The sequence below is a fragment of the Loxodonta africana genome, chromosome 3 (genome assembly GCF_030014295.1).
Source record: "Loxodonta africana isolate mLoxAfr1 chromosome 3, mLoxAfr1.hap2, whole genome shotgun sequence".
Classification (NCBI taxonomy): Eukaryota; Metazoa; Chordata; class Mammalia; order Proboscidea; family Elephantidae; genus Loxodonta; species Loxodonta africana.
This window is the reverse complement of record NC_087344.1, coordinates 163,087,570-163,231,748: the sequence shown is the minus strand read 5'-3', so window position 1 is coordinate 163,231,748 and position 144,179 is coordinate 163,087,570. Positions and strand designations below refer to the sequence as shown.

The following is a 144,179-nucleotide window of genomic DNA, read 5'->3' as shown; positions in this document are numbered from 1 at the left end:
GTATTCGGTCATAAAAAGAAGTCTTGGTATATGCTAAACATAAACTAAAAAATATGCTAAGTGAGAGAAGCGGGACAGAAAATATCACATATTGTATGATTCTATTTATATGAAACATCCAGAGTAGGCACATCCATAGAGACAGAAAGCAGACTAGTGGTTGTCAGGGGCTGAGTGGAGGATGTCATGGGGAGTGACTGCTTAAAGTTTATGAGGTTTCCTTTTGGTGTGATGAAAATGTCTTGGAACTAGATGAAGGTGATGGTTTCACAACGTCGTGTGTGAATGTACTAAATGCCCCTGAATGTGGTAAACGGTTAGTTTTATGTTTTGTGAATTTTACACCTATAAAAATATTAAATTCAGGAAAGATGGGGTAGGAATAATTTTGCCTATTCCTTCCACCAATTACAGCTATAAACCTTGAACATTTTATACAAAAAAAAAAAGACTCTGAAAGGTGAAGAGAAGTTAGAGGTATAGTGGGGGGGGACGGGACAGTGGGGGACACTTGCCCCCAGACACAAGTCCAAGGGGGCACCAGATGAAGTACAGAATGACATTCCGAGATGCCACAGATATGAAAGGCACCTAAGGCAGCCAGACAAGAGGGGGCAAGGCATTTCTGCTGACTCATCACTGCTCTCAATGTGTATTTGTCTTGAAATTCAGGGTGGGGTAGGGGGCACAACATAGAGATACTCTTGCTATGCCTCTGTAAAGAATACCTTGAATATTAATTGGAGAAGAGCTCACACTTGTAACCTGACCCTACAAATGCCGGTAAATCCTTAAACTAGCCCAAGCCAGATTTGACCTTGTGACCCTTAACTGACCTCAACAGGGGATGCAGCAACAGGTGGAACGAATCAGAAGGAAAATCATTGCCTGGATCCTATTCCAAAGCAAGAGGTCCAACAAGAACCACATCACCTCCTGTTTCCTGGCCACCTTCTAGAATTTTCCCTCCCCAACATGCCTGTCCCTCACATGTCTGTCAGTTTGTTGTACTGTTGGGGGTTGCATGTTGTTGTGATGCTGGAAGCTATGCCACTGGTATTCAGATACTAGCAGGGTCTTTCATGGTGGACAGGTTTCAGCTGAGCTTCCATACTAAGACAGATAAGGAAGAAGGACCCAACAGTCTACTTCTGAAAAGAATTAGCCAGTGAAAACCTTATGAATAGCAGCGGAACATTGTCTGATATAGTGCTGGAAGATAAGCCCCCCCAGGTTGGAAGACACATAAAATACGACTGGGGAAGAGCTGCCTCCTCAAAATAGAGCCGACCTTAAGGATGTGGATGGAGTCAAGCTTTCTGGACCTTCATTTGCTGATGTGGCATGACTCCAAATAAGAAGAAACAGCTGCAAATATCCATTACTAATCAGAACGTGGAATGCACAAAGTATGAATCTAGGAAAATTGGAAATCGTCAAAAATGAAGTAGAACGTAGAAACATTTTGAGTCAGACAATTATACGGTCTACTATGCCGGAAAGCATCAAAAAAGGGTGGAAAGAATACACAGATTCATTATACCAAAAAGAATTGGTCGATGTTCACCCATTTCAGGAGGTAGCATATGATTAGGAACCTACGGTACTGAAGGAAGAAGTTCAAGCTGCACTGAAGGCATTGGTGAAAAATAAGGCTCCAGGAATTGATAGAATATCATTTAAAATGTTTCAACAGATGGATGCAGCACCGGAAGTGCTCACTTGTCTATGCCAAGAAATTTGGAAGACAGCTACCTGGCCAACTGACTGGAAGAGATCCATATTTATGCCTATTCCCAAGAAAGGTGATCCAACTGAACATGGAAATTATCAAACAATATCATTAATATCACATGCAAGTAAAATTTTGCTAAAGATCATTCAAAAGCTGTTGCAGCAGTATATCAACAGGCAGCTGCCAGAAATTCAGGCCAGATTCAGAAGAGGATGTGGAACCAGGGATATCATCAATGATGTCAGGTGGATCCTGGCTGAAAGCAGAGAATACAGATGTTTACCTGTGTTTTATTGACTATGCAAAGGCATTTGACTGTGTGGATTGTAACAAATATTGTATAACGTTGTGAAGAACAGGAATCCAGAACGCTTAATTATGCTCATGAGGAACCTGTACACAGATCAAGAGGCAGTTGTTGGAACAGGACAAGGGGACACTGTGTGGTTTAAAGTCAGGAGAGGTGTGTGTCAGGGCTGAATCATTTCACCATACCTATTCAGTCTGTTTGCTGAGCAAATAATCGGAGAAGCTGGACTCCATGGAGAGGAATGGGACAGCAAGGTTGGAGGAAGATGCATTAACAACCTGCGTTATGCAGGTGATACAACCTTGTTTGCTGAAAGTGAAGAGGACTTTGAAGCACTTACTGATGAAGATCAAAGACCACAGCCTTCAGTATGGATTTCGCCTTAACATAAAGAAGTTGTCAAGGATTGCATTTTACTTGGATCCACAATCAAAACCCATGGAAGCAGCAGTCAAGAAATCAAACAATGCATTGTATTGGGCAAACTGGCTGTAAAAGACCTCTTTAAACTGTTGAAAAGCTAAGATGTCACCTTGAAGACTAAGGTGCACCCGACTTGAGCCATGGTATTCTCAATTGTCTCCTATGCATGTAAAAGCTGGACAATGAATAAGGAAGACTGAAGAAGAATTAATGCCTTTGAATTGCAGTGTTGGCAAAGAATATTGAACATACCATGGACTGTCAAAAGAAGAACAAACCTGTCTTTGAAGAAGTACAACCAGAATGCTCCTTAGAAGCAAGGATGGCAAGACTATGTCTCACATACTTTGGACATGTTAACAGGAGGAATCAGTTCCTGAAGAAGGATATCATGCTTGGTAAAGTAGAGGGTCAGTGCAAAAGAGGAAGGCCCTTGAGATGGATTGACACAGTGGCTGCAACAATGGGCTCAAGCATAACAACGATTGTGAGAATGGCACAGGACTGGGCAGTGTTTTGTTCTGTTGTGCATAGGGTGGCTATGAGTCAAAACTGACTCAACTGCACCTAACAACAACAGTACACCTGTGTGGCTACCATCTTGCTGCCCAATTCGCATATAAGCCCTGCCTCTCCACAGCTGAGGAAGTTGGATCTGAGGAACTTCCTCCCAGCTCCTTATTCTTCGCATTGCAATACAGTTACTTTCTCTTTCTCAAAGGCCAGTGTCCAGATTATGGCAGGTCTGAGCATGCTGGACAGGACTCACCTTTGTTGTAGGAGAAAAACATCACAAAATTTAATAAAGAAAGTTTTATTTGGCATGTATTCAAAAAGGAAAAAGTCAAAAGTGGACAAGCATGTTGCTAGAGCCATGTCAGCCAGGTCTAAGGAAATTACAGAAAAGACAGAAGTGGGAAAACAGAAAAGCATGCTGCCACAGCCATGTCTGCCTGAATGCAAGGAAACTACAGAATAAGCAAGAATGGGAAAATGGGCAAGCATGGTGCCACAGGCATGTCTACCCAAGCCCAAGGAAATATTACAGAATAAGCGCAAGTGGGAAAACTGACATACATGCTACCACAGTCATGTTCTCTCAAGTCCAAGGGAGCTACAGAAAAAACAAATATGGGAAAGTGAACAAGCATGCTGCCACAGTTGTGTGTGCCTGAGTCCAAGGAACATTACAGAATCATCAGTATGTATTAACATTACAAATGAACAAAACCATTGAAAATTTCATGTTTTCACAGATTGGCTAGAGACTGTGATCCCACATTTTGAATTGCCTTTCTTAACAATCATTGGTAAAGGTTTCAGTAATGACAGAATGGTCTTCATTGGTCCAACAAATTTTCTATTCACTAAGTGCTAATAGAAATAGATAAGAGTGGAAAGTCTTTCGTGTTCTCTTTGACTGGCTTAAGTGAAAGGTGCCCTAAAAGATATTTTCCAAGATTATCCTAGCTTTGTCTTTATACCTGAGGGCCCAGCTTATGTGTGCTTGTGAGTCCTTGTGAGCCCAGCTCCAGCTGGGTCACATTCTCTCTAGGGAGTAATGATTTCAATATTATTTTCTAAATCACCTTCTAGAGTTCAGCAACAATTTTGGCACCCAACATGGGGCCAGAGCATTGCACAGACCCTCTGTCCAGAGCTAGCACCTCCTCGACCAATAGTGGAAACTCTTGTTCAGGCGAATCAGGTGGGTATCCTAACGTTGACCAAGGCAGTAACTGGCCCAAGGCACTTCTACTTTGAGAATTAGAAACTAACTCAGGTGTGAAGATCCACTAGATAAGTTCCCTCAAAATTTCTCCTGTTAAGTGTAAGTGCTTGGGATTGGAGATGAGGAGGTATCTGGAGGGTTGAAAGTAGGACTAAGACATCCCTGAGGCAGATAGGGTTAACTGTGCTGGGGGGGAACAAAAGAGCTATTAAAAGATTACCATCTAGAAGTTGGGTAAGCAGGAACCACATCCTGTCAACATGAGATAAGGTTGAAACAACCGGTGAATTACTATCTCTTTCTTAGTGTTTTTCTAGTCCCTTCCCCTTTACAGGCTCTTCATGTGGCAGAACAACAAAGTGTGACTGCTGTTTAACATTTCTTAGCCCTCCAAAATGGCGACATAGTGCCAAAGATCAGTGCACTTGTGCTATGTCCCATAATAAGTGATGCCAAGGGCTGCTGAGAGGACTCCATCTTGAATATTAGCGGGTTCCATCTTGGATTCCTTGGATTCCAGATGCCCTGCACAACCTAATTAGCATACAGGGCCCTTCTGAGAAGTACCCACGCCTTGAAAGAAGCCCACTAAATATTCATTACTCTATTGTCTCCACTAAACCCATATGAAGTCTCCACCGAAACATCCCCCTGTCGCAGCCTGCCAAGCCATGGCTTCTAGCTGTGGTTTTGCCCGACCGTGCTGCAGCCCTAACCACAGTTTGAATTTGGTGCCAGAATCCCACTCATGCACGAACCAAGATTTTGGAGCATGCGCAGGACCTGAAGAGCTGTGTCCTCTATCTGTTCTTGGACCTGAACATCACTGACATGATTCGACATCTGGACCTCCAAATGTGGACATGGGAGGGCTAAGGGTGGAGAGTTCTGGCACTAAACTCAGCCCCCAGATGCCACTGGAAATAAAAAGCTCCCCAACCCCCTCAGACAATGAGCACGTGGTCTTTCAACTGCTAAGCCCCGTGTTGCGCCTTGTTTGCACAAGCAATAAATTTCCACTTTCTGTTTCCCTTCCAACTGGTGGTGTGCATCCATCCTATTTTGATCAGCAAATAAGACAGGACAAGAATCTCATTTGGTTACCCATATAAACCCTAGCCTTGCTTCCCTTTTCGAGTCAGTCTTCTGGAAAGGCTTAGTCCCCCGCAGACTCCTTTTAGTTGACTCAAACAAAATAAAGCTTGCTGAAGATAAAGTTCCTCTTTTGCGTATATTCTTACTCAGGAAAAGACTAGGACTCTTTGTGTCAGATTGGCGATTGGTAACATCTCCAATAAGGGGGACTGAAGCCCTACTAAGACATCCTCGTCCCTTTCTCCGACATTCCCTGTAGCCGACAGCAGAGAACGGGCACTCTAATTTCTGGTTGACCGAGTTCTGGTTCTGGTTCTGAAGTGGGGAGGTATCTGGAGGATTGAAAGTAGGACTAAGACACCCCCATTAGGGGGGATTGAAGCCCTATTAAGACAGGGCTAGAACCACAGAGCCATTTTTCTTAACCTCAAGAGAGCCCCTTACCCAGCCCATTTCCTAGAGTTCTTTCTTTTCCTCCTCAGTATCTCCTTAACAAGAAACAGCCACTGGGTACCCAGATTCAGCTGAAACAGGTCCTGCCCTCCATAGTGGCATTCCAGGTGGCCTTTAGCTCATTAACTGCTTCATGCATTTTAAGTTCTCCAGCCCTGGGTGGAAAGCTGACATGCTAATGAACAAAAATGACTAAGTTCCTCCTGCATGGGGAATTGAACCTGGGCCTTAGTGTATAGTAGGCCTTAAAAAAAAAAAAAAATGATGTTTATTCATTCCAAAATGCTCTGCACCTGCCCGTGCACCATTTTGTATTCTGAAACTGCTCCTGCTTATACAAACCAGCCTCAACTAGCTGCCTGCGAGGCAGCCTTGAATGGCACATAGCCCCGTCTGTCTCCTTTCTTGGCCAACCAATAAAGTTGCTTTTCTTTCTCCCCAACTTGGTCTCTGTCTTTTTGACCCTGGAAGAATTGCGGCATGCAGAACCTGGAGTTCCCAGCAACACTAAGACATCCGCATTAACTTGCCCTGCCATATCCCCTGGTCCATGGCAGAGAACGGGCAGCCTAGTTTCCGGTTGACCTTGGTCAGGTTCTGGTTCTAAGTGTGTGTGTGTGTGTGTGAGTGAAATATGGGAAACCAACCTAGTGTACCTTTACTGGTGCTCTTTGTTTTTTCATGTGGATTCTAACTACTGTTTGAGGTCATTTAACTATGCCACCATCTGACAGATCTGTTTTGCAAAAGAGAGGGAAAATGGGATGAAATCCCCTACCTACAAACTTTAATGTGTCTCTGGCAAAACAAAAACCTACAAAAAAAGTGTAAGCTAATAGTTCAGGGGAAAAAGGAAGGCGAGAAAAGCCCCACTTGGAGTGGCCTGGAGCTAAAGCCAGACCAGATAAGCAGGATGACTGATAGAGGGCCAGGGTCTTCTATTTCCACTCAGCTAGGTTGGTGGGTAGAGGCCCAACCATATGCATATGAATGGAAATACAAACAGAGAAGACAAACCAGAAATGTTTTAAATAGGGTTATGTGTTTAGAATTATGTGTTTGTCTGAATGTACTATGGATATTGAATTCTTTTTCTATGTAATGTTGTAAAGCAGACCTAAATTTATGCTAGAAATGAATATTGGGTGTTACAGATTACAGACAGCATAAGGTTGACTTCAGCCAATACTTAACTGGTGATTTAGGAAATAATATTGGAGTCATTATTCCTTGTCCTTGAGCATGGAGAATGTGACCCAGCTGGAGCTGGACTCACAAGGATACATCAACTGGACCCTGAGGTATAAAGACAATAAACCAAAACCCCACTGCTGTCAAGTCGATTCCGATTCATAATGACCCTATAGGACAGAGCAGAATTGCCCCGTAGAGTTTCCAAGGAGTGCCTGGAGGATTTAAACTGTCAACCTCATGGTTAGCAGCCATAGCACTTAACCACTACTCCACCAGGGTTTCCATAAAGACAACTGATAGGATAGTCTTGGAAAATATCTTTTAGGGAAGCTTTCACATAAGCCAGAACACAAAAGACTTTACACCCGTATCTTTTTCTATTAGCATTTAGTGAATAGAAAATTTGTTGGACCAATGAAGGCTCTCATGACTGTCCTTACTGAAAACTGTACCGATGATAGTTAAGAAAGACAATTCAAAATTTAGGATCACAGTTTCTAGTCAATCTGTGAAAAGATGAAGCTTTCAATGGTTTTGCCCTTTTGCGATGTTAATGTATACTGATAATTCTGTAATGTTCCTTGGACTATGGCAGACAGGCTGTGGCGGCATGTTTGTCCATTTTTCCATTCTTGCCTATTCTGTAATAATTCCTTGGACCCTGGCAGGCATGGCTCTGACAGCATGGTTGTCTGTTTCCTACTTTTGCCTTTTTGAATATATGCCAAATAAAACAACAAACTTCAAAAGTTAGAAGGAAGTCTAGGAGCGAAAACTTTACAACTTGTTGAGGATGCCTTTAAGGTCTTCAATAATCGGAGCCAGGTACAAGGAATATTGAAAAATGAAACAGGCCAAGCTCCTCACAGCAGCTCTCAGAGGCAACTCACCACCCAGGCAGACCTGGGTGCGAGTTAAGTCCTCATGGGCCCCCAAAGAGCCAGTGGCCAACCCAAAGCCCACTAAAGCTAGTCCCCAGATAGTGTGCCTACTGCAAACAGGAAGCCCACTGGAAATTAGTGTGCTCCTTGTGGGCAACCCAGTCCTAGCAGGAGCCCCATAACAGCTCCCACAGCTGTCAGCACCCAGCCCCTGGCTTATGATTACTCTCCCTGCTTTCATCCTGCAAGGCGTTAGCAGTGGAGAGAGAAAATCCCCATGAGGAGGCCCGGTTTACAATGACTGTGGCAGACAACTTACTGAATTTTTACTGGATACTCACGCAACCTATTCAGTTTTAAACACCCCAAAAGGTCTGCTTTCCCAGCCCTTGGCCGACTTCATTAGCAGGGTTAAGAGCTGCCAAACACAGACAGGAGCGGCACACTGCTTCAGGGCCTGGTGAGACGGTCACCACCCTTACCTTACCCCAAACCCTGGTAGGCCCGTGACGGCAAAGAGCATCTCGGCTGGTGGGACTGGAGGAAAAAAAAAGCCTCCTAGAGATGCCTTTTCTGAATAATGTACTATGGTCAACAGAGGTGGCAGTTATACATTGCTCTGGGCACCAGAAGGGAGAGTCTTACAAAATTAAAGGACCAGGCAGCTAAACAAGCTGCTAGAACAAAACCCCCTACCACTTGCCTTGTCTTAATACCTAATCTTCAGCTACCAGAAAAGCCCCAGAGCACTGAATGTAATATAAACAGAGCTTGTGAATGGGGCTTTGATCTTAGTAACAGAGCAGAATACAGGTGGTTGTACCCCTCCCAAGGACAGGTGTAATACCAGAACACCTGATGTACCCGATAATAAAGGAAGTTCATGAGAGCACACATTACGGTTGGGATGCTATGTTTCACTGGCTAGCCAAATTGATTAAAGGGCCTAATCTACAAAAGACTATCCAGTAAGTAACGCTACAATGTGTCACCTGTGTTAAGAACAATCCAAGAACAGGCCCACCACTTCCTATGCCCGTGGGACTAGGCCCGGAGAAGACTGGCAAGAAGACTTCACGGTTATACCAACAGCTATAGGAGGTTTCCAGTATCTTTTAGTATTTTACACACCTTCACCGGAGAGGTGGAAGCCTTCCCTTCTGGATGGAAAACACATCAGAGGTAAGCAAAGCTCTTCTCAATGAAGCTGTCTCTAGGTTTGGTCTACCTTACTCAATTCAAAGCAATAATGGAGGAGCTTTTGTATCCAAGATTACCCAAGAAGTTTCTGGACATTTAGGAATCAGGTAGAAATTATATGCTTCCTGGAGGCCACCAAAACCCGTTGCTGTTGAGTCAATTCTGACTCATAGCAACCCTATAGGACAGAGTAGAACTGCCCCACAGAGTTTCCAAGGAGCACCTGGTGAATTTTAACTGCTGACCTTGTTGATTAGCAGACATAGCTGTTAACCACTACACCACCACAGTCAACTGGAAAAGCAGAGAAAGAAGACCAAACTGCCCTGGGTCAAACTGCTACACATTGCCCTGTTGAGAGTCCTGGTGGCCCCTAGAAGCAGGCCCCAGATGAGCCCCTGTGAAATGCTGTAAGTGAGACCTTTCCTTAAGGCAGCCTGGGGATGTAGAGCTTCAGATGATTCTCATGTGGTCCAGGAAGTTAGTGTTTCTGGGTATCTCAGGTCACTCTATGTAGCCTTGTAAGCTGTTAATCATTATGCTTCCATATGCTCTTTCCCACAGATATCCCTCCTCCTCTCATAAACAAGTGAGACGACCATCATCCTGGCAGTCACCTTCAACCCAAGTGGACCGGTCCTTATGTGGATCTTCTAGTCACCCACTCCTCGGTGAAGGTAGCCAAAGTCAAGCCTTGGATCCACTACACCAGGGGAGAAGTACACCCACCAGTTCAGATGATCCCTTAAATACTTCACTCACCAGCATTGGTCACCAAAGCACAGACTATTTGTGGGACCACAAAGACAGCCAACTCCTGGAACCCTTAAAATTGAAGTGGGAGCTTCTAGAAGACTTAAGACTCAACTTACAAATAAGTGATCTACATGTACCTCTTTCTGCTAGTGAGCCTCTTCCACATTTTAAGTTCTCTTTGTCTGCTACTCCCAAGAAAATTCAACCTAGGTCCCTAAAACTCTGCCTCATGTCAACAGGATGTAGCCAGAGGAGTCACCAACCCTTATCCCTTAAGATTAAGGAATTGCTACAACTCAAAGGGGGATTATAACCTGACCGTATGAATACCAGTAAATCCTTAAATTAGCCCAAGCCGGATTTGGCCCACCCTGTATGTGCAGAAGGGCCAGCTGTGACCCTTAATTGATCTCAACAGAGGACACAGCAACAGCAGGAACAAATTAGAAGGAAAATCATCACCTGAACCCTACTCCAAAGTGAGAGGTCTGACAAGAGCCATGTCACCACCTGTTTCCTGGTCACCTATAATTTTCCCTCCCCAGTATGCTGTGTGTGGCCGCCACCTCACTGCCCAAATCACATATAAGCCCTGCTTCTCCACAGCTGGGGAAGCTGGATATGAGGAACTTCCTCCCGGGCCCTTGGCTCTTTGCACTGCAATAAAGCAACTTTCTCTTTCTGGAAGGCCAGTGTCCAGATTATTGGTAGGTCTGAGTGCGCTGGACAGAACTCACCTTCTAGGGTTCAGCAACACACTGACCCACACCAGAAAATTAAACTTTTGGGTTTTGTATGTCATTACAATTTTGTTGTGTGCTTTATTCTGTAACATAGCCTATCTTATGGCAATTAATTTAATCACAATGGAATGTTTTAATTTTTTGTAATTTTCATTTTGTTCTGTTATATTCACATCCAGTAAACATCTTCTAAAAATACTGATAAAATTATTTTGCCTTAAAAATCAATTAAATTTACCACAAAAAAAGAAGAAAAATCACATGACTAGCTCAATAAATGCAAGAAAAGATTGACCAAAAAAATTAATTAAAGGAGTAATTAGGGAGCAAAACATGGGTAAATTGAAAAATTTAGAAGTCAGAAAGACCTGCATTCAAACCCTGAACATGCCACAAAACCTCTGGCAAGTTGCTTAGCTTTTCAGAGACTTTCTTTTATAAGACGGATCGTGTCTTACTTATTTGGTCTGCTATAGGGGTCGCTGTGAGTCGGAATCAACTTGACAGTTACAGGTTTTTTTAAATAACAGAAATACCACAAGTGGATGGCTTTAACAAAGAAATTTATTCTCTCACAGTCTAGAAGGCTGGAAGTCCAAATTCAGGGCACCAACTGCAGGGAATGCCTTTTTCTCTCTGTCAGCTCTCTGGGGAATGTCCTTGTCATCCTGGTCTTCCCTGGTCTAGGAGCTTTTCAGCATGGAGAACCTAGGCCAAAGGACACACTCCACTGCTGGCGCTACTTTTTTGGTGGTATTGTTATTGCAAAACACGGATTCGAGCTGCCTGACCCAAAACCAATACTGAGACAGGGGTGAGGTAAGCAGCAAGAGGGCTTTATTGTATACCTGTATACAAGAGACAGAGGGGAATGGGCTCCTCCATTGTCTGTCTGTCTGCTGGAGGGTTTTGTAGGGTTAGGGCTTACGTTTGAAGAATCTGGAGAATGGCAGTTCCCTTTTGAGGGGGGGACATGTTGATCATAGAAACCAGGGTGGTGTAGTGATTAAGAGCTTGGCAGCTAACCAAAAGACTGGCAGTTCAAGCCCAGCAGGCGCTCCTTGGAAACCCTATGGGGCAGTTATAGGGTTGCTATGAGTTGAAATTGACTCGATGGCAGTGGGTTTTGTTTTGTTTATGTTGACCACATTTCAGATGTGTTGACCTTCTGTGGGTATTCTTTAGAGGTCCTCTGACACCATCCTGGTTTCAGTCACAAAATGGGCCCCACTGTCTGGTTGTCTCATCCCAGATCTTCTTGATCATTATCTGCTTGTTCAAAAGGAACATAGGTTAATTTTAAACTTTATAGAATCATGGAGAATGGGAAAGAGAAATGAGGAAACAAACCACAAATCACAAAATCACTGGGGTATGCAAAAGTTAGCTATGCAAGCCATGTAGAAATAATGCTACAATACCCAGGATGTTAAAAAACCACCAACAGGATGTTAGGCCCCTACAGTCTCTTTCTCACGCTGCCCCTTTCAGTATGAGGTCCCCCTGTCTCTCTGCTCAGTTCTCTCTTTTATATTTCAGAAGAGATTGATTTAAGACACAACCTAGCCTCAGTAGACTGAGCCCTGCCTCATTAACATAACTGCCTCTAATCCTGCCTCATTAACATCATAGAGGTAGAATTTATAACACATGGGAAAATCACATGAGATGACAAAATCGTGCACAATCACACAATACTGGGAATCATGGTCTAGCAAGTTGATGCATATTTTGGGGGGACACAATTCAACCCATAACAGATTGTTTGGAAGATTAAAGGAAATACTGTATAAAAAATAACCTGATGCCTGGCACAGAACAGGGGCTTAATAAATGACAGTTATTAGTTATTACATACGTATAGGCTTAGAGTCATGTAGCAGTGGAAGACAAAATAAAAAGAGTTTAGTATCTGTTTGGGAAGAAAAAAAAAGAAAGCATATATGAAATAATACTTGTAAAATTAAGTCTCAAAGGGTAAAAATCTGTACTACACAATACCTCATTTAAAGTTATGCTTAAAACAACCTCTCGATAGATGGATAAAGAATAAAAAGAGACAACTCAAAAAGATAAATTGGAAAGAGTAAACTACTATACGAATGGAAGGGAAAATGTAAATCTTTAAGAATAATTTTTTTTTTAATCTAATGGTATTTAATTAAAGAAAAAAAATTCAATTCCTGCCTCAGTCAGTGCTACTGGCATCCACCATTCTGTTGGGATTTTCCTGGACAGGGTGTCTTCCTAGATGATTTAAGACTAATTTTGTTTTTTTAATTTTGTTGTGCTTTAGGTGGATGTTTATAGCGCAAACTAGTTCCTCACTCAAATTTTTACACAATTTTTTTGTGACATTGGTTATAATCCCTGAGTGTGTCAGCACTCTCCCCCTTTCCTTTTCCACCCTGGGTTCCCTGAGTCCATTCCTCTAGTTTTCCTGTCCCGTCTTGCCTTCTCATCTTTGCCTTTGAGCAGGTATTGCCCATTTGGTCTTGTATCCTTAAATGAACTAAGAAGCGCTGTCCTCCCATGTGTTTTTGTTTCTTTTATAGGCCTGCCTAATCTTTGGCTGAAAAGTGGACTTCAGGAATGGCCCCAGTTCACAGATAGCAGGGTGTCTGGAGGCCATAGTCTCAGGGGTTCCTCTCAGGGATCTCTGTCAGACCAGTAAGTCTGGTCTTTTTTTTTTAGTGAATTTGAATTTTGTTCTACATTTTTCTCCTGTTCTCTCCGACCCTCTATTGTGATCCCTGTCAAGAGCAGTCAGTGGCGGTAGCCAGACACTATCTAGTTCTGGGTTCAGGTTAGTGGAGGCTGGGGTTCATGTGGTCCATTAGTCATTTGGACTAATATTTTCCTTGTGTCTTTGGTTTTCTTCATTCTTCTTTGCTATGAACAGGATGGGACCAATGCATGTATCTTAGATGGCCACTGGCAAGCTTTCAAGATCCCAGATGCTACTCACCAAAGTAGGATGTAGAACATTTTCTTTATGAACTATGTTATTCCAGTTGACTTAGATGTCCCCTGAGGCCATGGGCCCCAACCCTCAAGCCCTAGTAACTTGGTTCCTTAAGGTGTTTGGATGTGTCTGGGAAGCCTCTACGACTTTGCCTTGGTCAAGTTTTGCTGACTTTCCCTATATTGTGTGTTGTCTTCCCCTTACAAAAGTTAACATTTGCCTACTGTCTAGTGATTTCCTGTCCCCCCTCCCCTCCCTTGTAACCATCACAGATTGTTTTTGTCTGCGTTTAAACCTTTTCTTCGGTTTTTACAGTATTAGTTTCATGCAATATTTGTCCTTTTGTGATTGACTTATTTCACTCAGCATAATGCCCTCCACATTTATTCATGTTGTGAGATGTTTTGAGGATTCATCAAAGTTCTTTATCGTTGTGTAGTATTCTGTTGTGTGTATAAATAAACCTTAATTTGTTTATTCATTCATCTGTTGGTGGGTACTTAGGTTGTTTCCATCTTTTCGCTATTGTGAATAATGCCGCCGCAATGAACATGGGTGTGCATACGTCTATTCATGTGACAGCTTTTATTTCTCTAGGATATATTCCCAGAAGTGGGATTGCTGGATCAAATAGTATTTCCATTTCTAGCTTTTTAAGACAGTGTCATATCATTCCATAGTGGTTGTGCCATTTTACATTTCCACCAGCAGTGCATAAGAGTTCCAATCTCCCTGCAGCCTCTCCAACATTTGTTATTTTCTGGGTTTTTTTTTTTTTTTTTTTTTTCATTTGTGCCAGTAATATCAGTTTGAGGTGGTATCTCATTATAGTTTTTTTTTTATTATTAACTTTTATTGAGCTTCAAGTGAACATTTACAAATCCAATCAGTCTGTCACATATAAGTTTACATACATCTTACTCCGTACTCCCACTTGCTCTCCCCCTAATGAGTCAGCCCTTTCAGTCTCTCCTTTCATGACAATTTTGCCAGCTTCCCTCTCTCTCCATCCTCCCATCCCCCCTCCAAACAAGAGATGCCAACACAATCTCAAGTCTCCACCTGATATAATTAGCTCACTCTTCATCTGCATCTCTCTCCCACCCACTGACCAGTCCCTTTCATGTCTGATGAGTTGTCTTCAGGCATGGTTCCTGTCCTGCGCCAACAGAAGGTCTGGGGACCAGGGCCACCGGGATTCCTCTAGTCTCAGTCAGACCATTAAGTATGGTCTTTTTATGAGAATTTGGGGTCTGCATCCCACTGATCTCCTGCTCCCTCAGGAGTTCTCTGTTGTGCTCCCTCATTATAGTTTTGATTTGCATTTCTCTAATGGCTAGTAGACTGATAGAATTTTGCAAGACCAACAACTTCTTCATTGCAAATACCTTCTTTCACCAACATAAACGGCGACTATACACATGGACCTCGCCAGAGGGAACACACAGAAATCAAATTGACTACATCTGTGGAAAGAGACAATGGAAAAGCTCAATATCATCAGTCAGAACGAGGCCAGGGGCTGACTGTGGAACAGACCATCAATTGCTCATATGCAAGCTCAAGCTGAAACTGAAGAAAATCAGAGCAAGTCCACAAAAGCCAAAATATGACCTTGAGTATATCCCACCTGAATTTAGAGACCATATCAAGAATAGATTTGACACATTGAACACTAGTGACTGAAGACCAGAAGAGTTGTGGAATGACATCAAGGATATCATCCATGAAGAAAGCAAGAGGTCACTGAAAAGACAGGAAAGAAAGCAAAGACAAAGATGGATGTCAGAGGAGACTCTGAAACTTGTTCTTGAGCATCGAGCAGCTAAAGCAAAAGGAAGAATTCATGAAGTAAAAGAACAGAACAGTAGATTTCAAAGGGCCTCTTGAGAAGACAAAATAAAGTATTATAATGACACGTGCAAAGAGCTGGAGATGGAAAACCAAAAGGGAAGAACACGCTCGGTATTTCTCAAGCTGAAAGAACTGAAGAAAAAATTCAAGCCTCGAGTTGCAATAGTGAAGGGGTCCATGGGGAAAATATTAAATGATGCAGGAAGCATCAAAAGAAGATGGAAGGAATACACAGAGTCATTATACCAAAAAGAATTAGTCAATATTCAACCATTTCAAGAGGTGGCATATGATCAAGAACCGACAGTACTGAAGGAAGAAGTCCAAGCTGCCCAGAAGGCATTGGCAAAAAACAAGGTTCCAGGAATTGATGGAATATCAATTGAGATGTTTCAACAAACAGATGCAGTGCTGGAGGTGCTCACTCATCTATGCCAAGAAATATGGAAGACAGCTTCCTGGCTAACTGATTGGAAGAGATCCATATTTATGCCTATTCCCAAGAACCGTGATCCAACCGAATGTGGAAATTATAGAAATATATCATTAATATCACATGCAAGCAAAATTCTGCTGAAGATCAGTCAAAAACGGCTGCAGCAGTATATCAACAGGGAACTCCCAGAAATTCAGGCCAGTTTCAGAAGAGGACGTGGAACCAGGGATATCATTGCTGATGTCAGATGGATCCTGGCTGAAAGCAGAGAATACCAGAAGGATGTTTACCTGTGTTTTACTGACTATGCAAAGGCATTTGACTGTATAACAAACTATGGACAACACTGAGAAGAATGGGAATTCCAGAACACTTAATCGTGCTCATGAGGAACCTTTACATAGATCAAGAGGCAGTTGTTCGGATAGAACAAGGGCATACTGATTGGCTTAAAGTCAGGAAAGGTGCATATCAGGGTTGTATTCTTTCACCATACCTATTCAATCTGTATGCTGAACAAATAATATGAGAAGCTGGACTATATGAAGAAGAACGGGGCATCAAGGTCGGAGGAAGACTCATTAACAACCTGCGTTATGCAGATGACACAACCTTGCTTGTTGAAAGTGAAAAGGACTTGAAACACCTACTAATGAAGATCAAAGATCACAGCCTTCAGTATGGATTACACCTCAACATACAGAAAACGAAAATTCTCACAACTGGACCAAAGAGCAACATCATGATAAATGGAGAAAAGATTGAAGTTGTCAAGGATTTCATTTTACTTGGATCCACAATCAACAGCCATGGAAGCAGCAGTCAAGAAATCAAAAGATGCATTGCATTGGGCAAATCTGCTGCAAAGGACCTCTTCAAAGTGTTGAAGGGCAAAGATGTCACCCTGAAGACTAAGGTGTGCCTGACCCAAGCCATGGTATTTGCAATCCCATCATATGCATGTGAAAGCTGAACAATGAATAAGGAAGACCGAAGAAGAGTTGACACCTTTGAATTGTGGTGTTGGGAAGAAAATTGAATATACCATGGACTGCCAAGAGAATGAACAAATCTGTCTTAGAAGTAGTAGAACCAGAATGCTCCTTAGAAGCAAGGATGGCAAAACCGCGTCTTACATACTTTGGACATGTTGTCAGGAGGGATCAGTCCCTGGAGAAGGACATCATGTTTGGCAGAGTACAGGGTCAGCAGAAAAGAGGAAGAGCCTCAGTGAGGTGAATTGACACAGTGGCTGCAACAATGAGCTCAAGCATAACAACGATTGTAAGGATGGCTCAGGACCAGGCAGTGTTTTGTTCTGTTGTTCATAGGGTTACTATGAGTCGGAACCAACTCAATGGCACCTAACAACAACAAAAACAATGGCTAGTAATCTTGAGCATTTCCTCATGTGTTTGTTGGTTGCCTGAATATCTCTTTTGGTGACGTGTGTGGTCATATTCTTTGCCCATTTTTTAACCGGATTGTCTTTTTGTTGTTGAAGTGTTGAAGTATTCTATAGATTTTAGAGATTAGACCCTCATTGGATATGTTATAGACTAAAATTTTTCCCAGTGTGTAGATTCTCTTTTTACTGTTTTGGTGAAGTCTTTTGATGAGTATAAGTGTTTAATTTTTAGGAGTGCCATTCATGTAGTTCATCTTCCGCTGCGTGTGCATTTTTAGTTATGCTTGGTATTCCGTTCATGCCATGTATTAGGACCCCTAGCGTTATCCCTATGTTTTCTTCCATTATCTTTATTGGTTTAGGTTTTATATTTAGGTCTTTGATCCATTTTTGAGTTAGTTTTTGTGTATGCTGTGAGGTAAGAGTCCTGTTTCATTTTTGTTACAGATGGACATCAAGTTTTGACAGCATCATTTGTTAAAAAGACTGTCTTCTCCCCATTTAACGGACTTAAGGTCTTTGTCAAAGATCAGCTGAGAGGCAGAGCCAAGATGACAGACTAGACAGACGCTTCTGGAGAGCCCTCTTTACAACAAAGACCTGAAAAAACAAATGAAATGAGTATATTTGTGACAAGCTGGGAGCCCTGAGGTTCAAAGGCAAGCTTAGAAAACAAACTGAGGCAGGGGAAGGAAGAGACCATTCAGAAGCGAGAGGAGTTACTGTACCGAAAATTGCCGGGAGCCCTCAGGCACCATTCCTGAAGCCGCCGCGGCAGCTGGTGTTAGCATTCTGCTGCAGTTTCCTCAGGGGGAGGTAGCCAGCCACACAGCCTACTCACACCTCCAGAACCTGAGAAGAACGGCGCTCTCAGCAAAAGCTAAGTACTTGTGTATATTTTACCGCACCCCCCCCACCCCAAAGCCAGGTTCATTGGCCCTGGGGAAGGAAAAAATTTGAAATTGGGGAAAAGATAATTTGCTAGCTCCACTAACCTGGGGAGCTCAGGACAGAAGTGGCTCCTGTCCAGGCATAAACCATCCGTGGACTTTGAGCACATTTCCCTTCTGCATGGACCTGTGTGGGCCTATTTTGGGAGAATAGGCACTTGTTGGCAGACTCCAGCCATTTCAGCTGTGCTGTGGAAAGGGGGGTGTTTGATGTTTGACATTGCTTTGCCTATTAAACAAGGTCCTCACCTACCCACATCAGAGACCTAAGCACTGGCAGCTCCACTCAGGCTGCCCAGCCACCTGCGACAGGGGTCCAAAGATAACTGGTACCTCCCAGTCCTTACAACCAAAAACTTTGGGTGCCCATGGTCCATCTGCAGAATCCACCCACCTGCATGCTCTAGGAAACAGGGACATGCTTTCCTCAGAGACACTCGGGGGTCAGTTCTCAGTACGCTGCCTTGTTCAGAGCGTGACCCCCTTCTGCAATCAGATACTGGTATATACACCAATCACCTCTGCCCCTCTAAGACTGTAGGACAGAGCCTGTACCACACACTTGATGATCAGCTACCTGGAAACCTGAGCTGAAGTCATACAAGAAAACTGAATGGACTCCTACACCGATATACCTGATAACAGCTCTAGCCATCTGGGGACAGGACGTCAGAACTCCAAAGGCGAAAATAATCAAGTTAGCTCACTCAAGCAACCCATAGGGGTATACCAAAACAAAACAAAGCAAGAAGCTACAACGCAGTAAGCAAGCATAAACTAATACAATAACTTATAGATGGCTTGGAGACAACAGTCAATATCAAGTCACTTAAAGAAACAGACGATGATCACCTCAACAGGCTCTCAAAACAAAGAATCCAGGGATCTTCTAGATGAAAGTGCATTCCTGGAACTACTAGATGCAGAATACAAAAGTTTAATATACAGAACCCTTCAAGACATCAGGAAGGAAATGAGGCAATACATAGAACAAGCCAAAGAACACATAGATAAAGCAATTGAAGACATTAGAAAGATTATTCAGGAACATAATGAAAAATTTAATAAGCTGGAAAAATCCATAGACAGACAGCAATCAGAAATTCAGAGGATTAACAATAAAATTACAGAAGTAGACAACTCAATAGAAAGTCAGAGGAGCAGAATTGAGCAAGTAGAAGCTAGAATTTCTGAACTTGAAGATAAATCACTTGGCACTAATATATTTGAAGAAAAATCAGATAAAGAGAATTAAAAAAACTGAGGAAACCTTGAGAATCATGTGGGACTCTATCAAGAGAAATACGAGTGATTGAAGTACCAGAACAGGGAGGGATAACAGAAAATACAGAGAGAATGGTTGAAGATTTGTTGGCAGAAAACTTTCCTGATATCTTGAAAGATGAGAAGATATCTATCCAAGGTGCTCATTGAACTCCACATAAAGTAGATCTTAAAAGAAAGTCACCAAGACATAATCAAACTTGCCAAAACAAAAGAGAAAGAGAGAATTATAAGAGCAGCAAGGGATAAACGAAAAGTCGCTTACAAAGGAGAGCCAATAAGAATAAGCTCAGACTACTCAGCAGAAACCATGCAGGCAAGAAAGCAATGGGATGACATATTTAAAATGTTGAAGGAAAAAAATTGCCAGCCAAGAATCGTGTATCCTGCAAAACTGTCTCTTAAATATGCAGGTGAAATTAAGACATTTCCGGATAAACACAAGTTTAGGGAATTTGTAAAAACCAAACCAAAACTACAAGAAATACTAAAGGGAGTTCTTTGGTTAGAAAATCGATACTATCAAAACAAAGCAAGAATAAAACAAAACAAAACAAAACTCAAAACAGGGTAACAGCGATGTTATTATATAAAAGAAGACAACATTAAAATAATAAAAGAGGGAATAAGAAATGTAATCACTACACCTTCCATATGGAGAGGAAGATACGGTGATACAAAGAAATAAAAGTTAGGTTATATTTAGAAAAATGGGGCTAAATAATAAGGTAACCACAAAGGAGACAAACTATTCTACTCATAAAAATAAAATACAAGAAAAAATAGAGACTCAGCAGAAACAAAATCAACAACAAATATGAGGAAAGGACAATATATGAAGATAATCTACTCAGCACATAAAATTAAGTGGGAAAAAGAAACTGTCAACAACACACAAAAAAAGCCATCAAAATGATAGCACTAAATTCATGCCAATCCATAATTACCCTGAATGTACTAAATGGACTAAATGCACCAATAAAGAGACATAGAGTGGCAGAATGGACTAAAAAACAAGATCTGTCTATATGCTGCCTACAAGAGACACACCTTAGACTTAGAAACACAAACAAACTAAAACTCAAGAGATGGAAAAAAATATATCAAGCAAACAACAATCAAAAAAGAGCAGGACTGGCCATATTAACTTCTGAAAAAATAGACTTTAAAGTTAAAGCCATCATAAAGGATAAGGAAGGACACCGTATAATGATTAAAAGGACAATACACCAAGAAGATATAACCATATTAAATATTTATGCACCCAATGACAGGGCTGGAAGATATATAAAACAAACTCTAACAGCATTGAAAAGTGTGATAGACAGCTCCACAATAATAGCAGGAAACTTAACACACCACTTTCGGTGAAGGACAGAACATCCAGAAAGAAGCCCAACAAAGACACGGAAGATCTAAATGCCACAATCAACCAACTTCACCTCGTAGACATATACAGAACACTCCCCCCAACAGCAACCAAGTATACTTTCTTTTCTAGTGCACATGGAACATTCTCTAGAATAGACCATATATTGAGTCATAAAGCAAGCCTTAGCAGAATCCAAAACATTGAAATATTACAAAGCATCTTCTCTGACCATAAGGCCATAAAAGTGGAAATCAATAACAGGAAAAGCAGGGAAAAGAAATCAAACACTTGGAAACTGAACAATACCCTGCTCAAAAAAGATTGGATTAGAGAAGACATTAAGGATGGAATAAAGAAATTCATAGAATCCTATGAGAATGAGAACACTTCCTATCAGAACCTTTGGGACACAGCAAAAGCAGTGCTCAGAGGCCAGTTTATATCAATAAATGCACACATACAAAAAGAAGAAAGGGCCAAAATCAAAGAATTAACCCTACAACTTGAACAAATAGAAAGAGAGCAACAAAAGAAATCCACAAGCACCAGAAGAAAACAAATAATAAAAATTAGAGCTGAACTAAATGAAATAGAAAACAGAAAAACAATTGAAAGAAGGTTAAGTGCTACGGCTGCAAACCAAGAGGTGAGCAGTTTGAATCCGCCAGGTGCTCCTTGGAAACTCTATGGGGCAGTTATACTCCGTTCTATAGGGTTGCTATGAGTCAGAATTGACTCGATGGCAGTGGGTTAGGGACATAAAAGACCTATACAAAGAAAACTACAAAACACTATTGCCAGAAACCAAAAGAGATCTACAGAAATGGAAAAACATACCATGCTCATGGATAGGAAGACTTAACATTGTGAAAATGTCAATTCTACCCAAAGCAATCTACAGATATAATGCAATCCCGTTCCAAATACCAACAGCATTCTTTAAGGAGATAGAAAAACTAACCACCAAATTCATATGGAAAGGGAACAGGCCCTGAATAAGCAAAATATTATTGATGAGAAAGACCAAAGTAGGAGGCCTCACTACTTGATCTCAGAACCCTCTATTCAGCCACATTAGTCTTGTACCAAACCCTAAGATTTGAATGGGATTTGAATGGGCTTGACAGTGTCGACTAAGGGAGCAGTGTCAGAGACTCAATACAATGAAAATAACCTTCTAGCAAGAGTGACTATTGCTATTGTTGTTGTCATCAAGTTGATTCTGACCCATGGTGACCCCATGTGTGCAGAATTTAACTGCTCCATAGGATTTTCAAGGCTGGGACCTTTTAGAAGCAGGTTGCCAGGCCTGTCTTCCAAGGCACAACTGGGTGTGTTCAGATGGCAACTTCTGGGCTAGTAGTTGAGCACTCAACCTTTTGTACCACCCAGGGACTCCTTTTCAAGAGAGAATAGAACTACTTATTACTTGAGTTTCTCTTGTGTCAACCTAAGGCCCTCCTGATACAACTAAGCCTATTTACTTCTTTTCTATTCATTGTAGGAAAGTAGAACAGCTATAGTTAGTCTCCAATTAAGATACCATAAATTAAGTTCTCTGCTGGAGAAAGCTGTATCTTAGCCCAACCAGAAGATGACTGTGGCACTCCCTCAGACCAAATAGTGGTTGGAAGGCCCTCAGGATATGTTCCAGGAAGAAGTTTTGTCAAAAATCAGAGTGACTTCTCTGACCATAATGCTATAAAACTAGAAATCAATAACAGAAAGAGCAAGGAAAAACATTAAATACATGGAAACTGAATAATGTCCTGCTTAAAACTATTGGGTCATAGAAGAAATTAAAAATTAAATAAAAAAGATTTTAGAATCAAATGAGAATGAAGACAGAACATACCAACACCTATGGGGCAAAGCAAAAGCAATGCTCAGAGGAAAATTTATAGCAATAAACGCACACATCAAAAAATAAGAAAGGTCTAAAACCGATAACCTGACAACTTGAACAAATAGAAAAGGAACAGCTAAAGAAGTCCACATTCAGCAGAAGAAAGGAAATAATGACGAGCAGAGTAAAAATAAATGAAATAGAAAAACAATAGAAAGAATCAACAAAACTAGAAGTTTGTTCTTTGAGAGGATCAATAAAATTGGCAAACCACTGGCCAGATTGACAAAGAAAAAAAAAAAATGAGAAAACACAAATAACCAAAATGAGAAATGAAATGGGCAACATCACAACAGAACCAACTGAGATAAAGATGATCATAACAAATTACTATGAAAAATTGTACTCTAATAAATTTTGAAAACCTAGAAGAAATTTCTAGAAACCTACTACCTACCTAAACTAACACAAATAGAGGTAGAAAATCTAAATAGACTCATAACAAAGGAAGAAATCAAAAATGTCATTAAAAAAAAAAAAAAAACTTCCTAACAATAACAAAAAAAAGCCCCAGCCCAGATGGCTTCACTGGAGAATCCTACCAAACATTCAGAGAAGAGTTGATGCCAATTCTACTCAAAATATTCCAGTACACAGAAAAGGAAGGAATACTCCCTAATTCATTCTGTGAAGCCAGCATAACCCTGATACTAAAGCCAAGCAAAGATACCACACATACACAAAAAAAATTACAGACCAATATCCCTCTTGAATATAGGTGAAAAATTCTCAGCAAAATTCTAGCCAACATGTCTGGGGTTTTAAATGCTAGCAAGTGGCCATCTAAGATGCATCAATTGGTTTCAACCTACCTGGAGCAAAGAAGTATGAAGAACACCAAAGACACAAGGTAGTTATGAGCCCAAGAGACAGAAAGGGCCACATAAACCGGAGACTACATCAGCCTGAGACCAGAAGAACTAGATGGTGCCCTGAGAGGGAACACCACAGAGAACCCCTGAGGGAGCAGGAAAGCAGTGGAATGCAAACTTCAAATTCTCTTAAAAAGACCAGACTTAATGGTTTCACTGAGACTAGAAGGACCCTAGAGGTCGTGGTCCCCAGACCTTCTGTTAACCCAAGACAGAAACGATTCCCAAAGCCAACTCTTCAGACAGGAATTGGACTGGACTATGGAATAGAAAACGATACTGGTAAAGAGTGAGCTTCTTGGATCAAGTAGGCACATGAAACTATGTGGGCAGCTTCTGTCAGGAGGAGAGATGAGAGAGCAGAGCGGGTCAGAAGCTGGCTGAATGGACACAAAAATAGAGGGTGGAGAGAAGGAGTGTGCTGTCTCATTAGGGGAAGAGCAACTAGGAGTATATAGCAAGGTGTATATAAATTTTGGTATGAAAGACTGACTTGATTTGTAAACTTCCGCTTAAAGCACAATAAAAATTAAAAAAAAAATTCTAGCCAACAGCATGTCAAAAAAATAATACACATGACCAGGTAAGATTCATACCAGGGATACAAGGGTGGTTCAACATTAGAAAATCAATCAATGTAATTCACCACATAAATAAAACAAAGAAAAAGAATCACATGATGATTTCGATCAATGCAGAAAAGACATTTGATAAAGTCCAACACCATTTCCTGATAAAAACTTTCAGTAAAAGAGTAATACAAGGGAAATTCCTAAACATAATTAAGAGTATATATGCAAAACCAACAGCCAACATTATTCTCAATGGAGAGAGATTGAAAACATTCTCCGTGAGAATGGAAATAAGATAAGGATGCCCATTATCACCACTCTTATTCAATATTGTACTGAAAGTCCTAGTTAGAGCAATAAGGAAAGAAAGGGAAATAAAGGGTATCCAAATTGGTAAGGAAGAAGTAAAACTACCCCTATTCACAGATGACATGTTCCTATACAAAGAAAACCCCAGAGATTCCACAAAAAAGTTACTGGAACTAATAGAAGGATTCAGCAAAGTGGCAGGGTACAAGATCAACATACAAAAATCATTTGGGCTCCTCTATACTAAAGTCGAAATTGACCCGAGGGCAACGGGTAAACTGGATATACTAACAAGAAGAATTCCAAAAAGGAAATCCAGAAGGTACTACCATTTACAGTAGCCCCCAAAAGGATAAAATACTTAGGAATAAATCTAACCAGGGTTGTAAAAGACCCATATAAGGAAAACTACAAAACACTACTTCGAGAAACCCAAAGAGACCTACATAAATGGAAAAATATTCCATGCTCATGGATTGGAAGACTTAACATTGTGAAAATGTCAACACTACCCGAAGCAATCTATAAATATAATGCAACCCCAATCCGATTCCCAACAACAGTCTTTAATGAAATTGAAAAACTAATCTCCAACTTTATATAGAAAGGAAATAGGTCCTGAATAGCTAAAGCAATATTGAAGAAAAGAACAATGTAGGAGGCCTCACATTTCCCGATCTCAGAACTTACTATACAGCCATAGTAATCAAAACAGCCTGGTAGCTGGTATAAGGACAGACACATAGACCAGTTGGAATTGGGAGCCTAGAAGTAAATCTAACCACCTATAGACAGTTGATCTTCAACAAAGGGTCAAGCCCATTCAACAGGGAAAAACAGTATCTTTAACAAATGGTGCTGGCAAAACTAGATATCTATATGAAGAAAAATGAAACAGGATCCATACCTTACACCGTACACAAAAACTAGCTCAAAATGGATCAAAGACCTAAATGTTAAAGCTAAAACTATAAAGCTCCTGGAAGATAACATAGGGACAAAGCTAGGGGTCCTAATTTTTGGCATAAATACAACTAAAAATGCATGAACAACTGAGATCTCCTTAAAATTAAATATTTATGCTCATCAAAAGACTTTACCAAAAGAGTAAAAAGAGAACCTACAGACTCAGAAAAATTTTTGGTAACAACGTATCTAATAAGGATCTAATTTCAAATATATAGAAAACTTCAACAACTCAACAACAGAAAGAAAATCCAATCCAAAAATGGGCAAAGGGCATGAACAGACACTTCTCCAAAGAGGAATTCAGGCACCTAACAAACACATGAATGGCTCACAATCGTTAACTGTTAAAAAGTCATTGTCGTCAAGTCGATGCCAACTCATAGTGACCCTATACAACAGAGTAGAATAGCCCTACAGGGTTTTCAAGGCTCTAAGAAGCAAACTGCCACGTCTTTCTCCTGCAGAGTGGCTGGTGGGTTCCAACAGCATCAACCTTTTGGTTAGCAGCTGTATGCTTAACCACTGCACCACCAGGGCTCCTAGCTATGAAAGAGATGCAAATCAAAACTACAGTGAGATACCATCTTACTCCTACAAAAATGGCACTGATCAAAAAAACAGAACAACAAATACTGATGAGGTTGTGGGGAGATTGGAGCTTTTATACACTGCTGATGGGATTGTAAAATGGTACAACCACTATGGAAAATGGTATGGTGTGTTCTCAAAAAGCTAGAAATAGAAACACCGTATGATCCAACAATTTCACTACTAGGTATATGTCCTAGAGATATAAGAGCAGTGACATAAATAGACATACGCACACCCACATTCACTGCAGCATTATTTACAATAGCAAAAAGATGGAAGTAACCTAAGTCCCCATCAGCAGAAGAATGGATAAACAAATTGTTGTACATACATACAATGGAATACTATGCAACAATAAAGAATAATAATGAGTCTGTGAAACAGCTTATAACATGGATTAATCTGGAGGACATTATGCTGAGTGAAATAAATCAAACACAAAGGGACAAATATTGCATGAAGCCACTTTTTTAAAAAGTCAAGAATAGGTATACACACGGTAACCAATGTTCCTTGATGATAACCATGGATGGGAGGGAAAGGAGAGGATATCACTTACTAGATAGTAGATGCACATTAATTCTGGTGATGGGAAAGGCAATACACAATATGGGGGAAGTCAGTACAACTTGACCAAGGTAAACGAAGACACTGAGAAGTACCCGAGCCCTGGTGCCACAGTGGTTAAGTGTTCAGCAGCTAACCAGAAGATGACAGTTCGAATCCACCAGTCACTCCTTAGAAATGCTATGGGGCAGTTCTACTCTGTCCCATAGGGTCACTATGAGTCAAAATTGACTCGACAGCAACAGATCTGGTCTAGTCTGAATGGTAAACGCTATAACACATACCATCTTGCAACAACAGTAATAACAAGCAAAAAATATGTGAGTGGTTACATACGTAGATATGTATGCTATATGGGTGTGGGAAGACATATGGGAATACATGTACCTGCAGAGATATATATATACACACATACATGTTTGTGTGTGCTGTTTGTATATTCATATATACAATAAATCACATAGGGGCACAGTTATGGATACTTCCTAGACATACCCAAACACGTTGTAGGGTTGATTTACTGGGTTTGAAGGCTCAGGACCATAGTCTCATGGGACAACTAGGTCAATTGGCATACCTTAGTTCATAAAGGTAACGTTTTACATCCTGGTTTAGTGAGTAGAGTCTGGGGTCTTAAAAGCTTGCAAGCGGACATATAAGATACAACTATTGGTCTCTTCCTGTCTGGAGCAAAGGAGAGTGAAGGAAACCAAAGACTCAAGGAAGACATTAGTCCAAAAGACTAATGGACCACGCAAACCACAGTATCTTCTAGCCTGACACCAGAAGAACTAGATGATGCTTGGCCACCACTACCAACCATTTTGACTAAGGATATAATAGAAGGTTGTGGTTAGAACGGGAGAAAAATGTAGAAAAAACTCAAATTCATAAAAAGACCAGACTTACTGGACTGATAGTGACTAGAGGAACCCTTAGGACTATCACTATAAAACACCCTTTTAACCTGGAAACGAAGCCACCCCCCAAGGTCACCTTTCAGCCAAATAATAGATTAGCCTATAATATAAACAATAACACCCATGATGAATGTATTCCTTTAAACAATCAACTATAAGAGACCAAACAGTCCAACATTAACCCAAAAGCGAAGATGAGAAGGCAAGGAGGGGCAGGGAACCTGGATGGATAGAAATGGGGCAGGGGGCATGGAAATGGTGACAGTGCAGACATTGCAGGGATTGTAACCAACATTAAAGAATACTTTCTGTATGAATTGTTTAATGAGAAAATAATTTGCTCTGTAAACCTTATCTAAAGTACGAAAAAAAAAAAAAAAAGACAGTATAAGAATGCCGCATAGGATTTCCAAGGCTTTTTTTTGTTTTAATCTTTAAAAAACAAAAACACAATGAAATATTAAAAAATTATAATAATAATAATAATACAGAGCATTCCATACTCAGTAAAAAAAAAAAAAAAAAAAAATGAGGTTGAGTAATACCCCAACTGTCACCATCAAGTCTATTCCGACTCATAGCAACCCCATGTGTGTCAGGAGTAGAACTGTGCTCCATAGGGCTTTCAGTGGCTGTAATCTTATGGAAGTACATTGCCAATCCTTTCTTCCATGGTGGCACTGGGTGGATTTGAACCACTAACCGTTTGGTTAGTAGTGAGACTCCCAGGGACCTTGGGTAACACCACTTGGCCATATTAGACTTGTCCTCCAAAGTGAATTTACCTTTGTCTGACCTTATGCAGGAAAAAGGAATTAATACCCATGGTGGGCAATCAGACTTTAATAAATTATGCTGGTTGCTGTACTCTACCTGTCATGAAATATTCAGAGCTATAAATGCATTTCGGTTTAAATGGTCACCAGGGCTTTAGTCCAAATCAGTGGTGAGCTCAGGTTTCACCACATTTTTGCACAGGTCAGATGTGGAGCACAAACTAATTCCAGGAAGGAGCACCAAATGGCCCATTGCAGACAGAAGGTAAGATCTCTGCAGTGAAGGGGATGGCCAGAGCCCTCGTGTGGTGTCCTGTTCCTTGCCTGACACTGGCTGTGCTGAGGGACTTTGGATTCATCAGGACATTAGAAACTAGATGGCAGCATTTTAGAGTGGCTTCCCCAGTCCTTGATTGTGAGCATTTAAAAATGCTTCCTCCCCCTCCAGGCTGTATCAGGGAACAAGGGAGAATGGGGGAATCATATGATCATAGCTGGGAGTGGGGCTCAAATTACCAAGCCTTAGGTCCTGCACAGGAAACTGGATAACTGGAGGCTTGGCAAGGCTAAGCTCAGCTATCCTGTGTGTACAGAGGTGGTGACATGCCTACAAATCATGTCCAAGGAGCTGTGGCCTGATTGGCAGGTGGTGAGCATGGGAACAGCCTGGAGAGTGAGCTGATAGGAGTGAGTGAGTCTAGGCTTGTCTGCTTAGAATATGGAGAGTGGCTTTTGTTTCCAGCATAGACCCAGACTGATGAAGGCAGCATTCTAGCAAGAGAGAACAGCTTGCTGCTTCCCTCTATCCTCTTTTGTTAATTTTTAGGACATGGTTAGAGCCAAGGAAGAGTTGATGTGGGGAACAGGTTGGGAGGAAAAAAAGCAAAACAAACCTGTTGCCATCAAGTCGATTCTGACTCATAGGGGCCCTATAGGACAAAGTAGAACTGCCCCATGGGGATTCAAAGGAGTGACTGATGGATTCAAGCTGCGGACCTTTTGGTTAGCAGCGGAGCTCTTAACCACTGCATCACCAGGGCTCCTAGGTTGGGACTAGAGGGAGGCAATCGGGGCACCTAGGGCACAATTTTTTATTTTTTACTGTGCTTTAGGTGAAAATTTACAAATGAAGTCAGTCTCTCACACAAAAAGTTATACACACCTTTCCGTGTACTCCTAGCATCTCTCCTCTTAAAGAGACAGCACATTCCTCCTCCCCACCCTGTATTCCTTGTGTCCATTCAACTGGCTCCTGTCCTCCTCTTCCTTCTCATCTCACAGGGCACAAAATTTAAAGAGGCACTCACTCTCAGGGGCCAGCTCTGCACTTGCTCCATCTTGAGAGTAAATGCCTCTTTAAATTTTGCACCTCCTTGACCCTAGATAGTCCTGGTCCTGTTGGGAGTTCACCAGACAGACAAGGGAATTGCCTTGGATCTACCAACACCCACATCCCCACATCCTTTCTCCTGTTTTCCAGAGCTCTGAAATTTCCCTTACTGCCCCCTCGAGATAGAGTACATGGGAGTCTAATCTAAAAGGATCTGAAGGGAAGGACAAGCGTCATTTAGTTCTACAAAGGCCTCCCTGTTTCCTCCCCTCCCCCAACCAGAGATGACTGTGGAGAGATGGGTTTCTAAGATGGACATAATTCCCTCGTTTGCACTCCAAACCCAGCTGAACATCTAAATATCTTCTCATCCCCATTCTTAGGGAACGCCGCCTTCCCCTGCCTCTTATCCGTCCTTCTATTGGCTTAGGTCATGCAAGTGCTTTTACTATGGGTTCCCGTCACCATTAGCTCCAGGAGCTCTATTCCAATATCAGAGATAATAGATGGATCCACTTTGCCCAATATGACTGCTCTCTCAGCTTGCCATGATCTTTGCTTTACCTTTTGGCTCTGAGGCAGCTGCCAGAGGCCAGCCAGCTCCTTGATTGAAGGAGGAAGCCTTATCACTCAGAATGGCCTTAGGAGTAGGCAAACATCCAGTGTTCACTTCAAGAATTTTTCCTACCTCTCATCAAATAATTCCCTTTACTTCTCAAATGTCTATCTCTTGACAGAATGCAAATACCCCCTGGGAGCATGAATGCTTTAATCTGTCCTTAAGCATGCCTTAATGTGAATAAAGGGAATGAGAACAGGTTTGTTAGAGATTTGGAGGTCTTGGGTACTCTGAATTAAAGAAGCTTCTAAAGGACAACCTGGAGATCCCAAATATGACGGTTATAATTAATGTGCAGAGCCCTTCCCAAAGCTCCTCCACACCCCATTCCCCTACTTTCCACCCACTTCCCTTGTCTCTTTCCCTCTTCTCTCCTGACATATTACTGCTAGTTATTGGCAGGAAGTCTTAGCTCCTTGTCACAGTGACCTCCCCAGAGGGCTGCTGAGTGTCCTTGTGACATGGCAGTGGCTACCCCGAGAGTGAGCGAGCGGCCCAGGAGAGAGACCAGAAAGGAAGCCACCATGTCCTAATCTCTAAAGCCACACACCACCGCTTCCACCATGGTCTATTCAAAACAAGCATTTCAACATTTATCCCACACTTAAGGGGAGGGGAGGAGAATTAGGTTCTACCTGTTGAAGGAAAGAGTGTCAAAAATTTCATGTATCTCAGCAGAGCTGTCGCTCACTTCCTCCCCAGACCCTGTGCAGGTGTGAAGGAAAGTAGGACATTTAGTCCCAGGAGGTACAGAAGGGCTCCTTCTGCTTCCCAGCCTTCAGGGAGCCCTTCCACCCCCTCCGCCTGTGACCTGACTCTTCCCTCAAACTTCAGTGCAGAGCTCATGTTCTCTGGCTTCTCAGAGGGAGGCAGGGTCTCTTGACTCCACCTCCAGCTTCGTACCCCGGTCCTTTGGGCGTTCCTCAAGTGTGTGAATTTGCATTTGTTTCTGCCTGTCTCCCTTATCAATTCTCTGTAACCTCCAGGTAGGGCAGTGATGTGTCTGTGTATTCCTGGCTGTATCTCCTGCAGGTGGTAGGCACTCAATACGTGTTTGTTGAACAGACCATTAATTCTCTGAGCCTTGGAGGAAGGGGTGGGCAGGGTCTCCAATGGACTGTAACCTTGACCTCAGGCCTAGGGCTGGGGTCCAAGAAGGGTATGGAGGCCCCTCTGCAGCCCTGTAGTATGTGGGCAGATGCTTAGTGATCCTGATGGGACAGTGACATCTAGGTGCAGCCACTCCCTGAGCCTGATTAGCTTCCAGGAAATACCTGGGAACTGGCTAATCCAGTCCTGTTTTTTATCAGAGCAGAACTGTGTTCCATAGGGTTTTCAATGGCTGATTTTTGAGAAGCAGATCTCCAAGCCTTTCTTCCAAGGCTCCTCTGGGTGGACTTGAACTGCCAACCTTTCATCAGCCGGGAACTTGTTACAATTACACATTTCAGGGAGCCCCAGATCTAGGCGGCCCCAAATTAAAAACTTGGGATAGGGCCTAGAAATCTGTTTCAACAGCCCCTGATTGTTGCATGTTAAAGTTTGAAAGCCACTGAGCTAATTCCCAAGCAAATCAGCAACCTCTCCTGCCAACCAGGAGACAACATAGCTCCACCTTAGCGCATTCCCAGTTTGGCAGCTGGGCTGCTGGAAGGGAGGCCACAGCGTCATGGTCAGGGTCAGACCGGGGATGCACTCTGACAGCACCTGGAAATGTGCAGCATGAGCAGCCAGGCTGCTTACAGAGAGGAAGTGTCCTGGCCATTGGTGACTGTCCCACTGTGCGCCTGACGGCTCCATCATCCAGAGGTTGGGGCAGAACTCTGAATGTGGGACAAGTGCAGATCCCCAGGGCTGCTGAGGGTGCTGGGAGCCAGGGCCCTGCTCCCATCCTCACTCCAGACCTGGTCTGCCCCGAAGGCAGGAACAGGGTCTGGATGACCTGTATCCCTCATAGCCTGGCACCACACAGGCCTTTGCTCTGTGACTCTCCTGGCAGGAGCTGACCGGTATGAGAAGAGCCTGCTAGAAGTTGAAGCAGCCCAGACATTGAAAGAGCTGCTCTGAGAGGTGATGGGCCCCCCGTCCTTGTCAGCATTCAAGCTGAGGCCCCACTAGCTGGGTCTGGAATGCTAAGCTGTATTGGGAGAGAGGTTGAACTAGATGACTTGTGTAAATTGTCCATTATTTAGTGTGATAACCTTCCCACAGCATTTTATCCACAGGTAAGTAAAATCCCATGGTGGAAACTCAGGTGGCATCGAATCTGGTGAAGAAGGTGGTATTTGGGCAGTCAGTGTTCCTGACTGAAATCACTGCTCCTGAGCAGTTCCATCCTCCTCATAATTGAGGTCATTCCAGCTGACTGGACCCTGAGGGGTGGCAGCCAGGGTCCGGGGGAGGTGTGGTCCACTTCTCTGCCCTTCTCTGAGGAGGGTGCAGACTGGGGTTAGGGGCATAATGGGGTAACTAAGGGAGAGGAATCCATTGTCAGAGGCTCTTGCTTTACTTACTGTCTTAGTTATCTAGTGCTGCTATAACAGAAATACCACAAGTGGACGGCTTTAACAAACAGAAATTTATTCTGTCACAGTTTAGGATGCTAGAAGTTCGAATTTAGGGTGCAGCTCCAGGCGAAGGCTTTCTCTCTCTAATAGTTCAGGGGGAAGGTCCTTGTCATCAATCTTCCCCTGGTCTAAGAGCTTCTCAGCACTGGGAACGCGGTTCAAAGGACACAATCAGCTTCCGGCACTGCTTTCTTGGTGGTATGAGGTCCCCCCGCCGCTCTGCTTGTTTCATTTATATCTCAAAAGAGATCATTTTGGAGGGACACAATTCAATCCATAACAGTTATCAACCAAAAGTTCCAAGAGAAACCAGATAATTCCCACTCCTAGAACGCAGGAACCCTAATTAAAATTTAAACTCCTGTTTTTTTTTTTTTTTCAAACTTCCATGGACGTTTGAAAATGTTTCCTTTCTGCGGGCAAGCAATGAATAAATGCTCTGTTAATGATGATGAAGATAAGAACTGTAATTCGTTTGGGATTTTGTTTCATTTTCTTCCACTTTCTAAAAGAAGTGGATTCAGTGGGGCCAGGAGGCCAGAGGAAAAGAAACCCATGTTCAGTGAGCACCTGGTACGTGCAGCAGGATTCTTTGCCAGGCTCTCATGAAATCCTTACAATAACCCTTTCAAACAGGGCTTGTTACCCCCATCTTACAGGCTGGGAGGGTACGGATGATTTTTCCTCGACCAAGAAACTGGGCACAGGGGTGAACCTTTCCATCAGGAGTTAGTGAGCCTTCCTCAGGTGGCACAAGCCTCAGACTTCCCCAGTGGCACGAAAGCCCCTCTGGCTGGGTTAGGCTGGGACCCATGGGTGTATGGGCCCTCCCAAGACCAACTTCTGTGCCCCTCAGCATCCCCCTCCTCCCAAGGCCCTCAGCACCGCTCCCCCCCACACTTCAGGGAGGACTATGTGGAATTTGGAGAGGATGTAGATCAAGGAGATTTTTGTATACATTTTAGGTGAGAGTGTAAATTGGAAAACAATTTGACAGCATCTCGTTAAATGAAATATTCACATACCCTAGGTCCCAGCATCCCGTTTCTCGTATACGTATCTATAAACCTTTGTATGTGTGTACCAGGAGTGGAAATAACCCAAATGTCTACCAAAACGGGAATGGATACATTAAAGAATATTTACACTGTATCAGTCAGGGTACAACCTGGAAAACAGAAACCACAATACATACTTCAAACAGAGGAGATTTAATACAGGGAGTTAGTTACACAGGCACTGGACGGCTGAAAGAAGCCAAAGGGAGCACTGAGGTAATCCTGGAAGGAGAATGTCAGGAAGCAGCTACACCTCGTAAGGTGGAGAACACAAGGGAAAGGAGGCTGGGGGGTTACAGACCCAGAAACTTGGAGGAGAGTCCTGAGCAACTAGAGCTCTGACCTCTAAGGAGGGGACACCACCTGAGAGGATGCAATGAGGCTAGTGCTGGGAGTGAGAAAAGAAATTGGAGGCTAAACGCCACTGAACCAGTTGCCATCAAGATGACTCCGGCTCGTAGTGACCCCATGTGTGTCAAAGTAGCATTGTGCTCCACAGGGTTTTCAATGGCTGATTTTTTCAGAAGTAGATTGTCGGGCCTTTCTTCAGAGGTATCTCTGGGGAGACTCAATCCTCCAAAGTTTCTGTTAGCAGCCAAGCACATTAACCATTTACACCACACGGGGACTTCTAAAAATCATTAAACCCATTACTATGGAGCCCATTCTGACTCACGGTGACCCAGTGAGTGCCAGGGTAGAACTTCACGCCCTAGGGTTTTCGATGGCTGAAGTAGATCATCAGGACTTTCTTTTGAGGTACGACTGGGTGGATTCAAACCGCCAACCTTTTGGTTAGTAGCTACGTGCAAACTGCTTGCGTCACCCAGGACTTCTAAGTGTCACCACCGGAGCCAAACTGCAAGCAACTGGGATAGAAAAGGAAGGCAGCTATTCTCTTCTCCTCCCACCTTCTAATCTTCAGCGCCGCCTACTGGCAGAATCTAACAGGGCACCAGCGGACAAGGAAATGTAGCTGCGGAGTCCCGCCCCAGTATCACAGACCAGAGTTTAGACCGGTAGATTTGGACCTGAGACAAAATAGGCAAAAATTGGCACACATACTAAAAAATATAATTACTATATAGCATTGAAAACCATAAGCAGTGACTGCATATAACAACATACTGGAATCTTAGAAACAAAGTTGAGTGAAAAAGCCCTAGACTATATCAAACATATCATTTCTAACAAGCTCAAAAACAAGGAAATCCACATAAATACATAATTTAAGGATATGTCGTTATGTGATGAAAAAGTTTTGTTTTGTTTTTAAAGAAGTAATTTTTTTTTTAGTAAACACAATATAGGGCGGTGTTTACGTCTTGCTGGGGGAGACAGGAGAGGGCTGAAGAACAACACAAAGGAGGACAGAAGTTGTTAAGAGATGTTCTAGTACTCGTGTTGGGTGGCACGTTCATGGGTGTTTATTATATTATGTTTTATAAATAATATTTTGTTAAATACTTTATATGCTCAAAATATTATATTTTAAAGGATATGTGAGAAATTCCTCAGAGAATAAGAAGGAAGGGAATCTAAGCTGGAAGGAGGCCAGGGGAAATAACTAGAGTGGCCGTGGACAGCGTAGACAGCGAATGGACAGCGGGGCCGACGGCTCTAGAGGAGGGGCAGACGTTGGAAGGAAGCTGCGGAGCCCGGCGGCGAGACTGCAGGGCCGCTCTGGCCCACACGAGGGCGCCCCACAGTGCCACGTCTGGGCTGTGGGGGTGGCCAGAATGGAGTGGAGGACAGGAAGGAGGCCTTTTGGGAGGGAGAGTTGGGAGGGAAACGTCCTGTGTGCTCGCAGACCGGCCCTCTCTCCAGGTTTCCTGTGTGCTCAAGCCTTGAAGAAGGTCAGTGTGGAAACACAGCCGGCTTTCAGGCCTTGAGGAGTTCATGCATATGTATGAACTGTCTGCGTGGGAGGGGGGTGTTGCGGGTTGAGGTGTCTGTTGTTTAGGGAGTGACCGTAAGTTTGTGGGTGTGGGTGTATGGACTACTCCAGGGACGTGGACATGGCGAGTATGTGTGTATGTGTGTGTACACGCGTAAACAGAGGGGACCGGAGGCTTCAGAGTGCTGGGGCTTATGCTAACAAAGAGGAGGACCTGAAGATCCTGCCCAAGTGGACTCAAGACAGGCATCCCTAGCAGAGGGCAGGAAGAGGAGGAATAAGCCTTTGCCTGGGGGTGGGAGGAACCTCCCTCAGCCGTGGCCCATGGGACTGTATGTTGGAGGCTCCTCCATGGGCCTGCCAAACACAGGCCTCTGACTAGTGATGGTTCATCACCCAGCAAAGGCTAGGATCCACAGCAGCTGCCAAGCCCTGGAGGCTGCCCAGTCCTAGTCAAGGACCTGGTGTCACCAAGATTTGCCCAGGGGCACAGCTGAGGTCTTGTGATCCAAGAAATACAACTGGTCTCAGTTTAGATGAGATCTTTTTTTCCCCCCTGAAAGCTGTGTGGAGCAGTGGCAGGGAGCCCAGATTTGGGGGCAGAGGGTATGGAGGCTTTTCCCCCCTCCTGCCATGGTCACGGGACAGCTACTTCACATGAATGAGCTCTGCAGGCTGTACCCTAGCCTGGTGTCTCAGCTGGGGGATTTGAGGGCATTAGGGTTGGTGGAAATTAAACTCGAGGTGGGAGCCTCAGGCCAGTAGGCTGAGGCCCTGGACAACGTCCCAGAGCAGGGGGGAAGGGGATGTCCGGAGGCTTCTCAGAGCCAGATTGGGAGGGGAAACAGCAAGCTCCCAGAGTCCCAGGATTCTGCAACTTGGTGGGGACAAGAGCAGGACTCTGCAGTGCCTAGGAGACCCCCAGCTGGGGGAAGGAGGAGGGAGCTGAGGAGTCTCATAGGACTGTAATTGGTTCCTCTGTCCCCTTCCAGACTTCTTCCCCTGCAGTGCCCTGAGCTTCCCCTCAACAAACCGGCCTCAGCTCTGTACACCCCATGCTTCCCAGAAGCCTTGAATCCTGGGCCCAGTCAAACAACCATGAAAAAAGCATGAGAGAAAAACACCCTTCTGAGCCTGACTACTCCAGGAATAGGGGACTGGCAGGGAGCAGGGGATTCAGAGAGGAGGGCTTAATGACCATGGAGTCATTAAGAAGAAGGCCTGGTGGCAGACAGACCTGGGCAGGTTCAAATTTCAGTTCTGCCACCTGGTAGCCAGGTGACCTTAAATAAACAAATTATTTAATCTAATTCAACTTCAGTTTCATTATTTGCAAAATGGGGACAATAATAGCCTCACAGAATTTCAAAGATTTAGAAATATGAAACTTAAGTGCATGATAAATAGTACCTCTCACCTTTATAAAAAAAATAGGCCTCTCTTCTAGGCTCAGGCAAAAGCAATTCTATAATTTTTCTGCACTTGTGTATAATGAAGGAGCCCTTGTGCACAGTATTTAAGAGTTCAGCTGCTAATCGAAAGGTCAGCAGTTCAAATCCACCAGCTGCTCCTTGGAAACCCTAGCGGACAGTTCTACTCTATGCTATAGAGTCGCTGGCAATCGGAATTGACTCAACAGCAACGGATTTTTTGATTTAGTGAATAGTGAAGGAGCCCTTGTGGCGCAAGGGTAAGTGCTTGGCTGCTAACGGAAAGGTCAGGTCGGAAAGGTCAGGTCAGGGGGCTTGGACCCACCCAGTGGTTCCTCAATGAGATGGATTAACACAGTGGCTGCAACAGTGGGCTCAAGCATAACCATGATTGTGAGGATGGAGCAGGACCAGGCAGTGTTTCGTTCTGTTGTACATAGCGTCATTAGTTCTGTTGTACATAGGGTCGTTAGTTCTGTTGTACATAGGGTCGTTAGTTCTGTTGTACATAGGGTCGTTAGTTCTGTTGTACATAGGGTCGTTAGTTCTGTTGTACATAGGGTTGTTATGAGTCGTAACAGATTCGAGGGCACCTAAGACAACAGCAGTGGTTCCTTAGGAGAAAGTCGTGGTGATCTGTTCTTGTAAAGATTATAGCCTAGAAAACCCTAGGGGGCAGCTCTACTCGGTCACATGGGGTCACTATGAGTTGAAATGCTTGATGACACCTAACAACGATTAAGAGTGTATTGTATAGTGAATCGGTAAGAGGTTAGTATGTCACCCAGTCAGTAAAGGGTTAATGTCTCCCTGTTAAAAGAGACCTCTGGGAAAATGCCTGAGCCCTTTGGACAGTGGGGAGCGCATCCTGTGAGCGAGGGGCAGGTGGGTGTCTCACAGCAGTTGGAACATACAACTTTGCCTTTCAGAGCAGAAAGAGACTAGGGGAGCTGCCTGTTCCATCTGGGTTTGGGGGCCCATGGCTTTGTCTAAGTCCCTGCTGATAACCCTTGTACCTTTCTTGTTATAGTGGTGAAACGTCAGGGGTCAGGTTGCTCCAGCCCTGGGGGTGGAACCTGAATGTAGGCAAAGGTTTTCCCTTAACTCCACTCACACCTCTGACCCCTGCTCCAGTGCCTCTTCAGCCATCCAGTTAAAGCTCCCTTAGACAGGTCTGGGCGAAGCCTCCCTGGTTCTTGGCACATAATAGGTGCTTAATAAACTTTGGTGGGATTGAGTTGCATGCAGGCCATAAGGTTAATGGGAAGGAGGGGCCTTTTTGTGAACCCTTTCCAGAGGCAGGGAGCCTGTGGGTGGGCACCGCCCTGGGAGCAAGTGCCAGGAGTAAATGAGGGCCCCACCCTGCCCATTGCGCCTGCTGCTGAAACTTGGCAGCCGCCCTTGGTTCCTCCCTGCCCCTTGCCCCCACACCCGTCCTGCGCACTCTGCCTCTTCCTAAACACCTCCGAATCTGCTCTGCCTTTCCCCATCCTCCTCTAACCAGGCGCTGTCCAATCCACTCTGACTCATGGCAACACCATGCATATCAGAGTAGAATTGTGCTCCACAGGGTTTTCAATGGCTGATTTTTTTTTTTTTTATTAACTTTTATTGAGCTTCAAGTAAATGTTTACAAATCAAGTCAGTCTGTCACATATAAGTTTATATACACCTTACTCCGTACTCCCACTTGCTCTCCCCCTAATGAGTCAGCCCTTCCAGTCTCTCCTTTCGTGACAATTTTGCCAGCTTCCAACTCTCTCTATCCTCCCACCCCCCCTCCAGACAGGAAATGCCAACACAGTCTCAAGTGTCCACCTGATATAATTAGCTCACTCTTCATCAGCATCTCTCTCCCACCCACTGTCCAGTCCCTTTCATGTCTGATGAGTTGTCTTCGGGGATGGTTCCTGTCCTGTGCCAACAGAAGGTCTGGGGACCATGGCTGCCGGGATTCCTCTAGTTTCAGTCAGACCATTAAGTATGGTCTTTTTATGAGAATTTGGGGTCTGCATCCCACTGATCTCCTGCTCCCTCAGGAGTTCTCTGTTGTGCTCCCTGTCAGGGCAGTCATCGATTGTGGCCGGGCACCAACTAGTTCTTCTGGTCTCAGGGTGATGTAGGTCTCTGGTTCATGTGGCCCTTTCTGTCTCTTGGGCTCTTATTTGTCATGTGACCTTGGTGTTCTTCATTCTCCTTTGCTCCAGGTGGGTTGAGACCAATTGATGCATCTTAGATGGCCGCTTGTTAGCATTTAAGACCCCAGACGCCACATTTCAAAGTGGGATGCAGAATGTTTTCATAATAGAATTATTTTGCCAATTGACTTAGAAGTCCCCTCAAACCATGGTTCCCAAACCCCCGCCCTTGCTCCGCTGACCTTTGAAGCATTCATTTTATCCCGGAAACTTCTTTGCTTTTGGTCCAGTCCAATTGAGCTGACCTTCCATGTATTGAGTGTTGTCCTTCCCTTTACCTAAAGCAGTTCTTATCTACTAATTAATCAGTAAAAACCCTCTCCCTCCCTCCCTCCCTCCCCGCCTCGTAACCACAAAAGTATGTGTTCTTCTCAGTTTATACTATTTCTCTAGATCTGATAATAGTGGTCTTATACAATATTTGTCCTTTTGCCTCTGACTGATTTCGCTCAGCATAATGCCTTCCAGGTTCCTCCATGTTATGAAATGTTTCACAGATTCAATGGCTGATTTTTTAGAAGTAGATTACCAAACCTTTCTTTTGAGGTGCCTCTGGGGGGACTCAAACCTCTAACCTTTTGATTAGCAGCTGAGCACTTTAACTGTTTATGCCACCCAGGGACTCCCATCCCCCTCCAGGCCAGATGGCTACAATATCATGATAACTGAAATCCTCACCAGCAGCCCTGCCTTCTACCAGCCTGTTGCACAGACCACATCAAAGCAGTTTTAGAAATACCACTATTTTGGTTTTAGAAATGAAACCTTCTCCCTGCTAAAACGCTTTCTATGGCTCCCCATTGCCTACAAGATAAAGCTTAAATTCTTTAAAAAGACATAAAGTCCCATGAGCTTTCCCTGCCTTGCTTTCCTCTCCAGCTTAATTTCTTCTCCACAACCCCCACCCATGACTCCATGCACTGGTCAGATGTCCATTCCTGGAAAATGCCAAGCTCTCCCCATCTTCCAGGATTTTGTAATGTGAAAGTTGGAAACAAAGAAGAAGGATTGGCAGTTGGAAAATATGATGTCAGTGATAGAAACGATGCATAATAGAATTTTGCAAGACCAAGGATTTCTTCATTGCAAATACCTTTTTTTTCACCAACATAAACGGCGAATATACACATGGACCTCACCAGATGGGATACACAGGAATCAAATCCACTGCATCTGTGGAAAGAGACGATGGAAAAGCTCAATACCTCAGTCAGAACAAGGCCAGGGGCCGATTGCAGGTCAGACCATCAATTACTCATATGCAAATTCAAGTTGAAACTGAAGAAAATTAGAACAAGTTAATAAAAGCCAAAGTACGACCTTGAGTATATCCCACCTGAATTTAGAGACCATCTCAAAAACAGATTTGATGGGTTGAACACTAACGACTGAAGACCAGACGAGTTGTGGACTGACATTAAGGACATCATACATGAAGAAAGCAAGAGGTCACTAAAAAGACAGGAAAAAGATCAAAATGAATGTCAGAAGAGGCTCTGAAACTTGCTCTTGAACATCAAGCAGCTAAAGCAAAAGGAAGAATGATGAAATAAAAGAGGTGAACAGAAGATTTTAAAGGGTGGCTCGAGAAGACAAAGTATTATAATGACGTGTGCAAAGAGCTGGAGATGGAAAACCAAAAGGGAAGAACACGCTCGGCATTTCTCAAGCTGAAAGAATTGAAGAAAAAATTCAAGACTCGAGTTCCAATACTGGAGGGTTCTATGGGGAAAATATTAACGACGCAGGAAACATCAAAAGAAGATGGAAGGGGTACACGGTGTCACTATACCAAAAGGAATTGGTTGACATTCAGCCATTTCTAGGGGTAACATATGATCAGGAACCAATGGTACCGAAGGAAGAAGTCCAAGCTGCACTGAAGGCATTAGTGAAAAAATAAGGCTCTGGGAATTGACAGAATACCAAATGAGATGTTTCAACAAATGGATGCAGCACTGGAAGCACTCAGTCATCTATTCCAAGAAATTTGGAAGACAGCTACCTGGCCAACTGACTGGAAGAGATCCATATTTTCGCCTATTCCCAAGAAAAGTGATCCAACCGAATGCAGATATTATTGAATAATATAATTAATATCAAAATATTAATATTTTGCTGAAGATCATTCAAAAGTGGCTGCAGCAGTATATCAACAGGAACTGCCAGAAATTCAGGCCAGCTTCAGAAGAGGACATGAACCAGGGATATCATTGCTGATGTCAGATGAATCCTGGCTGAAAGCAGAGAATATCAGAAGGATGTTTACCTGTATTTTATTGACTATGCAAAGGCATTCGACTGTGTGGATCATAACAAATTATGGATAACATTGTGAAGAATCAGAATTCCAGAACACTTAATTGTGTTGGTGGGGAACCTGTACATAGATTAAGAGGCAGTTGTTCAGACAGAACAAGCGGATACTACATGGTTTAAAGTCAGGAAAGGTGCGTGCCGGGGTGGTATCCTTTCACCATACCTATTCAATCTGTATGCTGAGCAAATAATCCGAGAAGCTGAACTATATGAAGAAGAACGGGGCATCAGGATTGGAGGAAGACTCATTAACAGCCTGTGTTATGCAGATGACACAACCTTGCTTGCTGAAGGTGAAGAGGACTTGAACCACTTACTAATAAAGATCAAAGACCACAGCTTTCAGTATGGATTACACCTCAACATAAAGAAAACAAAAATCCTCACAACTGGACTGATAAGCAACAAAATATAGTGATAAACGGAGAAAAGATTGACATTATCAAGGATTTCATTTTATTTGGATCCACAGTTAACGCCCATGGAAGCAGGAGTGAAGAAATCAAAAGACACATTGCATTGGGCAAGTCTGCTGCAAAGGACCTCTTTAAAGTGTTGAAAAGCAAAGATGTCACCTTGAAGACTAAGGTGCATCTGACCCAAGCCATGGCATTTTCACTTGCATCACATGCATGTGAAAGCTGGACAATGAATAAGGAAGATGGAAAAAGAATTGACACCTTTGAATTGTGTTGGCGAAGAATACTGAATATACCATGGACCTCCAAAAGAAACAAATCTGTCTTGGAATAAGTACAGCTAGAATGCTCTTTAGAAGCAAGGATGGGTGGTGAGACTGTGTCTTACATACTTTGGATGTGTTGTCAGGAGGGATCAGTGCCTGAAGAAGGACATCATGCTTGGTAAAGTATAGGGTCAGTGGAAAAGAGGAAGGCCCTCAATGAAACAGGTTAACACAGTGGCTGCAGCAGTGGGCTCAAGCATAACAACTATTGTGAGCATGGTGCAGGACCAGGCAATGTTTCGTTCTATGGTACATAGGGTTACTATGAGTAGGAACCGACTTGAAGGCACCTAACAACAACAACAACATATGCCCCCAAGGTGGAAATTAGCATTACCCCCTACCCTCTTGCTCCCCTTGCTTATTTTGGTTAATTTCTAGTTGTCCTTCAAACCTCGTATTAGACTTTGTTCTACTGGAAGCTTCACTGAGTCTCTTCCCTGTCCCACCCAAGTCTGGCCTAGTGCCCCCCTCTCTGTTCTCACAGCTGTGTCCTTCCCAGGCTTCTAGCACAGTTTTATATTTACTGCTTTACTTTATGCTCCTGCTAGAGTCTATATGCTCCCGGACATAGGCACCTGTCTTGTCTGGGGTGGTACCTCCTAGGCCTAGAACAGTGCTGGCACACAGTGGGCGTGGGGTAGAACAACTGTGACATCACCGTAGCCACCATTTGTTCAGCACGTGCTGGGTGCCAGGACGGTTCAGAGTGTTCTCCAGGCATAAGCGCAGTTAGTCCTCAAGTGGCCGATGAGCCCCCAGCGTCCATTCCCAGCTATTTCCTGTCCTTCTGAGGCAGAAAAACTACAGGTGCCTGTTGTGTCCACCATCTCGGCCCTCCCGTGAGATTGGCAAGTGGGAGACAGGCAGAGGCCGCCTTCCTGTGCTCTGGCTGGTTTCCTCAGCTTCAAGCAAGGCCATGCATTTTCTCCACACAGGGTCAGCATCCAGTGACCACAGTGGGGGTGGGGGTGGGGGGAGAGTGAGGAGGTGAGGAGGCAGTTGTAGCAGCAGTGGAGGCACTGCTCCCGGGACCACAGCTGCGTCAGTGCATCCCAGCACTCAGGAGGCCAGTGGTAATGCCAATGCCCCACCTTCCTGCCCAGGCAGAGGGGCAGACTGCCTAGACTCAGCCTTATCCCTCCCCTATCCAGACACTCCAACCATCCCATAAGCACCAAACCCCTTATACCAAGTCACTTTCTGCTCAAGATACCTCGAGCGGTTCCTATTTCCTGCACTGAACTCTGACTGATAAAACTTGAGGAAACTGAGGCACCGAGGTTAAGCAATCTTCCCAAAGCCACACAGACTTTGAACCCGTCTTTCTGATTCCAGTGCTCGTGCGCCATGTTGCCTCAGTGAAAATGTGTTAATGTGTGCCAGGTGTGGGAGGAGGCTCAGAACGTTCTCGGGCAGTGGGTTGGGCTGGCTCCCATAAAGACAGGGAGGTGTCCCTAGGTGTGCTGCCCCTTCCTGTGAGACACAAGCTGCTCGGGATCTGGGGAATGTCCCAGCTTGGGCTGGGACATCCTTCCCAGAGCCTGGGGCCAACCCAGATGGGAGGTGTGGTGGGGCAGGGAGGTTGCCTGAGAGAGCCAGGCTGTCTGGGCACCTCGACCTCCTGTAGTCAGGCCAGGGTTTGCCAACCCCAGACCAGCAGTGTTTGGAGAAAAACTTCAACGATCAGTGCAAAATTGAAAGAGGCAGCTGGTAAGGTGGGGGGTGTCAACAGGCCCATGGGTCAGGGTACAACTTGGGTGGCACCACTTGGTGAACTTACAGCATACCAGAATTTATAGCTAGAATGTTGAGCATATTCTTTTCTATTAGGCAGCTAGAACTATAGAAGAGACCAAACAATTGTCTAGTAAGGAGAAAACTAAATCAAAGGAGTTGGTTGATGCTTCAAGTGTTTAAATGAGACCAGTGTTTGGCTGACTACATCTGAGGGCACTGGGCAGGGCACCCAGTGGGCCAGTCCCCTCTCCCTGGACAGATCCCCTTATGGAGTCTCCATTCATTCATTCATTCATTCTTTTATACATCCGACAAATATTAGAGCACCATCACATACCAAGCATATTCAGATACTCAAAGTCCCTGTGTCCTGGAGCTTACATTCCAGAGCAAAACAAATTTTCCCGGGTTTTCTTGTTGACTAGTCCCCCTTTCAACATATTATCTTTAAGCAGGTGAATACAAGTTTCTTTGCAATGAATTTTCTAGTACAATGAAATTTTGGTAATGCTGCAGGGTTGCTGCTGCCTGTAATGAGAACGCCTATTCCCAGAGATTTGTGGGGACTCAAACATGAATTCTCTACCCAGCCCCTCTCAACAAGAGTCCAGCCAAAAAGGCAAGAGGGAGGGAGGGAGTTGGGAGTCTGGCAGTAGGAGCAGAACACAGATGTTTCCTTAGTCATTTCTCTGAGGCCACCCATATGCCCGCAGGGATCTCCTCTGCCTTCTACCTTTCCACAGACATCGGTCTGGGAAACACTCTGCCCTCAATTCACTTCTGAGGCCCTGAAGTTAGGCTTGTGAACTTTTAGGACCCTCATCACACTTTAGTCTAAGCATTGATTTCCTTTTATTTCATCCTCAGAATGAGAGCTTCTTGAAAAGAGACCGGGCCTTATTCAATAGTGGTTAAGAGCTCAGCTGCTAACCAAAAAGGACAGCAGTTTGAATCCACCAGCCACGCCTTGGAAACCCATGGGGCAGTTCCACTCTGGAATCGATGGCAACAGGTTTAGTTAGGTTTTGGTTTAGCCTAGCCCAGGGACTTTACATAGTCTGTGTTTAACATATGTTTGCCAGTCACTTTCACTGTGGCTCCTCCACAGCTCTCTCTGGATGCCCTTCTCCAGGAGAAATGCATCCTTCCTGGGATGTGTGGAATTAACCTTTCAGAAAGCAGTTTGACCTTTGTTCTGTGCTCTTTTGAGCTGTACCAATACCTGAGGGTGATGAAGGGGGGCTGGCCAGACTAAGGGGGACCATCTGGGGGCCTGATGCAGTTCCCTGTCCATATACTGCTGCAACTGCTTTTGAATGATCTTCAGCAAAATTTCACTTGCTTTTTTTATGATGTTAATGATATTGGTAGAAAATTTCCACATTTTGTTGGATCACCTTTCTTTGGCATAGATGAGTGAGCACCTCCAGCTCTGCATCTGTTTGTTGAAACATCTCAGTTGGTATTCTGTCAATTCCTGGAGCCTTGTTTTTCACCAGTGCCTTCAGTGCAGCTTGGACTTCTTCCTTCAGTACCACCAGTTCTTGATCATATGCTATCTCCTGAAATGGTTGAACATCAACCAGTTCTTTTTGGTAACTGTGCATTCCTGTGTGTTTTTGATGACTCTATGTATTCCTTCCATCTTCTTTTAATTCCTCCTGTGTTGTTCAGTATTTTCTCCATAGAATCCTTCAATATTGCAACACGAGGCTTGAATTTTTTCCTGAGTTCTTTCAGCTTGAGAAATGCCAAGGGTGTTCTTCCCTTTTGGTTTTCTAAGTCCAGATCTTTGCACATTTCATTATAATACTTCACTTTGTCTTCTCAAGCCACCCTTTGAAATCTTCTGTTCAGGTCTTTTACTTCATCATTTCTTCCATTCCTTTTAGCTACTCACTGTTGGAAGAGCAAGCTTCAGAGTCTCTTCTGATATCCATCTTTCTTTTCTGTCTTTTTAATGACCTTTTGCTTTCTTCATGTGTGATGTCCTTGATGTCATTCTACCACCTGTCTGATCTTCAGTTATTAGTGTTCAATGCATCAAATCTATCCTTGAGATGGTCTCTAAATTCAGGTGGGATATACTCAAGGTTGTATTTTAGCTGTCGTGGACTTAGGCTCTAATTTTCTTCAGCTTACTTGCATTTGAGCAACTGATGGTCTATTCCACAGTCGGCTCCTGGCCTTGTTCTGATGGATGATATGGAGGTTCTCCATTTCTTTCCATAGATATAGTCAATTTGATCTGTGTGTATTCCATCTGGCAAGGTCCATGTGTATAGTCACTGTTGATGTTGTTGAAAAAAGGCATTTGCAATGAAGAAATCGTTGGTCTTACAAAATTCTATCGTGTAATCTCCGGCATCGTTTCTATCACCAGCACCATGTTTTCCAACTACTGATCCTTCTTCTTTGTTTCCAGCTTCCGAGTTCCAATCATCAGTAATTATCAATGCATCTTGATTGCATGTTTGATCAATTTCAGACTGCAGAAGTTGGTAAAAATCTTCAATTTCCTTAGCTTTGGCATTAGTGTTTGGTGTGTAAATTTGACTAATACTTGTATTAACTGGTCTTCCTTGTAGACGTATGGATATTATCCTATCACTGACACCATTGTACTTCAGGATAGATCTTGAAATAGTTTTTGACAATGTACAAGATGCCATTCTTCTTCATTTTGTCGTTCCTGGCATAGTAGACTATATGATTATCCGATTTAAAATTGCCAGTACCAGTCCATTTCAGCTCACTAATGCCTAGGATATCGATCTTTGTGCGTTTCATTTCATTTTTGATGACTTCTAATTTTCCTAGGTTCATACTTTGTACATTCCACTTTCTGATTATTAATGGATGTTTGTAACTATTTCTTCTCGTTTTGAGTCATGCCACATTATCAAATGAAGGTCCTGAAAGCTTGGCTCCATCCAAGTCATTAAAGTTGACTCTACATTGAGGAGGCAGCTCTTCGCCAGTCATATTTTGTGTGCCTTCCAACCCGAGGGGCTCATCTTCTGGCACTATATCAGACAATGTTTTGCTGCTATTCATAAGGTTTTCACTGGCTAATTGTTTCAGAAGTAGACCACTAGGTCCTTCTTCCTAGTCTGTCTTAGTCTAGAAGCTCTGCTGAAACCTGTCCACCATTGGTGACCTTGCTGATATTTGAAATACTGGTGGCATAGCTTCCAGCATCACAGCAACACTCAAGCCACCACAGTATGACAAACAGACAGATGAATTGACATACTTTCTCTACCCAATTCAAATGTCATCTCCTTCAGAAGCTTCCCCAGCCCCTAAAACAAAAAGGGATCTCTCACTTTGCACGATGTCCCCTCTTTTCTCAAGAAGCTCACCATCTGGTCCGGGTTTAGAAAAGCAAACTAATGACTTCAATGCACTGTGGTGTTAGGAAAAAATATGAAAAACTTTTTTTTTTTTAAATAATTTTTATTGTGCTTTAAGTGAAAGTTTACAAATCAAGTCAGTCTCACACAAAAACCCATATACACCTTGCTACACACTTCCAATTACTCTCCCCCTAATGAGACAGTCCACTCTCTCTTTTCGTGTCCATTTCACCAGCTTCTAACCCCCTCCACCCTCTCATCTCCCCTCCAGGCAAGAGATGCCAACATAGTCTCAAGTGTCCACCTGATCCAAGAAGCTCACTCCTCACCAGCATCCCTCTCCAACCCATTGTCCAGTCCAATCCATGTCTGAAGAGTTGGCTTCGGGAATGGTTCCTGTCCTGGGGCAACAGAAGATCTGGGGGCCATGACAACCTGGGTCCTTCCAGTCTCAGTCAGACCATTAAGTCTAGTCTTATGAGAATTTGGGGTCTGCATCCCACTGCTCTCCTGCTCCCTCGGGGGTTCTCCGTTGTGTTCCCTGTCAGGGCAGTCATCGGTTGTAGTCGGGCACCATCTAGTTCTTCTGGCCTCAGGATGATGTAGTCTCTGGTTCATGTGGCCCTTTCTTGTCTCTTGGGCTCTTAATTGCCTTGTGTCCTTGGTGTTCTTCATTCTCCTTTGATCCAGGTGGCTTGAGACCAATTGATGCATCTTAGATGGCTGCTTGCTAGCGTTTAAGACCCCAGATGCCACTCTTCAAAGTGGGATGCAGAATGTTACAAAAAACTTTTAAGGCAAAGGATTACTGGGTATCCTTTCAATGGAATACTGTGCTATGTCCAGGATTCTGGGTTATCTGATTCTGAAAAGAGCTGCACATTTGTGTCTGCTGAGGTAGAAGTTAACTTTATGGCGGTGCAGATGTTTCCTGTCCATAGCAATGCAAATGTTCCTGTTCATGGCAATGCAAATGTTCCTGTTCATGGCAATGCAAATGTTCCTGTTCACGGCAATGCAAATGTTCCTGTTTGTGGCAATGCAAATGAATTTCGTCCAACAGAGAATAAACTTGCAGAAGTCCAATTCTCATTTGAAAGAATTGTAACATCTCTCCTTAATTAATGAATTAAATAAACATATGTTCATTTTATATCTGTACGAGGGTCATGATTTTACCATTTTGAAAATTATCCTTTAACAGTGCTGTTATCTATAATAGAAGTAAACCAAAAAAATTTTTTTTTATAATAGAAGTAGCTATGATTAATACTTCTTGAGCATTTATTCTGTCAGGCACTATGCAAGGGCTTTTATAAACATTACCTTATTTAATCCTCATGGCAACTCTGTGAAGTAGATTCTAATACAGGTTCCATTTTGCAGATATGGAAACAGACCTAGATGTTAAGTAACTTACCCAAAGTCCAGAGTTAGTAAGTGGCCTATCTAGAATTTAAACCTGGAGACCAAGGATTTGACGCAAAGATTCTTGCTCTAATGGCACTGTAGACATAAAAGCAATTTAAATCAAATTGGGAAATCCGATAAGGATTCCTGTAAGGGGACATGAACCAAATTTCAAAAGATGAATAGGAATTAGTGCAGAGGAGAAAGGAGGGAGGGGTTTTCCATATGAGAGTCATTCTACTGTTTTGAAAACTATCCTTTAACATGTGGGAGGGCAGGGAGGTTTAAAACAGGGCCTTGCACTGAAGGAACTAAGAAATTCAGTTGGGCTGGAGAGCAGGGTGTGGGCTGAGGACTGGGAAGAGATAAGACTAGAGGTAGACAGGAGCTGATCAGCAAGGGCCCATGTGGGGCAAGCTATGGAGTTTGAACTTTATCCTCAGACTATTGGATTTTGAGCAGAGGAGTGGCATGATTATGTAGATTTGGGTTTTATTATTTTTATCTTTATTGCTTTTGTTTGAAGTTATGAAAGTGGTATAGGCTTGTTTTGAATAAAAAGGTAATAATGCTGAGAGATGGGGCATTTTTAGAAAGCTCATTTTGGCAGCGGTGGTGCAGCTGGATTGGAAGTGGTGAGTGAGAACAGAGGGAGGCAGGGAGGCTGTTAGAATCCAAGGCTACGCAGGGAGAGAGAAAAGGATGGGACAGAAAGGAGAGATGGCAAGCAGTAGAATCCACTGGCTTTGGCAGCTGATCAGGTGTGAGGGGAAGGAGTTGTGGGAGGGGCGGAGAGAGACGGGTGCCCAGGTGGAAGTTTCACGACATTCCAAAGCACCTAGCTCAGAAAACTCTCTGCTGCCGGCCTCATCTTCCTTGCTTATGCTCACTCGTAGCATTTGAGAAACAACACCTGGAATTTACCAAGAAAAGGGTCATTTTCAAAGGTCTCTAGGGCCCTTCCTTCTGAAAAGCTTATACAAATAGAGCCTGACACCAAAGTACTCAGGCCCTTTTTTTTAGCCTCAAAGTGGTTAGAAAAAAAGAAGAATGAGGAGAAAGGAAAAGAAGAACCAGACACAACAATTATAAATCTTCTCTTGATGATTATACATATACAGATTGTCAGCACACCAGGTGATTTTTAATCTCAGACCAGTTCCCCTCAGGGCCTTCTTAGTGGCTGCTGGCCACTTCCTGTTGGGACCTTGCCAGGGTAAGCTCAGGAAATGCAAACTTTTAATTCTGGAATCAGTAAAGCATATTAGGAAAGGAAATCCACAAGTGAAGAAATCACATTATGAATTTCAAAACCAAGGAAAAGGATTGTAAATGAGATTGTGAATTCTTTGGGGTCTGGCAACCATCTTACTCATTTTGGTTCAGGATCGAGGGATTGATCTGGCTATTATTCGCCCTTCAGGATCACCCAGGATTCTGCCTCTTCCATTCTGGTGTTTGTTTTCAAATCTTTCATCTGTCACAGCCTTTTCAGTCTAAGCTGCTGAGCTGTCTGCGGTCTTGCTCTGTGGCATTCTGGTGGGAGTGAGATGCCCAGCTAGGATGAAGGCCCAGAAAAAGGGTCAGTATTTTAATTATACCCACCTCCCTAGGATTTTCATGGTTGAGGTGACAGAATGTATTTGGAAGGCTTTTGTAAACTCTGATGACCTATGCAATATTGTCCACTGTTCTTTATTCATTATTGCCCTGGTTGGTGATACTTGCTACACTGCATTGCAGGATATTCATGCAGATTCAGATTTAATTTTTAAAACCACTGTGTGCTCAATATATTAACACTACTACGTGCTCAGTAGGAGCCCTGGTGTCACACTGGTTAAGCACTTGGCTGCTAACCAAAGGGTCAGCAGCTTGAACCTACCAGCTCCTCCCTGGGAGAAAGATGTGGCAGTCTGCGTTTGTAAATTTTTACAGCCTTGGAAACCCTATGGGGCAGCTCTACTTTGTCCTGTGAATCAGAAACTACTTGACGGCAACAGGTTTGGTTTTTTTGGTATGTGCTCAACAGTATCTTGTGTGGTTTCACATTTAATCCTCACAACAATTTTATTAGGTCTAGCTTATCAAAAAGCCTCAGAAAAATTAAGTACCTTGCTCAAGAATATACTTTTTGGAACTTTTTAGGTCCTCCCAAGATTAGCTTGGGGCTTCTTCATTTGCTATCCACTACAGCAGTTATTATGCAGCCTTCCCTACTAGATTAGAAGCTGTGGGTGGTAGGAACTATATTTTGTTCACTGGAAGACATACAGCCAGAATGCTCCTGAGAAGCAAGGATGGCAAGACTTTGTCTCACGTGGTTTGGACGTGCTATCAGGAGGGACCAGTCTCTGGAGGACATCATACTTGGTAAAGCAGAGCATCAGCAAAAGAGAGGAAGACCCTCAACAAGATGGACTGACAGTGGCTGCAACGATGGACTCAAACACAGCAATGATTGTGAGGATGGCACAGGACTGTTATACGTGGGGCTGCTAGGAGTTGGAACCAAATTGATGGCACTTAACAACATATCCCCTCTATCCAGCAAATAGAGACAGGCACATAGATGATGCTTCAAAAAATACTGTTTGAATGAAAGAATTAATGAAGGCTGACCTTACATCCATTGCTTTATCCTCATAACTTACTGTTCATTGTCTGTTATCCCCTACTAGAATGTAAGGTGTATGGAACCATTACTGTGTTTTGTCCACTACTGGATTCTCAAAGCCTAGAACATAGTAAGCATCTGATAAATGCCTGTTGGCGAATGAACAAGTGATAGCTGTGTGAGCAAGCCAATTCCACCTTACTCTTTTTTTGTGACATCAGCGTATTTTTTTCTGGTGCTCTCATGATATTCTAGAACAACCGCAGCTCTGTGACTATTGGTAAGTGCTGAACGTCCTCGCTTCCTGAGTTACACATTGACTTGCTGCTGAGTGATGATCACAGGGTGACCACAGGAATGCTGTCGCCAAGAGCACTGTCTCCAGGAAGGGGGCAGCCGGTGGACTTGCCACACCCCACAGCATCGTTCCAGCACCAGCGAACTCATGACTCGGGCCACTGTGCTCTTAAGTTTCATTTCATGCTCACCTGCCTTTCACAGAATGCAGTTCTTGAAGAAGGAGAAACCAGTAACCTGCTTATGGTCATCATCAGCTTTATCTTCTTAGGAGTCGAGTTTCTCTTGCCAAAACCCTTCTAGGTCAAATATACTGGTTTTTTTTTTTTTTTTCTCTATAAACCAGTAGTATGTGCTACATTAAAAATTTTTTTACTCTAAGAGTAACCCTCATATTAAGAAAATATTGAATATGGAGAAAGTATACAAAAAAGTCACATCTGATTTTACTAGCCTCACAAAATTACAGTGAGCATGTTTGTATTTTCCCCTTTCCCCGAGCATGTGTATATATGTATTACGTGCACATACCTACAGATGTGTGTATACATAATGCTAGTTTGCACTCTGCTTTCTCATTTACCAGTGTGCCATTTAAATACTCTTCTTGATAGATATTTAAGGGTTTTTCAAAGAAATTGATCATTTCAATGACAGATACAAACTTTTCTTAGATAAACTCCAAAATCTAGAATTCCTAGGGAAAAGGACAAGATGTAAACTCATGGTGCTTGATACATATTATGAAATTGCTTTCCTAAAATGTTATATCAGTTTCCTTAGCCACTAATAATTTAAATCAAGTCATCAATGTAGTAGAGAAAATAAAAACCTCACTGATCTTCCATTTGCACTGAAGAACGTTACTAGGGATGAAGAACTTTAACCGTAATTACTCACTAGTTAGGAGTCCCTGAGTGGTGCAAATGGTTAAACAGTCGGCTATTAACCAACAGGTTGATGCTTTGAACCCATCCAGAGGTGCTTTGGGAAAAAAACCTGGCAATCTACTTGCAAAAGGTCACAGCCATGAAAACCCTATGGAGCAATTCTACTCTGACACATGAGGTCATCATGTCTGAATAGACTCATAGCAACTGGTTTGGTTTTTGGTTTTATTTACTAGTTCTATTTCTTCTCTTATAGAATCATCACTGTTTTTGAGGGGGAAACTTTATCTGCTACTAGTAGGGCATTTAGGAGCCCTGGTAGCTCAGTGGTTAAGTGCTCAGCTACTAACGAAAAGGTTGGCAGTTTGAATCCATCAGCTGCTCCTTGGAAGAAAGAGGTGGCAGTCTGTTTCTGTAAAGATTTACAGCCTTGGAAACTCTACGGGGGTAGTTCCACTCTGTCCTATAGGGTTGCTATGAGTCAATGTCAGTGGGTTTGGCGTTTTGGTTTTAGTAGTAGGGATTTCTCCCCTGTGGAGGCAGTGTGTTATGGCACAAAGAGCCAAGGGCTTTATAAAGATTCCAGTTCATCTTATGCAAAGAGCTAAACATGTCTGCACCAACCACATGAGGTTTAAGTTTCATCCATTCACCCACTGCAGAAAGACCATTACATCCCTAAGACTAAAAGGAGGATCTGACCAAAAAGAAAGATTTGATCATTTAACTACTATCCTTGTCTTGAAGAGTCCCTCCCAAACTATATCTTCCAAACAAGGATCTAACTTGGAAATAAAAGAGGCTCAAGTTTTTTCCCCAAGCGTCTTCTTTCCTTTTAGTCAGGTGCTTAAACTTATTAAGCACTTACTTAACATAAGCAGTCACATATCAATTAACCTTCGTAACAATTCTAGGGGCAGGCACTAGTTACTAACACCTTACAAAAGAAAAGGACCTGAAACTTAGGGAGGCTAAGTAACTCATTTGAGGTCACACTGCCTCAATTTGCCTGTGTTGTTAACCAAACACTGTGCAGTGACTCCTTTGTTAGCTATTGCCATCTCCTTTAGACGAATCAGAGTTAACAGCAAACAGTAAGTAAACTGATGCTGTTCAGCTGAGGAGAAATACACTCTACATAATACATGGTACTCTCATTTGAACAAGTTTGCCACTATGGTCCAGACTGAATGGAAGGAAGGATGTCTCAATCTAAAACCCTAAAGCTAGAACACATTTTGGGAGCCATGTACTTGAACCTCTCTTCAAACCAAAACCACACCTGTTGCCGTCTAGTCGATTCTGACTCAGCAACCCTACAGGACAGAGTAGAACTGCCCCATAGGGTTTCCAAGAGGCAGCTGATGGATTCAAACTGCCAACCTTTTGGTTAGCAGCTGAGCTCTTAACCACTGTACCACCAGGGCTCCTTGAACCTCTCTTAGATACTTCTAAGCTCTGAAGCAACTTGGCCTAATTGCTCACATTTGGACACGCCAGGCAAGCTTGGGTTGTCACTTCCTGTCAAGTACTGAAACAGTTTTCATAGTTGCACAAGTCTATCATTAGCCTCTTTCTTCTGGTCTTCCAGTCAAGTGCTTGACTTGATAATTAAAACAAGCCAGGTTGCAAAGGTGGAAATTTATTGTTTATCTTTCCAAGCAAAAGTTGGTGAGGGGGGAGGGGGCACACCTACACTATTACTGTTCCCTAGGGAAGAAAAAATCCAAACATTTGGAACAAAATCATACAAACTAATACCCAATTTATCAATCTGAAATTCAATACAATAAAACATTGATTCATACAAAGTATTAAATGGCTTCTAACCACAAATATTCCTTTTTAAAAGAGAAAAAATTTTAAATATTGACATATATATCTATGGTACAAACATAAACTAAATTCAGAGAACCTAAGAATCCAAACACAGTTATTCATCAATGTGACTCAATCAGGAATAAGCCACCTCTGAATTTTTCACAATTTGTTTTATCATCACCTTTTACTAAGTAATTTTTACACAAATTATTTATGTTGGCTAGTTGAGATAATTTAAATTCTCAGTAGACTGAAGTGTAACATGATAGTATGGTCTTATTTATGTTACCATGATCTTCCGCAATTTTTCAGTCTATCAATTTGTTTCCTGATGACGTGGACCAGTCACTAGAAAAGGACATATTTGGTAAAAGGCCAACAAAAACAAGGGAAGCCCTCAATGAGATGGTGTGACACGATAGCCACAACAATGGGCACAAACACATCAACGATCATGAAGATGATGCAGGACCAGGCAAACTTTCCTTCTCTTATACACAAGGTCACCATGAGTTGGAGCCAACTCAACAGCAGCCACCACCATCAATTTCTTAAATAATTTCCCAGCTTTGACAGGAGCCTGTTTCAGAGCAAATTCTTGAAGTTTCAAGTCTGTTTAGGTACTGCAACCCTATTTCTTATAGTTCTTGTTTTGACTTGCAGAGGGTGGGGGACAGAGAAAGGCAAAGATAGGCAGTTGCAGACATTTATTTTCCCAAAGCAGCCACTGAAACTGTGTGAGCTGAAATAAAACTCAGACTAAGGGACAACAGACTGAATCAGAAAGCATAGCCACTTCCAGTGTTGACTTGCAACACAAGGAAGAGATGGCAGAGTAGGCCTGTATTGAGTTGTAGTGTTGGCTGTTACCAAAACAGATTTTGAATAAACCCCTTGAGCCCACATCTTCTGGGGTACAAAGCCAGGGTTGGACTGGGTGATCTAAAGTTTGGTTCCAGTTTTGAGCCAGGTACTAACCTTGCTCCTGAACACAGCAACTTCAGAGCCCTTCCTTCTCAGAAGTGACAGTGAATCTGTGGACAACAAATCCTCAGCCCATTGACCAGATTCAACAATTGAACACAGAATGAAGCAGTTTTCTGCGTGGATGCAGTTCCAATAATTGGGGTAGGAGAAAATAATCCTTTGCCCCTGCATTTATCCTTCCTTTCTTTTTTTTGGTTCACTTGCATTACCTCACTGATGGTAATCCTCATTTTTATAGAAAGGGAAAGAGGCACATACAAGTTATAGACTTGGGGATATGGAAAATGGCAGAGCCCAAACTGGAGCCACGCCTGCCAACTCTCCCAGCAGGGTTTTCCCCTAAAATTCCTCCTCCATCTGTCATGGCACTCAGGCACAGAAAGGGAGGTTTTCATTGTGTCCTTAAGGTTAGCCGCTCTGGATGCTCTCAGTTCAAAAGAGGTGATTTCAAAATTCCCCTCCTGCATGTCTTTAAGCAAAGACAAGAACAGGGAAAAATAAAATAAGCCACGCAAACAAATCCCAAGGCACGTAACTGGACGATTTAATATTAGGGCCAAACTGAAACCTGGTAATGAAAATGAAGACAAAGCAATATTTTCCTCAAGAAAATAAACATTTGGAGGAAGAAACTTTTTTTACTTTCTCATTAAAAAAAAATTATTCACAAACGGTTGTGTGACATTGGTTGCAATCCCCACAATGTGTTGCACTCTCCCCCTTTCCACGCTGGGTTCTCCGTGTCCATTCATCCAGTTTTTTTGTCCCTTCCAGCCTTTTGACTTTGCTTTTGGGCAGGTGTTGCCCCTTTGGCCTCATCTACTTGATTGAACTAAGAAGCATGTTTCTCATGTATGTTGTTTGTTTTATAGGCCTGTCAAATCTTTGGCTGAAAGGTGGACTTTGGGAGTGGCTTCAATTCTGCATTAGGAGGGTGTCCAGGGACCATAGTCTCAGGGTTCCTCAGTCTCCATCAGACCAGTAAGCCCATTGTTTTTTCTTTTTTGTGAATTTGAATTTTGTTCTACATTTTTCTTGTGCTGTGTCCAGGACTCTCTATTGTGATCCCAGTCAGAAGGATCAGCAGTGGTAGCTGGGTACCATCTAGTTCTTCTGGGCTCAAGCTGGTGGGGTCTGTGGCTCATTAGTCCTTTGAATTTTTTTTTCTTTTTACATTGTGCTTTAGATGAAGGTTTACAGAGCAAATAAGTTTCTCACTGAACAATTAATACACGTTGTTTTTTGACATTGGTTGCCAACCCCGTGACATGTCAACATTCTCCCCTTCTCGACTTTGGGTTTGCCATTTCCATTTGTCCAACTTTCCTGTCCCCTCCTGCCTTCTTGTCCTTGCCCATGGGCTGGTGTATCCATTCAGTTTCATGTACATGGTTATGTGTATTACTGTTTGCTTTATGGGCCTGTTTAATCTTTGGCTGAACCTCAGGAGTGACTTCAGTACTGAGTTTAATGGATGTCTCAGGGGTTCCTCCAGTCTGTCAGACCAGTAACTGTGGTCTTTTTTTAAGTTTTGTTCTACATTTTTCTCCAGCTCTGTCTGGGACCCTCTATTGTGATCCCTGTCAGAACAGTCAGTGGTGGTAGCTAGGCACCATCTAGTTGTGCTGGACTCAGTATGGTGGAGACTGTGATAGTTGTTGTGGCCCATTAATCCTTTGGACTAATCTTTTCCTGCATCTTTGGTTTTCTTCATTCTCCCTGGCTTCAAACCAGGTGGGGCCAGCAGAGTGTCTTAGATGGCCACATATAAGCTTTTAAGATCCCAGACACTACTTACCAAAGTAGGATGTAGAATATTTTTCTTTATAAACTATGTCACGCCAATTCAGCTAGCTGTCCCGAGGCCATGGTCCCTAGCCCTCAGCCCAGTAATCCGTTTTATAGGCCTATCTAATCTTTGAAAAGTGGACTTTGGGAGTGGCCTCAGGGAGTTGTTTCTACGTGTCTATGAAGCTTCTATGACCTTGCCTTGGTCAAGTTGTGCTGACTTCCCCAGTATTGTGTACTGTCTTATCCTTCACTAAAGTTACCACTTACCTATTATCTACTTAGTCTTTTTCCCTCCCACCTCTCCTCTCCCTTGTAACCATCAAAGTTTCTGTGTGTAAATCTTTTCATGAATTTTTATAATAGTGGTCTTATACAGTATTTGCCCTGTTGTGATTGACTTCACTCAGCATAATGCCCTCCAGATTCATCCATGTTTGTGAGATGTTTCACAGATTCATCATTGTTCTTTATCGTTGCATAGTATTCCATTGTGTGTATGTACCATAGTTTGTTTATCCATTCATCTGTTAATGGGCACTTAGGTTGTTTCCATCTTTTTGCTGTTGTGAATAAATGCTGCAGTGAACATGGGTGTGCATATGTCTATTCCTTGACAGCTCTTTTTTCTCTAGGATATATTCCTAGGAGTGGGACTGTTGAATTGTATGGTATTTCTATTTCTAGCTGTCTAAGGAAGTGCCGTAGCATTTTCCAAAATGGTTGTACCATTTTACATTCCCACCAGCAGTGCATAAGAGTTCCAATCTCCCTGCAGCCTCTCCAACATCTGTTATTTTCTATTTTTTTGATTTGTGCCAGTAATGCCAGGGTGAGATGGAATCTCACTGCAGTTTTGATTTGCATTTCTCTAATGGCTAGTGATCGAGAGCATGTGGTGGTGGAAAAACCTTTTTTTAAAAAAGATCTTTATTTGGAAGAGTAAGCCTCTTACACAGGTTTTGTATCTATAGTTTCACTCTGTTAATTACAATGATAATTTAAATTCTTGGAATATAATTCATTGAATGTTTACATAATATCTTCCAGCCTCAAAAGATACTAGGTTAAAAAATATTTACAATTTTTCTTCTGGTCTGCCCCCCGCCATCATTATACTGAACCCATTTCTCTACTTGTCAGTAAGTGAAAAGGCTCACAAAATCTTCAGGTTTGTGTAGAGAGAATGTGTCCAATAAATCTAAGCACAACATAATTTTCTTTAAGACCTTCTCAAAAAAAAAGAAAAGGAGTTATTTATTGAAACTAAGCACACTTAGTAACTTCTCTCCTGATCTTATCCTTCCTGGCTTGCCTGGGGCCAAATTTCTCTGGCCCTCTTTAATTTGAACACACTGAAATACACACACTCACACACACCTTTAAGCTAGAAGCAGATATAAATGGAAACACTATGAATTAAAGGGGAAAAATTCCAGGAAAAATGTTGCAATAGTCTCACAGTTCAACTGAGGTTTTAGAAAAACCTAAGCTGAATTCAGCTTCTGTTTCAAATATCTGTGTACATTTAACTAGATGTGTTGCATTTACTAAGGAGACACAAATATAGTCTTGTAGATTTTAATTTTAACTTTTACAGTGAGAAAAATAATACCAAGTGATTTCAAAAAGGGGAATGATCTATATAACCACTCAAAAAGTGTCTTTGAACAGGGGAGCAAAAGAAGTAATTTAATGCAAACAACTGTCAAGCACTTGGCTTCTCATAAGCATCCCAAGAAAAGGTACCAAAGAGGTATTAGCTAGTACAATGTGGCCAGAGAAGCCAAGATAGTTCCAAAGTTTTAGACTTTAAATTTCCTAAATTTATACATAGCAGGCGTATATGCCAGGCAACTACTGATGCCTGGAAAATAGTTTAGTCAGCATTTTATAAAATCCCCAACTTTCAACCAATATTTCTATCCCTCAATCTTCCACTGACAATGTCTGGCAATATATGACAAATAACAATGAAGCAAGATTAATTTAAGATTTCAAATTTGCCTCAAACAAGTTAGTTATTTTTCTTTTAAACATGACACTTGAAATAGATAAATTCAGCAGAATGGTTGAAAAAGTTAAGGCTCCCTAAAGAGTTCTAAACACTACAACTTAAGGCACATATTATAATCTTCATGATGCTGTTAAAACCTAAGATTAAAAAACAAAAACAAAAACAAAAAAACTAAGAAATAACTACTTCCTTCCCTCATCCTTTGCCAAACACTCCCTCCCCCCAAGGATATGGCATTTTTAACTCAGGCTACTAAGGAGTGAAACAGAAATTCCACAAGGAACACCTGGTATGATTTCCACACAAATGTCCACTGTCTGCATTGAGCACCACTGGTAGCATACAGGCCAGTAGGATATTTTCAGATATCTTGGGTCACAAGCTGCTCCATTTACCCTTCGGCCTCACGGGCTCAGACTGGACTCTCCTCCTCTTTGGGGCTTCCTTCTGTGCCTTTCTGCTCCAGAGATTCTGCTGCTTTAAAAGCTTCTTTTGGCTTCTCAGCAACAGCCACACTTGTCTCCTCCTCTTTACTTTCCTTTTTCTGCTTCTGCTCTGCTTTCTGTTCTTTTGCCAATAGTTGATAATTGATGCCCATGCCAATGAAGAGATAGATACCCGCGACAATTAGGACTATGCCACATGCCCAGTATGTGTATTTGTAGTCTCCATACAAGTCATTGAGACGACCTAAAAATGTCCAAAAAGAAAAAAATAAAGGTTATATGGGTAAACAAATCTGCCCTTTCCCAAATAAAGTTTAAGGATCCACTCAGAAAGATGTCAATCCAGTCTTCATGGCGTCCACAAATGACAATCAGTCTAAAGAGGAATGGCTAAAAATGGTCTGATCCTTTGTTTATAATGCCACGCTGACTTTGGATGGCCTTGCATATCCTGTTATTTTTAGAAACCTGGAAATAATTAAATCCTGGCAAATTTGAATTGGAAAAGACCTAGAGATCACCTAGAATCAATTCTCTCATTACACAATGGAAAAAAAAAATTGTTGCTCAAAAGAGGTTTAGGAGTTTTGCCCTAGGCCAGAGTTATTTCAGTTTCCTAGGCCAAAGCTCTTTCTCAGACATCAGTGGTCCCCAAGGCATGTTCCTATGAACACTTGTCCTATGCTAGAAGTTTAACCAACACCAACTGTTCCACTGTTCTAAGTGCTTAATCCATCACGACAGATTTTATCATCATCCCCTTTGTACAGATGTAACAATTGAAGCACAGAAATGTTAAGTAACTTGCCCAAGGTCACAAAGCTAGTAAATGAAACAGCTTGGCTTTAAAGCTAGAAAGTCTGATCGGGAGCCTACATCCTTAGCCACTGTGCTACAGGATACCTCTCTAATGTTTCAAAAGCCAAGTATATTTGGGAAGCAGCATATCATATCCTTTTCTCTTAAAGATTCACAATACACATTAGCATATTAAAGGCTCTGCAAGGTCCTGCAGTAAAGAAATCCATTTAACTTGGTGTTCCCAAACTTTTTTCTTTGGCCATGAAACCCTTGTTATAGTAAATTTTATTAGCATCTCATCAAATTAGTATCTCAAGGAATAAAATCTGGAAAACCCTACTCTACACCTATAAAGTACCAATTCAATATGATTCCATAGGGTTTTCTAACTCATAACATCATTCATTCAGCAATATTTACTGAGCCCTCACCATATACTAAGGAGCCCTGGTGGTACAGTGGTTAAGTACTCAGCTGCTAACAGAAAGGTTGGTGGTTGGAACCCATCAGATGCTCTCTGGGGGAAAAAAGATGTGGAAGTCTAGACTGGTAAAGGCTTATAGTCTTAGAAACCCTGTGGGGCAGTTCTACTCTGTCCTATAGGGTTGCTGTGAGTCGGAATTGACTCAACAGCAACAGGTGTATCATATGCTAGGCATTGGCTGTGTGCTAGTGAAGGAGGTAACATCCACAGTTCAGTGGTGCAGTGGGACCGATGACTTTTGTGTGGCCTTTCTAGCTACGATCTTATAACTCCCACCCAAATGATTGGGCGGGGCTGTGCAGATGTGGTAATAGTAGCCCACCAAAAGGATCAGTCAGTGACCTCAGTGGTGGGAAAAAGAGGATCCCACCACCACCAAGGAAGAACAGCCAGGAGCCAGGCCATGCAGAGCCCTGCAGGCCACATCAGGGAATTTGATCTTTATCCTAAAAGCAATGGGAAATAAATGGAGACTTCTAATCAGCTGGAATATCAGGTTTGCATTTGCAAAGATAATTTTGCTGGCATAGTAGAAATCAGACTGTAGGCCACTTTGAGTGGATATGGATAGACTAGTTAGGAGGTTACTGGAGCAGCCCAGATATAAGAGGTGAAAACTGACAAGACTTGGCAACTCACTGGGTATTGAAAGGGAGGAAGACGGTATTATCAAGAGACAGTGTTGGTCTTCTTTCTTTTGTGTCCTCACTCATCCCCCAAATCATAATTTCAAAAGTCTGAGTCATGTCCACAACCCATTGCAAGTTCTACTCAAGACAGAGTAGAACTGCCCCATAGAGTTTCCAAGGAGCGCCTGGTGGATTTAATTTAAAATGTGAAGTACTTAGTAACCTTAGGGAATAGTCCCCAAATTTTATGCTCACTTACTAGCTGCGTGATCTTGGTCACATTATTTCACCTTTAGAAGCCTCTGTGTATTCATTTATAAAGTGGGGATTATAACAACCTTATAAACTCATGAGATATGAAAGGATATATAAATGGCTAGGACAGTCCTAAGAGAGCCTGGTAGTGCAAGTGTGCTGGAAAGTATCTTGGGTAAGTGCTTGGCTGCTAACCAAAAAAGGCTGGCAGTTTGAACCCATCCAACCTCTCTGCAAGAGAAAGATCTGCTGAACTGCTCCCATAAAGATTGTTGTTATGTGCCTTCAAGTTGATTTTGACTCATGTGACCCTACATGACAGAGCAGAACTGCCCCATGGGGTTTCCTAGGCTGTAATCTTTATGGGAGAAGACTGCCAGGTGTTTTTTTCTGTAGAAGCCACCAGTGAATTTGAACCACCGACCGTTGGTTGATAGCCAAGCACTTAACCATTGTGCCACCAGCCTAGAAAACCCTATGGTGCCGTTCTACTCTGTCACGTGAAATTCAGCTTGAGGGCACTTAACAACAGCAGCAACAACAGGACAGTCCTTGGTACACTGTGAGCTTCACAGAGTAGCTATTGTTATTATCGTTTTAACTATTACTATTAAGATAAACTCCATCAATAAAATGAAATCACCATCACTGCTTTAAAGGTAGAGTTGTATTTTACACATTTTCAATAATAAGCATATTAATTTTATGAAGAGGAAAAATTATTTTAAAAAACCAGAATTTTGTAGTATTTGATTCCCCTTTCACTTGATGGTTCAACTGAATCCAATTCTGCAAGTATCTGAGCAGTTATGCTGTACCAAGCACTGTGCCAGCACCAAGGGTACAGAAGCGAGAGACTTGCTCTGCCATCAAGCAGCTTACTAATCTCTGCTTTCTATCACCTTCCCAATCCTGTACACCTGTTATACGATAACAGAACCAGAGAGGTAGAGGACATACTGTACCTAAAAGTGGTGGTCCCAGGAGGACAGGACAGCATTCCACAATGGTCACCAATCCCACAGCGCTGGAGAACCTCTGGGGTCCAACGAGGTCCATGAGTGTTTCAAACAATACTGAGCTGAGCCACCCAAATGCAAATCCAAAGAATCCCGCATAGATACAGAACCCAATATAGCTGGTGGATAAAGGTGCTAGCAAATGACACACACCATTTGCAACAACAGAAGCTGCAAAGAAATACTGAACACGAGGTCTTATCCACCTTGTATTGGCTACAAGTCCCATGGAAGGTCTGGCAACCATGTCAACAAAGGCCAGAATAGAAAGGAGGAAAGCAGACTTCTCACTAGAGTAATGCTGACTCTTACCATAATTACTGAGGAAGACTAAAGGTGTAAATAGCCCAAAAAACATAAGGACATTACCAGAGAGGTACAACAAAAAGCCTCTGTGGGTAAAAAGGGATAAGTCTAGGAATTTGTTAATTGTTTGGAAAACTGATTGTTTCTCCTTTTTGGGGTTTCCGCCAATAAGATCTGTATGTGCATCACCTACATCTTTTTTTTCACCAGATTTCCCGGTGTCCTGAAGGGGTTCTTTAGACCTATCTTTCCTTTCCTTGGTTGGCTTGGGCCCTATTGGCCGCATCAGGGATCCAGCTACACAGCAGTTTAGAAGGAGGCCCCCAAGAATTAGGAAGCTTCCTCTCCAGCCAAAGATACCAAAGAAAGCCTGGTTGAGGGGGGCCAGGGTAGACAGGAACACAGGGCTGCCTGCCATGGCCAGTCCATTTGCCAGTGGTCGTCTCTTGTAGAAATACTTGCCAATCATGGTTAGAGCTGGATTCAAGTTGAAGGCAAGTCCAAGGCCTGGAGAGGAGGGGGAAAAAGAAAAAAAAAGCATATACTGTAATAAATGTCAGAAATATATTTGGAATTACTTCGCGAGACAAAGAAACTAAAATAAGAGATATAAATAATGGAAAGGAGACAGAAGTCATCATCATTAGAGAGGCCACATTGTACAGTGGTTTAAAGTGTAAGCTTTAAAACCGGACTACATAGTTTCAAATCTTAGCATCACTACTTACTGGCTTTGTAATCTCAGGCATGTTCAGTCTCCTGTGACTGTTTCCTAATATGTAAAACAGGCACACAGCATTGTTGTGAGGAATACAAGACTTAATCCACATAAAGCACCTAGAACAGTGCCTGGGATGTAGTAAGCCCTCAATAAATATTAGTTCTCAGTTATTATTATTGTTTGTATTATTTGAAGGGAAATGATTGTCTAATTGTCAGACCTAGCAAAATCACCTGAAGAACTATTAAAACCAGTAGAATATCATTAAGCATACAGTCACAAATAGAGACAAAACATATTTACAATAGAAAATGCAACACAAAATTATCCCTTTCACTATAACACCAATGATCTTAAATTGTGCAATTTATATCACTAAAATTGTGAAACTTTCCTGAGGTGCCTAAGAATTGAAACACACATACAAATAAAGTTTTGGGATAATAAAACACAACACTGTCAAGGTGTCAATAATCCCCAAATCAATGTATTAACTTAATGTGATTCCAATAAAAATATCGGTGGATTTTATTTTGGAGAGGAGGTAGAGTGAAGAATTACTTTACCCAAAGAATTTGTTGCTGGGAAGTAACCTCTAAATCCCTGGAATTTTCTAGTAACTGGAACGTCTCTGTTATTCACAGAGGGCTTTGGACCATATCTGACAGGTTATATTAATAAGGTGACTCCTGCTGAGGTGGGGGCTGGCCATGCAGAAAGACCCACATTATATCAGCCTGAACTCTGGGGAAAAGAGGGGGAATGGAGACCATATTGGCAATGATTCCATCAATCATGCCTATATAATACCAAAAAAAAAAAACCCAAACCCATTGCTGTGGAGTTGATTCTGACTCATAGCGACCCTACAGGACAGAGCAGAACTGTTCCGTAGGATTTCCAAGGAGTGGCTGGTAGATTCGAACTGCTGACCTTTCGGTTAGCAGCCTAAGGCTTAACCACTGTGCCACCAGGGCCCCTGCCTACATAATAAAACCCCCAAAAAAATTCTGGACACTGAAACATGGGCGAGCTTCCTGGGTGGTGACAGACATGGATGTATCCCTAGGGACTTAGAAGTTTCATGTTGGGGACCCTCCCAGACCTTGCCCTATTCATCTCTTCTTTATGCTTGTTCCAATTTTGTATTCTCTCAAATGGCAGCAAACAACAACATAATAAAACTGTAAGTGTAGTGCTTTCCTGAGTTCCATGAAACATTCTGGCAAATTATTGAACCTGAGGGGTAGTGGGGGATCCCTGCGTTTGTAGCTAGCAGGTCAGAAGTGTGGGTGTCCTGGTGTCTTGGGGGACTTCTGAGCTTGTGGCTGGTGTCCTGAGGGGGTAGTGTGAACCCATGAATTTGTAGCTAGCAGGTCAGAAGCAGAGGTGTCCTGGGGAGCCCAGAACTTCTGGCTGATATGTGAAGTTTTGGGCCTGTTTGGCAGTGTGGCAGACTGTGCCCTTTGGCCTGTGAGATATGACCTGGCTCTGGTGGTCAGGGACAGAAGAACTGCACTGCACTTAGTGTCAGAACAGGACATAACTGAATTGATAATACTAGACATGGGAATCACCAGAAAAATTTCTGGTGGTATCGGGGGGAGGAGTGGGACCAACCCTAAAAGATATTTAAAAAAACTAGGATCATTAGAATAGTGTGGCCCTGACTCAGGAATAAACACTGATCAATGAAAGTGGATACAAAGTCCAGGAATTGACCCAAAATACATACAAAGATTTAATGTAAGACAAAAGTGACATTTTAACTTAACGGGGAAAGAACAAATGAATCAATAAATAGTGCTAATATGAGTAAATATTCAAGTAACTTTCTATATGCTCTCCCTCCTCATAGCCTCCTTACTCCTAACTTTCTTGCTTCCTACCAACTGTGTTTAAGCCATTCACAGAGGCTTAAACCAATAAACCGGAGCATGTCACTCCCCTATAATGCCTTCCTATCCACAATCTCTACCCCAGCCTTATCTCCCTCCCTGACCGCATGCCACACCTTTCTCCCGTGCTAATAATAAGCATACTATTGACTTAGGTAGGGCCTATGTTCCCTAGATTTTCACAAAGCTGAGTCTGCTATCACTCATACCCCTACTTAAAGCTGTCTCTTCACTTTTGGTGACTACCAAAGTGTCACAACACTTCATTCTAAGGCTTTGTATAGCATTTATCGCTACTTGATATTTTTCTTATTTATTCATTTATTTGTGAGTCTTTTATTGTCTGCTTCCTTCCATTAAAGGGAGCTGTTGCCTGAACTTGTTGCACTATCCCCACAGCACCTAGAACAGTGCCTGGCATACATACAGTTACTGCTGAATACATATTTGATGGGTGAATAAATAAAAGAGGAAACAAATAAAGTTGTATTTCTTCTCATTTTATGGCAGATGTTTTCATCTACTCAGAATTTTTAAATACAAAGCATACTAAAAGGAGAAGTAGGCAAACATATTTTTGGAATGGGAACAACTTTCTAAGAATGATATTTAAGACTTTGGGTTTTGAAATCCTGAAAATGTAAGAACAATTTAATTAGGGGGAAAAAGTAGAAAAAGATTAAATCAAAATTTCTCAAACAGCAAAAAATTAATTAGGACAAATAACTGCATCTCATGCAAAAGGATATGAATTTAATATATAAAGTCATTACACATTATTCTTATAGCAACAGAAAAGTGAACACACAAAAACGGTCAACAGGCATTTTGTAAAAAAAAAAAATATATATATACACAGCCGCAACATGAAAAACACTTACTTTACTACTACTACTAATCAAAAACTGTTGCTGGCAAGTCAATTCCAACTCATAGCAACCCTACAGAATAGAGGAGAACTGCCCCAACCTTTTGTTTAGCAGCCTGAACTCTTAAAAGAGATGCAAATTATGACCAGGAGATACTGTTCACCTGTTAAATGGGCAGCGATTAAAAAAAAAAAAAAAGGCAATATCCCATTGTCTTTTCTCTCATATATTGTGGGTGAGATTTCTGGAGGGCAATTTAGCTCACACACACACACACACACACACACACACACACACACAAAGCAGTTCCCCTTCTACTAGTCTATCCTAATAAAATATTCATGTTCACAAAGCGCTGTTTATTAATAGTAGGAAAAAAAAAAGGAAAACAACCTTAATGAACTAAATATCCAACAATTAACAAGACTGATTAAATAAAATTATGGTATATCCATTCAGTGTAATAATAAATAGTAAAAATATTATATATCTTAATATTTAATGACATGGAAAGATATCTAAGATATATATTAAGTATATTCAATAGCTTGAGTTCATTATGGCAATAGTTCCTTGTGGCAATTTGGCTATATATATATATTTAAAAAAAAAAAAAAAATCAAGTATCCTCTACCTCTCAAAAATATATCTGGGCATTCTACCAGATAATTCCTGCTTTATGTTTAATACTTCTTCTCCAATAGAAGCCTACTTGGGAGGAAGAAGTTATAACAAATGACCACCCTTGCAACAAGTTGCCAGGTACATTTTATCCACCATCACTGCCTATTTCCTTAGGACAACCAACTCTTTCAAATCAATTAATAATGAACACCTTTATGACAGCAATTTCTTTAAAAGTTTGCTTTTCTAATGCGCTAATTTACCTAAAGCTCTTCGGAAACCCTGGTGGCACAGTGCTTAAGAGGTACAGCTGCTAACCAAAAGGTCAGCAGTTCAAATCCACCAGGCGCTCCTTGGAAACTGGAGGGGCAGGTCTACTCTGTCCTATAGGGTTGCTATGAGTCAGAACTGACTCATAGCAGGTTTGGTTCTTCAATATAATACAGTAATTTCTATAAGGAAGTGATTTCACTCAAAAGATCTGACAGATAAATGCAGATAATACCCACTAAAGGAAAAAAAAAAATTTTTTTTTAAGATAATACCCACTGGCAGCGGTAAATTAATGGTTGAAAATGAATCAGTAGCAACTCACCTCCAATGACTCCAATACACAAGTAAAGTTCCTGTACGCTGTTACAGAAAGAAGCTGCAATCAAGCCACAGCCTGACAAGCAGCCACCAGCAATCATGATTGGACGACTGCCATATTTATTCACCAGGATACTGCTGATAGGACCTAGGAGAGAACCAAAAATGTAGTAGTATACAGGAAATGAACCTACCCCTCATATCTACACAAGGCATTAATGACATTAAATGACAAATCCTCTAAAATAAACATACAACAAAGGGCAATGGTAAAGAATATAGCTTTCTATAACTATTTCAGAATCACAGGTATGTGTACTAAACATCACTGTGTAGCTTCTATATCTAGAGATAGTACATGGAATTTTATTAAAATATAGTAAAACCCATGAAAGACAAAACCTGTGTAAGGTGGAAACTGGTGGCATAGTCGTTAGCTCTACAGCTGCTAACCAAAAGGTCAGCAGCTCAAACCCACCAGGTGCTCTTTCAATACTCTAAGGGGCAGTTCTACTCTGACCTATAGGGTCGCTATGAGTCGGAATCAACTTGATGGCAACAGGTTTGTTTTTTTGTTTTTTTTCAATAGAGTGATAAAAAAGTAGTAAAACTGCACCCCATCGAAGGTGGAAAACTTGTGAGACCCAGGCAAACAAGGCAGTCCCATCAAGTTCCAGCTCTCACAGGTTTCACTGTCTAAGAGACTCTAGTCTATCCTTAGTCTTTCTCTTATAAGGCAGAACAGGCTGAAAACACTGTGGTAATCGAAGAGCATACAGTTCTTACTGTATCTAGGATATGATCAAAATATATTTAATAAGTTTGCTCTGTTTTCATTTTTAGACAGGCATCTGGAATAAAGACAACTGACAGGATGTGACATATGAACACATCTGAATACATTTCTGAGTTCAGATCACTGTTTACATGTTATCATAAATGTGGCTTGTGCTGTGTTTAAAAGAAAAAAAAAAAACAAAAAGACAAGAATACATAACTAAATTTCTTCCAAGTTTAAGTAGTTTTACAATTAGAACATCTCATTAAAAACAAAACACATTGATCCTAATTACATCTAGATGTCTCTGGTATTGGAAACCCTGGTAGCATAGTGGTTAAGTGCTACAGCTGCTAACCAAAGAGTCGGCAGTTCAAATCCGCCAGGCGCTCCTTGGAAACCCTGTGGGGCAGTTCTACTCTGTCCTATAGGGTCGCTATGAGTCGGAATCAACTCGACGGCACTGGGTTTTTTTTGGGTCTCTGGTACTGAATATGTCTTTCAGAGTTAACTGGTTCCATGCCTATAATACTATGTTTGGTGGTATCAATACAATGAAAAAATGCTTTAAGGAGAAGATATGTAAGATGCTGGTCAAAATAACCTTGGATCTAAGAACTCAAAAGGATCGGAATTGGGGTATTACCCAAGAAAAGCAGATTAAATTTCCTCAGCTAAACAGACACATACAAAAAGCACTAGGGCTTTCTTGAATGAGAGAAAAAAACCAAATAAAAAGTCAAGTATTATAAAGACCAGAAAGAAAAAGATTTTATGCATTTCATGAATCAATTTTCTATTACAAATATAAAATAGCATCTCTCTTCTAACTTACTACAAATAGATGTAATATATAATTTGCCTATTCCAGATGTAGAATAAGTATTAATTATAAGAAAGCCTTATTCAAAGCAAACAGTGTTTTTTTAAAAGCTGTAACACAACTCAAAGTAAACTAACAATATTTGCTGATTATAGAATGAATGACATTTGTTAAATTTTATTTATGTTTACAAAAACAGTTTGGTCTCTATTTCATGGATATGGATTTTGTGAAAATGACAGATTTGTCATTATAAATATATAAATGTGTATATATTATATGTGTGCATATTTTTTTTGTTTTTGTTTTTTTTTATAAGTACGCAATAAAGAATTAAAGCTTTTGGTTATACTAGCGTTTCAGTGGACCAAGTCTCCCTAAGGGGCTGGGTCAAGAACTGGCTGCCAGAAGAGACTTTAGGCTCAACCAAGGATGTGCATAAAGCAGTTTTCATGGCTACCTTCTAATCCACTTCATGAAAATATTAGGTCACAACCGGTTTGAAAATAATTTGAATTTACAGCTTATGTAAGACATATTAAAAAGAACAGTCACAAAATATATCTATATCAGTTAGTTATGAACAGATTTTATATAATCAGAATTACAAGGAACAAAATACTGCCATACTGTAGACTCTGTGAAGTGGGTTAACGCTGTAAAATTTGCAGTATTTGAAATTGTTAACCCAGGAGTGTTACGATTACATTACTGTGGAACTGAAAATATGTAAATTTATACTTTAGTGTTAAAAAAAAAAAAAAAAAAAGGCAAATTCAAACAAATAAACCAAGAGTAAGTTTTCCTCCTCTGGTAAACAAAAAAAACCACACCAGTTGCCATCGAGTTGATTCTGACTCACGGCAACCCCACGTGTGTCAGAGTAGAACTGTGCTCCACAGGGTTTTCTCCACGGAGTATAATGTTGGCTGTTGGTTTTTCATAAAGGCCTTTAATCATGTTGAGGAACTTCCCTTTTATTCTACGCTGTTGTGAGATTTTATCAAGAAAGGGTGCTGGATTTTATCGAATGCCTCTTCTGCACATATGTAGATACTCATGTGGTGCTTTTCCTTTGTGCTATTAAAATGGTGCATTACACTGACTGATTCCATAGGGTTTTCACTGGTTGATTTTTCTGAAGTAGACTGCCAGGCCTTTCTCCCAAGGCTCCTCTGGGTGGATTTAAGCCTCTAACTGAGCACATTAACCATTCGTACTACCCAAGGACTCCCTCTCCTCTGGTAATCTCACAAAAAAGGATACTTTTTAGCATCTATCTCTGACTCAAACACTAAAAAAAAAAAAAGGAAAGAAACTAAATCTATCACAACTCAAAACATACTAGTGTTCAGGGTATGGCTCAAGAGCACAAGTAAAGAATTATCACAGCTGTAAAAGTGAAAGTAATTCTTAGGGTACATACCACTTAGAAGCCAATCAAAACAAATAACCCATTTAGTAAAAAAAAAATCGGCCACAAGGCTCATAATAGGCAATTTGTCTTTTGAAGTTTTTTCAGAAAGGATGACCTCAATTACCTATCATTAAAAATAGAGATAGGTCCAATTTATAGGCCTATTATAAAAACTTCAGAGAAATGTGCTAGTTATCTTACTAACTGGTGAGGACAAAGAAGGAACTGTTTCTCCAAAGCGAAGTGTCATGTGCAATTAGCACAACTGACATCACTTTTGATGCAAAATCCAAGTGGCTCTCAAACTCTTTGGCAGCTCAGAATTTCAGCATGTGAACTTCTGATTTGTAGTCAGCCTAAAGATACACTAAGGACCTGCAGCGAGTACCTCTGCATAATACTTATATCAATTTCTTCAAGTCATAATGGTCAAAACATTATTAGAAATCCTGGCAAATTAGAGTTCAAAGCCCCCAAAATTACCGGCTCTCAGAAGCCAGATATGGTCCAAAGTCCCTCTTGATTTCTCTGAACTTATTAAAAATTATAAGTACTACAATTTAGCACTTAGGTTCTTTAAAAAAATATTAATTTAATAAATAAAACAAGCATATGTTCAAACTTTAAAAACCACAAAAAGATACACAGTAGAAAAAAGGTCTTCCCATTTATGTTCCTAGCTACTCAGTTTCTCTCTCACCAAGGCAACCAAGTTACCTGTTTCTTCTCTGCAATTCAATCATGTGCTTGATTAAATTACGGCCTCAGTTACTCATTTCTGTTTGATGAGCTTATGTTATAAACTTCTAAAAGGCTGGGGTCAGGACCAGTGTTCTCTATCGCTCACAACACCTAACTCGGTGCTGAACATGATCACAGGGCTCAACAGCTACTGGCTGAATCTGTCATAAGTTTAGCAGCCTCAGGTGAAGTTATTTATAATTGGACTGTGAAATTCTATTAAAGAGCTAAACAAAAAACAAACCAATGCCAGTTGATTCCAATTCACAGCAACCCTATAGGACAGAGGAGAGCTGCCCCACAGGGATTCCAAGGAGCACCTTGTGGATTCAAACTTCCACTGCTTGGTTACCAGCCATAGTTCTTAACCACTGTGCTACTACTAGGGCACCTATTAAAGAGCTACATGTGAGAATAATCTGAGGTACTAAATTTCCACCAAAGCCAAGATAATAGAATTGAAAGCTTGGCTAAACAAGCAACACGATACACTGTCAATCCCAGTAAATAAATACACTTGGTTTTAGAATCCCTGCTAACTAAGCAACTATATATTTTAACTATTATGGTAGGCTTGACTATTACAAGTTAAATTATGACTTGATGTTCCAAGGTGAAACAGAATTTTAAGTGATGTTAAGTAAACAACTTACTCTCTACCTTTCACAATATGCCAAAGAAAACAGAAAGGAAAAAAAAATGACAAAACCTAATAGTTTAGGGTTCAGCTGAAATGCTTTTGGACTCAAAGTCACAAGGAACAAGGGGGAGATTTTATTCAGTTCTTTAATCCTTGCACCTTGAAAAGATTTTACCTGAAAGACTTTGAACAATGCTATTCAGGTTAGCCTGACTTATTTTAATTCTTCCAACAACATTTAGAAAATATCTATATTTATGTTAACATCTCAAGAGTCTTGCAGAGAGCAATAACAAGAAAAACCAGTTGTTGTGCTCATGGCATTTAAATTTTTCTTTTTTTTTCTTTAGCTCAATACTTCAGTTGGATCAAATCAGGGATCTTCACAATTTCTCGTTTCTGTTTCACAATACTATAGGGGAACAAACAGAGCAAGAGTTGCCAAGGGAAAGAAACTCTAAATGTAACACAAAGTTTACAGAAATAACATTTCAAAACACCTCATTGAAAAAGACATCAAAAAAGAAAAGTTACCTAATACAGAGCCGCTGGCTGCTTAATGGCAGTTAAGAGAGCAGGCCTTAGTGGGTACTTACCTCCACCATACATAACAGCCAACATGATGGAAGATATCCATGATACTTCGCTGGTGGTGGCATTGAATATACCTTCAATTTCTTTGAAGAACACAGTAATAGATTTAGGAAATGCATAAGAGAAGCCAATGGAAATGAAAGCTCCAACAACTACTGCCCACCCCCAGCCTCCATCTGGGGGAGTGTATCCAACTGGGCCTCCGATTGCTGGTGGCATTGTAAGTGAAGATGAATTTCAAAATGCAGTCAGATCCAAATATCTGAAAGATATGAAATTAAAATAATACGTCAACAAAAGTATGTCCCACAAACCCCCTTACGCTTTGAAGTAACTGAATGTTTTTCAGTGTTTCCTGTCTAACATAGACACTGTTTTCTCAGAAGAGAAAGTCTTACAGTATTGTGCATAATTTTTAGTAGCTTTTAAAGGAAAAAGGCTCCCTACCACTTAGAAAGCATACCAAAATAAATCCTTTTTAATACATGTAGCCTTTGCACAGTGTACACGTATTCATATACATCTACTGGTTTTATCGGTATAATTTCTCAAATTACTATAGGTATGCCTCGTTTGACTTATCTGCTTGAAAACTTCACCTAACACATACCCTACAAAAATCTCATGTTTTAAATACAGCCTCTGTAAGCTTCTCCCTTTTCCCAAAACATATTCTTTAGTACTGATTTTCTTTTTACTTTTGAGCTGATTTGTAAGTGTTAGGAAGTAAAGTACCTAACTCACTAGATATGTAGCAATTTGCAAAACAGAATACCATTCTGAACACACAGAAGTCTCGCTTACTGGGCTGGAAAATTATTTCAGAAAAATTCCCTTTCATCTAATTGCCTCAATTCATGGTATTTTATCCCCCGTTGTATGACAAGAAAAACAAGCTCCTCAATAATAGCTAGCCAATACAGTTAAACTCACAAATTCAACTGATTTCAAAAGATGGCAGTTTTATAAAACTTGAAATCACCTCGTTCTAGTGAATAGCACGGTTAGAAAATGAAATCTCCTGTTAGACTGTGACGAGGAGTGTGGATGGAGTGAGCGTTTCATGGTAGGCTCATCTGCCTTCTCGTGAAGCTCTCCTTTAACTTACTAAGCCAACTTTCACCCTATATTTCAATTCATTCTGCAACACTATGTTAGCACTCCCATGTCAGATCACCTCCACGCAGGCTGTATTACAACACTAATACGGGTCAGAGATGGCACTCTCACTTTTGGCCCTCACGTTCTTTAGTCTAAAATATAAATCTTGGCTTAAGAGCAATAGTAGTCTCGACATCTAAATACTGTTCCTTCTAACTAATCTGAACACTTCAAATATGATTTGGGACGAGTGACCTTGTACGGGTAGAAAGAAAACAACTCCTATGGAAAATTTCCCTAAAAAGTGAAAAAAAAAAAGGGAAGAAAACAGAAAATAATAACGCTCTCAACTGGAACAATTCAATCAAAGGGAACCAAAGTAAAACGCAATCATTCCCAGGTACTTTTTAAAGGCTTTACTATGTGCCAGGCCTTTTACAGGTACTATAAAGACAGCAGTGAATAAAACAGATCGTTTAATCCAGAAGACCTAAAATAAAAGTACTTTGAGGTTAAAATTTAAAGGCTCTAATTTTTTTTTTAATACAATGGTAAAGACAGGTAGCGATGTTAGGCATTTGTGTCTTGTAATTTTTTTTTTTTTTAATTGGGCTTTAAGTGAAAGTACACAAATCAAGTTAGTCTCTCATATGAAAATTTATATACACCTTGCTATGTATTCCTAGTTGCCCTCCCCCTAATAAGACAGCCCGCTCCTTCCCACCACTCTCCCTTTTCATGTCCATTCCACCAGCTTCTAATCCCCTCTTCCCTCTCATGTCTCCTCCACATAGGACATGTCAACATAGTCTCAAGGGTCTACTGGATCCAAGAAACTCGTTCTTCACCAGCATCTTTTTCTATCTCATTGGCCAGCCCAATCCCTGTCTGAAGATTGGCTTTGGGAATGGTTCCTGTCTTGGGCTAAGAGAAGGTCTGGGGGCCATGACCACCGGGGTCCTTCTGGTCTCAGTCTGACCATTAAGCCTGGTCTTTTTTTTAGAATTTGAGGTCTGCATCCCACTGCTCTCCTGCTCCCTCAGGGGTTCTCTGTTGTGTTTCCTGTCAGGGCAGTCATCGCTTGTAGCCGGGCACCATCTAGTTCTTCTGGTCTCAGGCAGATGTAGTTCTGGTTTATGTGGTCCTTTCTGTCTCTTGGGCTTGTAATTACCTTGTGTCTTTGGTGTTCTTCATTCTCCTTTGATCCAGGTGGGTTGAGGTCAAATGATGCATCTTAGATGGCTGCTGGCTAGTGTTTAAGACCCCAGATGCCACTCTTCAAAGTGGGATGCAGAATGTTATGAAAAACTTTTAAGGCAGGGTGCAGAATGTTTTCTTAATAGATTTTATTATGCCAATCGACTTAGATGTCCCCTGAAACCATGGTCCCCAAACCCCTACCTCGGCTACGCTGTCCTTTGAAGCATTCAGTTTATTCAGGAAAACTTCTTTCCTTTTGGTTTAGTGCAGTTGTGCTAACCTCGCCTGTATTGTGTGTTGTCCTTCCCTTCACCTATGTAGTTCTTATCTACTAATTAGTGAGTACCCCTCCCCCCCAACCATCAAAGAATATTCTCTTCTCAGGGTAAACTATTTCTCGAGTTCTTATAATAGTGGTCGTATACAATATTTGTCCTTTTGCAACTAGTTTCACTCAGGACAATGCCTTCCAGATTCCTCCATGTTATCAGATATTTCATGGATTCATGGTTGCTCTTTACCGTTGCGTAATATTCCACTGTGTGAATATACCATAATTTGTTTATCCATTCATCTGCTGATGGGCACCTCAGTTGTTTTCCATCTTTTTGCTATTGTGAACAGTGCTGCAATGAACATGGGTGTGCATATATCTGTTCGTGTAAAGGCTCTTATTTGTCTAGGATATATTCCAAGGAGTGGGATTGATGGATCATATGGTAGTTCTATTTCTAGCTTTAAAAAAAAAAAAAACAGGAAGCGCCAAATCGGTTTCCAAAGTGGCTGTACCATCTTACCTTCCCACCAGCAGTGAATAGGTATTCCAGTCTCTCCACAACCTCTCCAACATTTATTATTTTCTGTTTTTTGGATTAATGCCAGCCTTGTCGGGGTGAGATAATCTCATTGTAGTTTTGATTTGCATTTCTCTAATGGCTAACGACTGTGAGCATTTCCTCATGTATCTGTTAGCCTCCCAAATGTCTTCTTTGGTGAAGTGCCTGTTCATATCTTTTGCCCATTTTTTTTAAATTGGATTATTTACCTTTTTCTAGTTGAGTTTTTGCAGTATCAAGAAGGCTTGAGAGAATAGGGGATGATCAGAAATGTCATAGCTAAAAAGTTTTTTCCAGTCTGTAGGTAATCTTTTTACTCTCTTGGTGAAGTCTTTGGATGAGCATAGATGTTTGATTCTTAGGAGCTCCCAGTTATGTACTTTTTCTTCTACATTGTTAGTTATGTTTTGTATACTGTTTATGCCATGTATTAGAGCTCCTAACATTATCCCTATTTTTTCTTCCATGATCTTTATCATTTTAGATTTCATATTTAGGTCTTTGATCCATTTTGTTTTTGTGCCTATATAGTGTGAGGTATGGGTCTTGTTTCATTTTTTTTTTTTTGGAGATGGATATCTAGTCATGCCAGCACCATTTGTTAAAAAGACTGTCTTTTCCCCATTTAACTGATTTAAGGACTTTGTCAAATATCAACTGCTCATATGTGGATGGATTTATGTCTGGATTCACAATTCTGTTCCATTGGTCCATGTATCTGTTATTGTACCAGTACCAGGCTGTTTTGACTACTGTGGCGGTATAATAGGTTCTAAAATAAGGTAGAGTGAGGCCTCCCACTTTGTTCTTCTTTTTCAGTAATGGTTTACTTATCTGGGGCCTCTTTCCCTTCCATATGAAGTTGGTGATTTGTTTCTCCATCTCATTAAAAAATGTCAGAATTTGGATCGGAATTGCATTAAATCTATAGATCGCTTTTGGTAGAACAGACATTTTTACAATGTTAATTATTCCTATCCATGAGCAAGGTATGTTTTTCCACTTATGTAGGTCTCTTTTGGTTTCTTGCAGAAGCGTACTGTAGTTTTCTTTGTGTAAGTCTTTTACATCTCTGGTAACATTTATTCCTAAGTATTTTATCTTCTTGAGGGCTACTGTAAATGGTATTGATTTGGTGATTTCCTCTTTGATGTTCTTTTTGTTGGTGTAAAGAATCCAGCTAATTTTTGTATGTTATCTTCTATCCTGATACTCTGCCAAACTCTTCTGTTAGTTTCAGTAGTTTTCTGGAGGATTCCTTAGGGTTTTCTGTGTCATCTGCAAATAGAGATATTTTTACTTCTTCCTTGCCAATCTGGATGCCCTTTCTTTCTTTATCTAGCCTAATTGCTCTGGCTAGGACCTCCAGCACAATGTTGAGTAAGAGTGGTGATAAAGGGCATCCCTGTCTGGTTCCCAGTCTCAAGGGGAATGCTTTCAGGCTCTCTCCATTTAGGATGATGTTGGCTATTGGCTATGTATAAATGCCCTTTATCATGTTGAGGAATTCTCCTTCTATTCCTATTTTGCTGAGAGTTTTTATCATGAATGGGTGTTGAACTTTGTCAAATGCCTTTTCTGCACCAATTGATAAAATCATGTGATTCTTGTCTTTTGTTTTATTTGTATGATGGATTACATTAATTGTTTTTCTAATGTTGAACCATCCCTGCATACCTGGTATGAATCCCACTTGGTCATGGTGACTTATTTTTTTTTGATATGTTGTTGAATTCTATTGGCTAGAATTTTGTTGAGGACTTTTTCATCTACGTTCATGAGGGATATAAGTCTGTAATTTTCTTTTTTTGTGGTGTCTTTACCTGGTTTTGGTATCAAGGAAATACTGGCTTCATAGAATGAGTTCGTAAGTATTCCATCCTTTTCTATGCTCTGAAATACCTTTAGTAGTAGTGGTGTTAACTCTTCTCTGAAAGTTTGGTAGAACTCTGCAGTGAAGCCACCTGGGCCAGGGCTTTTTTTTGTTGGGAGTTTTTTGATTACCTTTTCAGTCTCTTCTTTTGTTATGGATCTATTTAGTTGTTCTACCTCAGTTTGTGTTAGTTCAGGTAGGTAGTGTGTTTCTAGGAATTAATCCATTTCTTCCAAGTTTTCAAAGTTGTTAAGAGTACAATTTTTATAGTAATTTGATATGTTTCTTTTAATTTCAGTTGGGTCTGTTGTGATATCGCCCATCTCATTTCTTATTCGGATTTTTTCCTTCTCCTGTTTTTCTTTTGTTAGTTTGGCCAATGGTTTTTCAATTTTGTTGATTTTCTCAAAGAACCAGCTTTTGGTCTTGGTAATTCTTTCAATTAAGAATTGTTTTCTATTTCATTTAGTTCAGCTCTAGTTTTTATTATTTGTTTTCTGCTGGTGCCTGTGGGTTCCTTTTGTCGTTCTCTATTTGTTCAAGTTGTAGGGATAATTCTTTGATTTTAGCCCTTTCTTCTTTTTGTATGTGTGCATTTATTGATATAAATTGACCTTTGAGCACTGCTTTCTCTGTGTCCCAAAGGTTCTGATAGGAAGTGTTTTCATTCTCATTGTATTCTATGAATTTCTTTACACCATCCTTAATGTCTTCTACAATCCAGTCTTTTTTGAAGAGGGTATTGTTCAGTTTCCAAGTGTTTGATTTCTTTTCCCTGCTTTTCCTGTTATTGATTTCCACTTTTATAGCCTTATAGTCAGAGAAGATGCTTTGCAATATTTCAGTGTTTTGGATTCTGCTAAGGCAATGTTTTAAGACCTAATATGTGGTCTATTCTAGAGAATGTTCCATGTGCACTAGAAAAGAAAGTATACTTGGCTGCTTTTGGATGGACTGTTCTGTATATGTCTATGAGGTCAAGCTGGTTGACTGTGGCATTTAGATCTTCTGTGTCTTTATTGACCTTCTTTCTGGATGTCCTGTCCTTCACCAGAAGTGGTGTGTCGAAGTCTCCTACTAATATCGTGGAGCTGTCTATCTCACTTTTCAGTGCTGATAAGAGTTTGTTTTATGTATCTTGCAGCCCTGTCACTGGGTGCATATTTAATATGGTTATAGCCTCTTGGTATATTGTCCCTTTAATCACTATTTAGTGTCCTTCCTTGTCCTTTGTGGTGGATTTAACTTTAAAGTCTATTTTATCAGAAATTAATATTGTCACTCCTGTTCTTTTTGATTGGTGTTTGCTTGATATATTTTTTTCCATCCTTTGAGTTAGTTTGTTTTTGTCTCTAAGGTATGTCTCTTGTAGGCAGCATACAGACAGATCGTACTTATTCAGTGCTATCATTTTGATGTCCTTTTTTTGTGTGTCGTTGAGTTTCTTTTTCCCCCTTAATTTTTTGTGCTGAGTAGATTATCTTTATATAATGTCTTTTCCTCATATTTGTTGTTGTTGATTTTGTTTCTGCTGAGTCTCTACTTTTTTCTTGTATTTTATTTTGATGTGTAGGATCGTTTGTCTTCTTTGTGGTTACCTTATTATTTACCCATATTTTTCTAAATTTAAACCTATTATTTCTTTGTATCGCCTTGTCTTCCTCTCCATATGAAAGATCTATGACTACATTTCTTAGTCCCTCTTTAGTGTTTTAATGTTGTCTTCTTTTACATAATAACATCACTGTTTCCCTGTTTTGAGCGTTTTTTTTTTTTATCTTGATTTAATTTTTGTGATTTCCCTGTCTGGGTTGACATCTGATTGCTCTGCCCAGTGTTCTAGTCTTGAGTTGATACCTGATATTATTGATTTTCCAAAAGAACTCCCTTTAGTATTTCTCGTAGTTTTGGTTTTTATGAATCTCCTAAACTTCTATTTGTCTGGAAATGTCCCTATTTCACCTTGATATATGAAAGACAGTTTTGCTGGATATATGATTCTTGGCTGGCAATTATTTTCCTTCAATTTTTTACATACGTCAACCCATTGCCTTCCTGCCTGCATTGTTTCTGCCGAGTAGTCTGAGCTTATTCTTACTGACTGTCCTTCGTAGGTGACTTTTCGTTTATCCCCAGCTGCTCTTAAAATTCTCTGTTTGGTTTTGGCAAGTTGGTGACTTTCTTCTAGATCTACGTCATGTGGAGTTCGATGAGCATCTTGGATAGATATCTTCTCATCTTTCATGGTATCAGGGAAGTTTTCCGCCAACAAATTTTCAACAATTCTCTCTGTATTTTCTGTGATCCCTCCCTGTTCTGGTACTCCAATCACCCATAGGTTATTTCTCTTGATAGAGTCCGACATGATTCTTAAGGTTTCTTCATTTTTTTAAATTCTCTTATCCGAGTTTTCTTCAAATATATTCATGCCAAGTGATTTATCTTCGAGTTCAGAGATTCTGGCTTCCACTTGCTCAATTCTACTCCTCTGACTTTCTATTGTGTTGTTTAATTCTATAATCTTATTGTTAATCTTCTGAATTTCTGACTGCTCTCTGTCTATGGAAAAATCCAGGAAGGCACTTTCATCTAGAAGACCCCTGGATTCTTTGTTTTGAGGCTGTCAAGGCAATCATGGTCTGTTTCTTTATGTGACTTGATATTGACTGTTGTCTCTGAGGCATCTATAAGTTATTGTATTAGTTTATTTTACGCTTGCTTACTATATCGTAGCTTCTTGCTTTGTTTTGTTATGCCCAGATGAGTTGCTTTAGTGAGCTAGCTGGATTATTTTCACCTTTGGAGCTCTGACATCCTGTCCGCAATGGCTAGAGCTGTTATCAGGTGTATCAGTCTAGGAGTACATTCACTTTTCTTGCATGTATTCAGCTCAGGTGTCCAGGTAGCTAATCATCAAGTGTGTAGGCTCTGTCCTACAGTCTTAGAGGGGCAGGGGTGATTGGTGTAGGCACCAGTATCTAATTGCAGCAGGGGTTCATGCTCTGAACAAGGCCAGAGGCTGAAAATCGTCTCCCCAGTGTCTCTGAGGAAAGCGTGTCCCTGTTCCCTAGAGCGTACAGGTAGGTGGGTTCTGCAGACGGACCATGGGCATCCAATGTTTTTGGTTGTAAGGACTGTGAGGTACCAGTTATCCTTGGACCCTTGTCGTGGGTGGCTGGGTGACCTGAGTGAAGCCACCAGTCCTTAGGCCCCTGATGTGGGTAGGTGAGGACCCTGTTTAATAGGCAAAGCAGTGTCAAACATCAAACACCCACCTTTCCACCACACAGCTGAAACAGTTGTAGTCTGCCAACAAGGGCCTATTCTCCTGAAATAGGCCCACACAAGTCCATGCAGGGGGAAAGGTACTCAAAGTCCATGGACCGTTTATGCCTGGACAGGAGCTTCTTTTGTACTGAGCTCCCCAGGTTAGCGGAGCTGGCAGGTTATCTTTTCCCCAGTTGTGAATTTATTCCTTCTCCAAGACCAGAAGAATGGCTCAGAGCATGCAGCAGTACCTATCTCAGGCCCAGGGAAATCAACAGCCACTGAAGCTGACTTGGGGGTTGGGGGCACAGTAAAATATACACAAGTACTTAGCTTTTGCTGAAAGTGCCGCTTTTCTCTGGTTCCGGAGGTGTGAGTAGGCTGTGCAGCTGGCTGCATGTGCAAATTATCTTTTCCCCCAATTGCAAATTTATTTCTTCTCCAGGACCTGGAGGATGGCTCTAGGCAATCAACAGGGCTTATCTCAGGCCCAGGGAAATGAACAGCCACTGAAGCTGGCTTGAGGGCAGGGGGCGTGGTAAAATATACCAAAGTACTTATCTTTTGCCAAAAGCACCATTCTTCTCTGGCCTGAGTAGGCTGTGTGGCTGGCTGCTTCTCCCTGAGGAAATGGGGGTGAAGCTAGTACCAGCCTGCTGCAGCCGCTCCCAGGAATGGTGCCTGAGGGCTCCCGGTGATTCAGGTCTGGTAACCCCTCTCACCTTCTGAACCGTCTCTTCCTCCCCCTGACCCTCAGTTCTTTTTCTAACCTTGCCTTTGATGTTCAGGGCTCCTAGCTTGTCATAAATATACTCATTTCACTTGTTTTTGGGGGTCTTTGTTGTAAGAGGGTTCCCCGGAAACGTCTGTCTATTCTGCCATCTGGGCCCCGCCTCCCTGTCCTGTGATTTTTTTTTTAAAGGGAATGCAGCTAATGTTTCACCATTTTGAACTGGTAATTGCTGTAGGCTTTTAGTAGAGCTTTCTTTTGGTTATGGTTTTTGCTATATCTTTTTCCCTCTTTTACTTTCTTCTATGTCCTGACATTTTGTGTATCATTACACAGCATATATCTTTTATCTAGTCTAACAATCTAACTTTTTTTTTTAATACCAAGGATTATTTTATCTTCTTAGGCCATTATTATGATAGTAATAATGATAAAAGCAACATGACATAAAAAGAGTTTATAATAGTGAGCAGCAGTGACTAGAACAAAGATGATAATGCTTCCTTATATTTAAAAACATTCTTTTAGTCATTAAAATTTTTAAAATTACCCTACAGTAAAAATTGACTTGGATATGGATATAAACCCTGCCTCCAAAACACATTTTACAATATACAGACCCTTTTTAAGGGGGGAGGGAGGGCTCTTGCAGACCACCGGGTTGATGAATTGTTTGTTATTTATATATGTATAAATTAGACACAGAATTAGAAAACTCAAATCAGCTTAAATGAACATTAATTCAATGAGACAGATGATGCTGTTTTGCTGAAATCAGACTGCTGCTTACAAACCTAATTCAACTAAGCTACTATATACTCCTTTGTATTTGAGCTACCACAAAACTTCATTCTGCTGGGTTTACAGTGTTCCACGACATCATCTGCTCTTCACTTGTGTAAACTCATCATTTATATATTAGTTAAGCTTCTATTTTTCTAAATTAGCCTGTACAGTTAAAGTCATACCGTTTAGTACCCATATTTATTGTAAAAACCACCTCTTCCTCCCCACCAAAAAAAATGCATGGTAGCTCTCCTTTAAGTTGGTCAGTCACTTTGTGCAGAAAATGATTCTGTTCGAACTTTAAACTGTCATTAAAATGAACCCCAATATTTAAAATTCTCAGACCCTAAATAATACGTATATATGTATGCATATATGTATATGTATAACAATGTATATATACATATATGTATAATAATATAATGTGTATATAAATGTACATATAAACGTTTTTAGGGAGAATTATTTCAAGAAACCCCGTATCAGAGTAATAATGAATGTCACTACAAAAGTCCTGGACACACTGTTCAGATTCCCCCAGAAGGGGAAGACTTCCTCCAAAGTTCCTTGAAAGGCTTTGTTTGGCTTTTCCCCAAGATTCCCGAGGGTCCTCTGGCCAAAGAAACAGGACTGAGATATAATGAGAACCAGCAAGCTCCACTAGGAGAATCCTGGATTCCAGAGGCCCCGCTATTTATGTTGAAGGATCAGTTAAAAAAAAAAAAAAAACTCAAAGACCATTACTTTAATAAAATATAGTGAATGACAAAAAAAAAAAAAAAAAAAAAAAATCATGCACTCAGATGTAGCAATAATATTAAACTGCTATGCAAAATTGCAGAGCCATTGGTAGTTCAGTGGTGGGACCCAGGTTTGAGTCCTAGCCAACACACCTCGTGTGCAGACACCACCCATCTGTCACTGGTGGCTTGCATTTTGCTATGATGTACAAACAGGTTTCAGCGGAGCTTCCACGCTAAGTTGGACTAGTAAGAAAAGTCTGATGATCTACTTCCAAAAATAAGCTGATGGAAACCCTATGGATCACAGTGGCCTGATCCGAAAGTGATCACGGTGACTCTTGTGACTGGGATCACTATGAATCAGGAGCTGACATGACGGCAGATAACAACAACATACAAGTTTATAAATGCTTAAAATAAGTCTTAATAAATTTAAAAGGACTGAAATCATACCAAGTAGGTTCTCTGACCATGCTAAATTAATTAAATTAGAAATCAGCAACAAATAATCTGGAAAATCCCCCAAATATTTGAAAATTAAGCAACATACTTCTAAATAACCAACGGAGCAAAGAAGAAATTATAAGGGATATTAGAACAAAGAAAAAAAAAGAAAGAAGGCACAAATTACCAATATCAAGAATCAAAGAGGAACCACCACTACGAATCCTAAACAACATGAAAAGGATAGAAAGGTTCACATCAACTAGGATGGCTGTGATTAAAAAAATGGAAAACAATAGGTGCGGGTGAGGATGTGGAAAAATAAGAACCCTCATCCACTGCTAGCAAGATTGTAATGTGGTACAGCCACTGTGGGAAACAGTTTGGTGGTTCCTTAAAAAGTTAAACATAGAATTACTATATGATCCAGCAATTCCACTCCTAGGTATATACCCAAAGGAAATGAAAGCAAGAATGCAACAAATATTTGCACATCAGTGTTCACTGCAGCACTATTCACAATAGCCAAAAGGTAGAAACTGCCTAAATGTCCATCAACAGATGAATGAATAAATAAAATGTGATACATACATACAGTGGACTATTATTACTCAGTCATAAAGAAAAACCAAGTCCTGATAGATGCTATAACATGGATGAACCTTGAAAACATTATACTGAGAGAAGTAAGTTAGTCACAAAAGGACAATTATACCATCACACTTACATGAAATATCTAGAATAGGTAAGTGTATAAAAATCAAAGTTTATTAGTGGTTACCGGGGGCAGGTGGAAAGGAGGAGGAACGGAGGACTCACGAGTCACTGAACTTCTGTTGAGAGATTAAAAAAAAAAATTGGGAACATATAAGGGTGATAGTTAAACAACATAACAATTAATGTCACTAAAGTATACATGTGAAGATTACTGAAATGGCAAAAGCTTTGTTATATGTATTCCCCCCCCCCGACATATACAAAAAAAAAAGAATAGTAAGGGAATATTTTAAGCAACATTATGCCAGAAAATTCAATAATTTAAATGAAATGGAGAAAATCCTTGAAAAATACTGGCCCACCAGTACCCTCTAAGAAATCCTGCTCACAGCATCAATTGTGCTACCAGTCCAGGGAGGCTAAGGTCACCACCCACTTTTGATACCAAATTGTGTGGTAGATAACAAATTTTACTCCACATGCCAGGTGCATCCTATGGAAATCTCAGCTTCCCTTCCTGCTCAGTTCAGACCCCAGCTGCCCACAAAGCCCTTCTGTCTCTTATCACCAGTCACCTAGGACTGGGTTAGCGGGTACTGGCCACAAGCTTGGGAGTTCACATGGCTCCCTCCACTTCAGACTGGTGGCTCCCCTTGATCCATTAGGTCTGATACATAGCTGGAATGACTCACAGAATTCACGGAGTGTATGTCTTGCTTACTACAGCTTTCTTACAACCAAAAAGGATACAAACAAAGAGACATATAGGGTGAGGGCGAGGGGGGTCACAGCATGGCACTTCCACCTCCCAGGGGGATACACCATCCTCCTGAGAGCTGATGTACATTCTTATCAGCCAGGAAGCTCCTTGAGCCCCTGTCTTTCAAGGCCTTTACTGGCCTTACCACATGGCCATGATACATTACATCATGTCTCCTGAGGTTTAGTCAGCATCAGGCCCCTGGGGGTTCCCTCTTGGTCTAGTCAACCCCCGTTAATTAGCCGCCGGTGTTGGTATGGCTTCAAAGAACCCAGAACAAAGGCCAAATGTCTTTTTGCAAGGTAATTCCACACCTTACAGATACACAAACTACCAAAGCTCTCTCTGAAAGAAACAGATAACCTTAGTAGTCTTACTTCCATTAAAGAAATTTAGTTTTTAGGTAATAACTTTCTCACAAAGAATATTCCAGTCCCAGATGGCTTCACTGGTGAACTCTACTAAATATTTAAAGAAGAAATAATACAATTCTACACCAGTCCTTCTAGAACATAGAAGAGGAGGAAACACTTTCCAACTCATTCTATGAGTACAGCATTATCCTGATACCAAACTGAGACAAAAACATTATGGAGTAACTATAGTCCAACATCCCTCCATGAACATAAAAGCAAAAAACCTTAACAATTTTAGTAGATCAAATACAACATATGGAAATAATAATAATACATTATGACCAAATGTAATTTATCACATAAATCGTAGTATTTGAAAAATCAATGTAATGTAGTATATTAAAATACAGACTAAAAATAACCTGCATCTGCATTTAAACAGAAGAAAAAAGCATCTGACAAAATCCAACACCCATTTGAAGGTCCCTAGCTTGTTCCCTGGAGCCCTGATGGCGCAGTGGTTAAGAGCTCAGCTGCTAACCAGAAGGTCAGCAGTTCTTCGAATCCACCAGCTCCTCCTTGGAAACCCTATCAGCAGAATCGATTTGACAGCTCAGGGTTTGCTTTCAGCTTGTTTCCTATGTTTATACTCTGGAAAATAGTATTACATCCCAAAATAGTATCTTTTGCTGGGACTGTTTTTTTTGTTTTATTTTTTTTTTATTGTGCATTAAGTGAAAGTTTACAATTCAAGTCAGTTTCTCATACAAAAACTTATACACACATTGTTATGTGACCCTAGTTGCTCTCGCTATAATGTGACAACACACTCCTTCTCTCCATCCTGTATCTCCATGTCCATTCAACCAGCTCCTGTCCCCCTCTGCCTTCTCATCTCACCTCTAGATGGGAGCTGTCCGTATAGTCTCATGTTTCTACTTGAGCACACTCCTCACCAGTATCATTTTATGTTTTACAGTCCAGTCTAATCTTTGTCTGAAGAGTTGGCTTTGAGAATGGTTTTAGTTTTGGGCTAGCAGAGAGTCCAGGGGCCATGACCTCTGGGGTACCTCCAGTCTCAGTCAGATCATTAAGTCTGGTCTTTTTACTAGAATTTGAGGTCTGCATTCCACTTTTCTCCTGCTCCATCAGGAATTCTCTGTTGTGTTCCCTGTTAGGGTGGTCATTGGTGGTAGCTGGGCACCATCTAGTTTTTCTGGTATCAGGCTGATGGAGTCTCTGGTTTATGTGGCTTTCTTTCTTTCTCTTGGGATCATATTTTCCTCGTGTCTTTGTAGTTCTTCATTCTCCTTTGCTCCAGGTGGATTGAAACCAGTTGATGCATCTCAGATGGCTGCTTGCTAGCTTTTAAGACCCCAGATGCCACTCATCAAAGTGGGATGCAGAACGTTTTCTTAATACACTTTGTTATGCCAATTGACCTAGATGTCTCCTGAAACCATGGTACCCAGGCCCCCCTCCCTGCTACTCTGTCCCTCTAAGTATTTGGTTGTATTCAGGAAACTTCATAGCTTTTGGTTTAGCCCAGTTGTGGTGACTTCCCCTGTATTGTGTGTTGTCCTTCTCTTCATCTAAGATAATTCTTGTCTACTATCTAATTAGTGAATACTCCTTTCTCTCCTTCCACACTCTCTTAACTATCAAGAAATGTTTTCTTCTGTGTTTAAACCATTTCTCGAGTTTTTATAATGTGGTCTCAATGCAATATTTGTCTTCTTGTGACTAATTTCACTCAGCATAATACCTTCCAGATTGCTCCATGTTATCAGATATTTCACGGATTCATGGTTGCTCTTTACCATTGTGTAATATTCCACTGTGTGATACACCATAATTTGTTTATCCATTCACCTGCTGATGGGCACCTTGGTTGTTTCCATCTTTTTGCTATTGTGAACGGTGCTGCGATGAACATGGGTGTGCATATATCTATTCGTGTAAGGGCTCTTATTTCTCTACGATATATTCCAAGGAGTGGGATTGCTGTATCGTATAGTAGTTCTATTTCTAGCTTTCTAAGGAAGCGCCAAATCGATTTCCAAAGTGGCTGTACCATCTTACATTCCCACCAGCAGTGTATAGGTATTCCAATCTCTTCACAACTTCTCCAACATTTGTTATTTTCTGGTTTTTGGATTAATGCCAGCCTTGTCGGGGTGAGAGAGTATCTCATTGTAGTTTTGATTTGCATTTCTCTAATGGCTAATAATTGTGAGCATTTCCTCATGTATCTGTTAGCCTCCCAAATGTCTTCTTTGGTGAGGTGCCTGTTCATATCTTTTAGCCATTTTTTAATTGGGTTATTTGTCTTTTTGTTGTTGAGGTTTTGCAGTATCTTGTAGATTTTAGATATTAGATGCTGATCGGATTTGTCGAAGCCAAAATTTTTTTCCCAGTCTGTAGTTTGTCTTTTACTCTTTTAGTGAAGTCTCTCAATGAGCACAAGCGTTTGATTTTTAGGCGCTCCCAGTTATCTAGTTTCTCTTCTGGTGTTTGTGCATTATTAGTAATGTTTGTATCTGTTTATGCCATGTATTAAGGCTCTTAGCATTGTGGGACTGTTTTTAATAAATTTTATTCTTAGTACGAACCATATAAAAATCAAGCCAAATAAATGGTTTCAATCTCTGGTTTATACTATTCAAATTTAATTATTCTCATTTTATTATAATACCTTAGAAGATATACTTTGAGAGAAACAAGGTGTGTTTGTACAAGTGTTTCCAAGGACAGTGTTCTGCAACTGTTTTACCTCAAAAGTAGTTTAAAAAAAATGTATACCCTCTTATACACTAATTTGGAGCCCTGGTGGAGCAGTGGTTAAGAGCTACAGCTAACCAAAAGGTCGGCAGTTCAAATTCACTGCCACTCCTTGGAAACCCTATGGGGCAATTCTACTGTGTCCTACAGGGTCACTATGAGTCAGAATCAACTAGATGGCAACAGGTTTTGGTTTATACATTAATTTAATGTATTCAACCTTAACAGTTGCAAAGAATTTCTAGCATATTATATATCCTTGAAAATATATCCGTGAAATATATTTGTCAAACCTTTGGCACTAAAGATATAGCCCATTCAATTTATGAAATATGCCTGCCATATAATCTAATTGGCCCCAGCTCTCATTTTCAAACCCATTAGGCAAAATAAATTTCTGTTAAAGTCATATATCATTTCAATTGATATAAGCGCATTGATACACATCCCTGTGGTAACCATCTCAAATTCTAACTTAGAAAACAGACAGAAGACAGGAGTTTGAGGCCCAGACGAAATAAGGCCCTGTCTAAGACTATGCATTCTGGACTTTTTCCTTTATTTGAGGCCCCAGAGATTTTTATAGCTTAGGGCTATAAAAATATAACCCAGTTTTAAGATTAAAGATTTTTGTCCTAGAGCATTTCACTTATCTATGATTTGAGCAAGAAAGATACAAGTTTCCTAAAATTTCTGTAGGAATGAATACAATGTAAAAGCTATTTAACAGTTCAGTTCTGCTAAAGGAAGCAGTTTGAATTCTAAAATTATATTAAATATAAATGCTCCAGGCATTAACTTTACAAGTTTTCCTTTATCCAAGTTCTGGGTAAGAGAAAAGCACTTGAAATTTTGCAATGAAAAGTACCATTTAAAAAATTAATTCATTTCAGAATATTTACACACAGTGAGACACCCACTCATAGACAGAACTGTTTAACACATCAAGCTCTGACTGGAACAGTTAATACGTGCTGGACGTGATTAAACTGTGGACTTAGCTGCCAGCTATGATTTGCCCCAATTAGTTAAAGCAGTTATAATTTTTAGTCACTAAGACTTGCCTCATCAAGTTAATGCCTTATTCCATAGTTTCAAAATTAGATTTAAAACTCCAAGAAGCTTTAAAAAGATTCAGAAGGAAACAAGAGGAAAGTGTTTAAGAAATAACAATGCTCAAAAAAAAAAAAAAAAAATTTTTTTTTTTTTTTTTTTTAATAGAAGAAACAGTTCAAAAAAACCAGACATGAATGAAACCAATATCATGGAATAGTTTATGTACAAACTATTGAATTAAAAACTAATTTGCTCTGTAAACTTTCACCTAATACAGAATAAAAAATAAAAAAATAAACCAAAAAGCTAGACATGTACTTAACTCTACCACCATCTGACAAATGGCTACCCATGTTAACTTAAAATTCTGATGGTATATAATAGGAAAAAATGTCTGTAATTATATAAATGTATTATTTTTTTAAACTGATCAAATCTCAGCTATAAACAGAAGAACTCATTCAAAAAGTAAATTATGAGAGCAGGCCCCTTTGTATTCAGGGTCCTTTTGAGAAAAGAGAACACATCTATTCTTTTTATATAATGTCCAGAGGCTGAAAGGAATTAAAGGTTAAGATTTTAACCCTACCAATGTGCACAGTAGCTTTCCTACTACCTTAGTTATTATTTTATGACTCCCTAGGGCAATTGCCATACTGCAGGCTCTGATTTATGGTGACCCCATATATGTCAGAGTAGACTGTGCTCCATAGGGTTTTCAATGACTGGTTTTCCAGAAGTAGACTGCCAGGCCTTTCTTCCAAAGTGCCCTCTGAGTAGACTCCAATCTCTAACCTTTCAGTAAGCGGCCGAGTGCACCAATCATTTGTACCACACTTATGACTACCTGAAAACCCTGGTGGCGTAGTGGTTAAGCATTCAGCTGCTAACCAGTAGGTCAGCAGTTCGAATCCACCAGGCACTCCTTGGAAATCCTATGGGACAGTTCTACTCTTTCCTATAGCGTCGCTATGAGTAGGAATTGACTCAACAGCAATGGGTGGTGTGTAGTGTATGACTACCTAGTAGTAGCTTAAAAGTGGAGAGATTTAAAAAAAAAGTCATAGGGAGAAGGGAAAGTTCATCAATTCACCTTGTAAAAGACAAAGAAAGGAAATAATAACCCTAACTTTTCTTGGCAATGCTGGGTGACAGGAATCACATTCTCTCCTTTTCTCATAACAGAAATTGTGTAAACGATAATCTGGAAAAAACTAATCATGTCTTGCCCCCATTCCAAAAGGGAAGAGTTATAAAATCCCTTGGAAACAGTATTCATTAAAGTCTCTATACTTTCCCCATCAACATTTAAAACAAAGCCATTGACATTTCCTAAAATGACAATGACCATTTTGTGAACTTAAAAAGGGCAGAAAGTATCTAAAATAAATAATCTTAAGAGAATTTGTTACTAAAATATACACCAGGTTTAGTTTTCAAATTCACATGGAATCATTCAAATTCAGAAAGGCTGATTTACTGGAAGTCTTGCTGCTAAATAGCTAACACCTCTTCTCCCTAATCTAGCTTCCTGATTTACAGACCACTTATCCCAAGTGGCACAGTGGTTAACAGCTAAGGCTAATAACCAAAAGATCAGCAGTTCCAAGCTACCAGGCGCTCCTTGGAAACCTGGCCGTTCTACTCTGTCCTATAGGGTCACTATGAGTCGCAGTCAACTCAATGGCTAAGGGTTTGGTTTTGGTTTTTATCCCAAGGTAACTTCCAAGTTTCAAGGAATGGAAATATCACCTTGCCTTCTTTTCCACATTTAAACTTAATACAGTGAAGAAACCAAAACAGTAAAACCAAAGAGAAGCTGCTGGTAAAAGGAGAAATACAACTACTGTACCTGGCTAGCCAAACACTTAACAAAATGCAGTTGATCAAACTTGATATAGAGAACCTAAAAAATGTGAACCTGGCTCTGTTAATTTTTACATCTATGTACCTCTTCTATCATTCAGGGCAAACCGTACCCACGTTACAAGAAGCTAAATATACTTGAAGAGAACTTAACAACTTGCTAACTAGCATTCGAAAATAGCATTTTAGGTCTTTCAGAATATATAAAAAATTTGATTATAGATCTTGCTTTATGTAACTCATATTTATAATCACTATCAATATGGAATATACCATGGACCACCAGAAGAATGAACAAATCTGTCTTGCAAGAAATACAGCCGGAATGCTCCTTGGAATCGAGGATGGCGAGACTTTGTCTCATTTACTTTGGACGTTATCAGGAAGATAAAGAAGGACATCAGTGAAAAAGAGGAACACCCTTAACGAGACAGACTGACACAGTGGCTGCAATGATGAGCTCAAGGATAACGACTGTGAGGATGGCGCAAGACCAGGCAGTGTTTTGTTCTGTTGTACGCAGGGTCACTATGAGTCGAAACTGACTCAATGGCACGTAACGATAACCAATATTTTAGTTACCAGTAATTTCTAATTTTTTATTATTTACATAGTCATACCATCCTACCAATAAATAGAAAGTGTGTTTCTTTTTTACGACAGCGGATCTTTAAATTTTTGGTCTCAGGTGACCTTATACAGATATGTAGTTGGAAAATAGTTTTTTTTTTGTACTTTAGATGAAGGTTTACAGAACTAGTTTTTCTCATTGAACAGTTAGTACACATATTGTTTTATGACACTGGTTAACAACCCCACGACATGTCAACACTCTCCCTTCTCAACCTTGGGTTTCCTATTACCAGCTTTCCTCTTTCCTCCTGCCTTCTAGTCCTGCCCCTGGACTGATGTGCCCCTTTAGTCTCGTTCTGTTTTATGGGCCCGTTCAATCTTTGGCTGAAGGGTGAACCTCAGGAGTGACTGCGTTACTGAGCTAAAAGGGTGTCCAGGGGCCATACTTCCAGAGTTTCTCCAGTCTCTGTCAGGCCAGCAAGTCTGGTCTTCCTTTTTGAATTACAATTTTGTTCTACATTTTTCTCCAGCTCTGTCCAGGATCCCTGTCAGAGCAGTCAGTGGTAGTAACCGGGTACCATTTAGTTGTACTGGTCTCAGTCTGGTGGAGGCCATGCTAGATGTGGTCCATTAGTCAAAAGGGAGTATTTTAATAGCTTTTTCTGATAATTGTGGATATTCTTTTTTGCTACTATGCCAAAACTTGACAAGCGATAGTTTCTTAATGATGAGTTACATTGTGGAATCTAAGGACCCTAATTCTGGGAGGGTCTTGAGGTTCCGAGGCATACAAAAACTACACCTTGAGAATGGCTCCTGTTTTAAACTATTAACTCTATTTGATCATAAAAGTGACTAAAATTATACCTACTGGTTTATTCAACGTGGGAGAAAGATGCGACAGTCTGCTTCTGTACTGTGTCCTTTAGGATCACTAAGTAGGGTTTGGGTTGGGTTTATTCAGACTGCATATCATTCTGGTGAACTTAACTGAATAAGAATCTCTGGAGGTTAGGCAATATTTTTTAAGTACTACAGAAAATTCTGATGTATAACTTTGAGGTATTAATTACAGAAAAAAGCTGACGTATACGTGTACAGGAAAGGGTGGTAGAAGATGGTACATAAGTTCTATTTAAACCATATATGTATTTATTCGTATGCTTTGATAATTATATAACCTCTCACTTATTAAAATAAGTTTTAATCAAGGATATCAAATTTGTTATTTTAGTTAAAAAGAAAAAGAATACATGATAATGATATTATAGAACAAAATAACTAATAATCTCCTTTCCTTTAAGGGTCCTTTGGCTTCTCAGGTTTATTCCCTGCAGTCCTCATATTTTCATACATTCTCAAATATCATATGTATTCCTGGAGAGCATTCTCTACCCCAACAAGAAATCTGTTCAAATGTCTCCCAACAAGAAAGCTTACACTGCATACTTATCAGGAGCCCAGAGCACCATGAAACAGATGAAACCTAACATTTGTAACTGTTCTCACTTCTACAGTGATCTGGAAAGGGTCTGCTGTTTCAACACAAAGGATACCTGATAAAATGGAGGGTGCTAGTTAGATCCCAGGGTCTTTTTACCACCTAAAATAAGCCAGAAGGGAGTTTCCAAGGTTGAGGGGGAGGCCTTCTCCAGCAGAAACAATTAATACGCAGTGATTAAGAGATCAACTGCTAATCAAAAGGTCGGCAGTTCGAATCCACCAGCTGCTTCTTGGAAACCCTATGGGGTAGTTCTACTCTGTCCTATAGGGTCACTGAGTCATAATCAACTTGATGGCAATGCGTTTTTTTAAAACGGGTTTAGTTACTAGTGACGCAGTGGTTAACAGGTCAGCTGCTAACCAAAAGATCAGCAGTTAGAAACCCACTAGTTGTTCCGCAGCAGAAAGATGTGGCAGTCTGCTTCCATAAAGATTTACAGCCTTGCAAACCCCATGGGGCAGTTCTGCTCTGCCCTGTAGGGTCACTATGAGTCGGAATCGACTCAACAGCAGTAGGTTATTTTGTTTATTTAGTTACTAGCCTTTCTGCCACCTTCTGTCTGCTGCGCTCTTATGTACAGATTGTTTAAAGTATACCTTTCTACCTGTGAGTGGCAGTTTTCTGTGAAGGGCCTCACTAAATATTAGTCCAGCTATCTTTAGCTCAGCTGAACAAAGCTTCAAGGCACAATGTTTTTGAAAAGGCAGAAACTTAGCAAGTAATTGGAGAAATGTAGACATATAGACCCAGCCTTCAGAAACATCCAAACTCCCTGAGGGATGGAATTACTGGGCTGAGGGCTGAGGGGACCACGGTCTCAGGAAACATCTAGCTCAATTGGCATAATATCATTTATAAAGAAAATGTTCTATATTCTACTTTGGTGAGTAGCATCTGGGATCTTAAAAGCTCATGAGCGGCCATGTAAGATACTCCACTGGTTTCACTCCAACTGGAGCAAGGGAGAATGAAGAAAATAAAGACACAAGGGAAAGATTAGTCCAGAGGACGAGTAGAACATAGCTACCACAGCTTCCACCAGACTGAGTCCAGCACAAGTAGATGGTGCCCGGCTAACAGCACTGACTGCTCTGACAAGAATCTCAATAGAGGGTCCTGGACAGAGCTAGAAAAAAATACAGAACAAAATTCTAAGTCACAAAAAAAATAAAATTAAAAAACCAGACTTAGTGGTCTGACAGAGACTGGAAAAACCCTGAGAATATGGCCCCTGGACACTCTTATAGCTCAGTAATAAAGTCACTTCTAAGGTTCACCCTGCATCCAAAGATTAGACAGGCCCATAAAACAAAACGAGACTAAATGGGCACACCAGCCCAGGGGCAAGGATGAGAAGGTAGGAGGGAACAGGAAAGCCGGTAATGGGGAACCCAAGGTCAAGAAGGAGGGCGTATTGACATGTCATGGGTTTGGCAACCAATGTCACAAAACAATGTGTATTAATTGTTTAATGAGAAACTAGTTCGCTCTGTAAACCTTCAACTAAAGTACAATAAAAAAAAAAAGAATAGAGAATTAATCTGCTATTATAAGACTATTACTTTCTACCCTGGATACTGTATGTAATTGCTAGTGGATTTCATTTTGTTTTTGAAATAGTAGTTCACTAGTAGCAATGCAAAACTGGAGATTTACGTCTTCCATGCTATGACCCTTAAAAGAAGTCTGCCTACTCCTAGAATTGGAGTAGCCATTGCTCTAGTAATAAAAGATGCTAACTTGGGTCTCATTATTGTACTTTGTTCTCATGTTTTGCTATTTTGTCAGCTGAAGTAAAAACAGTTGCTAGTTTCTTAAAACGTTTTTACAATAAACATTAACAGTTATTTCACAACCGTTCATGCAGGATTGAGCTTCAAGTTGAATTATTAAAGGGAGAAATATTTTCTACTGGAGTTTGATTGTGCTTGTAGTTTGCAAATCAGACTAAAAATGTAAGTAGAAGTTTCTGTTCCTTATTTTGATAACTTCTCAGTTTAAAATACAGATAATTTAGCATATGCCAATACTGTTATCCATCCATAAGTCTACAAATGAATCAATTACTTTCTAAAGAAACTGCACTTATGTAGAATGAGAAGAAATAAATACTAAAATTAAGCCTCAACAGGGAAAACGGGACCTACAACTGACAGTTTCTTTAGGTTACTAGGAACCATACTTTCTCCTCCCACTTGTATAAAATTATGCTTATTTGGATGAACAGATGCTGTAAGTCATTTTATTACAAGGAGAATTAAGAGTGTTTGCTACAGATTCAAATTATTGGACATTGGCTGAGTTTGACAAAAGAGGAGTCAATGTATACGTATTTCTACAGTACTTCTACTGCCTTTATAAGTTTGCATGTTAGCTTGCCCATTTGCAAATATGATCAATTTCATCAGTTCTCTATACTACATATGTAACTTTAATACTCCTTTCTAAAGCAATTATAAGAAAATTAGGTTTGACATTTGTAAAACTTGGATAACAAAAGCAACATCATAGTACTATTATAAAATGTTAAACAAAATCAAGGTGATTACATATCTACTAAGAGTCAAATCTCTAAAATATATAGAAAACTTCAGCTCAACAACAGAAAAACAAACAATCCAATTAATAAATGGGCAAAAGACATAAATGGACACTTCACCAAAGAAAACATTCAAGTGGCCAAAAAGCGCATGAAAAGATGATTGTTATTGTTAGCCATTAAATGCAAATCAAAACTACAATGACATATCAGTTCTCCCCTACAAAAATGGCATTGATTAAAAAATAACAAACAACAAATGCTGGTGAGGTTGTGAGGAGGATTGGAATCCTTATCTGCTGCTGGAGGGATTGAAAAAATGGTAAAACCACTATGGAAAATGGTATGGTGTTTCCTCAAAAAGCTAGAAACAGAAATACCTTATGATCCAGCAATTCCACTCCTAGGTATATACCCTAGAGATATAATAACAGTGATAATGAATAGACATATGCACACCTATGTTTACTGCACCAGTATTCACTATAGCAAAAAGATGGAAACAACCAAAGTGCCCATCAACAGATAAATGGATGGATAAAGTATACATACCTACAACGGAATGCTACACAGCTATAAAAAATAATGAGTTCTCAAAACATAACAGGGATGAATCTGAAAGACATGCTGAGTGAGATAAGTCAATCACAAAATAGCAAATATTGTATAACTTCAGTTTTTTTTTTTTTAAATTGTACTTTAGATGAAGGTTTACAGAATAAAATAGTTTCTCGTTAAACAGAACACATATTGTTTTATGACACTGGTTAACAATCCCAGAACATGTCAACACTCTCCCTTCTGGACCCTGGGTTCCCTGTTACCAGCTTTGCTGCCCCCTCCTGCCTTCTAGTCCTTGCCCCTGGGCTAGTATGCCCCTTTAGTCTTGTTTTGTTTCATGAGCCCGTCTAGCTTGGCTAAAGGGTAAACGTCAGGAGTGACTTTGTTACTGAGCTACAAGAGTACCCAGGAGCCATACTCTTGGGGTTTCTCCAGTTTTTTGTCAAGCCAGTAAGTCTCATCTTTCTTTGTAAGTTAGAATTTTGTTCTACATTTTTCTCCAGCTGTCCAGGACCCTCTATTATGATCCCTGTCAGAGCAGTCAGTGGTGGTAGCCGGGCACCATTTAGTTTTACTGGACTCAGTCTGGTGGAGGCCATGGTAGATGTGGTCCATTAGTGTTTCGGACTAATCTTTCCCTTGTGTCTTTAGTTTTCTTCATTCTTTCTTGCTCCCGAAGGGGTGAGACCAGGGGAGTATCCTAGATGGCTGCTCACAGGCTTTTAAGACCCCAGACGCTACTCACTAAAGTAGAATGTAAAACATTTTCTTACATTATGCCAATTGAGCTAGATGTTCCCCAAGACCATGGCCTCCTGAGCCCTCGGCCTCAGGGAGTTTGGATGTTTCTATGGAGCTTTCCTGACTTTGCCTTGGACAAGCTGTGCTGACTTCCCCAGGACTGTGTACTGTCTTAACCTTTACCAAAGTTACCACTTTATCTATTGTCTAGTGTTTTTTCCATCCCCACCCCTCCTGTCCCTGGTAACCATCAAAGATTGTTTTTTTGTGTGTATCTGTGTAAACCTTTCCATGAGTTTTTACAGTAGTGGTCTTATACAATATTTGTCCTTCTGTGACTGACTTATTTCACTCAGCATAACACCTTCCAGATTCATCCACGTTGTGAGATGCTTAGCATGTTCATCATTGTTCTTTATTGTTGTGTAGTGCTCCATTGTGTGTATGTTCCATAGTTTATCCATTCATCTGTTAATGGACATCTAGGCTGTTTCCATCTTTTCACTACTGCAATGAACATAGGTATGCATATGTCTATTCATGTGATAGCTCTTATTTCTCTAGGATATATTCCTAGGACCGGAAATGCTGGATCACATGGTATTTCAATTTCTAGCTTAAAGGAAGCACCATAGCTTTTTCCAAAATGGTTGTTCCATCTTGCATTCCCACCAGCAGTGCAGAGTTCCAATCCTCCTGCAACTTCTCCAACATTTCTTTTCTGATTTTTTGATTCATGCCAGTAATGCCAGGGTGGTATGGTATATCATTGCAGTTTTTATTTGCATTTCTCTAACAGCTAGTGATTGCAAGCATTTCCTCACGTGTCTGTTAGCCACTTGCATGCCTTCTTTGGTGAAATGTCTGCTCATTTCCTGTGCCCACTTTTTAATTGGATTATCTATCTTTTTTTGTTGTTGTTCTTGTAGAGGTGTTGGAATTTCCTATAAATTTTAGAGATTAGAACTTTGTTGGATTTTTCAGAGCCAATTTTTTTTTCCAAGTCTGTATGTTCTCTTTTTACTCTTTTGGTGAAGTCTTTTGATGAGCATGTTTAATTTTTAGAAGATCCCAGTTTTCTAGCCTATATTCTGGTGTTGGTGTATCATTAGTTATGGTTTGTATACTGTTAATTCTGTATATTAGGGCCTCTAGTGTTGATCCTATTTTTTCTCCTATGATCTTTATGGTTTTTGGTTTTATATTTAGGTCTTTGATCCCTTTTGAATTAGTTTTTGTGTATGATGTGAGCTATAGGTCCTGTTTCATTTTTTTCAGATGGACATCCAGTTTTGCCAGCACCATTCGTTAAAAAGACTGTCTTTTCCCCATTTGATGAACTTTGGACCCCTGTAGAAGATCAGGTAACCATGGGTGGGTGGATTTACATCTGGGTTCTCAATTCTGTTCCACTGGTCAATTTGTCTGTCATTGTACAAATACTAGGTTCTTTTGACTACCATAGCTGTATAGCAGGCTCTGAGGTCAGGTAGTGTGCATCTTCCTACTTTATTCTTCTTCAGTAGTGATTTTCTTATCCAGGGCCTCTTCCCTTTCCACATAAAGTTAATGATTAGTTTTTCCATCACTTTAAGAAATGTTTGTATTTGGGTCGGGATTGCATTGTATTTGTAAATAGCTTTGGGTAGAAATGTCATTTTCACAATGTTGAGGCTACCTATTCATGAGCATGGTATGTTTTTCCATTTATGTAAATCTCTTTTGGTTTCTTGCAGTAGTGTTTTGTAGTTTTCTTTATATAGATCTTTTACATCCCTGGTTAGACTTATTACTATTTTCTTAGGGGCTACTATAAATGGTATTGTTTTCCTAACTTCTTTTTTGTCATTCTCTTTATTGGTGTATAGGAAACCAACTGATTTTTGTATGTTTATCTTGTATCCTGCTACTCTGCTGAATCTATTAGTTTCAGTAATTTCCTCATGGAGTCTTTTGGGTTTTCTACATATAGTACCATATTATCCACAAATAGGGACAGTTTTACTTCTTCCTTGCCAATCTGGATGCCCTTTACTTCTTTTTCTTGCCTTATTGCTCTAGCTAGGACTTCCAACACAATGTTAAATAGGAGCAGTGATAAATGGCATCCTAGTCTTGTTCCGTTCTTAAGGGGAATGTTTTTAGCCTCTCTCCATTAAGAATGTTGTTGGATATTGGTTTTGTATAGATTCCCTGTATTATGTTGATGAATTACCCTCCTATACCTATTTTATTGAGAGTTTTCATCAGGAATGGGTGTTGGACTTTGTCAAACGCCTTTTCTGCATTGACTGAGATGATCATGTGATTTTTTTTTCTTTCATTTAAGTGGTGGATTATGTTGATTTTCTAATGTTGAACCATCCTTGCATACCTGGTATGAATCCCACTTGGTTGTGGTGTAGTGTTTTTTGATATGATGCTGAATTCTACTGACTAGAATTTTGAGAATTTTTGCATCTATATCCTTAAGAGATATTGGTGTGTAATTTTCTTTTTTGTGGTGTCTTTGCCTGGTTTTGTTATCAGGGTTACCCTGGCTTCATAGAATGAATCTAGATGTATCCCTTCCATTTATATGTTCTGAAATAGTTTGCATAGTACTAGTGTAAGCTCTTCTCTGAATGTTTGGTAGAAGTCTCCAGTGAAACCATCTGGGCCAGGGCTTTTTTTGTTGGAAATTTTTTTTTTTAATTACCTTTTCAATCTCTTCTCTTGTTATGGGTCTGTTCAGATTTTCAACATCATTTTGCGTTAGTCTGGGTAGATACTGTGTTTCTAGAAATTTGTCCATTTCCTCTGGGTTTTCAAATTTGTTGGAATATAGTTTTTTGTAGTATTCTGTTATGATCCTTTTTACTTCAGTTGGGTCTGTTGTAATGCCCCTCATTTCATTTCTTATTTGGGTTATTTGCGTCCTCTCCTGTTTTTCATTTGTCAATTTGACCAATGGTTTGTCGATTTTGTTGATCCTTTCAAAGAACCAACTTTTGGTTTTGTTGATTCTTTCTATTGTTTTTCTATTCTCTATTTCATTTATTTCTGCTCTGAACTTTATTATTTTCCTTCTTCTGGTAGCTGTGGGTTTCTTTTGCTGTTCTCTTTCTATTTGTTTGAGTTGTGTAGTAATGTTTTGATTTTGTCTCTTCTTTTTTGATGTGTGCATCTATTGCTATAAATTGACTAATTCTTATTCTTGTCTATACATAACTTCCTAAGTGTCACACTGCCTTCTTTTGTCACTTTACCCTTTTCTACTGTCCAGGCACAGTGTGATAACTTTCTTTATGAGCCCTACAATCTCAAGGAACAAGGGTTAGTTTTTATCATCACATTAAAGTAATAAAGACGTACATTGTTAGCTAATATTCATACAAAAAGCAAATTTTTGGATCACAAAGCCCAAAGTAGAACAACCACCAATGTCCTAAATCATGAAATTTCATTTGATTATTTTTGCACTCAGGATTTTTAAAAATAACATCTGACTGTAAAATCATTTTTTAAAAAAGTGTATCAAGATCCACACCAAACTATTTTTGCCATTTGTTCAACAATATGTAAATGTCAGGAGAGAAAGCAGTCAACAAGACAGACATGGACCCTGCCCTCATGGATCTTAGATTCTGGGAAAGAAAAACAAACAGGTAAGCAAATTAAATCAGCTGAATTAATATGCTCTGATAAGTATACATAAAACTTTACATTTGTTTGGAGGGTAGGAAGGGAATATCCTCTTTCCATGTGCTTATGCTGTTTGACTTGTTCCAATGAATGTGTATTACTTTATAATAAAGAAAACACAAAGTAGCAAGGTTTTAAAAGATGACAAGTTATACATGCTAATTACAGAAAAATTAGGAGATAAAATATGTGGCTAGAAAATAAAATTTACTTGTCACCCTACCATCCTCACATAAGTTATTAACATTTTGGTATAAATTCTCTTGGACTTCCTTCTAGGAACCTGTTGCCGTTGAGCTGATTCTGACTCATGGCAACCCTATGTGTTTCAGAGCAGAACTGTGCTCCATAGGGTTTTCGATAGCTGTGATCTTATGAAAGAATCCACGGCACCACTGGGTGGATTTGAGCTACCAACCTTTTAGTTAGTAGCCTGACGCAAACCATTTGTACCACCCAGGAACCTTTCTTCTAAGACAGCCATATGTAAACATGGGAGTATACTATATGCTTTACAGCCTGATTTTTAATTGACTTTCAGAAACACAAAAGGGTGATAAATGTGGAACAGAATTTCAAATTGGCTTTCTGGAGCCAGTAAGAGTAGAAGAATCCCTGAAATTATTGCCCCGAGATAATCTTTAAACCTTAAACCAAAAATATTCTCTGAAGCCTTCTTTAAACCAAACAACAGTTTAACTTACTTAATAAAGAGTATCAGCCTTAAGCATTATGCTCTTTAAAGAACTATCTAAACAGGATCAAATTGACAACAGCAATTCAAAAGGTCAGATATGAAGCTTGGGGGCAGTGAGTTGTCAACGGGGAAGGAACAATTCAGAAAAGGAGGGTGAGAATGGTTGTACAACTTGAAGAATGTAATCAATATCACTGAATTGTACATTTAGAAATTGTTGTAGTTGTCTGTTTTGCTGTGTATATTTTCAACAATAAAAGAGGAGAGCCTAACTCCTGAGGGAACAGGAGATCAGTGGGATGCAGACCCCAAATTCTCATAAAAAGACCATACTTAATGGTCTGACTGAGACTAGAGGAATCCCGGCGGCCATGCTCCCCAGACCATCTGTTGGCACAGGACAGGAACCATTCCTGAAGACAACTCATCAGACCTGAAAGGGACTGGTCAGCGGGTGGGAGAGAGATGCTGATGAAGAGTGAGCTAATTATATCAGGGGGACACTTGAGAGTGTGTTGGCAACTCTTGTCTGGAGGGGGGATGGGAGGATAGAGAGAGAGGGAACCTGGCAAAATTGTCACGAAAGGAGAGACTGAAAGGGCTGACTCAATAGGGGGAGAGCAAGTGGGAGTATGGAGTAAGATGTATGTAAACTTATATGTGACAGACTGATTGGATTTGTAAACGTTCACTTGAAGCTTAATAAAAGTTAATTAAAAAAAAAAAAAGAGGAGAGCCTAAAAAAAAAAAATCAGAAATAATTTTTATATGTGTCTAATTCTACAATATTATTTTTAAGTAGTAGTAACCTACTCTTTGGAAATAATTGCCTATTGTTGAACACTTAGGTTGTAGGCTATTGAGGGCTGAGTAGTAAGATTTTTAGATAAAAGTTGAACACTTGGTAAATAAGTAGTGGCAAATTCATCTTTACTTTTCACTGTAAATCCCCAACTTCCACCTCAATGTGATCACAATCCTAGACTACTCTTCAAGGTTATGCCTTAAAAAAAAAAAAAAAAGCCAAACCTACTGCCATCAAATCAACTCCAACTCATAGTGACCCTACAGGACAGAGTAGAACTGCCCCATAGGGTTTCCAAGGCTGTGATCTTTATGGAAACAGATGTCTACATCTTTCTCCCGCAGAGCAGCTGGTGGGTTTGAGCTGCCAACCATTTGGTTAACAGCTGAGCACTTAACCACTGCACCACCAGGGCTCCTTTAATCATGCCTTAGAAAAGCTAAAATATTATACAGCTATAATAAATTGTAGAAAACAATAATTATCCAAAACAAAAACCATGAAGTATGTCTACTTCTCTTTAACGCTGGGGCTTAAGGATAAGTGCACTCACTTATATGAAGTGCAGAGGCAGATGGGGCTGTCCAGACCATGAAAATTACTTCTGTGGATTTCAATGCTTTAAGAGCAGTTAATAGAACCAATTCTTTATTATATCAGTCACATTAAAATGTATACTTACAAGTTTACTTTTCCTTGATACATTTGTGTAATTAGCACTTCTCACTTATTAGCAGAGACTGAGAATTTTTGTTTTTGGTTTCACAAGTCAAAGAGGAAATACAGAAGGGGAAATAAAGAGATAATCTGATAAGGTTTAATGTGAAAGAGCTGCAAGTAGAGGAGGGTAAGGCAAGGGACTTTTAAAGAATTTATGCATAGCTCATAATGTAATAATGCTTCAGGTAATCTAAGCTGTAAGTAAGCAAAGAAGAAAGTCAATTGCATGATTCTGCAGGAAGTTTAGGCCATCAAAGGGTGCCCTTGCATTAGGATACCTTAGTCCTAAAGATCAAGCCAGAAGCAAACTAGAGCAGAAAGATGGTACAATTTTATTCTGAATTTCCAAACTGATGTGATACAAAAGAAGCATTCTCTTTCATTAACGGATATTTCCATAATTCTAATTTTATCTCACAAAGGTTCTGCTCCAGCCCATCAATATCAATACTGTTCCCTGGTAAGGTACACCTATGCCATCTTACTCAAAGTTTTTTGTATAACACTTCGGAAGCTCTAAGATAACAGGCTGTACATTTATTTATTCCCTTGTAAGTAAGTAACAATCTCCTAATTACTTTGGGTGTGTGCTTTTAGATTTTGAGTTATTAAGGAGAGGCTGTTCTTCCTATTTCTTAAAATTATCCCCCATGACCAAATACAGTTAGCATTTGATGAATTTTAAGCAATTTGGTTTTCCCAGTTTTTGAGAAGTACAGATAAATATGAAACCAGAAAAAAACACCCTCCAGTGATGCCATGTTTTCTATACCTAGTGTCCTCTACAGTCAGAAACAGACAAGTATTTGTTTTTTTAAAAAGAAGAAAAAAAAAAATACTGAAATCAACTTTCGGCACATAAATCTGATCCAGTCTCACTTTCTGAGCTATTACTATACCAGCAGATTTTGTCTTCTTCAATACTTATTTTTGCCTTCTTCCAAGATTGAAAACCTGGCTATTTTCTATACTGAGACCAAGTCCTGTCCCCTTTCACATGTTAATTTATTTCTTGCTTGGGCATGTTTCCAAATATAGACCAGTTTCACATTTTTATAAAACCTACGAATGTTTGAGCAGTAGAGAAGAAAGGGAAGTTGGAAGCTTTGCCTTCAAAGGATTTTGGTTGACAGCCTAGGAAACCCTACAGGGCAGTTCTAGTCTGTCCTACAGAGTCACTATGAGTTGGAATTGACTCGATGGCAACAGGCTGGATTTTTTTTTTTTTTTTTTTAACTGTGGTGTGGTGAAATGAGTTCCTTTATGTGGCCTTTTGCCTTGGTTCTTTGGGAAAACAGCTTGAGAAATTTTCCCCCTAAGCTCTGAGGGGTTGCTTTTGCCCTAGTTTTCTACTCCAGAGGATTTGTTACTTTTGTCCAGGTTGATTGGTATTTCCTGTGTAAGCTATAAACAATTTATGGTTTGGTACTTTTTGTCTGGTCCTGGGCTGCAGCCTGCCCTGATTGGTATACACTTTGTAGGTTCTGGTCAATAGACAATGCAAAAGAAGTGCCTGTAGCCTACTATGCAAATGAAGTGTCTAGGGCCTAGTGAAAGGGGATTCGTCAGTTTGCGGTCCTGGTGGCCATGCCATGAAATTGACACAGAGTTTGTGTATACATGCAGCACCCCACAGAGGTTTTTTAGAGACAGAAAGAAGCAGGAAGAGAAGCAACAAGCAGCAGCAGAAGGGAGGAAGAGAGAGGAGTGAAGAAACAGAAAGGGAGCGCAAGGAACCTCCTACAAGGGCTGTAACATGGATCAAGGCCTATAATGCTGAAGATGACGACAGGTCAAGAAGGGGCCCAGTGGCAGAGCCAATAGCAACAGAGGCAGGACAAAGAGGAGCCTGTCATCAAGGGGTCCAGAGGAGGCCTGTGTGACCAAGAGGAGCTGAGAATGCTGTCCTGTACTGAAGAAGGGACACTGCCTACATGGCTCCGGATCCTGAGTTGTAGCCTGTTGATCCTGATCCCAAGTTGTACCATTACATCCTTAATAAACCACTTAACTGTAAGTATGGTCTGTGAGTTGTGTGTAGCCACTGTAATGAATTATCAAACCCAGAAGAGAAGTAGAGAGTGCCGTGGGAGGGACGGCCGGTATCAGAATTGGTAAAAAAAGGTTGGACAGTGGAGGTATGTCTGACCTCTACCTCACAGGGATCAGCCTTGGACTGATCTTGATTCACATTATCCCCCCTGAAGTTAGACAGGCTCTGAATACACTATTACTACTAATCCCATTTTATATGTGGTTATGATTTTTTTATAGCAGCTTTATTAAGATATGATTTAACAGAGGCAGGGCCAAGATGGTGGAGTAGTCAGATGCTTCCTGTGGTCTCTCTTAAAACAAAGACCCAATAAACAAGTGAATAAATTATATATGACCATCTAGAAGCCCTGAACATCAAAGACAAAGTTGAGGAGTTGGACTGAGCGGCAGGGGGAGGGAGAGACAGTTCAGAAGCAGCACGGATTTGTCAGATCTGACCTGGCCAGCACCCTGCAGGCTGGATCAGGCAATGCGTGTGGGCTGAGGGAAGCAGTAGCACCCAGGACGTGTTTTCCACATGGGGAGAAACCGAGCGGTGGAAAGTCTACACAAGGCTCTGGAATCAGGGAGAAGCGACACTGAGTCTGTGAAACTTAAGTGCAAGCATCTAACCTACTGCAAAGGATAAAACCCCCCCCCCCCTCCCCGGAAGTACCTCTCTTCCACTTACCCACCCTCTTCCCAATCTGCTCCAGCCCAGTCTGGCTTCAGTGATTGCTGCACCCCCTGGGCCAGAAGTGGGACCCTTGCATGCCCCAACCCATCCTCCCAGCTTTGGAGAGGGAACAGATTAACAAATAGGATTAAATAATCTGCCAGCTCTGCTAAGCTGGGAACTCAGGTCAGGCACAGCCCCTTTGCCTAAGTACAGGCATAAAGAGTCCATGGATTTTGAATGCCTTTCACCCCTGCCTAGACCTGTGTGGGCCCATTTCAACAGCACAGGCCCTCACTAGCAAAGTACAACAGGGTATATACATGAAGTCTATTTTCAACGGCAAAAGCTAAGGGGGAGTGGCAGATTTGTGACATTTGACACTGCCCTGTCCATTAAGCAGGGTCCTCACCTACCCACATCAGAGCCCTGGGGACTAGTGGCTCCACCCACTCCGCCTAGCCACCCATGACAGGGGCTCCAGAATAACTGGTGCCTCCCAGTCCTTACAGCCAACAGCACTGGGTGCCCAAAGTCTACGCTCTAGGGAACTGGGACATGTCTTCCACCCAGGCACTCTGGGGCAGCCATCAGCCCCCTACCTTGCTCAGCACATAACCCCCTACTACAGCCAGATACCTGTGCCTACTCCAATCACCCCTAAGTAGCCCTGCCTGTCTAGGACTGTAGGTGAGAGCCTGCACCACACACTGAGTGACCGATGACCTGGACACCTGAGCTGAATCCACACAATGAAAGTAAATGGACTCCTGGGCTCACATACCTAGTAACAGCTCTAACCATCTGGTGGCAGGATGTGAGAGCTTCAAAGATGCCAATAATCAAAGCAGCTCACACAACCAGTTTATCTGTGTGTATAAAAACAAAATAAGAAGCCAGGACACAGTAAGCAAACATAAATAAATATAATAGCTTATAGATGGCTCGGAGACAAAAGGCAATATCAAATCACATAAAGAGGCAGACCATGATGGCTTCAGCAAGCAACCAAAACAAAGAGGCAAGAAATCTCCCAGAGGAAGAGAAACTGTTACAATTACTGAAGGTAGATTCAAAAGATTAATATACAGAGCTCTTCGAGAGATCAGGAAGGAGATCAAGCAAAACGCAGAACAAGCCAAGGAACACACATAGCAACAGAGGAACTTAAGAAGGTTGTACAAGAGCATAAGGACAAATTTAACAGGCTGCAAGAATCCACAGAAAGACAGAAAACAGAAATCCAAATGATTAACAATAAAATTTCAGAATTAGACAACTCAATAGAAAGTCACAGGAACAGAACTGAGGTAATGGAAGTCAGAATTAGTGAGATGGAAGATAAAGCACTTAACACCAATTTATTTGAGGAAAAATCAGATAAAAGAATTTTTAAAAATGAAGAAACCCTAAGAATTATGTGGGACTCTATCAAGAGGAATAACCTACAAGTGACTGGAGTACGAGAATAAGGGGGATAACAGACAATACAGAGAGAATTGTTGAAGATTTGTTGGCAGAAAACCTCTCTGATATTGTGATAGATGAGAAGATATCCATCCAAGAAGCTCATCAAACCTCACACAGGGTAGATCCAAAAAGAAAGTCTCCAAGATATAATCAAATTTGCCAAAACCAAAGATCAAGAGAGAATTTTAAGAGCTGCCAGGGCTAAATGAAAAGTCGTCTACAAGGAGACGTAATAAGACTAAGCTCTGACTACTCAGCAGAAACCATGCAGGCAAGTAAGTCATAGGATAACCTATATAAACCCAGTGCCGTCGAGTCCTATATAAAGCCTAAAGGAAAAATGCCAGCCAAGAATGACATATCTAGCAAAAGTGTCTCTCTAATATGATGGCAAAATTAGGGCATTTCCAGATAAACAGAAAGTTTAGGGAATTTGCAAAAACCAAACCAAAATTACAAGAAACACGAAAGGGAGTTCTCCAGTTAGAAAATCAATAACATCAGATAAATACAACCCAAGACTAGAACAGAGGACAGAACAACCAGATATCAACCCAGATAGAGAAGTCACAAAAATAAATCAAAGCTCAAACACTGAAAACAGGGAAATAGAAACGTCAATACGTAAAAGATGACAACATTAAAACAAAAAGGAGGGACTAAATATTGTAGTCATAGAACTTTCGTATGGACAGGAAGTCAAGGTGATATCACAAAATAAAAGATTGATCTAAACTTAGAAAAACAGAGGTAAATTAAGGTAACCACAAAGGATATAACAATCCACAAGAAAATAAAAAATTAGAAAAACAAAGACTCAGCAAATACAAAATCAACAACAATGAAACAGATGAAAAGAAAATACATAAAGAAAAACAACTTGGCACAAAAAATTAAGTAGAACAGAGAAACTGTTAACAAAACACACACAAATACATCAAAATGGCAGCACTAAATTCACATCCATAATTACGCTGAATGTAAATGGACTAAATGAATCAACAAAGAGACAGAGTGTGGCAGAATGAATACAAAAATACAATCTGTCTGTATGCTGCCTATAAGAGACATACTTTAGACTCAAACTAAAGACACAATACAAACTAAAACTCAAAGGGCGGAAAAAAATATATCAAGCAAACAACAATCAAAAAAGAGCAGGAGTGTCAATATTAATCTCTGACAAAAGACTTTAAAGCAAAATCCACCACAAAGGTTAAGGAAGGACACTATATAATGATTAAATGGTCAATACACTAGGAGGAAATGACCGTAATAAATATTTATGTACCTAATGACAGGGCTCCAAAATACAGAAAACTAACAGCACTGAAAAGAGAAACAGACACCTCCATAATAACAGTAGGAGACTTTAGCACACTACTTTTGGTGAAGGACAGAACATCCAGAAAGAAGCTCAATAAAGACACACAAGATCTAAATGCCACAATCAACCAACTTGACCTCACAGACATATACAGAACACTCCACCCGACAGCAGCCAAGTATACTTTCTTTTCTCAATGCACATAGAACATTCTCCAGAACAGACCACATATCAGGCCATAAAGCAAGCCTTAAAAGAACTCAAAACACTGAAATATTACAAAACATCTTTTCTAACCATAAAGCCACAAAAGTAGAAATCAATAATACAATAAGCAAGAAAAAAAAAAATCAGATACTTGAAAACTGAACAATACCTTGCTCAAAAACTACTGGGTTAGAGAAGAAATCAAGGATGGAATAAAGAAATTCACAGAATCAAATGAGAATGAAAACACATCCTACCAGAATCTCTGGGACCCAGCAAAAGCAGTGCTCCGAGGTCAATTTATAGCAATAAATGCACATATCCAAAAAGAACTGGCCAAAATCAAAGAATTATCCCTACAACTCGAACAAATAGAAAGAGCAGTAAAAGAAGCCTATGGGCACCAGAAGAAACAAATAATAAAAATTAGAACAGAAATAAATGAAACACAGAACAGAAAAACAATTCAAAGAGTTAACAACACCAAAAGCTGCTTCTTTGAAAAGATCAACAAAATCAATAAACCATTGGTCAAAATGACAAAAGAAAAACAGGAGAGGATAACCCAAATAAGAAATGAGATAGGTGGTATTACAACAGACCCAAATGAAATTAAAAACAATCATAACACAATACTATGAAAAACTGTACTCCAACAAATTTGAAAACTTAGAAGAAACAGACAATTTTCCAGAAACACACTACCTACCTAAACTAACAGAAACAGAGGTAGAACAACTAAATAAACCTATAGCAAAAGAAGAGATTGAAGAAGTAATTAAAAAACTCCCAACAAAAAAAAATTCTGGCCCTGGATTCACTGGAGAATTCTATCAAACTTTCAGAGAAGAGTTAACACCAGTACTAGTAAAGGTATTTCAGAGCGCAAAAAAGGATGGAATACTCTGAACTCATTCTATGAAGCCAGCATAACCCTGATACCAAAACCAGGTGAGGACACCACAGAAAAAGAAAATTACAGACCAATATCCCTCCTAAACATAGACACGAAACTCAACAAAATTCTAACCAATAGAATTCAACAACATATCAAAAAAATAATTCACCACGACCAAGTGGGATTCATACTTGGTATGCAGGGATGGTTCAATATTAGAAAAACCATTGCATAAATAAAACAAAAGAACCACATGATCTTATCGACTGATGCAGGAAAGGCATTTGACAAAGTCCAACACCTATTCATGATAAAAGCTCTCAGCAAAACTGGAATAGGAGGGAAGTTCCTCAACATAATAAAGGGCATTGATACAAAGCCAGGAAACCCTGGTGGCATAGTGGTAAAGTGCTATGGCTGCTAACCAAAGAGTTGGCAGTTCAAATCCGCCAGGCGCTCCCTGGAAATTCTACGCAGCAGCTCTACTCTGTCCTATAGGGTCACTATGAGTCGGAATTGACTCGATGGCACTGGGTTTGGTTAGGTTTTTGGTTATACAAAGCCAACAGCCAACATCATCCTAAATGGAGAGAGTCTGAAAGGATTCCCCTTGAGAACAGGAACCAGACAAGGATGCCCTTTATCATCACTCTTACTCAACATTGTGCTGGAGGTCCTAGCCAGAGCAATAAGGAAAGAAAAAGGGCATCCAAATTGGTAAGGAAGAAGTAAAAGTATTCCTATTTGCAGATGATATGATCTTATACACAGAAAACCCCAAAGAATCCACAAGAAAACTACTGGAACTAATAGAAGAGTTCAGCAGGGTATCACGATACAAGATAAACATACAAAAATCAGTTGGATTTCTCTATGCCAACAAAGAGAGCTTCGAAGAGGAAATCATCAAATCAATGCCATTTACAATAGCCCCCAAGAAGATAAAATACTTACAAATAAACCTAACCAGGAACATAAAAGATCTATACAAAGAAAACTACAAGATGCTACTGCATGAAACCAAAAGAGACCTACGTAAGTGGAAAAACTTACTTTGCTCGTGGATAGCAGACTCAACATTGTGAAAATGTCAATTCTGCCCAAAGTAAGCTATCAAATGCAATCCCTATCCAAATTCCAATGACATTTTTTAAAGAGATGGAGAAACAAATCATCAACTTCATATGGAAAGGGAAGAGGCCCCAGATAAGTAAAGCAGTACTGAAGAAGAACAAAGTGGGAGGCTTCACAATACCTGATTTTAGAACCTATTAAACTGCTACAGTAGTCAAAACAGCCTGGTACTGGTACAACAACAGATGCATAGACCAATGGAACAGAATTGAGAATCCAGACATAAATTCATCCACCTATGAGCAAATTCATCCACCTATGAGCAACTGATATTTGACAAAGGCCCAAAGTCCATTAAATGGGGAAAAGACAATCTCTTTAACAAATGGTGCTGACGTAACTGGATATCCATCTGCAAAAAAATGAAAAAAGGCCCATACCTCACATCATGTACAAAAACTAACTCAAAATGGATCAAAGACCTAAATATAAAATCTAAAACAATAAAGACCATGGAACTAAAAATAGGGACAATGCTAAGAGACCTAATACACGGCATAAACAGAATGCAAAACATAACTAACAATGCACAAACACCAGAAGAGAAACTAGGTAACTGGGAGCTCCTAAAGTCAAACACTTATGCTTATCAAAAGACTTCACCAAAAGAGTAAAAGGACAACCTACAGCCTGGGAAAAAAATTTTGGCTACAACATGTTTGATCAGGGTCTAATCTCTAAAATCTATAAGATACTGCAAAACCTCAACAACAAAAAGACAAATAACCCAATTAAAAAAATGGGCCAAGGATATGAACAGGCACTTCACCAAAGAGGGCATTCGGGTGACTAACAGATACATGAGGAAATGCTCATGATCATTAGCCATTAGAGAAATGAAAATCAAAACTACAATGAGATACCATCTCACCCCAACAAAGCTAGTATTAATCCAAAAAACACAATAAATGTTGGAGAGGTTGCGGAGCGACTGGAACACTTATACACTGCTGGTGGGAATGTAAAATGGTACTACTTTGGAAATCAGCTTGGTGCTTCCTTAAAAAGCTAGAAATAAAAACTGCCATACGAGCTAGCAATCCCACTCCTTGGAATATATCCTAGAGAAATAAGAGCCATCACGCGAATAGATATACGCACACCCATGTTCATCGCGGCACTGTTCACAATAGCAAAAAGATGGAAACAACCTAGGTGCCCATCAACAGATGAATGGATAAACAAATTATGGTATATTCACATAATGGAATACTACGCAAGGTTTAGAACAATGGTAAATCGGTGAAACATCTCATAAGATGGAGGAATCTGGAAGGCATTATGCTGAGTGAAATTAGTTGCAAAGGACAAATATTGTATGAGACCACTATTATAAGAACTCAAGAAAAAGTTTAAACACAGAAGAAAACATTCTTTGATGGGTTATGAGGGTGGGGAGGGAGGGAGTGGGGAACTCACTAACTAGATAGTAGACAAGAACTATCTTAGGTGAAGAGAAGGACAGCATACACTACAGGTGAAGTCAGCACAACTGGACTAAACCCAAAGCTATGAAGTTTCCTGAACACAACCAAATACTTCGAGGGACAGAGTAGCAGGGATGGGGGTCTGGGGAGCATGGTTTCAGGGGCATCTAGTTTAACTGGCATAACAAAGTTTATTAAGATAATGTTCTGCATCCCACTTTGGTGAGTGGCATCTGGGGTCTTAAAAGCTTGGAAGCTAAGACGTATCAATTGGTCCTGAACCACCTGGAGCAAAGGAGAATGAAGAAAAAAATACCAAAGACAAAAGGAAAATATAAGCCCAAGAGACAAAAGGGCCACATAAACCAGAGACTCCACCGGCCTGAGACCAAAAGAACTAGATGGTGCGTGGCTACTACCTATGACCACCTTGACAGGGAACATAACAGAGTACCTGATGAAGCAGGAGAAAAGAGTGGTGCAGAACTCAAATTCACGTAAAAAGACCAGTCTTAACGGTCTAAGATTAGAAGAACCCCAGAAGACGTGGCCTCCGGACTCTGCTAACCCAGAACTGAGACCATTCCCAAAGCTAACTCTTCAGACAAAGGTTAGACCGGACTATAAAACATAAAATAATACTCATGAGGAGCATACTTCTTAGCTCAAGTAGATAACAAAAAACCCACTACCGTCGAGTCGATTCCAACTCATAGCGACCCTATAGGACAGAGTAAGATACATGAGGCTAAATGGGCAGCTCCTGTCCAGAGGCGGGATGGGAGGGCAGAAAGGGACAGGAGTTGGTTGAACAGATGCGGGGAAACCCAGGGTGGAAAAGGAGTGTGCTGCCACATTGTGGGGATTGCAACTAGAGTCATATAACAACGTGTGCATAAATTTTTATATGAGAAATTAACTTGAGCTGTAAACTTTTACCTAAAGCACAATTAAAAAAAAAAACTTAAAAAAAGATATAATTCACATATCATAGTATGTTCACAGAAATGCAAATATTATTACTAATTCCAAAACACTGTCATCACTCCAAAGAGAAATCCTCTATTCATTAAGCAGTCACTCCATGATCTCCCCCCAGCCCCTGGTAACCACTAATCTCCTGTCTCTATGCATTTGCCTATCCTGTCCATTTCATATAAATGTAATCATACTTGTGACTGTCTTCTTTTACTCAGCATGTTTTCAGGGTTCATCCATGTCATAAAATATATCAGTGCAGATAGTCCCCAACTTACGATGAGGTTCCATTCTGATGGCTCCATTATGTCAGTTCTGACATATGTCCAATACCTTTTTTTTTTTTTTTTAGCTTTCATTATAATTGCCTTTTATTATCAGTATCTTTATAAATTCAGTCATTGTCTTTGGGAGTTGGAAACATTACACATAAACATCTGAGAATGACAACATCAACAAATTACGTGCTGCAACACTGTATGTAGTACATATTACTAACAATAATACGTTCAAAAAAAATCAGAGTAGTAAGTGCAGTTCGTCATAACTTGAACACTCTATAAATTGGGGACTACCTGTACGTCATTCCTTGTTATGGCTGAATAATATTCATTGAATGGATATACCACATTTTTGTCCATCCAGTTGATGGACATTTGGATTATTTCCAATATTTGGCTATTATGAATAATGCTACAGTCAACATTGCTGTACACGTGTCTTTGAGTCTCTGCTTTCAATTCTTTTGGGTACATACCTAGTGGTGTAATCGCTGGGTCATACAATAACTGTTTAACTGTTTAAGGAACTGCCAGGCTGTTTCCCAAAGCAGTTGCAAAATTTTACATTCCCACCATCAATGCATGAGTATTCCAGTTTCTCCACATTCTTGTCAACACTTGTTATTACCTGCCTTTTCGATTATATCCATCTCACTGTGGGTTTAATTTGCATTTCCATGATGACTAAGGATGTTGTGCATCTTTTCACGTACTTACTAGCCATTTACGTATTTTCTTTGGAGGACTGTCTATTCATAGCCTCTGCCCATTTTTAAACTGGGTTATTTATCTTTTTATTATTAAGTTGTAGGTGTTCTATAAATATACTAGATACAAATCCCTTATTAGTTATATGACTTGCAAAAATTTTCTCCCATGTTGTGGGTGGTCTTTTCACTTTCTTGTGTGCTTTGAAGCACAAAAGCTCTTAAGTCTGATGAGGTCCCATTTATCTGTTTTCTTTGGTTGTTTAGGAAACCCTGATGGCATAGTGGTTAAGAGCTACAGCTGTTAAGCAAAAGGCTGGCAGTTCGAATCCACCAGTCGCTCCTTGGAAACCCTGTGAGGCAGTTCTACTCTGTCCTCTAAGGTTGCTCTGAGTTGGAATCAACACAAGAGCAGTGGGTTTGGTTTTCTGGTTTTTTTAAATTGTTTATGCTTTTGATGTCGTATCTAAGAAACCATTGGTCATGAAGAATTACACTTACATGTCCTTCTGAAAGTATTATAGTTTCAGCTCTTATACTTGGGTCTTTAATATGTCTGAGTTAATTTTTTGTATACGGAGTGAGGTTGGGGTCTAACTTTATTCTTTTGTATTTGGCTATCCAGTTGCTCCATTACCATTTGTTGAAGGGGCTATTCTTTCCCCGCTGAATTCTCCTGGTACCCTTGTTGAAAATCAATTGACCACTAATGTGAAGGTTTATTTCTGGTCCACAGCATTTTTAGCTGACAGAAAAGAATAGTCAGATATGGAGGGCCCATAATAGTCCTCATGTCTGAGGCTAGCACACCCAGAGGCCTCTCATTCTTCCATTTTGCAGAGTAAGAGCCACAACCCAGGGAAACAGTCACTGAAATCAGGGCAAACAACCCAACCTAGAAGCAAATCATGAGAAAAAGCTGCAGTTGTTTCCAGAGCCAACCCGTTTCTCTGGAAAATTCTACTTCAAGGTAGACCCCACCCCTCTTTCTGAGCTCCCTGCCCTAACTTTTCTTTTTTTGAACATTTTATTGTGGTTTAGGTGAAAGTTTACAGAGCAGTTTCCAAATCCATTTTTTATACACACTTGTTTCGTGACATTGGTTACAAACCCTTGAATGTGTCAGCACTCTCTCGCCTTCCTCCCTGGGGTTCCCTGCGTCCATTCGCCCAGTTTTCCTGCCCCTACCTTCCTTCTGAACTTTGCTTTTGGGAAAATGCTGCCCTTTAGATCTCACATAGTTGATCATTCTGAGGTATACATGCCTCACTGGTGTTATCGTTCATTCTATAGTCCTATTATGTGGCTATAATGTGATCTCCAGGAGTGATTTCAATTCCAAGTCTGAAGGGTGTCTAATGGCCATAGTCTTGGGGCTCCCCAGTCTCTATCAGACCAGTAAGTCTGGTCTTATTTACAAATTTGAATTTTGTTCTATATTCCTCTCCCACTCTGACCATGGCCTACTATTGTGGTCCCAATTAAGAGTGGCCAGTAGTGGTAGCCAAGCATAGTCTAGTTCTTCTGGTCTCAGGCTAGTGGAGGCCATAGTTCATGTGGTCCCTTGGACTAACTGTTTCCTTGAGTCTTTGGTTGTCTTCACTCTTCTCTGCTCCAGATGGGAAGAGACCTGTTGTTCTTTCTTAGATGGCCACTCACAAGCTTTTAAGACCCCAATCACTACTCACCAGGACAGCGTGTACAACATCATCTATATGGATTATGATATGCCAACTGACCTACGTGTGCCTGGAGACTATGTTCCCTAGTCCTGAAACTCAGTATCTCAGCCCCAGAAGGTGGTAGTTATGATTTTTTAGAGAGTTGCATTTTTGCCAGATACACTGTCATGGATTGAATTACGTCCTCCAAAAAATGTGTGTATCAATTTCGCTGGGCTATCATTCCCAGTGTTGTGTGGTTATCCCCCATTTTGTGATTGCAGTTTTATATTAAAGAGGATTAGAGTGGGATTGTAACACCCTTACCCAGGTCACATCCCTGATCTAATGTAAAGGGAGTTTCCCTGGGGTGTGGCCTGTACCACCTCTTATCTCTCAAGAGATAAAAGGGAAAGGGAAGCAAGCAGAGAGTTGGGGACCTCATACCACCAAGAAAGCAGTGCCTGGAGCAGAGCGCATCCTTTAGACCCTGGGTCCCTTCCCGGAGGAGCTCCTAGTCCAGGGGAAGATTGATGAGAAGGCCAACAGAGAGAGAAAGCCTTCCCCTGGAGTTGATGCCCTGAATTTGGATGGTTAGCCTACATGACTCTGAAAAAATAAATTTCTCTTTGTTAAAGCCATCCGTTTGTGATATTTGTTATAGAAGCACTAAATGACTAAAACATAAATATTGAGATATTTATCCATGCCTGGAATGCTCTTTCCACCCACAATCACTCTCTTGCCTAGCGAGCTCCTTTCCATCCTTCAGCTCTCAGGTTAAACAGCCATTTTCTCACAAAGGCCCACGCAGATTGCTTCTATACCAAGTTGTGTGTATTCTCACACCAACACAATATTTGTTCCCAAAAGAACTTTTACTTTCCCTGTCATAACACTTATTTTTGTTAGCTGCCATCAAGTTGGCCCCAACTCATGGCGACCATGCACAATGGGATCTAACCATTGTGACCCACAGGGTTTTCATTGGCTGATTATCAGATCACCAGGCCTTTCTTCCTAGTCTTAGTCTGGAAGCTCCACTAAAACCTATACAGTATGAGACCACCACTCAAGCCTCCAGTGACAGATGGGTGGTGACTGCACTGCATGGAAAACGAGAATTCTACCACTGAACCACTACCACCCAAATAACGCTCATTATTTGTAAAGAGTGTCACAGTAATGATATATTGATCTGTTTTTTGGCTAGACTATAAACTCTGGGAGGGCAAGGGCTGGACCTTGTTCACTGCTGAATCCTTACTCTCTCATAGTTTCTGGTAACGCAAACGTGTTGTTGTAGAGTCACTTCCAACTCATGGCGACCCTATAGGACAGAGTAGAACTGCCCCATAGGGTTTCCAAGGAACGGCTGGTGGATTTGAACTGCCGACCTTTTGATTAGCAAGAGCTCTTAACCATTGCATCACCAGGGCTTGTAGTGCCTGGTGGTCAACAGCAAATTGCTGAATATACAGTGAAACCTGTGAGAGCCAGAGCTCAACGAGACTGCCTTGTTTTCTGCGGTCTTGCAAGTTTTCCACCTTTGACAGGGTGCCATCTTACCACTTTTCTACCACTCTCTCTTATTGGAAAATATCTGCCTTACACAGGTTCTGGCTTTCACAGGTTTTACTGTATGAAAATTTGCAACTCCCTGGACTAAGTTTTACTCATAAACATGTTCCAGGTTCCTAGTCCTTGTCTGCAACAAAAACAGACTGCCACATATGCATTTACAGGGAACTGAATTTTATATAGAAATGTATATTATGACATGAATTGAAAAACACAATGGGAATGAAAGACATAAGAAGCTGGGAAAAGTTCTCATTCTAAAAATCTATTTTCAGTCTGAAATAATTTGTATCTGTCTTAGTCATCTAGTGCTGCCATAACAGAAATACCACAAGTGGATGGCTTTAACAAAGAGAAATTGATTTTCTCAGTCTAGTAGGTTACAAGTCCAAATTCAGGGCGTTGGCTCCAGGGGAAGGCTTTCACTCTCTGTCAGCTCTGGAGGAAGGTCCTTGCCCTCAATCTTCCCCTAGTCAAGGAGCTTCTCAGGAGCAAAGACCCTGTGTCCAAAGGATGCACTCTGCTCCTGGTGCTGCTTTCTTGGTGGTATAAGGTCCCCCACTTTCTGCTTGCTTCCCTTTCCTTTTATAAAAGGTGGTGCAGGCCACACCCCAGGGAAACTCCCTTTACCTTGGATCAGGGAGGTGACCTGAGTAAGGGTGGTGTTACCATCCCACCCTAATCCTCTCAACATAAAATTACAGTCACAAAATGGAGAACCACCACGCAATACTGGGAATTGTGGCCTAACCAAAATGACACATATTTTGGCGGGGGGGGGGCACAATTCAAGCCATGACAGTATCCATATTTACAATTTTAGAGAAAGCTCTGCAGCGCCAATCTGATAAAATGGAAGTGTTCGCCATCAAAAGACAGTTCCCATACAACCACTAATAAGTTTTCAGACTTAAGATGATGTCACTCAACCTCTCCAGCCTCAGTTTCCTTTATCTGTAAAATAAGGGAATTGGACTAGATGGTCATTAAGATCCTTTCCAGGGCTAAAATTTAGAAGACCAAAACCCAAACCAAACCCTTTGCCATCATGGTCGATTCTGACTCATAGCAACTCTACAGGAAACAGTAAAACTGCCCCACAGAGTTTTCAAGGACCACCTAGTGAATTCGAACTGGTGACCTTTTGGTTAGCAGCCGTAGCACTCAACCACTACACTACCAGGGCTTCCTTTAGAAGACCGGGAGATGTCTAAACTATTGAAACAATAATCAGTTAGTTTCAACCTATGGTGGTATGATTTTTTTTATTTTTTTAATCTGTTCTGGGTGTTATAGCCTATTATGTTAGGCTTCCAACTAAACCTTTAAACCTATCCAGTTACAAAAATCTCACAAAACGCTTCCCAGACCATTAATGTACATATTTAACAAGAGTCATTGCAGTCTGATGAAAGAACACCATCTACCTAAAGCCAAAATTACTGACGTATGTTCAATATTTGTTTGAATAACACTTACCCACTATTTGTTTTAAGGGCTAGATATCTTGAATTCTTGATAATTTCCATGGTAATCTGAAGCCAAAGTTGTACTCCAGGGGTATAACTTGGATGTATGGGTACTACATAACGCCTACATAAAAAGCTGAAGATAAAAGTCTTGCTTCGTGCCACTGGGCTGGTAGTTGACATCAAAAATTGGTTAATGCCTACTCACACACTTGCAAACTAACACAATTCAGAGTTCACTCCATCCCAAAATTCCAATAGTAACTAATCCCGCATTTGTTTTATCAGAGCACTGATAATGTAAACATTTTATTTCGAAACCAAAGTGATTTTTGAAGAAAAAAGTTATGGTAAATAAAGCTGCTTGTAAACATTTTACTGTTATCAACAGACGCCTCGTTTATAATCAGTCATTGGACACTCGGGGAAAGACTATAGCAGTAACACATTTCTTGGTTTAGAGTAATTACAAACTAGTTTTGGCAACTGTTTTGTGGCGCTAAGTCATGACAAAGAAACGAAATGTTAAAGTGCACATAGGAAAAAAGGATGTTCCTGGAACAAAAAAGAGTGCATGTGGCCAAATATAACGCTTTCAGGGCTGCCTTAAATACAGGAGCGGGAGAGCGCTGGGGAGAACGTTCTGCAACTACAGGTTGAATGACAAAAGAGCCCCTCTCAGCACCAGTCCCAGGAGTCTCCCGGCTGCATTGTCCCCTCTGCAAAGTCCACTGGAACCCTGAAGTCACGCCTCTGCTACAAAAAATGCAGCTCCCCTGAACCATTATCGCAAGTCACCAGGTGGGAAAGGATCCACCAGTCGAAAAGGCTGGGCGGGCATGCCACGAGTCCAAAATAACTTCTACCCGGAGTCCTTTTCCTCCGAGCAGAACGCGGCCAGGAGAGTCTGGAGGTACCACGTGAGTCAGCCCCACGTTGTCTCTCTTCCAGATAATAAGCATCTCTTGAAGAGCCCATTAAAGACTAGAGGGGAAGCGACTTCCCCAAGGTCAGCAGGCACCAGGACACAAATCCTCGGCCGGGCCGGTGGCCGACACCTGAACGCGGGCCCCGCGGCTCGGCTGGGAGAGGCGATCTCTCGGCGCCTCAAGGTCCCCTTCACCAACGCTGCCCTCCGGTGCCGCTCTGCGGCAGCCTGCGGCCACAGTGACCTCCGCCGGGTCGCCTCCCATCCCCCTGAGACGAAGGTCTCTCTTTCCCTTAGCGTCCCTCCGACCCCCAAGGCAGTGAGAGCACCCCCGGGGACCGCGCCGTTGCGCCCCCGGCCGTTACCCAACTAACCGTTATGTATGCGGCTCGCGGCGCTGAGCGCGTGTGTGATGCGGCAGCGCAGGCTGCAGTTCCGTGGGGCCCAGAACCCGGGCACGGTTCCTTGAGGCTGCCTCGTTGGTGCGCTGGGCACCCACGCGGCCGGCCAGTCACGTAGCAGCTCACCAGACACTTTGTCTGGCCCGGCCGGCGCGGCCGCCTTATAACCCGCCGGGGGCCGGAGCATGCGCACAGGGGGCGGAGTCCGCCCTCCCGGCAGCCGCCCCCTCCCCCCTACACATACACTCGAACACCGACTCGCGCCTCCACACGCTCTCAGCCGCGCGCGCCTGCTCGCTAGCTCCCGCGCGCCGGCGCCCCCTCCCCGCCACGTGACTGGCGGCCGGGCGAGCCCGGTGCCCCGCGCCCCCCCCGTGCCACAGCTCTCGGACAGAGCATCCCCGGCCGACCTCTAACCACGGGCTCCCGTCTTAGCGACTGGCAGAGAAAAGGGAAAAGGCGCCAAGGCCGGATGGCGCGTGCTCCCAGGGGCCTGCCTGAGTCTGAGGTGTGGGGGACGATGGGCGCACGGAGTCGGAGGGGAAGTGACTGGAAGAGGAGAGATCTGAGCAGAAGTTGAATGGGGCGCGGGTGTATCTCGGACCCGGGAAAGGACGAGGGGCCGGAGGCTAAGATTCCAGACTGTGCACTCGGATGTGCTCGGATTCCAATCCCGGCCTTGCCACTGTAGTTAAGTGACGTCGGGGAAGTTACTCAAACCCTCCGGGCCTGTTTCCTCATCCCTAAAATGGCAACAGTAATAAAACCGACCTTATAGGCTTGTTAGGAGGTTTTGATGAGACAATTTATGGAACTTGTTTACTACAGAGCCTGGCCTGTGACCTTTGATGAATGATTTGTGTTCGGAAAGCCAGATGTCAGGAAAGAAGGACAGGTAAGAGGGTGGAGAGACTGGCCTGATGGGATAGGGTGTGAATGCAAAGAAAACAAGTTCTTATGGACATTGAGTATTTGAGACAAGATATAATTATAGGTAATAATTGGGGGTGGGGGAAGGCTGTTATATACTAAGCACTTCACTTGGATTGCCTTGTATAATCCTCAGAACACTATGAAGTAGGTACTAATAACATTTATGAGTAAGGGACTGGCGCCTCAGAGAGGTTAAGTAACTTTCCAGGGGTCACAGAGCTTGAAGTCAGACTCCAGAGCCCAATTCTTTCACAAGAGCCATTGTAGGTCTTCAGCAAGTCCAGACACCAGAGTGTGTATCCATTGGAGGGATCAAATTAAGTAATCATGGAGTATCTCTGATATTCAGAAGTTTTGAGAAATACCGAAAAGTGTGAATCAAAGTCTCTTCCTTCAGAGAGCTTACAAATTCTTTGGGAAGATGGAGTCAGGCACAAATCAACATTTGTTGAGCACTTGAAGCATGCCAGCCTTACCCCATCTCACCCCAGCTCTGACCCCCACTAATTCTCACAACAGCCCTGTGGAGTAGGCCTTACAGTTTCTGTTTTGCAAGTGGAGACCCTGGATTCAGGAAGAGTGAGGATTAGGGTCTCAGATCCTAAGAGGTCTCATATGCTCTTCTGTCACCGGCTCAGCCTCTGTTTCACAAAACAAAGTGTTCAGTAACAGTTCATGGAAGACAGTGTAGAATCCATGGCCAACTACAGCTTATGAGCAATAATTAATAATTGCTTCTTACCTTTGATAAACTCAGAGAGGGGGAAGGCACTTGAATTACTTGGGATGCCAAGGACTTAGAATACCGGTCCTTTAGGATTGTTAGGGTGGCAGCAGCATTCAGGGTAGATGGTAGGAGAACTGAGTTAGGAATACAGTGTAGGTAGGAGACTCTGGTGTCTCATAACGTGACTCAGACGTGAACTTATAACGGCCTGAACTGTGGAGTGGTAGCAGGAAGTGGTAGAGCAAGTTGATTCCCAGGAAACCTCTCAAAAGAAAGCAGAATAACGTGATGGGTTTAGAATATGAACCAGGAAGCCAGATCCCCTAGTTTCCAGGTTTGACACGTGTACTTTCTAGCTTTGTGTCCTTAGGCACTTTATTTTACCTCTCTGAGCTTCATTCTCCACTCTGTAAAACAAAGATAATATCTGCCTCATGCAGATGTTATAATAATAAATATATACTTCAGTACCTGGCACATAGTAAGCACTAAGTAATTGTATAAACATGGAAAACCAGATTTTCCATGAAACTTAATCTTTAGGGTCCCTCACTTGAATAGACCTTTCCAAGACCTAGGAGGGGCCATAACAATGTGGTAACAGGATCATACTTAATATTGGTATTGTAATTTTGTATTTCTTTTCTTGAAGATGGTCACCAAAATTGTATACACTTCAGGCCCCACAAAATCTCTAATGGGGAGTATAGTTGTGAAAATACTATAGACTTTGAAATTAGAAGACTTGGTCCCATAACTCACTATCCGTGTTACTCTGGGTAATTAATTCACCAAACTCTCCTGGGCCTCAGTTTCCTCACCAGGTAAGATGAAGATAATACCTACCAGCCTGAGCTGTTGTGATAATCAAATGAGATAATATTTGCACAAATGATTGGTAAAACTTGGAAAGTGCTCTGCAAGTGTTTATAAACAATAATATTATAATTTGTCTTTAAAGTGCATAACAGGAAGAGATCAAAAGCAATTCCAAGGTTCTTAGCAGGAAGAATAGAAAGGAGGAATGACTGGGGAAGATGATGAAATAATGCAGGTAAAATTCTTGCTTTTCTACCATCTTTTCTTCCTGATTTAAGCCACTAGACATTGAAGAAATAAATTAGTAAGCATAGGATCAGACTTTCAGAGCTGGAAGGAGCTTGGAGATCATCTAGCATGCCCCTTCCCCCCTTCTCCCCATGCAACCATTTTACAGAAATGGAAATTAAACCATCAAGAAGCTAGAAGACTTTTCTCAGGTCACCTGTCTAATGAATGGCAAGATCAGCTGACGAATGAGCTCTCCAAGCTCCAGGTGCTCTTTACTGCATCAGGTGTAATCTTTAGGATAAAGGCATTTCTTCATGCGTCTTTAAACATAACTACCCCAAAGCCAGAGGAGGCGTGGTGCTCTCTAGTGGCCTTCAGCTTTATCACAAAATCCCCCAGATTCACATTTCTGTTTTAAAGGCCAATAGAATTTGGATACTGAATGGTTATCTGCCTCAGGGAATGCCTACTGTTATTTGCAAGCTTGTTAAGTGAGCAAAACTTCTGAAGCTTTCAAGTAAGGCAAGAATTGTAATTTCAGAAATTAATGACAGGGATGAGAAATGAATGCAAATGCAAAATGTGGAAATTCATAAAAATATAGTTACTATCCACGCTGAATAAGTTGCTCAATTGTTTTATCCAGGAAAAGAGAGTAATAAAATTACAGTGTGTTTTCTCTGGAATTAAGCTACTTGACCTACATTTCCTCAGTGCTTCTTCCATCATTTCTGTGAGCTAGGAAATAAGGAATCAAAACAGGAAAAGATTCTTTTTAAACATAGCAATAATCAGTTAAGAATACTCCCACCGTTCATAATTTGTAGTGTTGTAGTAGGGAATATGGAAAATGAAATTTACTTTTGCACTGTGTGAAAAAAAGGGTTTGCCAAGCAGATGCATAGAGTAAAGGTGATAATGTGGAGCCTAAAAACATTTCTCCTTTTAGAGAATCTTCTCATTCAGAGCATTTTCTAGTCAATTTTGACTCATAGTGACCCTACAGGGCAGAGTAGAATCACCCCATAAGGTTCCCAAGGCTGTAGTCTTTATGGAAGCAGACTGCCACATCTTTCTCTGGTGGAACAGCTAGTGGGTTTGAACTGCCAACCTTTCGGTTACCAACCACTGTGCCACCAGGGCTCCTTTCTTCAGCAACTAGTTTGATGTTATACGGTCAGTGTAGTTCTGCTGCTTCCCAAGGGCTGAGTCTGGACCTAGATGAGCTTGCCACCCTGAAAGAAGACTAAGCTGGAACTCAGTGTTGGTGAGATGCATTCCAAGCCCCTCCCTGACCTCTCCCATTTCTCCTCAGCTCCTCTTGCTAAATTCTAACCCTTCACTTATCTCACCTGCCAGCACCAGGCCTGGCCTTTGGCACCCTAATCTATCACTTGGCTTCTTTGCTGGCAGGAGATGATTTGGTCAAAAACAGTTTGGTAGAAAACAAATTGGTAGTTTTCTACCAAAAAAATTCCACCAAAAATTTTGCTTAATATTACAAATGAGCCAAAAATTAATACTTCTAACACCTGGCTGTTTGTGTGTTTGGTAATTTTGGTAGCCAAGGATTTGCTTTACTACTTTTTTGAGTCTTTGAGGATTTCTTTTGGCACATACGCATAAATACATGTTTTCCAAGGAATCATACTATACATGCTGTTTACTACGTGTATTTTATATTTTCCGTGGCTTGGTAGTTTGGATATAAAATAATTCAGTTAAACAAATGCTCAATTGTGGGACATTAACATTGTTTCTTAATAATTGTCTGAAAGTTAATTTGAATCAAAAATGCACAAAAGTTAAGAAAAAAACCTAAAAAATTACAATAAACTGAAGCGATGTTTAAAGACTTTAAGGCGACGAAACAATCCATACGGAAAACAAAACCCGTTGCCATCAAGTCGATTCCAACTCATAGAGACCCTGTAGGACAGAGTAGAACCCCCACAGAGTTTCTGAGAAGCACCTGGTAGATTCAAGCTGCCGACCTTTTGGTTTGCAGCCATAGCTCTTAACCACAATGCCACCAAGGTTTCCATGGAAAACAGGTAGCTGGGAATATTCTTTTTTTGACCTATTTATTCTCCAGTTCAGTTTGGTTTTGAAACACATCACTGGAGGCTCTCTTTATCTATGAAAGTCCAGTTCTCACCCCCTTACTCCATTCTGGGTCTGATGGAGCTTCTGTCCCACTCCTGTCTCTGCCAGGACAGGGACAGTTTTGGCCTACATTCATTGTAACCTACATCATTTTTTAGAATTTTCACTAGTTAGCATTCCTTCTAAGGATCTCTGGTGGCACAGTGGTCAGTGATTCAAACCCACAAGCTGCTCCTCAGGAGAAAAGACCTGGTAATCTGCCCCTGTAAATATTACAGCCTGGCAAACCCTATGGGGCAGTTCTACTCTGGGGTCACTATGAGCTGGAATTGACTTCAGGTGCACAACAACAGCATTCCTTCCATGCGTGGTCCTACGTATTTGCCAGACCTGTATTCCTCCTTGACCCTAACTACTAAAGTCCTCACCCTGAGCGTGTTCATTCATTCACACTGTAGTATTTCAGTCTTTAGTACAGTCAGGTGTTCTAGGCAGTTGGATGGGAGGGGGGAAGGAATCAGTAATAATAATTATAATAATAATAAAGCTAAAATTTATGAAGTACTTAGTGTATGCTGGTGTCATGGATTGAACTGTGTCCCCCAAAAATATGTATCAACTTGGTTAGGCCAGGATTCCCAGTACTACGGGGGTTGTCCTCCATTTTGTGATTGTAATTTTATGTTAAAGAGGATTAGGGTGGAATTGTAACACCTTTATGCAGATCACATTCCTGATCCAATGTAAAGGGCTTTTCTCTGGGGTGTGTCCTGCACCACCTTTTATCTCTCAAGAGATAAAAAGGAAAGGGAAGTGAGCAGAGAGGGGGGACCTTATACCAGCAAGAAAGCAGTGCCTGGAGCAAAGCACGTCCTTTGAACCCCGGGTCCCTGTGAAGAAGCTCCTAGTCCAGGGGAAGATTGATGAGAGGGCCAAAGGAGAGAGAAAGAAAGCCTTCCCCTGGAGCTGACGCCCTGAATTTGGACTTTTAGCGAACTTTACTGTGAAGAAATAAACTTCTCTTTTTTGAAGCCATCCACTTGTGGTATTTCTGTTATAGCAGCACTAGATGATTAAGATAGCTGGAAACCCTGGTGGTGTAGTGGTTCAGAGCTACAGCTGCTAACTATAAGGCTGGCAGTTTGAATCTACCAGGCACTCCTTGGAAACTGGGGCAGTTGTACTCTATGCTATAGGGTCACTGTGAGCCGGAATTGACTGTATGGTTTTTTGTTTTTTACTGTATGTCAGGCATTGTTCTAAGCACTTTACATGTCTTAACTCATTTAATCCTCATAAAAACTATGAACTAGGTACTATTACAATCCTTCAGGTAACCGAGATACAGAGAAGTAAACTTGCCCAAGTTCACATAATCCTATTGTCTTGAGTTCATCAGGAAGTAGTCATCATTTAGGTCTCACCAAAAATACATGAGTAGATAATCTCCTGAAGTCTTCTTTAAACCAAACAAACAAACAAAAAAAATAGAATGTCTGCCTTGGGTATTATGCTTTTTTTAAGAACTATCTATATGGATCAAATTGACAACCCCCAAAAAACTAAACCCATTACCTTCAAGTCGATTTCAACTCATAGTGACCCTATAGGACAGAGTAGAACTGCCCTGTAGAGTTTCCAAGGAGTGCCTGGTGGATTTGAACTGTCGAACTTTTGGTTAACAGCTGTAGCGCTTAATCATCGCACCACCAGGGTTTCCAAATTGACAACAGCAACTCCAAAGATAGGAAATTTAGGGGGAGTTTGTGTTAATGCGGGAGGAACAATTTGGAAAAGGAAAATGAGAATGGCTGTATAACTTAAAGAGTGTAATCAATGTCAGTTGTACATGTAGAGATTGTTGAATGGGTATATGTTCAACTGTGTATATTCTCAACAACAACAACAACAACAACAAAAAACGAGTAGAAATTGTCATTTGGAACAATTTAGGAAGACCCTGTACTAGGTTCCCTCTACCCCTGGCAGAGCTAAACAACCATCATAGAAGCTGTTGGTCATAAAAGCTACCTTTGAAATCAGAAGGTACACTGCAGGGATCTCCCCCATCCCCATCTGAATTTTGGGTAGATGTGAGCCTCCAGACAGCTAAGTCAGGTGGAGACAGTGGGTTGTGTTTTTTCAACAGGTTAATTTTAAAGTTACCTATATTCCAGGAAGTTCTGGGTGTGCTGGCACCCTAGTCTGTGCTGTGAGATCTTTCCCTGTGAGTACTTAGACCTTATGGCCCTCACCCAACTGCAGCAACAGACAGTTGGAGGTCTTAAAGAGCTGCATGTCCAGCCTGGTGTGACTCAGGAGAGGGGCATGTTCAGCAAACCAGGCCTCTTCAATCACAGCAACTAGCTTTATGTATCCACCTGGCCAGGGAGCCAGCCCTTGATACTGCAGTGCTAGTGAGCAAAATGGAGCTGAATAAAGCACAGAACTTAATCTGGTATCTTCTGAGAGCCTCAAATCTGCCATGATGCCCTTCACCACACGTATCTGTGACACTTATTCCCAGGTGAGATCCAGAGACTAGCAAAATCACTTCTGAGCTCGGTATTAATAGATTTAAGCCCCCTCCCACCTTGCCTTTTGCACAAATCAGTGGATTCAGATGTTATGTCTATTGCATCATTCTCTGATAGGGTTATGTTTTTGAGGTCATAGAATAAGGCCATATGCCTGTGGCTAGGGTATAGAAGTTTCCCTGAAGAAGGTACATATTATCATTCAGAAGAAGAGAATCCTCATTCAGGACCAGGTGAAAGGTGATACTCTCTGGATTTACCCTTTTAGAGTCTCGACTTGGAAGAGTTAAGAACTGTTGAGGGCCTTGTCAGTGATACAGGGAAAATGGCCTCTGCCATAGAGCTGTCTACTAGGAGCCAGTCAAAGAGACTTTCCTGTAGACCCAAAACTGAAGGTAAATACTCATGTTTTAAAAGTCTATTTGTAACCAGACTTAATGGTCTGACTGAGACTAGAGGAATCCCGGCGGTCATGGTCCCCAAACCTTCTGTTGGCCCAGGACAGGAACCATTCCCGAAGACAACTCATCAGACATGGAAGGGAGTGGACAATGGGTAGGAGAGAGATGCTGATGAAGAGTGAGCTACTTGTATCTGGTGGACACTTGAGACTGTGTTGGCATCTCCTGTCTGGAGGGGAGATGGGAGGGTAGAGAGGGTTAGAAACTGGTAAAATTGCCACCAAAGGAGAGACCGGAAGGGCTGACTCATTAGGGGGAGAGTAAGTGGGAGTATGGAATAAGGTGTATATAAGCTTATATGTGACAGACTGACTTGATTTGTAAACGTTCACTTAAAGCTCAATAAAAATTATTTTAAAAAAAGTTTGAATACTAAACAAAGGAAAAAAAAAAAGTCTATTTGTGCATCACTCTCTGTTTCATTTTCTCTCCTTATCCCTGAGCTCTAAGTTTAATATAAAGCAAGAATTCAAACTCAAATGTCTTCGAGAATTGGAAAAATAAATCAGCCCTGAATAAAAAATAAGGAGAAGTGGGCACTGTAGTAAAAGAGAGCCCATGCCTATCTCTAGGCAGCGAATTCAGATGTTTTAAATGTACTGTATGAAACCGTTCTCCCTACAGCACTGAGGTACTGTCAAGTTTGCTTGACGTTTTCACATAATACATTACTCAATAATTCAAAGGAAAACAATTCTTAAAGCTTTTAACACTTTATTTTTAATCAATATAAAGGGAAAACCAACAATTATAAAAAATTGTGTGAGGCTTAGAAAGTGAGAAATGGGCAGGCAAATGGGCGAGTGTGGCAAACAAAGCGTTGCATCAGGCTAGTAGGTGCCAGCATGGTTTCTGCTGCTGTATTTAACCTACTCTCTTGTTCCAAGTCCTCCAAGGACCTCTTTAAAGTGTTAAAAAACCCAAGATGTCACTTTGAGGACTAAGGTGTGCCTGACCCAAGTCCTAGTATTTTCAGTTGCCTCATATGCATATGAAAGTTAGACAATGAAAAAAGAAGACTGAGGATGAATTGACACATTCAAATCATGCTGGTGAAGAGTATTAACTGTATCATGGACTGCCAAAAGGAGGAACAAAGCTGTCTTTTGGAAGTACAGCCACACTGCTCTTTAGAAGCAAATATGGCAAGACTTCGTCTTACTTTGGACATATCATTAGGAAGGACCAATCACTGGAGAAAGACATCATACTTGGTAAAGAAGAGGGTCAACGAAAAAGAGGGAGACCCTCAATGGGATGGATTGACAGTGGCTACAACAATGAGCTCAAACATAGCAACGATTGTGAAGATGGCATGGGATCAGGCAACATTTCGTTCTGTTACACAAAAGGTCGCTATGAGTTGGAGCTGACTCCACAGCACCTAACAACAATAACATTTAATCAGTAGACAAAATGGGGAGTGCTTCCCCCTGACTCCTCCTAGTGGTGTCAGTGGTGATTTGTGAAAAATCCCCAAAGAAAAATTTTAATCTTAGAACAAGAGTGATAGTAACATAATTTGGAGAGATTCTTGTTCCATTGTCACCTTTGACAAATCAGGATTCAAGTTTAAGACACGCAGTGGATTTCCTACAACTTCATCTGTAATTTTCTCCCATCCCAGAGCCATTGTAATGGATAGAAGTGTGTCCTCCAAAAATATGTGTCAGCTTGGATAGGCCATGATTCCCAGTATTGTGTGTTTATCCTCCATTTTGTTATTGTTACAGTTTTCCTATATGTTGTAAATCCTAATCTCTGCCTGTGATTAATAAGGCAAGATTGGATTATGTTGAAGAGGATCAGGGTGGGATGTAACACCCTTGCTCAGGTCACATCCCTGATCCAATGTAAAGGGAGTTTCCCTGGGGTGTGGCCTGTACCACCTTTTATCTTACAAGAGATAGAAGGGAGCAGAGAATGGGAACCTCATATCACCAAGAAAGCAGCACTGGGAGCGGAGTGTTTCCTTTGGACCTGGGGTTCCTGCACAGAGAAGCTCCTAGTCCAGGGGAGGATTGATGACAAAGACCTTCCTCCAGAGCTGACAGAGAAAGCCTTCCCCTAGAGCTGATGCCCTGAATTTGGACTTCTAGCTTACTAAAAAAAGACTGTGAGAAAATAAATTTTTCTTTGTTAAAGCCATCCACTTGTGATATTTCTGTTATAGCAGCACTAGATGACTAAGACAGCCATGGTTTCATTTTGGTCACTATGGCCATCATGACTGAAACAGCCCACTTCATCCTCTACTATATAGCCCTCATCCCAAACTCCACACTCAGCTGCTTACAGAGGAGTTCTTTTGTCTCTAGTGTCTTCTACCTCATGGTCTCAGGCTGAGTGTGGGCTTTATTTTTTATCCTGCTCTTGGAAAGCCTTCTTTAAAGTCTTCTAAGTATATATATACCTCTCACCGTCTACCACCTCTAATCTAGTAGCAAGAAAGAAAATAGAGAAGTTTGTAGTAGAGGAATATCCTTTGTTCTATGCCATCTACCACCAGGCCTACTCAGTGCCACTAAGTTAAAATACAGTAATTCTCACGAAGCTCAGAATTCACCATTCTACTGCAGTCATTGTTCTTACCTACTCTCACCCCCATCCCGGCATGCACACTCACCTCATTACTTTGTCTCCTGTGCACTTACCACAGCCACAACAGCAGGAGCCAGAATCTGGAGAAGTTACATGCCACACAAGAGGCCAATGGGAGACACAAAACCACAGATTGCAAGTAGCCAATGTACATCAGCGTGGCCAAGTAAAGGACTAAGCATGACCTTCATCTCATGCTTCATCATACCGAGACAGGCTAGATGATGGGTTTTTACTCCTGTTTCCAGTGACCAGAATAGTCAATCTAGGAGCCTTCTCGTGTCATCACGTGCATCCCCTCTGTTTCACTACTCATTTCTTTGACCAACCCAGGCAAGACCACATCATGCATGAAATTCAACCCAGATCTATCCTAATCATAACCCCGGAATCCATAATTCAGGTTACCCTGGCCACCAAGATCACTTACAGGTTCCAATGAAATGAGAAAGGAATGGACTCAGGTAGTTATTGGGGAACTCCCAGTCACTGCAACCATGCCCTTAAACAAAAAACTTTGACCAAGAACCTAGGGCAATCCCATTCCACACCGCACCCCTAAGTTTATAAGTGAGTCACTAAGCTATTCTTATGTATGGTCTTAAAGTGGGTGGTTTTTAGCTTGTAAATACTACAAAACTGAGATTTAAACCTAGGTCTGTTTAACTTAACCTATGATCTTATATGCTAGGTTATTTTCATTAATTAATTTTGTTCAAAATCCTGAGGTCATAGGAGAGGATGGGGTAAGTAGGAAAACGTGAGGCTGTTTCTTTCTCCCAACACTGAGCCTTCCTTCAGCTTTTACAAAAAGTATTTCTCCCTTTTGCCAGAGTAACAAAGAGGTAGAAGAGAGGCAGGTAGGCTAACAAGGAAGCAATTTTAGTAATTCTGTTATATAATTTGAACCTCATAATTTGGTTTGGCTTTCCTGTTAATTAATATAATTAGTAAGGCTTCGTAATTATCATATTTACCAATCAGGTCCTTTAGCCTCTAGATTAATAGGTCAACCCACTGCCATCGTTAGGAAGGCCAATTAATTATTTACTCTCTAGGAAGGCCACCTCGAAATCCAAAGAATATGTAATATATTTCATTTCCTATTACCTTCCCGGGAGTTCATGATTATTTTGGAAAAAAACATTGGCTTGAAAATTAAATTTCATATCTTGCCCTACTTCCTCTGGAGTATCTAGATCTTGTTCTTTTTCGGTTTTTTTGTTTGTTTTTAACATTACAAATCCTGAGTCTTACTGGTCCACGGGAAGGCTCCTCTAGGCTATTGGTGGATCTGCTGAAGTCTTAAGGACCTCAAGAAAAAATGTATGCAGTCTTTATACTTTAAAATTCAGGCGTTCCAAACTCCTAACGTGTTGTCTACTTAATGCAAAATCCATGGAATTCAGAATTGTCTTAAGAATATTGAGTAGCCCATATACTAGACATTCTGTGATCTAATTTATACATTCTCCATATAGAAAAGTTTTCCAAAGGTTAACAAAGCAAATTGAATTTCTCTTTCTTCACATGTTGTGGGGAGGGAGGGAAGCTATTATGTCAAGGTAGAGAGGAAGACCTAGTGCCCCAAGGATCGACTTCCTATGTACATGTTGGCAGTTTAAATTACACCTTAGTGTTTGGTATGAGACTTCCTGCCAACTTGGCAAGTTAATCGTTCTTTCTAGGACAATTCCTGCCAGAAATTAGGGCTTTCTTTTCAAGAAGATTTTTGCTTACTCCTTTTCAAACAGATTGCAAGACAACTGAAACCTCATAATACATTTCCACTTCTCCATTACCCAGTGCAACTGTATATAGTACATACAATTTCCTTTTATAGCTCCCCTTTGTTTTTGCAGAGTGGAAGATATCCACAAGTGGAGGCATTCACAAATGGAGACACACAAAGATGAAGCCTGAGGACTTTCCCATGAAGCCAGGTCTCTAGGCAGCTGGTTGTTCCGTCTTCCTCCTGGCCCTTTTTTTTTTTGGCATTCTACCCTCAACAGGAAAAGGATAAAAAAAGGTTACTCTATGCATCCCAACTCAAGTGCCTGACATCCCTTAGAAGTTTGATTCTTGTGTTCAAAATATATGTGGAGTTTGGTTCAATTAAATTTTATGATACCAGAATTGTTGAAAGAAGTTATTTTATTATTATGTGTTTTTTTTTTGTGTTTCTTATCTTAAGTATTAGTGATCTCTGTTTTTAACTCAAGTTTGGAAAAACAGGCTATGAACTTTTCTCAGCCTTTGATAACAAGGCTCCAGCTGAACTGCCAAAGGACGTAGCCTCAAAGAAACCAAGTATTTTTTTTTCTTTAACAATTTAACTTTCTACCTTTTTTCCTTCAAAATGTATCACTATAAACTTTTTACAAACAGGGTCTGTTTCTTCTCTTTTATCTTGCACATTGCTTTGTGGAGACACACACGTATGGTAAATAAACATTTGTGGATTATTAGCAAGTGGTAGCTGTCAGTATAATGATGATGATGATGATAGCAGCTAACAGGCACTATCATAGCATTTTAGAGTTATTCAGTGTAAAACCTCTTTTACCTACAACAAAGCTGTCTTTAATTCTCTGGCAAAACTCTTAAGAATTTTTACTGCAATAAATTTCACAATCCAGCCTTCACTTCCTTTTATTGTTTTGGCTTCAAGAAGCTGTCACTTTTTTAGATCCATGCTTGTTGCCAAGGCTTGACCTGAACACACAACGGGTAGCTGCTTTGCTTGTCATAGGACATAAAGCAGTAGCAAAGCCTAAGGTAATGTGGCACTTAGTATAAACCCTTTGCATTTTATGTAAACCCTTGATTCTAGCTTCACTGAAGTAGGAGACGTAATAAAAATGTTGACTTGAAATCTACTCTACCTTTTGCATCTTTCAGAAAAATATTGGTCTGAGCACCGGCTTCCTCACCAAAATTGGCTCAATTTAGAACAAAGTAGCAGTAGTTTTTTTTTCCCCCAATTCAGACTTTCTGTCCTTGAAAAGGCATTTCGCCTCATACAATTATGAAATTTCACAATTTAGCAGTGAGAAAAGGACTGGTAAAGCCGCTATGAAACATGCTTGGGACCTGACATTTTAGTAATAAATTGTGCATTTTCTTCTGGATCACAAGAGGTATTTTTGCTGATGAATAATAATTCTCTGACAGATTTAGGGGATGAACGGTAATGTGCCTTTGTTTACTTGGGAATTTTTAAGGTACTAGCCTAGAACCAATTTTAAAAATGCCGATCTTTGATCAACCTGAGCTCTTTGCTTAGCTATATCACACTTCTGCCATTTCTGAAGACATTTGCCAGAATTGGTCATTTACAGCCTTAAAGTTTGCTACAGTATTGGCATATCCATTTTAGCAATATCCCTGAATATATATACATGGAGAGAGAGAGACCTTGTGGGGCAATGGTTAAGAGTTCAGCTACTACCCAAAAGTTCAGCAGTTCGAATCCATCGCCACTCCTTGGAAACCCTATTGGGCAGTTCTACTCTGCCCTATAGGGTCGCTATGAGTCGGAACTGACTCAATGGCAGTGGGTGTTGGGTTATTAAAAAAAAAACCTCAAACCTGTTGCTGGTTAGCAGCTGTAGCTTTCAACCACTGCGCCACCAGGGTTCTCTCTCTCTCTCTCTCTCTATACGTTTGAAGATGTTTATTCATTCACCTCCTTTATCCATTTATTCATCCATTCCATATTTATTGAATACCTACTATGTGCAATGCAGTTTCTCCAATCTTACCCAACATTGGGCTACTGTTATGGTTTGAATTATGCTCCCCCCCAAAATATGTGTTGTAAATCCTAATCTCTATGCCTGTGGTTATAATTCCATTTGGGAATGGATTATCTGTGTTTTGTTAATGAAGCAAGATTAGTGTAGGGTATATCCGGAGCAATCTCTTTTGAGATACAAAAGGAGATTAAACAATGGAGTAGAGAGAGAGGTGGAGAAAGACTGATGCCAAGCCACATGGAGATCTCTAAGGAACTAGGAAACAGAAGCTGAAGAGACAAGGACCTTCTTCCAGAGCCGACAGAGAAAGACTTCCCCTGGAGCCAGCTTCCTGAATTTAGGCTTCTAGCCTCCTCAACTGTGAGATAACAAATTTCTGTTTGTTAAAACCATCTACTTGTGATGTTTCTGTTATAGCAATACTAGACAACTAAGACAGCTACCAATTAGTAAGATTTTTTTAATTCTGTTTTTAAGTTGTTCGTTCCCATACGTGGAATGAATTTCAAAAAGTACTGAGGAATATACTGTATAGTGAGAAGGAAATCTCCTTGCAGCCCAGCTCCCTAGCCATTCACCAACCCTCCCTAGTCAACCAATGTTACCAGTAACATTTTTATGTGTTACTTTTATAGCCTTCTAGAGATACTCTATGTGTGTGTATATATATATATATATATATATATAGTAAAAAAACAAAACCCAGTGCCCTCGAGTCGATTCTGACTCATAGCGACCCTGTAGGACAGAGTAGAACTGCCCCCTAGAGTTTCCAATGAGCGCCTGGCCTATTCGAACTGCTGACCCTTTGGTTAGCAGCGGGTTTATATATATATACTAGCGTATGGAAACCCTGGTGGTGTAGTGTAGCTACAGCTGCTAACCAAAAGGTCAGCAATTGGAATTCACCAGGTGCTCCTTGGAAACTCTATAGACCCTGTCCTATAGGGTCGCTATGAGTCGGAATCGACTCAGCCGCAACGGGGTTATTATAGTAGCATACTGTATATACTATTCTGCACCTCTTCTTTTTTCACTTAATATTATCTACTGGTTAAGATTTATTGTTCCTTTGGTACATTAAGGAGCCCTGGTGATACAGTGGTTAAAGTGCTTGGCTGCTAACCAAAAGGTTGGCGATTTGAACCCACTGGAGTTCTGCAGGAGAAAGCTGTGGCAGTCTGCCTCTGTAAGGATTTACTGCCTTGGAAACCCTGTGCCGCAGTTCTACTCTGTCCTTACAGAGTTGCTATGAGGTGGAATCGACTTGATGGCAATGGGCCTATTGGGTTTTGGTACATTAGATTAATTTCAATATCATAACTGACATATTTCAATATTAAAATGCTAGCTTAAAAGATGTCCCACACTGAATTTCTGTTAATGGTGGTGGAATAATTTGGAAAAGGATAGTGGTAATGGCTGCATAATATGATGGACATAATGTCATTGAATTATACATGTAAAAATCATTAGAAAATATTTTGTTATATTTATTTTTACCACAATTAAAAAAAAAAAGAAGAGGCCTTGAAGTGATTTCCCAAAGGTCAATAAGTAGTGTATGTTACAGAATCAAAAAAAATTATAAACTTGTACCTTTTCTCAAAAAAAAAATTCTATAGTTATACACATGAAACAAGAACCAAAAAAAAAAAAGAAAGAGAACAATTAAGAGAGAGTAGTAATAGATACATGGTCTGAGAAGAGTAGATATACACTCAGAAAAAGGTAAAGAGGCAATAATAATTTGAGTGAAGAGCGTGTGCTTTGTTATTCCATACGTGACCAACATGTTGCAAGTTGTTTTTTGAGTGATCAGCTATCAATAATAACCTGCTCATCCAGTGAGTCAGAGCCCAGCAGGGGAGTTTGTGGGTCTAAAGTGTTTCCTGCTTAGGTGTTCTGCTAAAGGCTCTAAAGAGCACCACATTTGTCAGGACCACTGAAAACTTGTTTTTGTTTTTTTAAAGTTCTAAGGAAGGTCACCAATCCCAGGATGTTCACCTTTTATTTACCTAGATTTCCACCCACAGAATCCAAGGAATGAAATTGTAGGGACATATCGAGAAATGTAAATCCTTTGTTTTGCCACCATAATTTTGACATACGTACTCTAATAAGCTTTATATATAAAATTTGGATTCCTGCAATGTGCTAATGTTCTTCCAATTTATCCAAAATTGATCTACTGATGTTTAAAATCTATTGATGTTTCAATGCATAAAATTCATGAAGTTTTAATATTTTATTCAACATATTTCATTATTAAAATATTAATGGAAGAGGTACTCTAGAATAGAGCCCTGAAATGATTTGCTGGTGAATTTTGGATTTAAAAGCAAAACAAAATTCTTTTTTAAATACTATTTTAATGAGTTTTTGGTGAAAGTTTACATAGCAAGTTGGTTCCCATTTGACAATTTCTACACAAATTGTTCAGTGACATTAGTTACATTTATCACAATCTGTCAACATTTTTTAAACAGTTTCTAAGTGTACAGTTTAGACATTCATTACATTCTTCGAGTTGTGCAACCATTCTCACCCTCCTTTTCTGAGCTGTTCCACCCTTAATTGACATAAACTCACTGCCCCCTAAGGTTCCTATCTAATCATTAGAGTTGCTGTCGTCAGTTTGATCCCATATAGACAGTTCTTAAAAGAGTGTATTGCTCAAGGCAGATCTTTTTTGCTAGCTAAGCCAAACTATTGTGCAAAACAAAATTCTTAAAATGATTTGTGGATAGGCCAAAGAAAACTGTAAAGGAAAGGACACTGAAATTTTGATCTGGGTCCATAATTATGGTGATTTTTGTTTCAAAAACAACTTTGAATCTTCCTGAATCTGTAGGCCCTTGCAAAATGCACCCCTATCAAAATTAATGAGACATTTGAGGTGTCTCAGAAAGAAAAGTGAACAAATGAGAAAATGGTCAAAGGAAAGGAATAGGCATTTAGCAACAAAAACAACAAAATGCAAAGGACCAAAAATATGAAAAAAAATCTTCAGTAATAAAAATAATCTTCAGACATGCATATTGGCAAGGGCTTCTCTAAGTTATAAAGCCCAATACTTCAAGGCATATTGGCAAAATTTCTTTAAATTATAAAACCGAGTGCCTCAAGGGTGTCTGGAAACAGGCACTCTCATCCATTGCTTACACAAGTAACTCTAGTTCTGGGAGTTAGCTTCAGGAAATAATCAGGTGTTCTCATATAAGTTCTTCACTGCAGTGTTATTTATAATAAAGAAAAATACATAAAATAGATGTCTACCAATAGTGGATGAGTTAAATTGTAGTACACTGGTATTTCCAAATGATAGATTAGAAATGCACCCATGGAGAAAACTTGTACTTCAGAGGAAAATGAGAGAAATGTTCATGATGTATTGTTAAAGAATGCAGTTTTTAGAACACTAGGCATGGAGTGATCACAACTTGATTTTTTTAAAGTAAATATGAGTTAAGATATGTACCCAAAAGTAATATTAGAATATTATAACTCAAAATGTTAAAAATGTTTATCCCTGAGTTGTGAGATTGTGAGATTACAGGGTGATATTTATTTTCTTCTTTATGTATTTATTTATTTAAAATAATTTTTAATTTGTGCCATGACTACCTGGGAAAAAAAAGGCAGAAACTCTATATAGATAGAACTATTTTAAGTATCTGTGATTAAAAAAGAAAAAAAAAACCAAACCTGTTGCCGTTGAGTCGGTTCCGACTCATAGTGAGTGAAGGACTGAGTAGAACTGCCCCATAGGGTTTCCAAGTAGAGGCTGGTGGATTTGAACTGCTGACCTTTTGATTAGCAGCCGAGCTCTTAACCACTGCACCACCAGATAGGAGACTTTTTTCTTTTTAAACCGAAACAGATTGAGCATTCCGCTCATGAAAACAATGGTGACAAGGGTGAGAGTGTGCTTGTTAGATAAGACCATAGAATATTCACACTGGAGGGTGGGTTAGAAATAATTTAATCCAAATCTCTTTATTTTACAGATGAAAAAAATAAAGTCCAGACTTATCCGAGACCACCCAGTAGTATTTATAATTCAAACAAAATTGGATTTTCTAATTCCTAGAATCTTTATCTTTTCTTCCTTTCTACTTGCATAGAATGCACTATCACTAGCTGGCAATATTTTTAACTTTAAAAAAAAAAAAAAACTTCAGAAGAAAAAATTTTAGGAGAGAAAAGTTTTAAATAGCATTATAGCATGACTTTTCTTCCTATTTTTAAATTGCTTTTTTCGACATATATATAAAACCAAAACCAAACCCGCTGCCCTCCAGTCGATTCCGATTCATAGCGACCCTATAGGACAGAGTAGAACTGCCCCATACGGTTTCCGAGGAGCGCCTAGTGGATTCCAACTGCTGACCTTTTGGTTAGCAGCCGTAGCTCTTAACCACTACGCCGCCAGGGTTTCCGTATACGTATATACACATGTTGAAAATAGTGTATGTGTATATATATATATACATATATACACATATACGGAAACCCTGGCGGCGTAGTGGTTAAGTGCTACGGCTGTTAACCAAGAGGTGTGCTCTTTGAATCCTCCAGGCGCTCCTTAGAAACTCTACGGGGCCTTTCTACTCTGTCCTGTAGAGTCGCTATGAGTCAGAATCGATTCAAGGGCAGTGGGTTTGGTTTGGTTTTTTTATACACATGTATATATACACATTATGTATACACATACCTATGTATTCATATATATAGACCACTCTGTAGTTAACCTTCGGAATAGCTCATTTGAAATAACACCTCTAAATACAATTTCATGATGGTGATTTAAATACCCTTCATTTTCCATACATTTTCCTTCCCCCCCCCTCCCCAGTCAGTGCTATTAACCTCTCTCAAAGCCACATGCTGATTTCAAGAAGTAAAAATTGAAATGAACTGTTCCTGCAGGCCATATTGGAAACCCTGGTGCCATGGTGGTTAAGTGCTGCAGCTGCTAACCATAAAGGTTAGCAGTTCGAATCCACCAGGTGCTCCTTGGAAACTCTATGAGGCAGTTCTACTCTGTCCTATAGGGTTGCATGAGTCAGAATCGACTCAACGGCAGTGGGTTTGGTTTTTGGTTTTGCAGGCGGTATTTTTTTTTTTTTATTAGAGGCTAAGTTACTGATGGCCGATGTTGATTTACAAAATGTGGTTGTCAAAGAATGTAATATACACTTGTATTAGGTAACATCATATACACATTAGCTTATACATTCAGACATTCAGCCAATATTTATTGAGCCCCTGTTATGAGACAGAGACTGTGCTTTCCCTGGGTATAAAGTGGCGATCAAAACACACCCAAACCCAAACTTTGGAGCTCATAGTCTAGTGTATTTTTGAAAACCAAGTTTCTGCTAAATTATATTTTGTAAGACAGGAATCATGTCTCATTAATCAGTGCAATGAATTCAGTAGGTTTTCTGTTAATATTTGTAGACCAAATAAATGAATCTTACCAGGGTTTACTTTGCCCTAAATTAAGAAGGGGTTATTATTAGCCCAGGCATATACTTCTGGGGGCAGAGAAATAATGTGGGTTAAGAAGCTCTTGTATAACCTCACTATTAATTCTAGTATGCTTCTTCCAATGCCAACCTGTCATTCAAATCATCCAAAATAGGACATAATATCTGGTTATGAAAAGATTCCTGACACAAAACTCATTTAAATGTGGCCACCTGTCTTAGTCATCTAGTGCAGCTGTAACAGAAATACCACAAGTGGATGGTTTTAACAAAGAGAAATTTATGCCCTTACAGTGTAGGCTACAAGTCCAAGTTCAGGGTGTCATCTCCAGGGGAAAACTTTCTCTGTCAGCTCTGGAGGAAGGTTCTTGCCATCAGTCTTCCCTTGGACTAGGAGCTTCTCAGCGCAGGAATCCCAGGTCTAAAGGACACGCTCTGCTCCCGGCACTGCTTTCTTCGTGGTATGAGGTCCCCACTCTCTGCTTGTTTCACTTTCCTTTATTCTCTTGTAAGACAAAACGTGGTGCAGGCCACACTCCAGGAAAACTCTATTTACGTTGCATCAGGGATGTGACCTTAGCAAGGGTGTTACAATCCCACTCTAACCCTCTTTAACATAAAATTACAATCATAAATTGGAGGACAACCACACAATACTGGAAATCATGGCCCCTAACCAAGTTGACACATATTTTGGGGGGACACAGTTCAATCCATGACACTACCCACTGGTGAAGCAAACAGCCTTGGTGAGTAGAGACCACTATCATTTGGATTAGAACAAATTATTGTTACCATTATTGTCATTTTGTTCTTTAAAACAAAAATACTTGGTCATTGTTTTCCAGTAGTTTTCACTGTTTTGTGAGATAATTTGGGGAATTCATCTATGAGATTGTATGACCCAGCATTTCTGAAAGCAAGTAATAGATTTCAAAACCAATACTTAACAGAAACCTCTAAAACTGTATCTTTACTTGATCAGAATATCAGGATCTTTAAAGGTTTGGAGATTTTTAACTGATAAGTAAATTTTTTTGCTGACATCTAGGTCAAATCAGGATCTGTGCTCTTTTTTTTCTGTGCTTAAAGTGAAAGTTTACAGTTCAAGTTAGTTTCTCATGCAAAAATTTATACAGGATCCATGCTCTTGAATCAAAGAAGCAAAAGCCTATAAGGGTTTTCCTCTGTCCTGTAAATAGTGAATTTTTCTACCTCAACTTACCTAGGGAAATAAACACAGTACGAAAAGGCAAAGACTTGGCCCTCCCTAGGTCTATTCTGGAGCTCTGGTGGCATAGTGGTTAAGAGCTTGGCTGCTAACCAGAAGGTTGGCAGTTCAGATTCACTAGCCACTCCCTGGAAACCTTATGGGGCAATTCTCTGTCCTGCAGGGTCACTATGAGTCAGAATTGACTCGACAGCAGTGAGTTCAACAGGTAGGTCTGTTCTACCTAACGGATAATGAGTGTGGTTTACCCGGAACCTTCAAGAGTTAGCCTCTACTGTGTCTTCCAAAGGAAAGAGAATAGATTTAGATCGTCCTCTGAGCTGATATAAATGCGGAAAGACAATAGCTGTATGTGAGTGACCTTGTGCCCTGATATAGCTCTGGCATCTGTGCAGAAAAATTTTGGTAGCCTGTGCTTTGCCACTTTCTAGCAAGTACAGAGATTAGGCACGTAGGGATCGAGACTCAACCAATCCACAATATTCTCAGGGTTTGGTTAGTTATAACTCTCAGATGGGCTTTAAAAGCCCAGTTAATGAGCAGGAACCAAGCCACTGGCAGAGACACATGAGCCTGGATCTCAAAGTGTCTGTACTCTGAAGATGAAATCATAAACCGGAACATCTGACGTGTGTCTCATACACAACGAGGGAGGGAGGACTGCTGACGAAAGTGTCATACGCAGCTGCAGCTGCTTTTAGCGCTTGGCTCTCCCCGATGAACTTCCCCCCCTGCCACCACACCCTACCCTCTTCCTGCAAGAAAGCCATTTAGGGCGCTTTAGTTCTCATCCTGCGTGCTGTGAAACAGGCTGTAAATTGATATCTTTTACATCAGTATTGTTCTGTGGCTGGTTGATGTGCCTGATGGGCTATAGGGGTGACTGGCTCAGCTAGTGTTTGGGACAGGAGAGTCTACCTTAAGGAATTGTGTGCCCTGCCTTGAAAGGGAAGGAAATCTGGCCTTTGGTCCTAATTAAGCTCTTGTTAAACATTGACTCCTGAACAAGTTGCCTTTGTCTTCCACAATTTCTCCAGCTATACATTTGAGTGTGTCATCCTGTGTGACTTCACAGTGGGTCATCAGGATAAGCTATTCCTGCCATCCAGAATTCTCTTCCCCTCGCTTTGCCATTGCCAAGGCCCCCTTATCTTTTGGATTTAAGTTGAAATATTCACTTCTTTAAGAGATCTTACCTGACCCTACTTCTTACTGCTCAAAACCAGGAATAGTCCCCCAGCTCATTGTTCCATAGCACCTGCTACTTTTCTTTTTGGAACTTACATCACCTTTATTAAAAATATTGTTCAATGTTTATCTTCCCTATTAGGCTATAAATTCCATTAGGGTAGGAATCACATGTCTTTTACACTCTGAATCCCCCCACTCCAAGCATTATGTGTTGCAACTATTTTGTGGTTAATAAGTATTTTTGTTGAATGAACGGTGAATTACATCTTATAATCACTTTGAGATTCTTTTGTGGGGTAACCTGATATTGAATTCTTTGTGCCTTTCTAAACATTCAGGTAACTTTAAGGAGAGGTATTGAATTAAGCCAAAAGGGCTGCTGCTTATTGAATAGTTCCCCACGCCTCACTACTGCTTGTGTCTTTCTATCACCACACTCTAAATTCTTCTTATGGAGACAAACTGTTCCCAACTCCCAAAGCTATCGTTTCTGGGAAAACTGCAGTCTGCGTTCATTTTTAAATGAAACAAAAAAGATCCAGCCTGGCTTTTAGAGCTGAGTGTTGTATTTCCTCATATTTTAGTCAATTTAAAAGTCATTAATCTCCCATAGAAAAGATTTTACGTAATCTATAACTACATTTGAGAATGAGCTTGCCAACTTCAAATAAATTCTTACCAAAATACCTTCTTGTTAACTCTAATTGTTTCTGAAATATTAAACTGATTTTGAGTATCTATCTAGAACTTCTCAGAGTAGGTTCTGAGTTGAAACAAGGAAAACCAGCTTTAGATGCCGTTTATTAATTCACTGATTCATTTATTCAACAATTATTTAGTGAGCACTATATGCTGGGCACTTTTCTAGATGCTCATCAATATTAATAAAGCCAATAGACTCTTGTCCTCAAGGAAATAATTATAGGAGTCCTGCGGCATAGACGTGCTCAGCAAATATTCCATTGCTCTCCTGCTTTTCTCAGCTTCTCTTGCAGTTAGGTTGAGGTCATGTGATTACTTCTGGCTAATGGCCTGTGAAGGAAGTGACATGTATCACTTTTAGGCTGAGGAAGTTCTAAGCTGATATGCCTCCCATGACCTTCTCCTCCCCTGTCACAGCAACCTCAATAGTTAAATTTTTCACATGTTACAGCTACAAGGTGGTAGATTCTAAGTCATCTTAGTTACTGAGTGAAGGTGTAAAATGGAGCAACACTAAAAAAAGATTTAAGGTTTGCTAAAGCTCTGACAATTCACTTTCCTTGCCAAAAAGGAGGCGTGTTCAATATTCATCCTGAACTACTATATTCACTGCCACCAGTCCTGGTCCTTCCCCCCTCCCCCACAGTAGCTCTGAAATTGATACAAATCTTGAATTGATATAGCTCTAAAATAGATACAAATTTTAGAGGGGGGAAAAGGATTTTAGGCTTATTCTTGGGGACTGAATTAGGATAAGAGTCCGCATCCTGATTCTATGAATGTTTGCATAAATTATTTAATCTGCCTTTTTTCCACAGGTAAAATTGGAGGTGATATTTTGCTTCTAATCTTACAAGGTTATTGTGA

At 40.8% G+C, this 144,179-nt stretch overlaps 1 protein-coding gene and 2 long non-coding RNA genes across 4 annotated transcripts; 2 read left to right on the top strand and 1 right to left on the bottom strand.

Annotated features, from left to right (window-relative positions):
• Window positions 1-33,907: 33,907 nt before the first annotated feature.
• On the top strand, window positions 33,908-106,016 carry LOC111750510 (uncharacterized). Of its 2 annotated transcripts, XR_010321494.1 has the most exons (5): window positions 33,908-35,703; window positions 98,711-98,796; window positions 101,004-101,079; window positions 103,761-103,798; window positions 104,965-106,016. It is a non-coding gene; the product is annotated as an uncharacterized LOC111750510 (long non-coding RNA). The 2 variants fall into 2 exon arrangements; XR_010321493.1 differs by lacking the exon at window positions 103,761-103,798 and having other exon boundaries at window positions 33,989-35,703; window positions 104,965-106,013.
• SLC16A1 (solute carrier family 16 member 1) lies at window positions 58,911-120,663 on the bottom strand. Its single transcript, XM_064282406.1, has 5 exons — window positions 120,494-120,663; window positions 73,001-73,260; window positions 68,010-68,153; window positions 62,943-63,809; window positions 58,911-60,052 (listed from the first exon to the last, which is right to left on the bottom strand). The coding sequence occupies exons 2-5, from the start codon at window positions 73,215-73,217 to the stop codon at window positions 59,775-59,777; spliced, it is 1,506 nt and encodes a 501-aa protein (XP_064138476.1). The 5' UTR covers window positions 73,218-73,260; window positions 120,494-120,663; the 3' UTR covers window positions 58,911-59,774.
• A 181-nt stretch (window positions 120,664-120,844) lies between these two features.
• LOC104845849 (uncharacterized) lies at window positions 120,845-136,884 on the top strand. The gene is made up of 3 exons (XR_775688.3): window positions 120,845-121,415; window positions 123,142-123,234; window positions 132,798-136,884. It is a non-coding gene; the product is annotated as an uncharacterized LOC104845849 (long non-coding RNA).
• Window positions 136,885-144,179: the final 7,295 nt, after the last annotated feature.

Bases quoted from the DNA above. Each gene is read 5' to 3' on its own strand.
- SLC16A1 (XM_064282406.1), bottom strand. From the start codon at position 73,217: ATGCCACCAGCAATCGGAGGCCCAGTTGGATACACTCCCCCAGATGGA. The intron at 63,810-68,009 runs GTGAGTTGCTAC...CCTCCTCTCCAG, and splicing joins GTGTATTGGAGTCATTGGAG to GCCTTGGACTTGCCTTCAAC. The intron at 60,053-62,942 runs GTACAGTATGTC...GGACATTTTTAG, and splicing joins CCTGGGACCACCACTTTTAG to GTCGTCTCAATGACTTGTAT.